Genomic DNA, 144,179 nt, shown 5'->3' with positions numbered 1-144,179 from the left:
GCGAGGGGGAAAGGCGCTGCGCGGGTGCGGCGCAGCGCACGGGGTGCGGAAGGCCCTTTTCCGCCCCGGCGGGCGCCTGAGGGGGAAAGGCGGCGCGGTGACGGGCCTTATACCCCGACGCTTCCCGGCACCTCCGGGCGTTGCGCTGGGTGGCAAAGTCCAACTGCGTGGAAACAACGTGGGAAACTTACAAGGAGGAGTGAAAAGGGAAGAAAAAAAAAAACCCAAACCTCCCTCCGGATCGTGCGCTTCGCTTGGGGCGTCGCGAAGCCAGCCGCTGCCCTGCCGTCCCCGGGTGCCACGTTCCCCGTGCCCCGCGGTGCCGGGGGCCGCCCCCGAGCCGGGGCAGCGCTGGGCCGGCGGCGCGGAGCGGTGAGAGGGAAGGCGCGCCTTTGGCCTGTTACCTCGGGAGGGGAAATAACCCGAGCTCAGGCAGGTCGCCGGCAGGGTGTCGAGCCGTCGTTTTTTATTCGCAGCTTTATGCTCAGAGAGAGGAAGGAGGCTTACCCTGTCTTTCAGAAAGCAGGTGGAGAAGTTTCATGTTGGGCAAATTCTTGGAAGCCAAAGCTGCTAGCTTGGTGAGAACTGCTGGGAAGCAAGTTGATCTCTTTGCTAAATAGTTGCACCTCACATATTTTTATATTCTTTGACAGTAACAGGCTCGGGTTTTAAGCTAAAGATGTCAGGTAGAATTTCATGGCCAGAGTGCTGAACTGGAGTAATCGAGCACCAGTATTAATAAATTGCTGTGAAGAGGGGTATGGTGAGACAGTGTCCGGCATTTTCCTTGGGAAATTTTAAAAAGTGGCTTTCTTCTTCAGAATAAGGGTTGTGCGGGAAAAAGTGAAAAAAGAATGAGGAAAGGGATGATCTGAGAAAAGACAGAGAACATGTTACAAGAAATTGGAGAGAAGAAGAAAGTCTGGAGGGGAGAATAAAAACCAAAAAGCAGATATAGTGCTGAAAAAGCACGGGGTAAAAAGATGCCACAAAAGCAGAATTGGTTGTTAAAATTTCTTGTTTAGTTAATAGGATGAAAGAGATGATTGGTTGAAATGTGCTATTTAGAGAAAGTCACTTCAGTATGTGGCTGACTTAGAGATTCTTCTTCATAGTTTGACCAGCTCAGTACTATTTAGATACTACTTGGCACTTACACAGTGGAAAATTCACGAGTATACTGGGAAGTAGTGGTAAAATTCACTGCATAATATCACTGAATATTTTCCTTGCTGTTCAGCCAAACCTATTATTAAGTCACATTAAAAAAACGCAGTAGGAATGTGATTGACAGTGCATTGCTATTAAATACAATACACTACTCAGCAGATTCCTCATTTAAACAGCAGAGTAATAGCCTTGTAGGTCTGAGACAGCCAAGGTCCGTTTCAGCCTGGTTAGTGAAAGTTTTATACTGTGGGGCCATCTTTATTGTGGCGTAGAAATAGTTTTAGGGCCTTTTTTTCTTGGTTATCTTAAACCTACTGCTACTTGTCATAGAGATGTTCTTGTACTGTCAGAGGTGTCAGCTTTTATCAGCAGGGTGATCCATGTGTTTTTAAAATTGTATACTATGCTTTGTCAACTTTTTTTTTCTTTTTAATGACAAGCTACGTCACAGCTGAAAATGAAACTCAGGTTCCTGTATCATTTTGAAAATGATACTCGTAATCTTTGGTGGGGTATTCATTCTAAAACTCTTCCCCAAAAGCAGGGCATGGTATTTTAGTAATACTGCAGTTGCATCCACAAACTGGCTCGCGTATGAGCCTGTCGTGCTGTACATAATGTATAATACACAGGGTTTTTTTTAAGAAAAAAGCTTACTAAGTTAATATTATTCTTAATTATATTTTATGGTATGTACTGTGTGTTACTGCATTTGCAGATAGACGTGAAGATGAGATTCTTTACTGAGTACGCTTGCAAATTAATCAGGGGTTGATCCAATCAGTATGTGTTAAAGGAAGAATTGTTATTGATAGAATTGGACTTAGAAAACAGCCTTATTTTATCTCCCCTCATTTTATAACAACTTTGAAAGAGATTTTTTTTTTCCCCAGAAGTAAAGAATACTGACTAAAGAGCAGGCAAATGTACTTAATGTGGGTTATACGAAAGAGATAGTGTACTGTACAAACAGCAGTTGCTGTACTTTTCTGGTAGCACATCTGAGAATGTGATTATACTTTTTAAAATGAACTTCCTGTGGAAATGATACTGTATCATACCCACATGTGGATATTTGTTTGTTGTTATACAGGCAATGATGCTTTTACCATTCGCCATGACACACTAAACAAGTGCATACAAGTGAAAAACTCATTGATAGTGATAGATGACTGCAAGGACACAAGTGAAGCTTTATGGAAATGGGTATCCCAGAATCGCCTCTTTCATTTGGGGTCCAAGCAGTGCCTGGGACTTGATATATTCACCAAATCACTGTCTCGCCTGAAAATGGTTGATTGTAACTCAGAACTAATGCTGTGGTGGCGATGTGCTGATGCTTCCATCCTTGGTGCATCTCAGTACAAATTGACTATCAAGGCTACCTATGTAACTGCAAGCATAAATGCAACAGACCGGTGGAGAAGGAACAGTTCCTCTGATGATATATGTCACTATCCTTACCATGGTAAGTTTGCACAAGGGTTTGGAGGAGGATTTTTTTTTTTTGTTAAGGGCTTTTTGCTGTATGTCTATGCCAATAAATTCTTAGAATTAATCATATAAAAAGGCTGATCAGTAAAGCAATAGAAAGTTTTGCCGTAGGGAGATACTGATATTCAACTATGAAACTTTAACCCTTTTTAATAAAAAATAAATATGCACAACTGCAGAAGTTGTGTTATTGAGTGGCTTGCTTAGCATGCTTAAATCCTTCCCCCCATATATTAACGAGAGCCTATTTAATTATGAAATATCAACTACCTTCTATCAGAACTGACACTGCCCTCTTCACAGTGATGGGAATTTTGCTGTTAGCAGAGTTTGAGAATATTTTCTTTGCCGGTAGGCTGTACAATCAAATTCAGTGCATGCTGCTAGCTCGCAGCCTGTTGGACTGTCAGGAACCATCCGTTTGCTTTGGTCTGGTAGTTTGTCCACTTATCATGGAAGCAAGTCTCATCTGCAATCTCAGGCTTGCTGAAATAAGTGGTGAAAACTTGCTTTACCATATTTAAGAGCAGAATTTTCTTTGTATTTGAATGGTTCAAAGTGGCCAATCTGAAGAGCGCATTTTGAAATGTTTTCCCTCTCCTGTATGTGTTGATTCCTAGACCCTTGTACTCTATGCACACCACCAGGATTTCAACAGGACAATGTATTTTATGCCTAACTTTCCAGGAAGGGGGAAACAAGTTTCTGCTGTGTTATGCCCCACTCAGAAGAAAAAGTGCAGAAAAACACTTTCCTCTCATTTCTTTCAGTTGTGGCATTGCTGTATGTTTTCTGTAACAACAAGATACGGTGTTTTAAGACCACAAGTGTGATTTCCATGCTTTTAAGTTAACTATGTCTGTACAAGCAGTAGCATTGATTTGCTGTCCTTTCCTCCCCTAGACAACTTGTATCTACTTTTTTTTTTTTTTTCTTGCAGAGGTTTATACCAAAGATGGGAACTCCTATGGAAAACCATGTGAGTTTCCCTTTCTGTATAATAAGACATGGCATCACGACTGCATTCAGGATGGAACGCATACGGGTGGGAAATGGTGTGCCACATCTGAAGATTATACACATGATGGAAAATGGGGAATCTGCTTACAACCAGGCACGTTGGGTTTCTAAATAGATATCCTAAAAGTATTCTGTCACTTCACGTATGTACACTGTAGTGTTGCACATTGCGGTTAAGCTGGGTAAAAGCAGGTCCCTTTTTTTATTGCAGTGTTGACAGGATGATCAGCGCACGCTTACTCTGCAGTATATGTAATCACCAGTATAAAAATCAATAGACCTTCAGTATTCTAATTTTTCTTTTGAAATGTTCATGATGTTTCAGTATAGTTGTAGTTACAAGTACCTTCTGCTTCCTTTAAACAGAGGATGGTTGTCATGATATCTGGGAACATGATCCGGGATCTGAAAGTTGCTACCAGTTTAATACACAGTCTGCTCTTCCTTGGAAGGAAGCTTATATTTCATGTCAGAGGCAGGGGGGAGATTTACTTAGCATCCAGGATGCATCGGAATTAATCTACATACAAGGTAGGTGTAACTGTTCACATACAAATATCAGGAAATCTTCACAAATTAACATAAAGTGAAGACAGCATTTTAGTTTCTTTCTTAAAATTCTGGGTTAAAACTTGATTGTACTTAAAATGCATTGGTACTTTCATTTGTGTAGCAAAAATAAGCTGCTAATCTTAATTTAGAGTTTTTGATTTGTCTGTGTGATTTCATTGTAGTGGCTACCTGTTGTTTATATTTATAATGAGGAATGCCCCCAAAATCTCAAATATGCGCCAGAGTGGCAGATGGTGTTTTAGCAGCTTGTTACCCACTCATTGTCATGAAATCATCCTCACTGCTGTTCAGGCTTGGCCTGGAGGAATTATCAGTGTCCCTTTGGGAATATAAAACCAAAGAACAAACATCTGAAGGCATTGGGAGGGAAGACTTGTGCGGGTGAATTCCTTCTCAGTTCAAGAAATGTTGCATGTCATTATAGCAGCAATCTTGCTTTCCTCAAATGCATGCCCTTTCAGATCACAGTTTTAATTTAAAGGAGACCGATAAAGGATGAGAATTTTATACTAATTGTTTTCTTAAAAAAACCCCAACAAAACCCTAAATTTATCTCCAGGTAAGGATGACATCGCTGAGATCTTTTGGATTGGCTTAAATCAACTGGATGTTTCTGGAGGTTGGCAGTGGTCAGATCACAAACCTTTGAATTTTCTCAATTGGCATCCAGGTAATGATGTTTCTGGTGGTATTAAAAATATTGAAAACACAAACTAGTGTTTTGCTTTGCCTTTTTTCCCTTTTATTTTTTTAATGTGGTTTTTTTGTTTGTTTGTTTGTTTTTTTAACCCTTCTCCAAGCTGGAGAGGCATGGAGTGATAGGGCAAGGGGTAATGGCTTTAAACTGAAGGAGGGTAGATTTAGATTAGATGTTAGGAAGAAATTCTTAACTGGGAGGGTGGTGAGGCACAGGAACAGGTTGCCCAGAGCAGTTGTGGATGCCCCATCCCTGGAAGTGTTCAAGACCAGGTTGGATGGGGCTTTGGGCAACCTGGTGTAGTGGAGGGTGTCCCTGCCCATGGCAGGGGGGTTGGAACTAAGGTCCCTTCACACCCAAACCATTCTATGATCAGACTTCATCAAAACAATCATTGTTGTTCCATTTCTGTTAAAAGTTTGGAAGCATCTTGTCCTCCTAGCCAGTGAATCTTTCTGCACTCATTCTGTATTTATGGATGATTAGGTAAAACTTAAATAGTATATTTGAGGTCCATTTTACTAAAGAAGCTACAGCTTCCCTAGCTGCTAAATTTCTCCTCCCACTGACAGGATGGCATTGACTTCCCTCAGATATTACAATTATTGATGTATGTGCAAGAACTGACACTACTTAGAAGCCTGACTTGTGTTTTTAAACTTCAAGATTGCTAAAATTTGTTTTGAGGTGAAGATGGAAGAAGTATAAAACCTTTGAAAAACCTTTTTTAATTACTCACATGTTCCTGGTAGAATTGGTGAGAGTCTTGTTTGTTTGTAATTTTCAGCATGTATTTGTAATATTCTCACAAATATGCCATGGATATGTATATATGAGAATCCTGGAGGAATAACAATCAGAAATACTGAAGCTAACATTGTTCTGTCATTCAAGCTGAATTTGACCTTTTAAAAGTGGAATTTTCTCTTTCCCTCAGTTTCTAGAATAGTGCTGCAACATGCATTCTGTGAAAAGATAAGAAGTGGTTTCTCTTACTTCTCTGAAAGCTTTACTAAGAAATTTCTGTGAGATTTTCTAAATGTGATCTTTCTTTTGGAAAGGTTAAGGACTTTTCTGATGCTTGTAATAGTAGCTGCACCTTCTTCTGGAACTGTGATGTCACTGTAGGACTGTAATGCAGAGCTAGAGACTAGACTACCCCAAGTTACAGTGGCATACCTTAGTCTGCAGTCATGGCAGACTTACTAATGTCTACCCTTCTTGTGAAAAATAGTGGTATCTAACAGGAATTTTGCTAGCTGCAAGTTGTGCCCTTTACTTCTTGTCCTTTCACTGTACACCTCTGAAAAGAGCCTGGCCTTGTCTCCATGATGCTTTTCTATAAAGAACTAAGATCTCCAAGGGAAGCTTGGGACAGCAAAAAAGAGTTGTCTTCTGTGATATTTTTAATCTGGGGCCTCGTCTCAGGTTTCTGTTAAGGTAAAGGTTATGGTTAGTGTTGAGAGAAAGAGTGCAGAGCTGTGTTTCGAGTAGGGCTGGAAAGGGGCTGCCAAAGGCAACTGAGGGCTGCAAAAAGGGCTCTCCCCTGAGATATTTGTAGTCTGGGAAAGTGTTCAGCCAAGGGTTTGTTGTATTGTAAATAGAACATTCCTCCTGGTTCTATGATTAAACATTGGAAAAGAAGTCCAGATTCCTTGATTCTGAAACTTTCTCTCTTAGAAAAAACTTTCTGTGGGACCTATGGTAGGACAGGTGCCTTCATTCAAAGCAGTTACGTTCTTCAAATACAGGGTGCTGTACTATGCAAAGTATATTATTGTATTGAAAAGCAATAGAGAAAAGAAGCAATCGCCACCTTACTGTTTCATAACTTGTGCTCTTCTATTTAATTTTTTTTTTTGTTCCTGTCTATAGATATGCAGAGTTTGTCCCCGTTGGATGGGACTAGCTGCGTGGTGATGAATGCTGCCTCGGGTCAGTGGCAGAGTTACCATTGTGGAACTCCACTTCCATATATTTGCAAGAAGTCACTCAATAATGTTTCACACCTTCCAGGTAGGACAACTTGCATTTTTGTTTCTGTATGTTAATATGAGTGTGATGTTCACTTGTGGAGTCTTTTTTCCCTCCCCAAGCCTTCTTAGGCATCTCTGCCAAAGCACTTCCACAACAGCTTTGGGTTTTTTAGGATTGCAGAAGCAAACTCTGTATCTTCAGTGTCAAGATGATGCATCACAAACAATTTCATTTTTTGCAGCTTTCTCATTCACATGTAAAGCATTTCCCAGCACAGTCCTGTCCTTTTCATCACATTTTCCTCCATGGCTTGTGCCTTCTTTCATGTGCTACTGAAAGTCTGGAACTGACAGTTGCACCTCAAACCTTTCCATCTCTGCTTTCAGCCCATTTCTCTCACTCTTGATGTGTATTGACATAAAATGGGATCTACCTGATGCTTGGATCAAACTCTGTCGAATTCAAATAGAAGTAGTTAAATGACCCTACTATCCTTTGAAACCAGGCCCAGCACTAGAAATCAGAGTGCAAGAGTTGGTAGCTTGTCCAGGGTATAATCTTCACTGGATCCACAGCAGCTCTTACAAGACAAAAGTAAATAATACAGTAGGAAAATCAGAACAGTTTAAAGCTTTATTCTCTCCTCCCTACACATGCAGACCTTCAGTTTTTACAGTGCCAACCCGTGACGTATAACTGCTTCCATGTTTTTGGCCATTTACCTACACCGGGGTGTCCAACCCTTTCCATATCTGTGGCCTGTTCTTCCATGTGTGCTTTGGCCTTACCCGGTTTCCATGGCTCATGCTTGTGGAGCTCTCATGGGAAAACTTTCACAGGGAGATGATTGTCCTTGGATAAGGGGGAGGACTAGGGGATAAGAGGGATGAAGCAGTGTCCCGAAGGTGGAAAGCGTCATGGAGTGTTACTGGCTAAGCATGTTCTCTCTGACTCCCGTGGGGGAGATGTGTGCCTTTGAGGAAAAAGATTAGTAAGCAGTTTAAATGTAACCAAAATGCTTCAATCCCTATAATGCTGCTCAGTCAAGTCTATTTGCTTGACTAAATTGTGACCGTTTTTTAAAAATGAGAGACATGAACACATTCTGATTGCTGCTTTCTGGCTGTTTTCAAGGTACTGCTGTATTTAAAACACGAAGAAAATGCCAACCCATTGCACTAGCCAATGTAAAACAAAAGCCTCTTAATTCCATTTCTCTTCACTATTAGAGTTTTGGAGACACTTGGATACTCGCTGTGATTTGGGCTGGCTTCCCCACAATGGTTTTTGCTACATGCTGGTAAACAACCAGGCACCTTGGAGCACGGCAGATGAGTTGTGCAGAGCGAATAAGAGTAACCTCATCAGCATACACTCATTAGCAGATGTTGAACTGGTTGTTACAAAGCTTCACAATGGTGAGTTGGGATATTTGTAAAGGTCAAGTGCCAAGTGCTGCATGCCATAAATTACAAAACGCTTTCCATGTTCTAGAATATGATTATCATAACCTCTGGCTTTTAAATGATGATGCTAATGCTGAGCTTGTACCCAGGCTAGTGCTGAGTGTTGCTGTTCAGGTCCACTCTGTCTGTATTAGCTCTTGTTTTGATTTTATTTTATTTATTTAGTGGGCTAACCTACTTCTAGTTGCCTAATACCTTGTGTTTAATTTTCTCATTCAAAGAGAAATTGTAGATAGTTGGGTCAATATTTGACTACTAAACTAATAAATAGTATCTGTACTCTGTGATCTTATATTTTTTTGGTATGCAGTTTAAAAATTAAGTTTGGTTGAACTTTTTTTACTCAAGTGTCCATTATTTCTGGGGATTTTTTCTCTTTGTTACCTTCTCTGTGAAACTTGTTCACATTCATGAGTATGTTAAGAAACACTGTACTTGTCTCAAATCCCCTTTCTTACTGTAAGAAAAAAAATTGTGGCATTTATGCTGTTCAGTATAAAAATCTAATTTTGCTGTTTTCACATTCCTTTCCAATTAGCTTGAATATTATTTTGAAACTACGGTGTTATGCTAATTTTAAATTGCAGATGCCAAAGAAGAAATGTGGATGGGTCTCAGGAATGAAGATGTACCAACCTTGTTCAAATGGTCAGATCGCTCAGCTGTGGATTTTACATATTGGGATCAGAATGAACCAAAAGTTCCTTTTAACAGCACTCCTAACTGTGTGTCATATGCAGGCAAGGTAGGGATGCAGTGTTGGGGTTTTTGGGTTTATTTTCCATCATAACAGAGGCAGCACTGGTATGTGTGAAAGTCAAGGGGAGGATAAAGCAGTTAACTGATTTTATTTCTGGAATAATCTTTAAAATACAGATAATCATTTTTCTACAAGCAAATTTCTTAAAATTATTTAGCTGACACTTGGTAGCTGTGTACTGCAAAGAATGGAAGAAATTGCTCACAGCTCTGAGACTGCCTCTGCTGTTGGCCAGGCAGTTGTCCTTGTCACTCTGTATTTTGGGTTACTGTATTCTTGCATGTCTGTGGTAGAGAGCTAGGAAGGAGGTGGGCTGAACTATTGGAAAGGAAAAGCTGGGTTCAGTCATCTCCAGGACCAGTTTGGGGGACGGGTAGTGAGATAACTCAGTAAGAGAAGAGGAGAGGACAAACACTGGGAGGATACAGTACAGAAGCAGCAAGGAGTGGGTGGGGGAAGGAGGTCACAAAGATGAGTGGAGAGGGAAGCAGGCTGTGTCCCATCTCCCACATTCAGTAGGAAACTGGGGCAGGTGTCTGCCTCCTGTGCTGTCAGGCTGGCAGTGGAGCTCGTGTGCCCAGCCCAGAGAGAGTTTGCACCACCCTGGCCTTTTCTTTCCTTTTTGGATGTGATCCAGAATCCTCCTGTCTCCACATTTGTCAGCTTTCTCTATCCCTTCCAAACATGCACCTATGCATGTAATCCAGGGCATCCCACCCCTGATATTTTTTCCTAGAGGCATTTTGGCTTTCCCTCTTATGAAAACTCAGCTCCTGTGCTATGGAAATGGAAATATTTTAAAATTTTAAATACTTTTTTTTTTCTCCTTTCTTTCTCACAGTTGGGACAGTGGAGAGTCAAGTCCTGTGAAGAACAATTGAAATATGTGTGTAAGAAAAAAGGAGAGATTTTGAATGAAACAAAATCAGATAAAAGTTGTTCATTGAAGGAGGTAATAGGGAGTCTTTATTTCTTTTATTTTCACTTGGTTCAGAAACCTGCATAAAATTGCTTATTTCCTCCACTTCCCATTTCCTTCTTGCCCATACAATAAAGTCTATGGAACATTTTAGCTGAAAAAGAACACTTACGTAGCATGAGCCAAATTTCAGATTCTCCTAAGCTCTGGATGTATTACCACTCTATTGTTGGAAGCATTATGAGCTTGGACCCAGGAGATGTCGTGTCTTATTTATTTGTTTGAAGAAAAAAAAAAATTGCTTTTACTAGATATGTTACTGCTAATGCCATTTGTTCTGTAGTTTTTGCTTTAAATATGTTTTAAAAATTATGATAAGCACTTTGCAACATAAAGATATGCAGAGGTTGATAAATGAGATCAGGTTTCTGTTATGCTTCACTTGACTCATTTTTGTTCTTTGACTTGAATAAAGGTGGGATGTGTTTAGTTGGTTTTTTGTTCTGGTTTTGGTTTTTTTTCAGTATGACATGTTACTGCATAAATAAGGGTTGAAAATAAGTCTTTTCTGTTTTGAACAATCTTGGGATGGTATTACTTGCTACTTCACAGGTCTTTGGTTCAGTTTTGTGTGGCATATTGCCTGCAACAGGAAACATGTTTACACGTTATCTTTCTTTCTGCACAACCTTGGGGTATTTTTACCTTTCTGTGCTGTTCAGACACCAGTTGCATTGGTAGGCTAGCAAAGTGGTAACACGTTAACGTTCCTTGAAATTTCAGTGTAAATATAGGGGAAAAGATTTGAATAATCGAGAAATTTTGTACATTCACAAATTTTCAGCATAAAATATTTTTTTCAGAAGTAAAGAAAGACTAGTAATGCACTCTTATTATTCTTCTGTTTGAATCCTGGTGTTGGTGGAACAGCATGAAAACGCCTATTGTTTTGAATAGGGCTAGGCTGTCACCCTTGTGTTTCTCTCTCTAAATGCACATAGTAGTCAGAAGACTGCACAGTTGAGCTAAAACAGTGGTGTATTTTATTCCCGTGGTTGCATTATTTCTTAGAACTGTGAATCGGAGAGTTGATAATACTGGACCTTGTATGCGATGCACTGCATTTCTTTCTTTTATATGCTGTGCCAGCTTGTGGGCACCAACCAATGTTAGCAATGATTTATTTTCTCCTGTAGGTAATGCCTAAATTAGGCTGTTATGTATAAACGTGTTTTTCATTGTCTAACCAGGGATGGGAGAGACATGGAAACTACTGTTACAAGATTTATAAAACGGAAGTTTCATTTGGAGCACAGTGCAATCTTACAGTAATGAACAGGTAAAGCACATCTCTATAATTTACGGGCATGTGTTACAGTATAATCCTGGAGATATAGTCAGAGATTAAAACCTATGTATGCTAAGTAGTGTTTTATGAATTAAAAATAGAGATAAAATTGCTTTTGCAGAGACCTAGCAAACCATGTTTTTCATGGTATGACAATGGTAAGCCTACAGTGTAGAACCTTCTTGGAAGTATGTGAATTCCCAGCCTGCTGACCCCATGTTGAATACAGGACTGCCTGGACAACTGCTTGAACTAACTCATGTAATAATATGCCTGGTTTTCAGATTGACTCAATAGTTTCAGATATCTTCCAAATATTGACTCAAATTAATATGTGAATTTTCAGATTTGAGCAAGAATTTATAAACAGTCTAATTCAAAAAAACACCAAAGTTGAAGAAAAATACTTCTGGACCGGTTTGCAGGATATTAGTCAATCGGGAATATATTCCTGGGGTACAGTGGATGGGGAAAAAACTGAAGCTGTGACATACACTAACTGGAATTCCTTGCAACCAGGTAAATTTAACAATTTAGAAAATATGTAAAAATACTATCATTTTACATTGAGCGAGCATTGGAGTACCGTGTTATAGAACTCCAAGGATGAAATAAAATAGTCATTCAGAAATCTATGGATTTTTTTTTTAAAAACAAGACAATAGTGTTAAATATCTCTTTGGTGGCTTAAATCTTAGCATTTTCAGGAGGATGTGTGGCCATGCCCAGTGGAAAATCTCTTGGAAAGTGGGAAACTAAAGACTGTAAAACCACTAAAGCATTTTCTGTCTGCAAAAAATATATTGGGCTGCCCAAGGAGCCAGAAGTGCTCCCAAAGCCAACTGATCCCTGTCCCCCTGGGTGGCACAATGGATCCGGCCTTGCCTGCTACAAGGTAAAGTGTTATTCCTATTAGATGTTAATTGTTTGTTACTGTCTTGCAGCAAGTGCGTGATTAGCCCTTTTGTGGCTTATAGCTGCTGTGAAGGGTTTTTCAAAGATGTTTTACGCTGGGAGGAGAAGGAATTCACGTTGATTCAGGTTGACTGCCTCCAGATGTTCTCATGCATCATCCTCTGCCAATTCCCGACAGATGCAGCGTGCCTTTCCTTGCCCTTTCTGTGACCAGCTCTGCACATTGGAGCTGAGTGGGGCGGCAGCATTCGCCCCATGCTGCCGTCTCAGGAGCCTGGTGGTGATGGAGGGTGCTGTGTCTGTATCCTAGCCTGCCTGACATCTGGCATGCAGAGACACCTGAATAGAGAAGGAGAGCGCTTTGCATCACCTTCCCTTGTCCTTTTCCTTTCTATACTCAGAGTGTAGATAGGAGAGGTGGGATTTTCTCTAGTTTGAATATGGATATCAAAAAAGTGCAGTCTCAATCGTATTTTACTGGTTTTGAAGTAAATACTGGAAGTAAGCAGCCATGCTGTTAGCTGGAAGGGCTTAAACAAGTTTGTATTGAGAAATGCAGGTTTTTCTCTTCCTGTTAACAGTCAAATCAAGTTAAAACTGAGGCTGTTTAATGGATTATTTATTCATTATTTCTGGACTCTGTGTCTGCAATGAACTGTGTCTTGTAAACAGCTCATGTGGCAAAGTGGGGAAACCCAGCCTGAATAACAAGGCTGTGGGCAAGGATCCCGAAGGGATGGGTGTAGCTGATGTGCAGCATAGATGTCCCATAGCTGATGGGATGTGACAACTGGCCCTGGCAGTTTCTCCAAAACTCTTGTTGACCAAGTGTAGCATGCCTGTGCAGAGAGATCCAGATGGCGGGAATTGGCTTGGACTGAAGTCAAGGAGATCAAGTGGACGTGTTAGCTGAGGTGTATGAGTCAGGAATGCAGCTCTTGATACATGCAGGTAGCAAAGGGTCTGCCAAAGAGCTTTCTTCACCTGCAGCACCCAAACGGGCCTGATTTCAGTGAAAACTGGGCTTTGCAGTTCACCATAAACTTGAAAGAACAACATCGCTTACAACCCAAAATTTGGCTTGCGGTTTTGGAGTGAGTTGGGTGTTGTTTTGTAAAATCTTTCTGGTAAAGAAAAACAGAGAAAGCCTGCCATATGGAATACAAAACAAATTTTGTCAGCTAAACTTCAGAGTCTGGCTGCTGTCACACAAACTGAAAAAGAAAAAATTGTTAAGAAGTCAAACTCTCTCCCTATGGAAATACTAATTATTTTTTCTTACCTAGGGTGGTCACATTTGAGTAGTACAGGAGTGTTTTAAAAATGCTGTCACTTGTGTTACTTTCTACTCTGATGTTTGGCTGTTGTGAAGCTCTTCCACAGTGAAAGAGTGCTGCGAACCAGGACCTGGGAAGAGGCAGAAAGGTTCTGTGAAGCGCTCGGAGGCCATCTGCCTAGTTTTAGTCACTCGGAAGAAATCAAGGCGCTTCATTCTATCCTGAGAAAAATAATCAGGTAACAAACTAGCCATGGGATAAAATTTTGATTTCAGTCACATTCTGCAGTAGATAGCAAATGCTGCTGCTGACCCCAAATGGCAAGTATGAGATAGTGAATGGTGACTGTGTTTCCCACAGTAAAAACGGCTGGATGTGGCATTTGAACTGCTGGTCATGTCACTGCCTTCCTGGAAAATGTCAAGGGAGTACAGCTTGGGCAAATGTTTCACATTGCTAGAGGGAGCGCAGGAAAAAGGGAGTTTTGCTTTGAGCATCTTCCATTACATGAATTTAAGTCTGTGGTGTTATAATAAGTGTTTCCTTCTTTACGTTGAATTTTGGCACAACTGGGTGATAGTTGTTCCTATTCTTTACTGATACATTTTTTTTTTTAGAGATAAGTTATTATTTCAGTTTTTCAGATAGGTCTCATCTGTATTCATGAAATGCTTCCTGACTAAACTGGGTGCTATTTTTTGAAAATGTGAATAATGTAGTGTCCAGCAATCTGGTTGGCACGGATCCTATTTGGCATAACTGCAATAACACTATATGAGCATTAGATGGGTGTGTTGAGTTTTCTGGTATCAACAAATTAAATGCTACATAATTTATGAGTCTAAGGTTCTATTTTTAATCAAAGGAACTGTCACTGCAAAGCTTTATTAGGCATTGGTGTGATGTCAGATCCTTGTGTAATATTTTGTTTTTGATTGGCAGCTTGGTTTTTCAGAACTTTTGCCAGCTTAAACTCAAATGCTGCCAGTTATATGATCTAAATTTTGTCATCAAAAAGCTAAATTGGGATTATTTCAGAAGCTGCCAATGTACAACACTGTGATTAAATCTTAAAAGTTGATGACTGAAGAGATGCCTTCTTGAAAACCCAGTGAACTTTTTTTAGAAGTGCACAAATCATGAAAATTACTCAATGTTTATGTTAATAAGAGACAAAAACAAACTTGTATGCTCTATATATAGATGGTTTAGCTTGTATAAAAGCCACTTGTGACTCCTTCGCTGAAGTGACTGTAGTCCCTGAAATAAAAATTAGTGCACAAGTTATTTTTAGCTATAGATCTTATGATAATTTTTTGCAATTACAAATTTTGTTTTAGCGTACCTAATTTGCTATGAAACATGAATAGAGAAGTAACTTATTTTATTTTCGTACAAGTACTTGGAACTACTTTTCAGCCTGCAGACTATCTGAGGTGTTAATTATAGCTAATAGCCATTTTTTGTTAGGAGTTTAAAGGTGGAGACTTTTCCTGTCTTTCCAGAAAGTCAGCCGACACACAATACCGCTGCAGTTCCAATATTTAAGAAAGCTCGAACTTAGCCTGGAAGAAGGAAAGTCCCAGTACTTCAGTATTATCTACCAGAACTTAAGTAAGGGGCAATATATTGAGCCCAGTATAAACTGACTTTACAGTCAGTGTTGCAGTAATTGCATGTGTCAAATATAATGCAAACCACAGTATTTGCATCTGGGTTAACCCCTTTTCAAGCACTGCAGAACTCCCTGAACAGAAATACTACATATTTGATGTTGCCTGAAGTCTTTTAAATAATGTTTGTTTGTTTAGATGATGTAATTAGTGTTTAAGTTATGCTTTTAAATTACTCAGAGGTGGTGATTATATAAAGTGTTTTGGAGATCAAGAGTGAAGGGTGGCTTGTCTGAAAATAAACTCATGTGAGAAAGGAGAGAAGAAACCAAGTGAATTATTTCACCAAGAACAAATAATTGAGGTAACTGGGAGAAATCATCCTAAGATACTATTAGATGTGATTAGCTGCTGGAGTGCACTGGCATGCAGCTTGTCCGTGTTCTCTGCATTTACTCAGTGCAAACTCTGACCTAAACATTCATTCAGTGCACTCATTTCAGCTTGGGGAAGAGCCACACCTTGGCTTTTTTGGTTTCAGGTTTTTTTTTTTTCCCCTTGCACAGTTCTCCGGTGACTCATTGAGAACTGTTTGTTTTCAAATGTTAGCAAAAGTCAGTTTGGTTCACCGGGAAAAGGGCAGCTTGCCTAGTCCATTCTGTTCTTTTCTCGGGTTCCACCTTAGAGGCAAATATGAGCTAGAATTGCTCCAGCCAAGTCGGGCGATTGCCATTGGAAAGGAAAATAAAATTTGCCTGCCAACCTTCCCCTGTCTGAGAGAAATAGGAGATAACCTCTTTTCCTTTGAGGGACATGATACAGGCAGAACAGATCTGGTTCAGTTACTTCCATTCATTTGGGATTGTTTTTGTGAGCATTCTGCAGCTTATAGCTGGCAGCAGCACTGGATGCAAGGAGAGTAACAGCTTGGATTGGTTAGAAATAACATTTCAGTGAGGACACCTTACTGGAAAGAAATTGGCTACCTTTCATATGCACAGCTCTGCTGTTGTAATTGTTCTGAATCTAGAAAGCCTCACTAACACTTGAGTTTGCAAGAAAAAGCTGATCTTATTCTCAACACATTGGCCAAAACAGCAATAGAACGGCAATAAAGCTGAGTTGTGAGTTGTGGTAATTGCATTAATGCAGTTTCTCTTTTATTCCACTAAAGAGTAAGTGATTAGCATGATGGGAATTCAGCTAGTGGCAGCAGCCTGTTACAGAGGGAAGAGCATGGCCAGCACTGCCTAAAATTAAATGGTGCCTTAAATTGCACCATTAGGGAGCTGGCCTAGATGTCCACATGTTACCTCTTGTCGAGAACTAGGCTGAACTACAAGCCACAGTAACTTCACTTAGGCTCTTAATCTTGTGTCAGAGCTGACATAAGGGACAGAAAAAACTCCTTTTTCTACTACAGCAGCTAGAATATGACAGTAGAAAAATTACTGGTGTGTATTCCCTTCACATTGATTTAAACTGTATTTATCCACTCCTGCACAACGATGAATTTTATGAAGTTTTAGTTCTGTGTGAGTGAAAAGCCATTGGTGTTCTGCAGGAATTGCTGGAGATTTAGGGTCTATCATTGTTGATCAGTGTGGAGTCCATTGTAAAGCACAAATTGCACATGCTTTTAGGTTAAAAACCAGGATGATCTAGGTTTTGGAGGCGATTCTAGGAATGTAGCTCTAAGAATACTCTGGCACTGATAAATCCGTTTTGATACCAGTCCATAGGATGAATTTTAAATGCTTTGCAATGAGGAGACAGATACCTAAAGTACAAGCAAATTCCTTGTTGCAAGCTTAGTTGCAGTAGAGGGTCTTAATTCGTATTTGTCTTAAATAGTTGGTGCAATTCTTTTCTGTGATGAGGTGATAGTGTAATTTCAGAGGGTTATCAGAAAGCTTTACTTAAGCTTAAAAGTGCTATCAAGGGTAGTGTAGCAGTTGCAGAATTACTCATGGTCATGTCCGAACAGTTCCAAAAGAAGAAGAAAAACGTACATTAATGTGTTAAGTGCCTAATCAGCTGGAAAACATTGTTATGTTTGCAGGCCAGTAATTGTGATTTGGCAGATAAGCAGGAGAAATTCTTGACCTGACACACTTTTTTTTTTTTTTTTTTTTTTTAATTACATAAAAGCCAAATACAAGTTGAAAGGCTTTGAAAAATTACTCTAGTTCCTCAGGTAATAACTGCAGATCCTTTGAAAATGAGTGTCTCAAATTTTCTTTTTAGTAGATATTCCTCTGTGATGATCAATTGCTTAAACCGCACTAAGCCTGTGGGTGGTGATTAGGAGAGGAGGGTTAGGCAATGTCTGATTCATAATTGGAAAGAACAATCACAGAAAAATAAAATCCTGAATGCAAATTGCCAAAAGCCACTTAGCTGCTTGACAGCTGTGAATGTTTGGCTCACAGTTTTCCCTCTGGAGTGATATAGGGCATTTAGGCTCTTTAAAGGCTCCTTAGTGATATCATTAAAACACTAAAGACTATTCTCTATGATAAGATTGCACTAGTGTGATCACACTATCACACCAATGTCAGAAAATTAATACTGGAGTTGAGAAAAAAATAAAAATGAGACTTATTGGTGGCCGATGCTTTTTTTTCTAACGGGAACTCTACCGAATAAAATGTTGCCCTTCTTGGATTTCATGGACTTAGCCCACGTACTCTGGGCTAAGCTGCTGTTTGTTGATCTTGCACTGTCAGTCATTTCAGGCTCAATTTACCATCTTTATGGTGATATGTGTGGAAAGGTAGTGGTACAGTCTCACCAAAGAATTTCTTAACGTTGCCCCATGATTTCATAACATTGCTTATGCAGGTAATCCTGGGTCTGAGTCCATCCCTCCATGTAATAAAGTTATTTTCATAAACTTTCCAAGTTCTGTCTTAAAATCACTTTGTTAGCACTACTTTTTTGGGAGCCTTTTCCAAACTCTGACCTCTGCTGGTCAGACATCTCTTTCCGATTTTGAGCCTAAATTTATTTCTGAGTTGTGGTTCCTTCAGCCTCAATGTTCTTTTTTCTCAAATAGCTCCTCTTCTTGGGGCTTTAGTCTCCTAATATATTGTAAAGAATAATTTTCCTGTCTGTCAAGGCTAGACAAGAAAATCCTTAATTCTTGTTAGTAACCTAAACTCTCATTTCCTCAAATATCCTGTATTCCTTTTCTGTATTTGGTACAACACAAATTTATGGAATAGTACTCCTGATGCAGTTTTACAAGAGCTCTGTGCTGCGGCGTGGATACTTTACTATTGCTGTCAGACCACCTTGATGAGAGTGCCTTTTCCACAGCTCTGTTGTAGTAGGGTTTCACGTAGCCTGTGACTTCATTGAAAACTCATGGTCTTTCTCCCCTCTGCAGCTTCCAGCCGATACCATCATTCAGAAAAGTTTCTGTTGCCTTTCTTGGGCAGGGTAGTGGATTGGAGTGAATTATCATAAACTTCAGTACCTAGCACAAAACCGATACCTTGAGAAATAAAGGTTGCAGTGCAAAACTAACCTTCCGGTTTCACTAGCGCATATTTCATTTTGCCATCACGTAATGGTTTGAGTGTGAAGGGACCTTAAAGCTCATCTAGTTCCAACCCCCCTGCCATGGGCAGGGACACCCTCCACTAGACCAGGTTGCCCAAAGCCCCATCCAACCTGGCTTTGAACACTTCCAGGGAGGGGAAATCCACAGCTTCTCTAGGCAACCTATTCCAGTGCCTCACCACCCTCATAGTGAAGAATTTCTTCTTAATATCTAATCTAAATCTTCCCTCCGTAAGTTTAAAGCCATTATCCCTTGTCCTATCACTCCATGCTGTTCGGGTACTGGAAGGCTGCTCTAAGGTCTTCCCCAAGCCTTCTCTTCTCTGGGCTGAACAACCCCAACTCTCTCAGCCTGTCCTCATAGGAGAGGTGCTCCAGCCCTCTGGTTATCTTCGTGGCCTCATCTGGACTAGCTTCAACAGGTCCATGTCCTTCTTAGGTTGGGGGTCCCAGAGCTGGATGCAGTACTCCAGGTGGGATCTCAGGAGAGTGGAGTAGATGGGCAGAATCCCCTCCCTCGACCCGCTTGTCATGGTTCTTTGGATGCAACCCAGGATACGGTTGGCTTTCTGGGCTGCGGGCGCGTATTGCCAGGTCATGTCAAGCTTCTTATCCACCAACAACCCCCAAGTCCTTCTCCTCAGGGCTGCTCTCAATCCATTCTCTGTCCAGCCTTTAAATAAATGTGCTTGGGATTGCCCCGAACAATGTGCAGGACCTTCCACTTGCCCTTGTTGAACTTCAAATTGTAGTATCTTTACTTCATTGTGGTATCTTTAGATCCATAAGCAATATTGAAGAGTATGGTAAAAGCTGTTACTGCAGATTTAAGTATTTACATTGTAAACCTGGGGTTTTGGGGCAACTTTGTATCTTGGAGCATAGCTGAAATTTTGAATTTAAGCATCCCCTGCTTATGAAAAAGAAAAATCTAGGAAGGAAAAAAAAGAAGTTCTGACTGTAATCCTGTAAAACAGAGTAAAATTTTTATTGCCATTCTTTTAGGCAAGCATTGGAGCCAGTGGCGTGATGTGCTCATTTATGTCTGTGCCTCTCTTATGAAGGTGCATAATTGAAATATGTTCCCATGCTTGGTTTGTTTATAACCCTGACAAACTTAAGGGAAGTATGAAGCCAGTTATTCTATATGAGTAGAAGTTTTTGTGTGGTTTGAGGAAGAGTATATTTGAGCTGATGGTGTAGAGAGAGGTGATCTGAGATGGACAAGAGAAAGAGAAGCAAGCCAAATAAACACTGTGTGTTTGATCTTGGAAGAAAAGTGTAGAAAAGATATCTTTATATCAAGCGACAACTGTTGAAGCGGTGATGCAGTGAACAAAGGAATTACCTGATTTAGTTAGTTTTCTCTGTGATCAGGGAAAGACAACCTACAGATCATCTTAAAGAAAAGTGCAGAAGAGATCCTAGTCCTTACGTCTGTTTTCTCTTTGAACTGCTACAACTTGCAGTAGTAAAGCTTTAGTTTTGCTGCTTGATCCTAGGTTATGCCATGACATAGGTCAGTCTTGCTATTAAATGAGCTGAACCGTATACTTGGCTCAAGATTTTATCTTGTTTATTTACAGCAATGACAGATGGGTATGGATTGGAATGAATAAGAGGAGTCCAGATTCTTTGGGAACCTGGCAATGGAGCGATGATAAACCCGTAAGTTAACTTTTAACGAGGAAATGTCATGTCCTGATTTGTTTTAGCTTGGACTGGATTGAAAGTAAATTGATAAATATTTTAATTAAAATATGGCAGATCCTTCAACATATGAATAATTCAGAACAAGATTGTGCATTTAAGAGCTGCCATCCAGGCAGATTTCCAATAAAAAACATAACTTTAATAAGGGTAACCTGATTTCTGTCTCTATTACATTACAATATTTTAACAGAAATATAGTACTGAACATCTAAGAACTGGTGGAGAGAAAAAGATGTCTTCATGCCACTACAGAGGGGAGGGTTTATGAATTTAATCTCCTTCATATGTCAGACTTCTCAAAAAATATCTTCCTCACTGTAATTGATTTATTTGCCTGAAATTGTGAATTCTTTCCCTCTCCGTGCCCCTCCATAACAACAGGTATGCAGACTCAAAACTGATCCAGTAACTGCCCTTTAACACATATTTTAAGTGATAAACATAATGGGATCACAGGTTTAAATGGTTATCTCTGAGGATTACCATGGCAAAAATATTGTAAAGTAATGATTCTTTCATCCTCTCCATCCTGTAGGTAACTAGTGTTGTTATGCCACTCGATTATCTGGAAGATGAATATGATACAAGAGACTGTGCTGCATTAAAGGTTAGTTTCAACGTTTTTAATAACAGCATGCATATTTTTACATGGAACTACTTAGAAAAAATACTTTTGTCGGCCATATATTGAATTTAGGTTGACTGCGGAAATGTTTACTTTGCATAGTGAAAAAGTTGCTTGTGTTCCCCTTATCAGTCTGCACCTATTAGAAATTTTCCCTTATTCAAGCAGTTTTTTATGAACAAAGTGCTGTGCTAATGATAACCTTTCATAAGACTTCTTTTGAACTACAAAATATTTTAATAATGATGTTATTCTCTATTGCATAATGCCATACTATGTATCTCTTCTATATTATGCATAACACTTAAGGAAGTAATGTGGAGTCTAAAACAAAAAAGAAAATAGAGCCCTACCAGTAACTTTTAAAATCTAGATTAGTTTTTCTGAACTGCAGATTAAGAAAACGTTTGAAACCTAAAGTAAGGGAATGCTGTAGCCAGCATAGAGCGTGTGTTTGTGTTTATTGTGTGTATTTCCTTGTTTACTTGTGAAATAGACTGTAAGTGCTCTGTCAATTTCTGATTCAAAATGCCAGGCCTCTACTTAATTGCTAATTATGTTCTTCATTGCTTAATTTAGTCTTGATGGCATGAGTTTTAAAATGGCCTTTAACTTTCCTGAAGCATCACCTGACTTGTAAGATCATTCCAATACCATCCCTTATTTTAACCTTATTAAACCACCTCTGCTTTTAGGATTTAGTGAAGGAAAGGATAGTTGTATCCCTTTGCTTCTGTTCACAGCCATTTCCCCTCATTCTCTTCCGTGTTCATGGCCGCAGGCCAAGAAGCTGTCACCATTAAGCTGCTAAAAATTTCAGACAAGAGGAGAGCAGTTTGAAGGGGACACTGTGAATATAGTAACCTCCCTTCCCTACCTGCTAGGTATAGATGTTTTCTTTCACTAAATGATAAAAAAATTCTCATTATTGGAGAGATCAGCAAGAGTGAAATCAGATTTTAAGCTTGATTGTAAGAAATAATCTTAAATAAGAAAGGTTATTTCTGTGCCAGTTCAGATAGTTGCTTCTTTTGAGCAGAAATGAGAATCATTCCAGGGCAGCAAGTCACAACAGATAATTCAATAATAAGCATGGATGAGATCCTGTGCACTACAAGAAAGCAAAGGAGCAGTATTACATGAAGAGACTTTTGTATGTAGACTGATGTTAAGTCTTTTACCTAATTGCTTCACAGACTTGGCTAGCATGGAGAATTATTGTTGAAGAGTTAATAGTTGTATATCTGCTCATTTTTTGCAAACTAAGCTGTGGGACTAAACCCACAGTGAAATATACTGACTTTGCCAAAGTACCTTTTTAATACAGTTTCATCTCACATTTCAGAGGCCTGTGCCATACTAACTCAATTCTCTGTTTCTACTTTTATACAGACCTCTCAGTTTTCACGGAGATCGTTTTGGAGATTTTATTTCCATGAAGGCAGGGACCTGGAATTTTACTTCAAGCCTTTTGATTGTGAAGCTAAGCTGGAATGGGTCTGCCAGATAACAAAAGGTAAACTGCAGTTACATCCATTTATTCCTATAAAAGAGTTTATTACCACTGTCATTATTGCCCAATAACAGAAACTTTGCGAACAGCATTTTTCTGAACTAAGAGGTCAGTACGTGCAATGTCTCACCTATGTTACATTCAAACAGACATGCACTTTAGAATATTCAAAGATATTCAAAGATTCAAGATATATGAGAAAGTGGCCATGAGGAGGATACAGTAGCACTGCTCCCACATTCTTTCTTGTCCCGTGAAGTGAGAAGTGGCTTCTTATTGGGTGAGGTAATATAAGCCACCAAGTTGCAGTATTTGTGGAATTTACTTAATCCTTCTTAGTGATGTTTGTAACTAAATGACCACAGACATCTTGGGTGTACAGTTTGCTTCAGCCTTAGGTGAATTAGCCTTCTTCTCATAAAACTTGTGTACTAGCTCCTCGCAGTAGTGAGAGGAGTGGGAATACAAAAGAATGGCATAGCATATCTGCACAGATCCAGATTTTTCCATGCAGTATGAAAAGTGCTGTAATCCAGTAGGCTTTTACATTTTGGTTGTTCATTAAAAGGCATTTCAGGGGAGGAAACTTTGTTGTTGTGGGGAAATACAGGTAGATATACTACTTTGATGCTTGCGTTGTGTTTGGGAGAAAAAAAGCCACAGTTGTTTAAGACTCAGGTATGCAAAACTGCCATTAATTTTATGTCAGCTTATTTTAAACTATTAAACCTGTGTATGATTTCTTTCTGCTTTTATTTTTTCCATCGTGCATACTGAGAAGCATGAGTATAATACATCACTTGCATTATTGGTGACCACAGTCTTGTTAGAAGGTGAACTTGAAGTGACTATTCTTTTTTTTTCTTCTGGACAGGTAGCACTCCAAAGACACCTGAGTGGTACATACCAGGTAAATGGACTTCTTGCATATTCTTGCATATAGTTGTTAATACTCTATATCTTTTACTACTTTTGTTTTATTACTCCTGAAATACCTGTTTTATATCAGCAAAGGTCATGACCAACAGAATTTGATTCTGAGAGAGCTCAGAATGCAAGATGGCATGTTGGCTCTTCCCAGTGTCAAACTGAAATTTCTTACTCCATTCAGAAGAAGAAAGGATGAGTTTTTCAGAATTTATTTCTTACGCGTGTGATATTTCTTCTGCATAGATGAAATTGGAATTCATGGAGCCCCACTTGTTGTTGATGGAGCAGAGCTGTGGTTTGTACCAGATAAAAACCTGAGCTTCCAGGAAGCCCTTTTCTACTGTCAAAAAAATGATAGTGATTTAGCCTCTGTGGAGTCTTACCCAAAACTCAGGACAATACTATCTCAAATAGAAAAGGTAAGGAGACATAATCTGTCTAACAGATTCTTTCCACTATAGGGAATTTTTCTTTCCAGTTTTTTCAATATAAGAAAATGTTAATCCTTAATTTCTTTATTTTTCCTGTTGGCCTTAAGCGTTTTCAATTGTACTTTGTGGTGGGTTGAGCCTGGCTGGGGGCCAGGTACCCACCAGAGCCGCTCTCTCACTCCCCTCATTCAATAAACAGGGGAGAAAAGGCATAACGAAATGCTTGTAGGTCGAGATAAGAACAGGGAGAGATCACTCACTAATTATCGTCACGAGCAAAACAGACCAAACTTAGAGAGGGAATTCATCTAATTTATTACTAGGCAAAACAGAGTAGAGGAATGAGAAAATAAAGTCAACTCTTAAAACACTTCCCCCCACCCCTCCCATCTTCCCGGGCTCAACTTCACTCCCGGCTTCAACCTTCCCCCCCTCAGCGGCACAGGGGGACGGGGAGTGGGGGTTACGGTCAGTTCATCTCACGGTGTTTCTGCCGCTTCTTCATCCTCAGGGGGAGGACTCCTCTCATCGTTCCCCTGCTCCAGCATGAAGTCCCTCTCACGGGGTGCAGACCTTCAGGAGCAAACTGCTCCAGCGTGGGGTCCCCCACGGGGTCACAAGTCCTGCCAGCAAACCTGCCCTGGCGTGGGCTCCCCTCTTCACGGGTCCACCGGTCCGGCCAGGAACTTGCTCCAGCGTGGGCTTCCCACGGGCCACAGCCTCCTTCAGGTGCCTCCACCTGCTCTAGTGTGGGGTCCTCCACGGGCTGCAGGTGGAATCTCTACACCCCCTCATCCTTCCTCCATGGGCTGCAGGGGGACAGCCTGCTTCACCATGGTCTTCACCACGGGCTGCAGGGGGATCTCTGCTCCGGCGCCTGGAGCTCCTCCTCCCCCTCCATCTGCACTGACCTGGGTGTCTGCAGAGTTTCTTACATCTTCTCACTCTCTCCGGCTGCAAAAGCTCTCTCTCTAAGTGTTTTTCTTCTTAAATATGTTATCACAGAGGCGCTGATTGGCTTGGCCTTGGCCAGCGGCGGGCCCGTCTTAGAGCCGGCTGGCATTGGCTCTATCAGACACAGGGGAAGCTTCTAGCAGCTTCTCACAGAAGCCACCCCTGTAGCCCCCCCGCTACCAAAACCTTGCCACGCAAACCCAACACAACTTAAAAGGAAAAGATGAGTTGTAAGAGAATTATTTTAATGTCAGTCTTGTAAATTTTTTTTTTTTATTTTAAAAGTAGTCTTAACAACATGGGGCAAAACCCCACCTCCAAATGGAGAGAAAGTGTCCTAACAGGATCAGTGTGTAAACATCCCATTGTCTGCAAATACTTCACTAACAGTTGTGCTGGTTCTTAATTTTGTGCACAGGACGGTACATCATTTTTCGCCTGATGAGAGAATTTAATTAGAAATGCATGATGGTCTGATAGCCTTTACTGAAAGGGATTTGTGGTGTTCGTAGCATGAAAGTACATTCTTTTAAGAAATCTTAGCACAACATTTCAAGTTTCCGCACCTCTGTTACTACCTTTCTTCAGTGCTACTGCTTGTGAGACAACAATGCTTTCTGAAATTGCAAGCTCTCATGAAATTTCTCCTGACAAGAAGGTACCTGGAAGGAGAAATTACAAGGCAGGAGAAATTGAGGATGTGACTTGCTAACTCTCTAGCCTTTTCATGAAGTATTTGTTGTTAGGCCTATCTGCTGGAAGACCAGGATTATTCTGAGGAAGGGAGGAAGGTCCTGTGGAACCACATTGGCTTTAGGCAGCTTGCAGCTATGCCCTAGTTGTCCAGTAGACTTCCTGCTATGAATTTTGTGGGAATGATGTATCTAGCACACACTTAAGACAATGCTGCAAGATTTCCTGTAGCTTTATCTGGCACAGTGGAAAATGTGGGCTTTTTTTTCTGATAGGTGCAGGCATCCGTCTATTTGGCATATCAGTCTCAAACTGTATCCTTTCCTCTTGCTGAAGAACAGTAATTCCTGCACATTTTAGAAACATTTAAAATAAAAATTAATTTTGTCATTGATTTATCCTTGGTAGAGTCTGGAGCTCTTTCTCTATGGGTTGTAAAATACAAGTTTTTTTGTTATTTATTTCCACAGTTATCAAACAGCGAACAGAAGTGGTGGCTGAAGTTTATTGATTATGGCTACAGCTATCACTCACCGTATGTAGAATAATTATGGAATGCTTTATTATAAGCTTTTTTTGATGTGCTGCTTAGGAATATAGTTAACTAGAATAGTTTCCAAAGGAAAATATTTTATCTCCAAATTTGTAAAAAGTTACTTCTTCTGTATCATCCCAAAGAAGTAAGGTAAATAATTTGAACTAAGCTAGAAAATTTCAAAACATTGTTGAAGTATTTTAATTAGCAGCCAAATTCTGAGCTCTATTCCCAATACAAGCATTATCGACATCAAAAATTTCATTCATAATAACTTAATAATAACTGAATTCATAATCCATTTCTTGTGTGTCTGTCGGACCCTCTAGATTGCAGGTTGTTGGGCTTTGACATCTTAGGTTTGTCATGTGAATCCTTGAAATCTGTGGTCCTAATAGCTAATGTATTCCATTGATCTTTAAGATGCTTTATGGGATTTTTAAGCCTGTTTCTATGTTCTGTCAATAATTGGGGAACTGGAAAAAAAAAATTGTGAAAAAAACCTGTCTCTGAGGGTATCTGAGAAATACTTGAGAACAGGGAATGTGAAATTGGTTTAAGACATCACTCTTCCAGTTAGGTAACACCAAAGTCTTGGAGGGTTTATAGTATAGCCCTGTAGAGCTGAGATGACTCATAGCAAGCCTTGCATTGTGCTGTTCACGGCTGCAGCGAAGGATCATGGGCTTCTTACAAGGAAAATTCTTCACTTGCAAAATACTATAGCAATATACTACTTAGAAAATAAAACAGGGACTATTGTGCATTCTCCTCACTTGTCCTGATGATGTGCTGGTGATTGCAGCATGGTGATAAATAAGTTCCTACCCTTGTTCTGCATGTATCCTCAACAGTTAATTTGGGCAAGGTACATAACTGCTGAACCTACATATATTTGTTCCTAGTCTAGTTTTTCCCCCTCTGTCCTTTCCAGTGGTATAGGGCATCTCCTAGAAACAGTTACCAGTCCAAATTTTTGTTTGCATTGGCTCTGTTGCTATCAGAGTTTCCACTTGAAGATCACATTGGATTGGAGATTGACTCTGAAATGTTTGTATCCAGTTTACAGTTATTTTCACGCTTCCATGATCGATTCCTGAGGGATTGCTGGTATGTTTCTAGAAAGAACTGGTATAGAGGTAAGGTTGGTTTTGGTTTTTTTTTTTCACCCCTCTCTGTCATAATTATATTTAAAAAAAAAAAGGTAATTACTGTTCTGCCCAAATTCTTACATTGAATGCAAATTGATATTGAATTAGGAGTGTATGGCTTCTTGATGATAATCTGACTGAAGTTCAAATCATTTATTTCATCTTTATGGTAGAAGCCATGATAATATTTCTTGATGACCAGAGGCATACCTGAATTCAGATGACAATTTTTTATGTTTGATTGTCACTTTTTCTGCAACATAAACTGATTAGGTGAAATCTGGTTTTGGTGGTTACCTTTTTGTGTTTATACTACATACTCTGAGCTCTGGAAAGTAAGTCTTAGAGTTGTGTTAGAGCAGTTTGACTGAATACTTGCAACTGCATATGCATCTGGAGATGCAAATTTCATTAAGTAGTGGAGTCATGCTGGAAGAGGCACACAAAGTAATGGAAATACCACCCAATGGTACTTGAAGCTTATTTCCTTTTTCAAACATTGTTTTCTATTGAGGAAAATGTATAACCCCTGGAGAACAAATAGTTCCTCCTGTCTACTACTATTTCCACTTGAAAGCACATTATTCTGTTTTATGCTGCTGACCCGTTTTCATCCCTCTTGGCCAAAAATTGCTCTTGACTAGGAAGCCAGTCCAGGTACTGTAGGAGTTATGTAAAGCAGTACAGGCCAGATGCTCTCCATATGGATGTTAAAGGATTCCTTCTGGTTTTAATGACCGTTAGGTCACACACCCTCTATGCCAGAATATGAGATTAGTCCTCATATTAAAAATCTTATTATTTCATGATTTTTCTGTTTTAAGTTATCTCTGCCTATATGAAGTGTTAGTACTGGAACTAAGGGATCAGACTCTGGATCTTTAGGAACATTATTTTGCTGTCTGATATAAATCATTTACGTTTGTCTTTTGCTCTGCTGTTACTTTTAATGCTTTAGATTGCATAGTACTTCATTGTGGGTGCACTGAAATGGACTTTACTTCAGATTGGTCTTTATCATTTTATAAAGTGTGGATGGCAATTGGAGCGTGATAGGCATTACCATAACTGGTTTTTAAACCTTATATTTCTGCAGACTACCCAGTTAACTGTAATGTGAAACTGCCCTTCATCTGTGAAAAAAACAATGCCTCCTTACTAGAGAAACACGATCCCAGTTACCACCCAGTCAGAGGAGGTTGCCCTAAAGGTTGGCATCAGTTCCGGAATAAGGTACAGACTTAATACAGATCAATCATCCTTACCTATTTTTTGTAGTCTTGTAAGCTGGAGTGCCCTGCTGAAAGAGGTGAGGAAGTAGCCTCTGTGTTCAGGAGTGAACTGGGAGGTGGCTTTTGAAAATTATATACAGCGATGAAAATCATCTCCCCCAGTTCTCTGTCCCTTACTCAGGATTGATGGTTTCTTAATTTCAAAGCAGTAATTTTCAGGTTTTTTGCTTTCCTATCGCCACCCATTTAGGTCCAAGAATGTTGGTTGTATTGTCTAATCTTGGGCTCTGCTTTGAAGGAAGAGAAGGGTTAGAAAGGGAGAGGATGAGGTTTCTGTGGCAGAAGTGTCTTGATTCTTGACTAATCGTAGGCTGGCAGCAAGCTGGCAGATACTGTTGTTTCCTAAGTTGCCTTAAGGACTTAACTCACTTAAGAATTAGAAGCAGCTTTTAAGAAGAACCAACAGAGGTCAGAAGCCATACCATAGTATATTTCAGTGCTATGTTTTAAGGCAGTCTCCTAAAGTCTTGGCGAGACTGTTTCCTGTTATTTGGCCTTCCGTTACTCTGTAGAATCCTAAGAAGGAGCGTTCATCAAATCTGCACGTAACATTGTGCCACCATTTGCAAATTTACTTCAAGTCATTGCAGAATATAGCTTTTGAGTTCCCATGTAGTTTCTCCCAAAAGGTAATGTGTTACAATACAGGTTCCTGGCCCAACCCTGTCTGACTCTAGAGTTCGTGTATGAATTCTCATTCTTAAAACAGTACATGATCCTGATGTAGCCAATTAAAAATTACTGAATTCTAATGTTCAGTGAATGAGGGGTTATTCAGTGGGATTATTCATCAGTTATATTTAGCTGTGTTCTGTTGAATGTAATAAGAAATGCATGCAGCTAGTATCAATTCCCTTGCTTTCTGAGAAAAATAATTGTATTTTATTGCAGGAAACGAGAAGTGAGTTTTTAGGGCTGCTTTAAGAACCTTTTCTTATGAGTTATTTCTTAGGAAGCAATGGTTTGATGAAAATCAGTTTCATTATGTTTATTTTGCAGTGTTTTCTAAAGATGAAACCCGAAAATTTAACATTTAATGCAGCTAATGAAAAGTGTGTAACTTTTGGAGGCTCTCTTCCATCTATCTCAAATCAAGCTGAGCAAGGTACGACGGTGAACTGGGGGCACACAGCATGTAGCTTCTCTTCCAAATTCGGTATAGTGCTGCTTAAGAACTTGAGCATAAAATTACTTAGTTATCCACAGGCATACTGGGAGCATTCTAAAAATCCAAGACCAGTTAAAAATGTGTTGTCTATTGTTGTTTGCATCACTGGAAACATAAAATGGAAATGCAGTCAGCAAACATTTGAGCCAGTTCGAAGAGCAGCTTCTCTGTGTGATCTTAACCTGTTATAAAAAGAAAAAATTGTAAAACCTTGCATTAAGGGTTGAGGATAGAAGGGTCACCACTGAATAAAGAATTCCTGTGTTTTGCTTTGCAAGTTAAAACATAAGCGAGACTGTAGACTTTGCACTGTGAAAACCACCTTAGGAGCTCCTTCCAAGCCAAGCTCTGCTGTCTGTGTGCGGACGAAATGGCAAACACAATGCCTGCTGGAGCACATAGGATTCTGTGTCTAAGCGTGCTGAGCAGCTTAACGTGGCAGTGTGTCTAAACCCACCACCTGCAAGCTCTCCAGGACACTGATGGGAGGGTGGAAGGCAAGGGGACTGCAAAACACAGAGTTGTTCCACCTTTAGGACCTGCCTCTCAGATGTCACATAAACTAGAATCATTGAGGTAAATGCAGTGAGGAAGAAATGCGTTCACATTGGCTGCAGGTAATGTTCAGTGATAAACAGCTGAATGAGACAGCTGTATTTGCATCTGTATTCTTGTGGATAACTAACAGTTCTCTGTAGGTATATCTGAAGTAGCTCATTTGAATTCTGCAATGTGCATAGTACATAGTTTCTTTATGAGCAAATACCTCTTGCCAAATGGAATATGGAAAGTGGACTAGGGAGGCTACTAGCGTACCTGCAGGCAGCAGCTGAATGGTCATTTTTTTTACTGCTGTTACTGGGGAGGAATAGAGTTGTAACCATACAGGACTATACATGTCTGAGACCTGCTTGGTTTTGGATGCTTTTAACATTGCAAAAGCATAGCCATTCTGAAACATTACATAGCAGGATCTTTTGTCTGATTTGGTGCATATGGAAATGTTTGTTATTGTTTCTTGTTTGTTTTTCTTTCCCCCCTTGTAATGGAGGTCACCTATATGGAAAGAAGGCACAGTCCTTTTAAAGAAGCGTGCCTCTTTGTGTAGGCTGCTTTTACTCAGTGGCATTAGGCGGCTGGCTAGCTCCGACATGTAAATCTTCAATGGCTCTGTGTAGCTCAGAAAATAGGCTGCGGCTAGTCTGGCACGTGGCTGATAGTTAAGACATGTCAGCAGTAGCTGATTAGGTAGCTTCAATTTGTCTTCCTAATCTAGACAAGCTCAGTGAATGCCTTTGGTGCCTGGCGGGTTACTGAAGCCCATTGTTTCAAGCCATAATGCTCACTAAGAGGGTCCTGATTTAAGATTTTCTTGGCTGATTTTTTTTCCAACTAAACCTGACTTCCTTTGTCCTGTCCTCCTTTCTCTGATGGTGGGGTGGGCAAACTCTGCCAGAATCGAAGAAACAGTTCTGATTTATGGTATACATCAGTGGGAGAGGAAGATGGGAAATAAGACTTCCTCCACCAATTCAGAGAGGGAGCTCCTCTATTATCTCTGAAGGGAGACAATGGAAGATCCTGCAGACCTGTGGAAAAGCAGCTTCTGAAATTTGGACATAAGTGCAAGAATACAAAGTAGTGGGCAGAGAAACAGGTTAAATCCACTATCTGCTCCTGAGAGGAGAATTTGGAGGACAAATACCAATAATCTACTCCTTTCAGATAAAATCAACATGAAAGGTGTTATCTTATGAAAGGAAGGGGTGATGAGCATTTGGAAGTCATAAAGAGCTGGGAAAATGAAGTTTGTACGAACAGGAGTTGCATTATCTATGTGGAGTGTTTTTTCAGATGTTGACTTTTGTTGTCTGAACCACAATGTGTACATTTACTGTTCTGCCCAACAGATTATATAACATCTTTGCTTCCTGGTATGCCGAAAGATATTTGGATTGGTTTGCAGTTTCTGTTCAGCACAAGGGAAAACAAATGGATAGATGAGAGTAGACTGTTGTATAGTAACTTTCACCCACTCCTGACAGGAAGATTAAGGAAAATTCCATTGGATGTAAGTTCTGACTTTAGACTTCTCTTGACTATTGAGTACTGAAAATTGGAATATTGATTGTATGAGGAAACAAAAAAAAGACAAAAAAATATGTAACAGAGTCCATCCCCCAGTTAGTGGTTTTAATTGGCAAGCAAGGTGACTGACAGTAGTGGACTTCTGTTTACCTTTATTTGGAGGACAACTTCTGAACTGAGATATGAAACACTGAAGGGTGAAGGAAAAAAGCTGAAACAACTGTTTAATGATTCTTGCGGAACTTCTATTTGCAATTTAAAGACTACATGAAAACAGTCAAAGATGTCATCAATAATTCTTGGCTCAGTTACACTTAGAATTCATCTGTAAACCATTATACATTGTACCCAGGGTGGAGCATAATAAATGTAATTGAATCACACGTACAAACAAGATTTATTTTAAGCATTAAATAATTTCATTAAATATTCTCCCCTGTATTTAATTACAATTTCTTTTTGAGTACAGGCACCTGGTAGTGTTTGTAAAATAGGTAAGCTGTATTGCATCACTCCTTTGAAACTTTTTGAACAAGTTCAGACAGCTCAGGTTCTCCTAGCCTCATGTTACTTCACCTTCTCTACACAAGTATGTTTATGCCTTATTTGAGTCTGATAAGCATATGTCTGGTTTTCAGTTTTTTGATGAAGAATTTAACAATCAGTGTGGTGTAATCCTCAATGATCCCAAATCACAGTATGTTGGAACATGGAATTTCACTGCTTGTGCTGACAGGCACTTCTTGGGTATATGCCAGCGGCCTATAGGTAAGTCTGAAGAGTCAAAATAAATTACAGCCAGAGTTTGCAGTTAAGATGTGTGTGCCAGGACACCTTTTAATGCATGTAAATTTTTGCACTTGAAGAGCAAGATTCTTATGGAGACTGAGCAGGTAAATTTTGGAAAAGTGGAATGCAGGGGATGATCTGGGGCTTATTTTATCAGCCATTCAGAATTTTTCCTTTCATTTTTCATAGCCCAGTTCAGAGGGAGTCTCTTTTCCTGAGAGACTCTGTGCGGTTTCAATGGAACCATACTTCTGCAGACTGGGTTTTAATGTTCTGTGGGTATAGAGGTCATGTACATCAAGGGCTGGAAAAAGTGACGACTTCCTCTTCAGAACCGTGGAAGTGAGAAGCCCTGGGAAGGAATCTCACAATATTTCCATCCTCCTTAAACATATCCTGTGGTTTTTAGCACTATCAGAATGTGAGGTATTATACACTCTTAACGTTGAAATAGGTCTCCCCAGAGCAAACCTTGAGGACGTACATGGAGAATGATAATTTGGAGTGATGCAGCTTTCCCTAGCTTCGTACAGATCTGTTGGTGTGAGTGTTCTTAATCTGAACTAAAAATAATACTCTCATGTAGCCATGTGGGTTGGTTGACACCAATTAATGGAATCAGATCAAACACATACAGCTATTACAGCTATTACGCGCATTTAATTACTGCTATGGGCTAATGTGTTCAGCATGCCTACTTCTGAGTATGTTCCTCTATGTAAATAATCCTTTTAAATAACTAACATGCTATCGTCTAAAAGAAAAAGCAGGTGTGCAAAACACCCAAGAATATGCCTACCTTCTTCATTCTCAAAGAGACAAAGAAACCGCCCCCCCATTTAACGCAAAAAAACTTCTTTATTTCAGTGCCAAATACTTCAGAAGTTCCAAGTGTCCAGATTAGAAATCTGAATGGAAGAGATGTAGTCACAAAAATTCAAAAAGGGGATTTTTATTAATAGGAGGTCAACAATATATCTGTATAGATCAGTATATTAGTAGTCTGGACTGACTAAAATACTAAGCACTTTTTCCTAGCCATAGCTGTAGAAGGTGTAATGAGAAGGGAGTTTGGACTTCCAGAGAATGTGTCCTGGTACGGTCTGGTCTTATGTTCATCATTGTATTAGGCATCTAAGGATAATTCAAGTTGGAAGGGACTTCATCAGGGTGCAGGGACAGCTAGAGTCCAGGTTGCCTAAGGCTTTATCCTAGGGAAAAAGGCGATTTGGCTTCCTTGGAAATCTTGACATGATTGTGATTTGCAGAACTTCTTCAGATGTTAATCGTCAGCAATTACTTCTTTCAGAAATGGACACTTTCCTTACTACCTTGTTTCCAGTTTGGTACCCCTTGATGTGTGATGGCACCCTTGGTTGCATGGTTCTCTTTTGTAGCTGTTTACTAAGTGAAAGCATTTGGCAGCAGACACAAACCACTTCAAACAATCTGTTTCAGCCTTGTCACTTTTCTGATCTATTGAAAGCTGTAAATTGCATATAAATATCAAATTAATGTTATGTTTCTGTCATCTTGTGTTTTGGAAAATGGCCCTGTCAGCCTTCAATCAGCCATTTATATCCTGTTATTTATAGAGTGATGATTTTTTTCTTTCCCCTTCACTCATTGAGCCTTTTTCTGCTTGAGATATTTTAAATGCCAGGGTTTTATTCCCTTTTAGAAAGCAGATTTATTTTTGGTTGTGTATAAAATTTTGGGGGTTACCAGGTTCGCATGCTTTAATTTACCACCCCTGGGAATGTTTGCATCTTTTATTAACGGCAGTTGCTATGCATCGCTGAGCTGCATGCCTTCAGTGTGATGCTGATAACTGTGATAATGCTCAGTGCTTAGAGCACAGATACTGAATTATACCCTTCCCTATGCAAGGTGGATTTTCTGCAATTAGTTAAGCACATGTGGAGGCAAAATCAATCCCCACTATACCCATGGATGGCAGTAAGGAATTTTGGGACTGTGCTGTACACTGTAAGGTCTGCATAGAAAAGTTTTGTGGCCTGTTAGATTCGCATAAGCATAAATCCACAGGCTCCACAGAGATAAATGAGTCAAGTTTAGCTGTTGCTACCTTGCAGCAGAGAGCAGTTGCTTTTTCCCATTCTTGTATTTAATTAAAGTTCTAGAATATGTTTGTAATTCAATAAATAGAATTCTTAACATTATTTAGCAATTAGTTAAAAATAGCAAATATAAAAAGATGGTGAACCTAAGTTGAGAGAGAGATATAAAAATGGATTGGCTGAAAAGAATCCCTCTTTTTTTTTTCTTTTATATATTTTCTATCTAAAGTGTCAAAGAAAGATATTTACTTCTAACAATAATCATTAGCATAATCATCTAAGATTTTTTAATTTTTTTTTTTCCAAGGGGGAACTAAAACAATTTTTCTGTTTGTTACAGAGCAATTGGGAGTTTAAAATGTATTCCAGTGTTTAACCACCTAGTAACTGGATTTCTTTCTTAGGTATAGGAACTGCTGATAACCAGACAGAGCAAGTCCTTAATGAAACATTGAGCTATCAAAACGTTCGATACATGGTCATTCTGAAGAATTTGTCCTGGAATGATGCAGTGGCTGCATGCATAAATAACAAAATGCAGCTGGTTAGCATCACAGATCAGTTCCAGCAAGCTTTTCTCGCTGTTCAGGCTGCCCTTCGTAATTACCCGCTGTGGATTGGACTCTTCAGCAGAGATGTAAGTTCTGGTTTCCCCTCAGACAGTGGCTTAAGGTAATTTTTAGAGTTGTGTGAAACAGAAACTGGGATAAAGAAATGCAAATGGGCAACGTGGTCTAGTGGAGGGTGTCCCTGCCTGCAGCAGGGGGGTTGGAACTAGATGATCTTTGAGGTCCCTTCCAACCCAAACCATTCTATGATTCTATGAATGCAATGTAAAATTAATTTCTGGGGTAACTGTTTTTATTTAGGGGGTAACCATCTGGAAGATCTCAAGATTAATGTTCTAAATCTTAAGTTCTCCGAGTTACATAGGTGTTGAACTCCACTGGATGGTTTGATGATCAGGAGACGATTCTTTTAAAAGATTATAGGATGAAGGGATATATTGTAGGGTAGCAGCAGCATAGATCGCTGAATCATCTTTGTCTCTTTTGTTAATGAGTGAGTCATTAGTGTTGCCATTTAATATCATTGCCACTGTTTACAGTACCACTCTAGAAAGACAACCCAAAATCTGTTTTAAAACGGAGAAACTAGAAGTGGCAAATAAAATCCAAAGTGAATCATTGAGCAGTTCTGGAGATACATTTTTAAAGCTTAACTGAGACTGTTGTTAATTCATGTTTTAAGTTAGAGGGAGAAATGCCTGAGACAGGTTAGTGAGTTTTTCTTCTGCTTGTTTTGTCTTTGGAAAAGTCACTGCAGCAGGTACTGCATGTCTTTACTAGCCAGAGGACCTCTTGAAGATCTTCACTGTGCATTGAGAGGTTTCTCAGCTGTTAATGAAATGGCTTGGGCATGCTTGTAGGGTTTATTTCTTCTGTCAAGCAATGAGTCTTGAGATAATTGCAAGAAAAAAGTTAAAATTTATTTGAGAAGTGCCTGACCTACAAAGGCTGATAGGGCTCACTCAGCATCTGTGGTGTTATGCTCTTCCTATGTCAGTAGTATTCTAGGCAAAGTAGGGGGGAAAATAGAAATTTGAGTATATACTTTATGGAGAACATATTTGAAAGGAAACAGGCATTTAATCTTAGTGAAGGTGGGGAAACCAGAACAACCTATTTTCCCTCCTCTTTTGAATCTTTATCTGAAAGTGAAGATCAAATGATTCATTTTGCTGCATACAACTCAGGCATGCACTAGCTTTTCACTATTGCAACACTTTGTTATTTGGGCACAATTAAAAAGTCACATGAAAGGAAATTATAATGATACTGGTCAACAGAACTTGTTACTCTAGTGCTGGAATCATAGACGCAAAAGAAAGATACAAGATAAATTACAAAGCAGCAGGGGGATTTCCTGAAGAAAACTTTACATGTAAGATTCTTAAAGGATGGCGTGCTTGTTGTATGTGGGTTTTTCTTACTCCTCCCGCATCCTCCAGGGCAGGAACACATCTGATTTATTAAATCAGTTAAGTATTTCATAGATTACTTTCAACTCAGTGTGGAGTAACTGAGACTGGGCCTTATTTTCAGATATTATCAGTTTTCCAAGACCAGATAATTATATCCACCATTGATTTGCAGGTGCAAATGATGTACTTTGGACATCTCATTGCCAGGCCTTCCTCCATAAGCATAGTAGTTAAACATCAGCATTTGATAATTTGCCATCCACTTCAGCTAATTCATATTTTTGCAACTGCAAAACTTAAAATAACAAAGGTTGTTATATTGTGAGCAGCAGATCAAGTTGCGAGGGCAGTGGAAGACATGTCTCTCACCAGAGACACCTTAAATATCTAGCCAATGTAAATATATTATCATGTCATTTTCTTTACCTAATATTTTTTACTATGTAAGCTCATCCCTTTTACTTATACAATGCTAGGGTGGAAAACATTATGGCTGGCTGGATGGGAAACATGTTAGTTTTAGTCGCTGGTCTGAAGATGATGAAGAAACAAGTGAAGAATGTGTGGTTTTGGATACTGATGGCTTCTGGAAAACTTCTGACTGTTCCTCTGAAAATCAAGGTGCCATTTGCTATGCATCAGAAAGTACGTATCCTAGCATAATACTTACAAGAGGCTGAATTTTGTTTTATTATGAAGCATAGTTGGTAATTGCAGATTATAAGTTCAAAATTACAACTTTTTTTAACTTACATTTCCTCAGACAGGTTGATTTGCATGCCAGGAAAAAAAGAAACAAACCTCAGATAGCGGGGCATGCACCTATTGGTCTAAATCCACATGTTCCTTACAAATGAATTTGTCATGGGTGCTTTGGGCCAGACTGTACCCTTCATATTGTCAACTGATTCTACATTTGCACTGATTATACCTTTGCACTGTTTCTGTAAGATTGTTGCATGCTAATCTCTCCCACTTGCATGTGGAAGAAAATTCAGCCACCTCTGTACTATTAATATCTTAATATTGGGACCTCCTGAAATCCCTTCAGACATGGAAGTCTATACAGGGAGGACATACATGACTACATGGAGAAGAAAGAGAACAGGTAGATGCTGAATTGAAAGGTGTAAATTAAAGTCACCTGCAGTTCACAAAACCCTTTTAAATATATACCAATTATAGTAAGACAGGTAGGGATATAGCAGGACATCTTCTGGGGAGGGGATACATAAGTAGCACAGCCCTTTTCTGAAAAATAAAAGAGATCTTTCAGAGAGATCATCACAGATTTCTTCCCTATGAGACCATTATAATTTGTTTGGGTTTGGGTTTGTTTTTTTCCTTGAGAGTACACTCTTAAGCCGTGTTGTACATACTGAGTCACAGTAAAGTGTATACTTGGCATTATGGCATCCTTACCTATTCTGTGCTTGCAGTCTGAGCAACTGCAGGAGGAGTATTTCTCACTTCTGAGGTATTAGATAAAGCCACAGAACTGAGATATGTTGCCAGCTGTGATATGGTTTATTTGTTTTGGTGATCTGCCTTCATACAAGAGTCAATAAGAGCTTTCAGTTATGGGTCCACACTTAGCACTTTTATGTAGGGATTTTATTCTTAAACCTATAGAATATAACAATTATGAAAAGTTGTAAGCATCTGTATTCTTCAGTAATGCTTACTGCTGGTTTTGTTACTTTAAAATTCAGCATTGTGAGGAAACTGAAAGCAACAATGTATTACACACTTAGAGGATGGCACTTAAATTTGTCCTGCATGTTTTTAAATGGTACCTGAAAGTGGTTTGTGGTGTGTAAGGTTAAGTGTTGCTATTAATAAGTCATGTCCTGAATGTCTTCTTTCCCTTCCTTAGAGAAGATTGAAAAAGAAGAAGTTACACAAGTTAAGTGCCCACATAAGATTAAAAATACACCCTGGATATCATTTAAAAACAATTGTTACACTTTTATGATAACAAAAAATAGATGGAGAGAACTGAAGCCTCAAGAAGCTCATCATTTGTGCAAGAAAATGAGTAAGTACTTTGTCATATTGCAGGTATTTATGGACTTATATCAGCTTGAGGAAGATGAGTTTTAGATCTGAGTCACTGTCTTACAATGACAGCAAAGTGAGCATTGAGAAAGTTTGTAGCATTTGGAAACGTGCATTAATGTTGCACTGCCTAATGCTGTTTGCCCTTGCACTACTCTGATAAAAAATGCCAGCACATGGGTAGGAGATTTTGAGAGAGATGGCTAGGAACTGTTGAATTCTGAGATCTCTGAAAAATCAGAAGGTTGTGGTGGGGTTTTTCCTCTTTATAATATGCAAATTTTAATTAGGTTGGGTAATTGTTATCCCCTTGGTAACATTTTGGCTTTACAGTCACATTTACTTCATGGTTTGCTTTTTTTCTTCCCCTTTTGCTGTGTGGAACACTTAGGTGAACAAAATAAACAGACTGAGAATAGTCAGAATTCAGAAAAGCATGTGGGCTTTTCCTGTCCATCCTGAGCACTGTGTAAGTTTAGGAACAGCTTCCCTCTTATATAAAACCATTGCTCATGGTACTTCAGACATACATCTTTCCAGAAACTGTTTTTATTTATTTTTCATGAATTTATTTCAGTTGAGTCTTTTTCTTAATACTGTTTCTCTACTAGGCAGTTCAAGAAAATCAGGGAAGATTGCTGATAGGTTTATGTTCTATGCAGAGAACTTTTACTACATAGAACTTGAAGTGACAGAGAACCCACAACTATCTCTGGAGCTGATGCCTTTCGTTTATCCACAAAACCAGGCAAAGCACTGTTGAAAATAACTTTGAAAATTGTTTTCGCACTGTTCGTTTAGTCATTATGTTATAAAGGTCTAGCCTTTAGACATTCTTGACCTATCTGTAATAATTATTAACAATAATAGCAAAAAATCGTTTAATTTATTTTGTAACTGAAAGGTGAATTTGTAAGAAAGTAATTTAAGAAAATTTTCAACAGACCCAGAAGCATATGTTCTGAGCGTTCGAGATGAAGAAGAGAATAACTTTGTTACTGAGCAGCTTCATTCATTCAGCGGTCTGGCTATGTGGGTCTGGCTGGGAGTGATTTATGATGACAGTGGTAAGATTTAAGGGGTTTTTTCGTAATAACTGGTTTAGAGACAAACTTTGCAGCATTTTAAGTGCATGTTTCTTGCATGTTTCAGTGTACAATTAAACCTAAACTGAATGCAAACCTATAATAATGCTTTACATTTGTATTTATCTTCTAGAAGAAAATAACCGGACATGCTTTCTGTTTGAGTAATAATTAGATCCAATATGTCCTGTTTAGTCTAGATTTGATTTCCCTGGAAAGCAGGACTTAAAAGGGTCTGGATGAGTAATGCTAACATATTTAGTGTTGTATATGAAACCAATTTACAGTAACTTAGAGTATCACTGCATTTTTTCCAAAGTGAATATCTGTTAATGTCCTTGAATATATTCAAAGTTAAATGGTATTTCTACATATAATGCCAATGTTTTAATAAATATGCAATGTTTTCCACAGATAAAGTTCTCAAGTGGTATGATGAAACTCATCTGACCTACAATAACTGGAGGCTGGGAAGACCTAACATAAAGAAGAACAGTTTTTTTGCTGGTGTAAACCTTGATGGGTTTTGGGATATTTATAGTTATTCTCAAAGTTGGCATGCTCATCACTATAATGTGTACAGTATTCTTGCCTGTAAAATCGAAAGGGGTAAGTAGCAGAGAAGATTTATATGTAGTACTGAAGTGTTGGATGAGAGTCATAATTTAAGTGCTGGTTCTGCAGTACCTTGCTACATAAGGCTTTGGGTTTGCTCCCAGTGAAATGCAGCCGTGGCACATGCTGTCCTGAGCTTCTGGGTTATGTGGTCAGTCTGTGCATCACTGCTGTAATACTCTGATCAGGAGGAATGTGTTTGCTGTACTCCTCCATCAACTGCTCACAGTGTTCAAAGTAGCAAAAGATAACTTACTTGATATAAGCGGCTTGTACTGAACGCTTTAATGCTTGAATTACACTGATATAGACAGATTTTATTGCTTTCTGTATGTTCCTTGTAACATGAATGAAGTGCATGGAACTTGTTGTCCTACTCTTTGAAATAGGACCCCAAGAGCGCAAGCCTCCATTGCCTGAGTCTATTCCGCATGGAAACAGAACGTACAGGATCCTTCAGAAAAAGTTAACATGGTATGAGGCACTGAGAGAATGCAAACAAAATAGGAGTGATTTAGCAAGTGTACACAGTGAATCACAACAGTTATTTCTAGAAGATATTGTCAAGCAGGACGGCTATCCTCTGTGGCTTGGGTTGTCAGTTCATGATGTAAGTATATACTGTTGGTAACCTCAGAAACAGAGCTTGTAAATAATTTTCTGCACAGGATATTAAATATTTTCTGATGCCTTTTCCCAGTTTCTTGGAATTTCTGTTCCACGTAGTAAATTACCTAGTTTTTCAACCCCACATAAGTTAAAGTATATTAAATTTTAGCGTGTGTAGCCACACTGAGATATTTTTCCAAATCCTTGAAATTTTAAAATAATATAAAGGTCCCATATCATGCCCCATGGTACCTTTAGAGGCTCCAGATTTATGGCCCTCTGTGAGATCAGATTCCATCAGCAAATACAATCAGACAAGGCTGTATGGAGCCTGTTCAGTCCAGGTCAGGACCAGCTGTCTAGGAAGTTAAGTGTCTCTTCTCCCAGGAGGCATAGCAAGAGGCAGCTGCAGATCTTCCTCCTACTCTGTCAGCTTAATCTTGGAGCCAAAAGCCTGTGGCCCCGACCTTGCTCCCCACACTGCTCCCCAGATGTGGCCATGGCAGTTAATTGGCAACACCACCCCTCTGCAGAGAGGTGTGTGATTTCTATGCATGCCTTTGCTACCTCTGCCTCTCTCGGTCTGAATGGCTCCCTCCACTTCTCACAACTTGACCTTTCATTCTCATGGGCTTCCAGCAGTGTATCTGAAGTAGGAGCTAGTACAGTGAACCATTCCTGAGCTGGCCAGCTCTACTCAGTGAGGCCATCTCGACAGTTTAGCAGTTTGTGACATATCTAACAATGTTCGTAGCAAGTAAGACAGACTGCTTAAATGAAACAGCAGGATGAAATTAAGTAAAACGTTCCTCATAGAATAAAGCAAGGCACATTGCAGGTTTAAACTTAAAAACATGCCACTCTTTCTCAGTTCCCACAAATAAGCAAATAAGATTTCTATGTTAGGAATTGATTGGAAAATGCGAACTATGTTGTATGTTTATTTAGTATGGATTTATAGAATGAGGCCACCTGCATTTTAATTTATCACTATACAAGGGATAAATATTGCTACATGACTTACTAATGACCGACAAGATTTAAACCACAACCATATACTGTGGTTTAAAAGTTGTGGGTTTTTTCTTTAATTAGGGCAGTAAAGCTAATTTTGAATGGTCAGATGGAAGCAACTTTGACTACTATCCTTGGGAATTAGAAAACTCAAATACTACTGAGAACTGTATTCTGTTGGATACTAAAGGATCTTGGAACCGTACAAAGTGTACAAATGTTGCTGAAGGTGCCATTTGCTATAGCCCTCCAAACAGTAAGTGTTATTTTTAATATTTTGTGTAGTCGTCATATATTATATCTTTACATGTTGTATTTAGAACTAGAAATGAAGGCTCAAGTACTACATGTGATTCCCTCTTTAAGAAGGGTTGTCTATCAGGAACAATAAAACACTTTTAATACTTAAGGGAGATTAATTTTCTCCATTCCAGTGGTGAAAAATCTAAAACAATCCTGGTCAAAATGAATATCAAACTGTATGTATCTTTTCTGAATTGAAAGCTGTATCAAACACATACACCAAACTTTAAAACCCCCTAAAAGGCAATTAAAAATGGTTCCCAGTCCTTTGGGACTTGTCTTATACTCATTTTCAAATAAATTCACCTATGACACATGAAGAAGGAAAGTAAACTTATTGTTGGTAGGGGAAGTAGTCCTTGTTAATATTTACTGTCCTGTTACTACAAAGAGACTATGCACAAACTTCTGCAGCAAAAATGTCATCAATTTTTTTTGTCTTTGCAGAGAGACAACTGGAGCCAAAGCAAGTGAGCAGAGCCTCAGGATGCCCACAAATTGGTGGTACCCTACAGTGGATACAGTATAAGGATCACTGTTATGCATTTGACATGGCATTCTACAATTTTTCAGTATATAATGTGGAAGATGCTAAGAAAGTCTGCCAGAAACTGAGTATGTTTAGTCTCTTTATCACATTACAACTTCTAACTAGTCCATTATTTGAAAAGAAAAAAAGCAAACCACCACCCAAAAAACCTACCTTGGCTATATTTCAGCTTTTATACTGCTTTAGTTTAGGAAAAGTAATAGCAAGCTTTATCTCTGAGCATCTGATTAAGGTTCTTGATAAAACTCTGCAGTGTGCTGACTGTTTGGCACATGGATATCTGCAAGTAAAATGCAGATAGCCATCGATAGAGGATTCAGAAATGTAAGGCTTACAGTTGGGAGGAAACCGTTTCATTTGCATACAGTTAACTTTATTATAAATAAAATCTGTGCTATTAGCAGTGTTTTCTTACTATATCCCTGCATTAGCTGCTTGTTAATAGGGAGCTGGCTAATCTATCAAATGGTTCAAAGCATGTACTTCACTTTATAGATATTATTAAGGCACTTAATATCACTAAAAAACCTAATTTTATGTCAAATTGAAGGATTTTCTGTCTTCTTTGATAAGCTATGTGGGGAACTGTATTGTGGAAGATGATGTTAAGCAGTCTTGTGTACAGAATTTTTAATTGCCTTCTTATCTTAGAATCTAGTGACTGTCATAACTTTGAACTCACTATGTAAGATGAAAAAGAAAAGGTGCAAGTCCTAGATGCAGTTTTCTATTGAGTCCTACCTGGCCTGGTAGTTGAAAGAGAAAGCGATCTTTCTCTAAATTCAGCTTCTGGCTTATATTTGCATATACCTGTAAAGAATGGGTATATTCTGAGCCTGTCTCCAGTGTACTCTTTCCTGCCTCTTATTCCTTAATTGCTATAATACTGTAGATAAAAACCTGAGGAAACAAGGGATTGATTAAGTAGTTCACTTGCCTCAACAAAATGCTGAGCTTTTGTTCAGTTATAGTTTTGAAAAGGGCTTATTACTTGGACAACACTAGTAATTCTGAATGTGGCGTGTCTTTTGCTATCTTCCGTGTATGTAGTCCACAGCTGCAGTAACTTTACTCCCGTTCTATTTTGTATGATCTGCTTGAATAACCTGTCACCTGAAGCCATCTTGTATAACATGCTGTGTTTGAGGAAATGGGGGATTTGTGTCTTCATTCTGCAGGTTACTTCAAGCTAGTATCACAAGCCCAGATCAGCAAATCTTTTCCCATAGTAATTGTTTGCACAGAAAACTCAGTGTACAAGCATAATGAAAAATCTCTGATTTGCAATTCTGACCAGTTTTCTCTTCCCTTTAGATCCTTCAGCAACCCTTCTGACTATAGTGGATGCTGAAGAAAATGCATTTGTGAGCACACACATAAAGGAAAATGATCTCATCACCAAGAACGTGTGGCTTGGCCTAGCTCAGAGTTCTAAGGGTAAGAAGTAGCAACTGTGTCTGAGCATGAGTGTTTCATGTGGTAAATACAAATGCATAAATTCTCACATAAGAATACAGTTTTGCAGTGTTGATAGTGAACAGTAACTCCTGCCTGAGGTTGGAATCCCTCATTTAGCATTATAAAGCCCTTTGGACTTCATTGTAGCTTAAGTCTCTTCCTGTTGCCCACTAGAGATAATCAGGAGGCGCTGAAATTCCGTTTCCCCAACACCGTCATTGGTGCCTAATGGTTAAGCTACAAATGCATCAGTTGCTAAAATCAGGAGAAGAAGTGTGGCTAAAAGTGATGTGTTTATATTTATTGCTTTTAATACATGGGATAGTCAGCCCTGTTTCTTTTAGCAATGTAAAGAAATCAGTAGATTGTGAATGACATTGTGTAGCATCACAGCATGTTTTGGTCATCTAAACTAAGCAATTTTTTTTTCCCCCAACAGATCAGTCCCTGAACTGGCTTGATGGCTCATCAGTTAATTACGCCAACTGGGAAAATAAAACTGCAGAAGTCAATGAAAAATGCAGTGTTATCCTGTCCACAACTGGCACCTGGTCCAAAGTTGACTGCAGTCGTAGTCAAAGCAGAGTGGTTTGTAAAGCTCCTTTAGGTACGGAAGCATTGATGTTAGCAGAGACTTAATTCTGTAGTGACTATATTCAGGATTTTGGGATTTTGGTAGGGAAAGTCTGTGTTGAAATAATGAAAGTGCAGTTCACAAAAGAACCTGTCAAGTACTTCTGCCTAATCAAGAGCTTTCTGTTGCTGTTTTGTCATAAAATTGCATTCAGGATCAAATTCTTCAGGAACTAACTTCTGGCTTTCAGTATCCACTTAAAGGGTATAAGGGAGACAACTGAAATTTCCACTTAAAAGAGAGCATGGAGTAGTTGCTGTTGCTTCTTACCACAGGGTCTCTCTCATGGGTGAGTCCGTGTAGGTGGGAACAGAAAGACTTCTGCTTGCAAGAGATGCCAAGTAAGCGGGTACTGCAGATTGTGGTTCAGTCTTGAGGAGGCTTCTGAAAAAGACGTCCTGCAGTCTCAAAAGACTCGGGCCTCACATTGCTTCCTCATGCTCTGCTGTGTCCAGGAAAGAGAGCAGTTACCTGAGCATTAAGCAAGCAAGTTCCTGAGAAGCAGTGGAATCTTTCTGATTTTATGTACATCTTCACTGAAGTGGAAGTACAGGAGTAGATTTAACTTCATGCTGCTAAGGAAGACCTCAGCAAGGTCTTCTCAGTCCAAGGCAAGCAATTCCCTTCTGCTCCAAGAGAGTCATTAGATTTCTGAAGTATACAAACCTCGAAATGAGGGCAGCATTTACTAGTAGGGTTTTTGACCTCCAGAGGTCCCTTCCAACCTAAATATGATTGGGAAATTAACAACAGATGATCAAAATAAGCTAGTAGATGCTGACTGATATGGGAACCTAACTTCCCGCTGAAGTGAAGACTATTAATATGATGAAGCAGTTTGCCTTAACTTCAACTAAATGCGTGCAATATTAGTGTATTGCACTACCTAAGTATCAAACCCATGGCAAAATATTCTTACCAAAACTCTTGAAGAATAACTATTTGTGTTTTGTTCTGTTACAGGTTCTAATCATACTGGGGTGGCTGTAGCATTTGCCCTGTTAATTCTCTTAATCTTCATTGCCGGATTAGTGTGGTATCTCTATAAAAAGAAGCGTCTTTACTGGCCTGCCTTCTCTTCAGTACGCTATCAAAGAGGAATGAATGATGATGAAACTGATGATGTGTTCACAAAATAAGTATTGAGAAACTGTTCCTTCTGGGCAATTTAGCGTGAACTTCACTGTGTGAAGCCATAAGGAATGAACTACTTGATGTTTTATTACTTCTTTTTGGAAAAGTAATAAGAAGGTTATTAATGGGGGCTAAATTTTGGGTTTTTATACAAGTGCAATTTTTATTCAAGTCCGTGGTAATTATTTACATCTGGCCCCAGCCATTTAAGGTGCAAGGTTTCTAGAGTTCTGTGATATTTTTTAATTTACAGTATTTTCTCTCTTTACTGGAAAGAGTTTTTGATGGAATAATTAATGCCAACGGTACTTCCTGCAACATCACCTTAATGCACTTAAAATTGCCACATGAATTCTATAACTTTGAACAGTTATCCACCAGTAACTTCATGCCAAATGACATACCATTTTGATATGCTATAAGGGTTTTGCTGCTAGGATTGGGTTACCCCATAGAAGCTAACACAAAGACAATAAATAGGAGACAAACTGGTTTTGTGTAGCAGCTTCTGTAATAAGCAGTTATAAATTTGTTTAGCTGGGGAGTTACCAGACAGCTAAGTATTCATTCCCACCCAACTAGAATTCAAGTTTTCTTGTTGCAGTGCAAGAAGATCATATTTTGATTGTTTTTTTCCCCCCAAAGATACACACACACAAAAAATCACGCTATAGTGGTGAGAGAAGAATCTTCCTTAGAATGTAGAATGTACACTTTGAATAGAGATTATGGGGAATACCCTGCACTAAAACCATGCCATCTAGGAGTAAATTAAATAAACATAGAATAGTTGAAGCCTGAGGCTGTGATGAGCTGGCAGATCACTGTTCTTATCCCCTGAAGGTGGTAGTGGGGCTAACAAAAATACCCATTAAGGGCTAACTGCAAACACAAGCAGAACTCAAGATAGAATAAAAGCCTTGTCCCTATAAAAGCAAAGTCATGAGTGTTAAGTTTTATCTTGTGACATAACTGTTCAAGTAAATGGTTCAGTTCTGAAAGCACAAATAGCAGGAATGTTTACAGTGAAAATTGGTATCTGGACCTAAACCTTAATTAAGATTAAAACCCCTGCACTTAGAGTAGTATTTAGAGAAAGACGTACCACATTCTGCCTTATGTCTGCAAACTACTTTGAAATTAGACCCGAGCAATTTTCTTGTAGCTGAAAACACAGAAAAGACGTGCTCCGTTGTCTGTGTGATCTGTCACACGGAGTGTCACAGTGACAGTGTTCCTCGTTCTCTAACGAGGTCCTCCTCACATTTACTTCCCCTAATAGTCTTATTTATACTAGGGTTAAATGCCTAACTCAAAGGTGAAATGTGTCCTCTGTCCAAGAAACAAGATAAAGGTATATCTGAGGAAAGAGTAAGAAAGAATGTATGGTAAATAAACTTCTGTACATAAATGCTAAAAATACTTGAGTATTTGACATAAAACTTAAACTTGATTTTTGTATGTGATGTGTCACTGTGGCCTTTTCTATGCACTCCACAGAAAGCTATAAAGGGAAAAAGGGAAGACAGAATTGTATCTATTAATTACTCTAATCATTTGATCAGTTAATGTTTTGAAAAGGTCTTGAGACTCTTTTTGATGCACAGCACCAAGAGCAGGCACATTTACTTTTATGAAGGAGGCTATGTACGAGACCAAATCCATTCCCCGTGCATGGTGATGTGACATGATAAATAGGAACACACTTGGTCTGACATGCTGAGAAAAGTACTACTGATTTCTCTGAAGCAATGGTTGTGAGGTCATGATGTTCAACTGCCTTTTTTCCCCTGCAGTTTACTTACGTTGACAGCACTTTTCTTTCTTCCTGTTTGCACTATTCTGATAAGCAAGTGTTTATCATTTGTATTGAGAAGTAGAGAACTTGGTTTAGGTACCTCGTCAGAGCCTGTTAAAACAGCAGCCTGCAGGGGCACAGTAAAGGAACCACTGTGTTAGCTTGCTGATCAAGGAAGTAAGCACTTTTGTTGTTTGTTTGGTACTTTGGGCACAATTGTAAGCGTTTTCTTTCTTCTTTCTTGAGGTAACTTGTAGAAAAATTAGTTACAATGCTAGTAACTATGTAATGAAAATGACCCTCACCTGCCTCTTAAACTTACGCTGGTATGAGAAGTGTTTGAAACGTGACAGAGCCCTGGTTCCTGGGTTCCTGCCAGCTTCTGGTTTAGCTTATTTGCCAAAGCGCTTTCCAAATGACTTAATGGACTAAAAAGGGTGTTGGTTGTTGTCCTTTTCTAGCAACAGTAATAAGTGGGGAAAACTATTTACAAATTCTCATCTTTTGAGACTTAACTAGTTTTATAGATGTTTCTACTTCGAGCATTTTTAGGTGTGAATCTGGAATTGAAAATGGAAATTAGTAGTAAAATCCTGATTCTCCACACATGAATAAATACTTTTATAAAAAATGTATATTTTATTCTTATGAATGATGTAAATAATTTTGTAAGGCCCCATTTCTCATGTTTGTTTCATCATACCCAGGTTGTCTAATCACTGGTAATTCCTATTTGAGTAAGCACCACTGCCTGAGTGCAGGTGAATAACCCACTTTATTTGAAATACACAGAAAGATTATTTAGCAGTATTGTTATTGAAAGAATAAAGTTAAATAAAACACAAAACTGCTTACACTGGTTTTATTTCAGTGGAAGCAGTTATCATGGTTGAGGTGCAGCTCATTAATCACTGGGTGGAAGGCCGGTAGCACAGGGACTGTGATCACACTTAGGTCAGATTAGTGCATGCTACCATGATAAGAAAACTTTAGAGGTAATCAAAATCTCTGATGTATTTAAAAAGAATGCCAATAACTTTCTTTTTGCAGTTGAAAACATACTTTATCATGGAACATGGTTATACCGAGCTTTTATCACGCTGCTCCTGGGTTTGCACAGAAAGGGAACCTTATTCTGTGCCTTTTATTTTAATGAAGGTGTAGCTCGTTAGCACCTCACAGCCCAGCTTAGCTCCAAAGCAGTTTAGAAGGGCTCCCAACACAACTCCTAAAATACAGGCAAAGTTAAATTACTGCCAGCCATATAACATTTGCAATTAAAGCATGGGATGTATTCACTTAATTATCATATGAACTCTGAATTCCAGACCTCCACAATCTGCAACTGCTGGTCAAGGGCAGTGTTATTTTTAGCTACAGCAACAGCTTGCTCTGCTTGCTGGGAGAAACATCCTTGTGTGCAAGACGATGAGCAAGGTCATCTGCTTCAAAAACATGAATCTAAAAAAACTGAAGATGAAGAGCAGGGAAATAGAAGCACAGAAGGGAGTGCTTTTCCCAGGGCACAGAGCGATTGAGTCAGGAAGACATCCTGAAACTCTGGCATCTCAGAGCACAGACCGACTGCTGGACAAAACTGCCCAACTGCAGGTAAACAAATGCACAAAGGTTTTTGCACACTTAAAACTTGATGCGTGAGACAGCTCTGTCTCGTTGGGCTCCTTCTTGCTAGGGCAGAGCTCACTCCTGTGGGAACAGTTCGTCCCAGGGTCAGAGTGCAGCACGGCCTTTGGGTCCTTTGCCTGAATTTGGCACAGACTCTGAGGTCTCTGTCATGGAAAGGTGAATCTGCATCCACCACTGGACCAGCTAGCATTTTTGTTTTAACTCTGTTTCTGCATCAATAGCTTAACTGACACAGAAATCAACCACAAGTGCTTGTGCACGAGCACTATTTGGGCCTGATGTGTTGTATTCCTTCTCATTTTCTCCTTTTTCTTTAAGCCAAATACACCATCTGCTCATTGCTCTGGTCATACGTTACACAGCTAAATGTTTCTGAAAGGAGGAAGTAAACTGCAGGGCCTGTCAGTGATATTTTTGTTTACTTGCAACCACACCAAAAAGACCAAATGTTAGAATTTTTGTTGCTAAATGTCAGAATTACAATTTGTACCCTTTATGCATCTGCTGTTGCTGCGTGGAGCACAGCAGGATGCATAACACCCAGGTTCATAAAAGTTAGTGGAATTCATTCTGTTGTCAAGAAGCACGTAAAGTTCTTATTGACCAAATTAAACAGACTGCACAGTTTTAAAGCGAGAACTATGAGCAATATAAAGATCTAAGCTTAGGAAAAACAGGAGATTAGCTACTGGAGAGAAAAAAATGCAATTGTCACTCTGATGGACCTTTCCCATTTAGTTCTGAAGAGGTTTAAGATGCGAGTTGACAAAGCACTAGAGAAGGTAATTTTCTGTTGATAGCAAATGAACTTGCAAATGGTGCATAGCATAAGTGCCAGTATAAAATGCTGTTATCTCGGGTTTATTCCTTTATGGTATTTTCACAGTGAAAATCCTGTGTGCTCTATCATAATACCTGCCAGTAGTAACTAAGATTTTTAACAGATTTGAGGGAGTAGGAAAGGATGCCAGATGAGGTTTTTATTGTGATTACACAGTAATGCAACACAGACTGTAGGTCCTTCTGGATTTCTATTTGCCAATGCAGAAGGGACTATAGTTATAAACAGAACAACAGTTGTTTGTTAGTCTTGCTCCTTTTCAGCATAGAGTAATTTACTCCAAGGTGGTTTTTAAGAAAGTGAAATTTCAGCGATACAAAGTAATTATTGCAAAATGTGCTTCCTTCATGATGCCGGCCCCTTATGTGCACATTTTTTGTTAGAACAAATGAGAACAAAGATCTTTTTCTGCTCACTGAATCTCAGGACACTCATATGAATAGTAAACCTTCTACTCCTGCTTACTGTTAAGCCTCTCTTTTCAAATGTCATATGTCACAGTTCCCCTTTTAACAGATGATACAGAGCAGATAATTTACAAAAATGTAGTGCTTATACTCTGTAAAAACTAGCAAGCCTTATATGCGTATTCAAATTAGACTTACAAAGCAGTTGGTTGAGATCATTTCACAAACATGCATGACAATGTCATCCCCATTAGCAACCGAACTGTTTCATTGAAATCTCTTTATTTTCATAAATATGATCTGGGTATTTAAAGAGCATCTTGTATCAAGTGAGAGTATGAATTATATATGTACGTGGATAATAGGAGGGTGCATTTACCCAGGGCTCGGATTGTGTGCTACCTGGAGGAAAAGGGCTGGGTTCCTGAAATTTCCATCTTGTATTGTCTCCTGCGGCCGCTGTTCTGCCTTGTACCTGTTCTGCCTCACACCACCTTTGCAGCACTGACTGATAAGCCACCAGAAAACTTCAGATTCATCATTTCACCAAATGATGAAGACGCCACCACCGACACGGGAGCCAACCGGGCAGCCTCACGCCCGCACAGGCTGCTGGAAAGAAGACTGGAAAGCACCACTTCCCAAAGAGCAGCACCCCCAGCCTGAAAGGCATGGATGAGCCCTGCCAGCAGCCCCACTGCACCAGCACAGGGTGCTGGGAAAGGGCTGGAACAGCCAGTGTGGACAGTCAGAACATCCCATAACACCACGGCCCCACAGGGGTGGGTCTGCTCCCCTCCTCTGTGAGCAATAAACCTCCAGCAGCCAGGGAGGGAGCAGCTCTCTTGACCCTGGCCCAAGCACTCAGAATGCAACAAGAACCAATTGGCTGTGGGTAACAGCCAGTGCTCCCATCTTCCAGCCCTGCAGGACTCCCTCCCTCCATCCCTCCCTTCCTTCCTTCTGCAACCAGGGCTTCTCCCACCACACGTACTCAGCACCTTTACACCCTGCACCAGCCTCACCTTGCAGGACCAGCTCTGCTGCTGGGTGTTTAAGCACAGTCCTCCTCTGCGCTGCTTTGCTCAGAGAGCGTGACCAGCTGTCCTAGGGGAGCTGGGAGGGGAAGGCTCCCAGTTTAAATACTGCTGTGCCCCTGGGCACACCCTGACAAGGCACAACCAGGGACAGCTGAGGTGCTGCTCACTCAACTTGGAGCTGCAGCAGGGGAAAGAAGCAAGACAGGTAAGCTGCTCTGTTACTGGCCTGGCAAAAACTGTGCCCAATGCCTAACCTGGTACAGAACCTGTTACAGAAACACTTGATGCTGCCAGGCTGTCACTTTTTGATTAAGCATTGCATAGGGTTTACTGGTGCTTGCTTTTACAGGCAGGACACACGTTTTGGTCAGTAATCCTGAGTTGTCACGGCATTGCAGGGAAGGCCTGAGGCACCGCCGTGCTGAGGAGGTGGTGCCTGGGGGCTGCAGGCAGCCACAGAGGTGTCCCTGGGTGCAGGGTAAGGAGGAGCTGGGGCCGGGCTCCCTTCAGCCAGCTGGGCTCTGCCAGAATCGCCGAACATCACACGTTGGCTCTTGGTTGTGCCAGGGTTTAAGTCTGGCGCAGAATCCAGGTGTGCTCTGAGATGGCGTCCTCCCCGCTGAGGTGCGAGGGGCTGCCCAGCGTGCGGCCCCGCTCGATGAGCAGCACATCACGGGCGGGCAGAGACGTGACTTGCACTTGCGAGTTCTCAGTAGTCAACCTCTGTGACTGTGAAGTGTAGCGTTAGGAATCTCTGGTATAAAATGTGGAGAAGAACTTAGCAAATTTGCAATCCACAGATTTAGGAGCTTATTTATTTATTTTACAATTTACAGTGGGGGCTGGAATTCATGTGTGAGAGATTTGCTTAGATTTGTGTACTGTGTAGGTGCTGATTATAAATTGTACCCTGCGCCAAAGCCTAATGCTAACACCCATTGGCGTGGAACCGTTCCATATAAAAGAAATGTTAGAACATGCAAACTTGAATTAACTATTAGAGAAATACTGGGGCGGAGGCCAGAAGGGCCTGCACGTCACACTGACAGGGTGATAAAAACGGGCGTGGGAGAATGCCGTTAGTCAGCCATCGCCGTGGGTGGTGATTCACTGCAACCAGCGTCATAAATGAATTTGTGCATGTTGTCATATTTGTGCTGGAACTGCAGCAGTGCACGTTTGTTGTCGTGACGGTGATACAGTACCTGAAGCAAGTGGAGTTTGAAATTCAACAGCTGCAAACAAGGGAGACAGACTGGCTGGCCACCTCCCGCTTTCACCCCGGCCATTGGGGCTGGCCTCTGTGTTTGCCACCAAGACAAAATGCAGCTTCAGCTGGTCGCAGCTGGCAGGCAGCGAGCAGGGAGATGTGCCATGCCAGACCCTGCTGTGGCGGGGAGGGTTTCTCACAAGAGGCTGTTCAGGAAATGTGTCAGCCAAGCAGCCTGTCTTTGGTTTTGACATGTGTCTCCACCCAAACGTGTCACCCCTGTGTGTGACTTCAGGCTTCCTAAGCAGAAAGGGGACAGAGATGACGTGGTTGTAGAAGTGCACAAAAGCAACGTGATGGCTGAGGAAAGAAAAGCAATTGCTGAAGTAAGCGGAGGCAGTTTCAGCCTCAACTAAAGACCTGGAACAACTATGGAAGATGATAAGGATGAGGAAGATCTGAGAACAGTTGGAGATGAAATTGCGTAGACGTATCTCCAGGGTCCCAATGTGCGCAGAGGATCTGACCAAGGGATATATGAGAGCACGTTAGTGGGGATTATGCATCATTGCTTGGTTTCCGTACCTGTGTATGTATTGCGGGAACTTTTTTGTCTGCTAGAGGAGCGCCTTTGTTGCTGACAGCTCAGCTGCCCCCAGTCCAGCTTCACCACTTTGGTGACACATGCTGTCAGGTGAACGCCATGCCTGCATCATGCTACTGTAGGAGAAGTGCAGCTGGCAGCTCATTTGAGCTGGAAGCGAGTTTCTGTTATTAGTGACTTTGGTGGTGCCGAAGAGCAGGGACAGAGCCGAGCCAGCAGGCTGGGCCTGTGGAGATGTGTCATTCCCTGCTCTGCTTTCACCACAGCAACCATCTCGGAACCGGTCCCTTCAAATTGCATGGGATAAAGGTGCGACCCGGCCCCGGACTGAGCGGCAGAAGTTGGAAACAAACCTTCCCCATTGTAGTGGCAAACTGTTTTCTGTAGTTTACCACAAATGCAAAATTTGCTTTTGAGAGGAAGGGCTGTGTCTCCTCATGCCATTGATGCCTATTTTTCACTTACAAATTCCCAGTGTTAGATCGCCGAGTAAACATCTTAACATGAACACACAATGTCTGAGCGAATACAGCCTGTGCAATCCAATAATTTATTAAACTTTCATCTTGTAAAGCCAGTTACAAATTAAAAAAGACAGCAGAAGGAATTCTGTAATAGAAATGAGCAAAATTACAACAAATAATAACGGGAGTTACATTCCCAAGTGGGTTCAAGCTGCCTGCAGCAACCCAAGAGCCAGAACGCAGAGCTAGTGCAGAGTTAGGACAGGGCTATCAAGGCTGTTCTGATACGTAAGGAGATCTAGTCAGTGTACGGACCGATACAGAGTGTTGCTTCTCAGGTTGCCTCTGCATTCCTGTTCTCCCTCACTCGTGACAAAAGGGGTGCTTGTAGGATCCTTCGGTAAAGCTATTTAAGGCAAAACTCCAGTTGAACGCATGACACACAGTAGTGGCCGTCCTCTTAGGCTGGTTGTGTGGCAAGTGGACAGTGTTTGCACTGCGGCAGTGCGGTGGAAATGAGAGACAAGCACAGATTATGTACAGTGTTTTTTCTTGTACTGTCAACCTCAAAACTACAGTGTTCTGTGACGCAGCATCAGTGACGTGGCACAATCTGATGATGAATTAGAACGGAACCTGTTGCATATTGACTCCTAGTTTTCTTTTCCATGAAATATCTATTTCATAGCTCAAAGGCCTTAGCTGCTGCTGCTGCTTCAGAAATGGAGACATCCGACTTTAAACGAACATGCAACGAGGCCCACGTTACATGCAGCTCTTCAGTTTCATTAAGAAACTGAATGGGCCTTTGCATTCTGGGTTCCCAAGGCTGGACAAGGGCCATAGAAAATGGCTAGCCACCAGGTTTCTTGATTGCTAATGCAACCCATTTATGATGTGAGTGATACTGAATATTGTTTTAAATAATGAAATCAAGTTTCTGAAGTCAAGAGACTGAAGATGACTGTCATCTTTCACTGAGAATAAAATAAAATTTGCGTCTTCAAATTGCAAGTAGCTATAAAAACCTCCCATAAGCAGTTGTTTTGGCAAAACAGCATTGTTTTCAAGTTTTGCTGATGACTAGGGACCTGGAGGAGACTGGAAGGGGATTTGGGGATGGGAGCAGTTCCAATTAGAATTTGGAGGAGGATGAAGGGTTTGGCATCTGCTTACAGTAGTACAGAGGAAGTGAAATTCTTGCCTATAACCATTTATCTAGGCACCTATTCACTCAGTAGGAAACAGTTCACTTAAAACTATAAGTTCAGGGATCCCAGTCATCCTAAAATCCCACGCAGAGAAAGAAGGAACTTAACGCAGGCAGGCTGCTCACCATAACCCCCCTGACCTCCATCTAAAAGCTGGAGTTTGTGAAGAAAAGCTCTTCTGGAAATGCAACTAAATCAGTCTCATCTCTGGGGCTGTACAGGGGAAAGGCAGTCATTACTTTTTAGGCAACAGGTGCTGTTTGGAATGTACCCGGAATGGCACCTGATGATCTATTTCAGTGGTGCTAGTCCCAGAGACTTTTTCCTATCTTGGAGTATTTAGAATTTTAACTTAAAGTGCTGCTTTTTATAGTCGTGTACCTGTGAACTTCTATTGGAAGGTGAAGAATCACCTTGGGTGTTTTTATTTCTTTGCTTAATGCTCTCGCATGTAGGGTTTGACCTCTTAGTTGGACCACTTGGCTTCAATTATACAAAGGCATTTTCTTTTAAAACCGGATCAGATCATTAGTAGATCTTTCCTGAAGAAAAACCCACAATGACTTATATTTTAGAATGGCTTGCAAAATGAATAAAAAAACAAATACTCTTTTAGCAGACCATGCTGTGATCCCATGATCCCAGATGTTTGCATGTTGGAAATTCATAAGGAAGCTTAAGTCTGCCTCCTCTAGTGCAGAAATTATTCCTGTGAATTTTTCTGCCAGCATGACAGGTAATGGTGAAAGCAGCAAAGACAGGCAGGAGGAGGAGGAGGATGCTTCTGACTTTGCTTCTTTAAGGTACGCTGTTCATCAAACAAGCAAGGGGGAAGCAAGTTTTGGGTCATTAGTATTAAACATCAGTTGTTGCTGTTTAATGTCTTTGGGCAGAGGTGCAAATCCTATGGTACTGTAGATGTCACTTCAGTTTTTAAATACAGTAGTCAGTCAAGTGGAGTTCTTAAAAAAACATCTTTGCTACACTTGTGCTGGCAAGTTGCAAACACCAATCGTTAAACAACTGCCCCGTCTCATGGCAGTTCAGTCGTATCACCTAGTCCAGATGCTAGCATGACTGTCCACACTGGTGGCTGATTTGACGCTGCAGCGTTTCTTCACAATCATGTTGATGTATGCTTTCATGATCTTTATTATCTCGCCCACCTAGAGAGAGAACACAGTAACAGAGGATAAGCACGTTAAAAACCTATTTCCATTGAAGCAGACCAGACATTTTGCAGAAAAAGATCCCCCTTATCCAAAGTCATGGCACTACAAATTTTGCATGGGATACTAAAAGTGAACATGACAGTAGGGAAAGAAATGCTTGACAAGTCTGTGCTCTGTGATAGTGACACTTAAAAGGCTTGTAGCTCAAAGAAAAGCAACTTTAATGCTACTAAACTTTTTTTTCCCCAGTTTGTGAACTCCCCATTTGTATACTGGAAGGGAATGAAAAAAACCAAGAACACTCATGAGCACCCAAAATTTGAAATTCCCAGTGCATTAGAAGACCATTCAACCTCCTTCACTTTCTAACCTGCATAATTTTTTTTGTGTTTGTCCCTGTATTCGTGGCACTTTAGGTGTAAGCTCCCTTGATTTTTTCCCTTGACTGTCCAGTTCATTCAGCAAGACTTCTTGCATATAAATTTGTCTTGTCCATGGAAATTAGAGCTTTACTGAAGCGCTAGTTAAACTGCACATACAAGAAGTCTTGTGCTTTCACGTACCTGGGTTGTTTCAAAGAACATTTCTCTCTCATCCACTGTAATTTTGAAGGTGTTAGGCTGTGGTGCTCCGAAGAAAACAATGTGCTCATACTGGAAAGTTTCTAGTGGCTTAGGATCCCCTCGTTTGTAGACAGACACATTCTCTGTGCTGACTCCAAGCCAAAGATCATTTGGAAATCCACCCTCCTTGCACTGCAGAAAGAGAAACATGAAATTTTTGCATAAATGCAGTGGAGGATCAAATCCTCTATGATTCAAGGAAAAGCCCTCCATTTCTGGCTCCTGTAAGATATTTCAGCTCTTAACCCCAATAGAAAAAAACCTGATGTCTGCAGAAGGAATCTTGTAGGCGCTCCTGTTGCAAAGATTTAGAAGTAACATGGCTGAGTCAAATACTAGTTGAGTAATAAATAACTGTAATACCTAATGATTCTCATCGGATTTGTAAGTGCTTGAGGAAGTCAATATTCCGCTCATTATTTTACGGATAATATAGTGAGGGCAAGCAACTTCCCATGGTAATACACCTAGGCAGCAACAAAACTGGAACTCTGGATTCCTACTGTCTTAGCACAGCGGTCTCACTGACCCAGTCTGAGCGGATTTTGTTGTACTGCTGCAGAACTGCATTGCACTTTTTGCCAGTAAGTACAACAGAGCTTCATTTTACTTCTGCTTTCAGTAGCCATCACCTCCTTAAGCTCAGAAAAGTTTCCCAAATTCTATTGTTCTTCTAATGAAGTGGGAATTCATTGTCTCCCTTTATTTGGGGTGGTGAAACACTGGAACAGGTTGCGCAGAGAGGTGGTGGATGCCCCATCCCTGGAAACAGCAACCTGATCTAGCTGAAGATGTCCCTGATCATTGCAGGAGGGTTGGATTAGATGACCTTACTAAGGCAAAATCCAGGCAGTTCCCGAAGTTTCCTTCTGCTGCTGAGTAATGTAATACACACAGCTGTATGATGCCCCTCCTTGGCAGTAGTTACATGAGTTTATACATTGCTTACCTCAACATCAAAGAGGGTTGACCCATAACCCGGCCACTCCTTTACAATGGACATGTATTTCACCATGGCCTGATGCTGAGAGAGTCCCTGCAGCTTGGTCCATTTCTGCGCTATGCTTGCCCGAGCAGCTGAAAGCTCTTCCTTTACCCACATCTCCATCATCTGCTCCTCTTCAACCTTCTGCTTCTTTACAGAGCCTGTCTTGAAGCTACGTTTCAACGTCCCTTCAAGGAAGCTGGTCCGTCTCCTCTCCAGAGTATGACTGGTAGTGCCACTGCTCTTTGTTGAGTGCAGTATTTTGGATTTTAGTCTGTTAACTGGGTAGATTCCATCAAGGGTCCAACTTATTTTAGAATAATCTCCATGAAGGTACTGCAGCCGTAGAGCTGCTAGGCGCTGCAGAGTGTCCTCTGGTGCAGGAAAATGACCATCTATGAGGCTTTCATGAGCCTACAAAGAAACAAAAAGTCCCCCAAACTCATTAGAAAGCAGAAGCACACTTTATCTGCAGCTGGGTCCGTGTACAGATTCCTATGGCATCTGCCCATTCCAGCAGGAAAGACATAATTCAGGAGGTCAGAGCAGACATTATAATAAAGAAGTCAAAGTCTGCCACTGGTTGACACGGGGGGAAGACCTCTTTCTGTAAGCCTGGACAGGAGAGAGATCTCTGAGAGCCCCTATCCTGTACTCAAAGTCTTACAATGAGGGTTTTTTAGGTCTGGAACGGATGGGAGCGACCAGAATTGAGGCAATTTGTTTTGTGCTGTGCCAACTACAGCCCCTGTGTGGAGATTATATTCAACACCAGAGAGTTAGATGTAATAAACTCAAGACTCTCAATCTCCATCTCATTGCAGACCAGCACCTCCCATCTCCTCCTCCTCCTCCACTTGATGCTTCCCCCAATCTTCTTGCTTCCCTTTGCCTGCTTTTCTGTGAAATCTATTTATGAGTTTTTTTGCTACATCCATCTAATGTCTGGATAACATCTACTCTCCTACTGTTACTTCTCTTCCACCACTCTCTGCTAGCGAAAGCTGTGTAGACTGACAGCCTTATCAACGGGAGTTTGGAACAATTGAGTTTCCACAGAATACTGTAATGTCTTGTTCCTGACCGCTTCCTAGACATACTTAATCTTCATTTCAAGAAAGCCCTCTTAGGGAGTCACTGTCTGAGTGATGTACATGCCATCCATCTGACTGTCAGTGACTTTCAGTCTTCGTGACACTGACCCCCTTTAACACATATTAATTAATTTTCAACAGCTATAATTTTCTGAGGCAAGATCAAAGTGTTCATTAGAAGTAAGAAAGATGAGATGAATCACACAGCTGACTCCAGTCAGTTTAGTTTTGCACCCCTAATTGCAAAGTTATTTCATACCATTGTGATCTCTGGCCTAACCAGCATCATCATGCTATGGAGTATAGTGACTTAAAATAGATTACTCAGCAGATAAATATTGTCAACTACATTCTCTTTTCCTTCTTCTGTAGTACTCTTCTAGTATCTCTCTGTTAATCAAAAGAAATTGCCCAAAAGATAGGGCTTTTTAGCCAATTCCTGTAACGCTCCAAGGATGTGCTGTTCTTGTAAGCCTATGTGCAGATAGCTAGATTTTCCAGTTTTCTTTATGCCTATGTTCTGCAAGCAGCTACTTTTAATGATTCTTCTTGAGTCATTCTCCAAATCTCTGTATCTTTTCAATTTAAAGATAAATTTTAAAAGTATTTTATCATCATTGGTCTTCCAGTTTTTTGAAGCCCTTGTTCATTTTTCTTGCTTTTGTTCTAGTATTCGTTCCTAATCCCTAGAGAACGTTGCAGTATAGCTGCTTAGTAGCTTCCAGGCAAAAATCCAACACACTAAATTCTTCTGTTCCAACCAGCATTCCCACTTCTAATGCAAAGGTAAGCCAGTTTTCTGTATACTCTTGTGTGCTTCCGCCACCTTGGAAACCATTCTCCCAGAGCGAGCTTACCTGCTCAAACATGAAGGCAAACTCCACCCCATCTTTGGGAACATTCTCAATATCCAAGAAGCAATAAAGCTTAAAATACAGCTGCCACTGTCCTTCCTCCTCTTCTTCTTCGGAGCCAGCAAGTCTGTAAGATAGGAAAGAGAATGAGAGGGGAAAAAAACCCAACAAACCAGTAAGCAGAAGCACCATGGTACTGGGATGTCCACAGTGCAACTCACAATATGAAGGTACCCCTGGATTTCTGAAACAGCGAGCATACAGAGCTACCTAATTGACCAAGACAATCTCAGTGCAGCAGATTTTCTGGCAACTTCCATTTTTCCCTCTGAGTCATATGAAATTTTGGTTCAGAAGGACACAAAGTTCTCATCAGATATACTTGATAAAAGAATTAGATCAATGGTTCTAGGTAAGTCCAAGAGTTGGGGTGGGACACAAAGTATTTCTCATTTTCAAGATACTGTTTCCATGTAATCTTGTGACTCAGAAAAGCATCAGCCTTGCCACCATTTGGAACAATTTTATTTTTGTCTTTAGAACTGATATAAAATAGACAATGGCATTGTTAGCTTCTTTCACAATTTCTTGCTTTCTTTGTATGTCTGGCCACAAAATCACAGTCCACAGTAAGAAATTAGAACTGCATTTCTATGCCCGAATCTGCTCTCTCTTCTGATACAGCTGTTACGATGTAAACTGACAAGACCATTATCAGACCTAAGCAAACCTTCCCTGAGTTCTGCTAGTAAACCATTACTCTTTGATAAAGGCACTACTAATTTTGTCCTGATGAGCCTGATAAGGAGTGCTTCTTTGTCACCAAAATAGATGTGAACACGGTTTTCTACACAGTGAGAAAGAGCACTTGAACCTTACCAAAGGGAAGTTCCAACCAGAGCGAATGGTTGAATCACTGTGGCTGCTCTGGATAAAACTACCTGACTGTATTATCACTTAATCCAGTGTTACATCCAGCTAGGAGTTAAAGATTTTACGAAACATTCTTCTACCTCTCAAACTTGGCCAAGATATCAGCCACAATCACCCGACTCTCAACGGCACGGTCCACCTGCTGATTATGTTCAAAGAGCGCAAACATGTTACGGCTGTCCTCCATTGCTAAACCTCGGATCAGCTTTTCAACCACCTGTGAAATCAGAGAGAGACAGATCACAGAGTAGGTATTACATACACCTTCACAACGAAGAATCGGTTCCTCTTCAGGACTCTTATCATTTCGTACACCTCTATCACATTTCTCCCTTGTTCATCTCATTTTCAGGTTAAAGAATTCTAACCCTAAAAGATCATTCCCTGCAAGGAAGTCATTACTTATATTTGATCATCCTCGCTGTTCTTCTCTGAACCTTTTCAATCTCCACTATCCTTCTGGAGATGGGGGAATTAGAACTCTGGACAAGATAGAGGCACAGAATGGATTTAGATGTCATGATGATATTCTTGGTTCCTCTAGTAACAATACCACTCTACTACTATTTTCACCTCTGTTTAGCACCAATGTTTTCACAGACGTGCCTATTATAAGCTGGAATCTTGCTTCTGACATGCTAACGATTATGTTACTGGTAGAATATCTCTTCCAGAAGGATTACATTATGAACTGGAATTTCAACTTGTCCAGAAAACTGTGTTTAGCAAGTCTTCAGAATTATTACCTTTCCAACGGGCAGAACACCAAATGTGTTTAGATTTTGCAAGACAATTGTTAAGTGATATTCTACATCCCGGACATAGGCCTTGCATAATTCTGAACCTGCAGAATAAGCTGAGCTTTCCCTACAGACTTTGTGGATACAGGGGGGAAAAAAAAAAAAGTAATTAAACAAAAAAAAAAGAGAAATTGGAGATGAACAGGAAAAAGGAGTCCCTTCAAGAGACCCAGTTTCCAGACACAGAGGTGTGCATACATCTGGTTAATGCTACTAATGCATTACCTCCCCAGCGCTTGTGTGGGAATTAATGGTTATTTTACAGGAGCCACCGCCATGGCAGTACACTGTTGTGGTCATTTCTTCACGGGTGAGAAGAGCCTGTATTTCCTCCTGGGAGGGCACAAACTCCCTTGTCTTTGTTCTCTTCAGGGAATCACTTATGAATTGCGCATACCTGTCTATTTCTGAGCCTGGAAAGAGGTCTTTTACCCTAATTGTAAAGAGAAGCAAAAAAACCCCATTACACAGTGAACCAGAAAACACGCACATTACCATATAACTTGGACTAGCGTACGTAAAGAGTACAGTAGAGATAGTGATGTCAAGTGCAACCACAGGAAGAATGACCCTGCTTATTTCCTAAACCATACAACCTGCTTTTACTAGTCATTCCAAAGTCTCTTCAGTAGCATTTCTCAGCAACATATGAAATAAGCAGCTCAGACTTTCAGGAGTGTAGCACCAGCTGAAGAGAGCAAGATTAACTATCTCGATTAACAACAACAAGATCAAATGTAAAGGTTTTTTTTCTTTTATTTTTTTTTAATGTGCTGGCTGTGCTTGAGCCACTTCTCCAGTATTTTTGAGAATCAAGAAGGTAGAAAGTAGATGCTTGTACACGCTTCTCTTCCCTCCAAGGCCAGCAGTTCTAAGTGTAACATCATCTGCAACTCCAGTGATAAAAACATGAAATGGCAACATGGAGTATTCCTCAGCATCTCTTAGAACCAGGCCCTGGATATAGCTACTTGGTGTATTGGCACAAATTTCACCTCACTCTTTCCTAGCTTGGAAGGAATCAAATAGATTTTATCGATCTTTCTCATCATTAATGAATGGAGTGAGGCTTCACGCCCGCAGCTCAGCCCCAATGCAGACTGCTTTAGAAAGTGCATTAGATGCTGAACATGAATTGGGAAGAAAAGTAAATGATTTAATTCATGAAAATTGGAGGTTAAAGCAGATTAGAAACACAAATAGTAAGCATTACGTGCTTAGTTAAGCAAACAAATATTCAAAAATCATAAATTGGATTTACAGTATATCTACTACTCCGCAGCACACATTTTCCTTCTGGCAGTTGCAAGGTAGTACATATTTCAATGTATATGAAAGTATGGTCCTCACCTTTCCTGCAGGTTGAGAATGTTTATACGGACATTAGCAAGCAGTAGGTAATCAGCTGTAAATCCACTTTTAACACAGTCTCATGGCAGTCTGTTTGGGTAGCCCTGCTTTCCACATCCTTTTGACACAACAGATGGGTGGGCACGGGGGGATTTTGAATACAACATAACAACTGGTAGCAAGAATTGTGCACAAAGCTAGGAGGTTGCAACACCACAGGAAGATGTTTGCACAGGAGGAGGGCAAGACAGCTAAGTACACCAGGCAGTGGAAGATAAGCAGAGAGGAAGGAAACAGGCAGCAAATGAAAAGGACGTGTACCTTCTGAGGTGGAACTTGAGGTAGCGCAGGATCCCTCTACTGGGCAGGAAAGTGCAGCTCATGCATGACATCAGCTGCCAGTGGTGCAGGTTCCCGGTACTGTTGGGATGCGGCATGTGATTAGTTTGCTTGATGAGCTGACAGTACACTTCATCACGAAGGGGCTTTAAATCATGGCAGGTCTGCAGAATGCCTTGGATAATGGGTATGGGGTCAGACACTGTCTCGATTTCTTGAAGGGAGTTAAAGATCTTCACTGCTTCATCCTGTAAGCTGCTGTAACCCTTCTCCTGTTGCACTGGGGAATGATCACAAAGGTGTCAGGAGGTGAGCATCTCCTTCATTTTCTACTGGCCCAGCAACACTACTAGTAACTGTACTAGTCTGTCATGGAAGAACAGCAATCTGAGCATTAGCTCATCTCCTGAACTTAAATTTATGCTCGAAATTCACAAATGCTTCCCCTTTAAATGTGAAAATGGAGTTTTACATAGTATTTGCCAACATCTAATTTGTCACTGCTGTGAATCCATTTTTGGATATGCTATGCAGAAAAGCAGAGTAATGTTTTTAAGGGAAACTAGCATAGAAATCTAGTTCAGGCTTCAGTGTCTGCAGATGAGATACCAAGAGACAGCTTTTGGCACCTCATCTGCACACAGAGGTGAAGGGGTGGCAGAAAGTGATCTCTGTATAAACTGTCTCCTCACCTGAGAGCACCTATAACGCAGAGGGTCACTAATGCAGTTAAGGCTTTAGGTGCCTGAATGCAGACACCAAAGCCTGGCTCACGTACTTCCAAAATTCTGCGTTGTGTATTAGCTTTGATCCCTGAGCCAACACAGGATTTTGGCAGCTTGCTGCACCACAGATGCAGCTTTTACCTATTGCTTAGATTTCAAATGCCTACACCAACACTGGTAATGTCTTTTAATCACCTAAATGCCTCCTTTGAATTGCTCAGAAGGATGTGACATTACCATACTGCTGCAGGCTTGCAGTCTCCTTTGCGCGTCTCTGGGGCTGTAGGTCCTTCTGAATCTCCTATACAGCCATTGCTTCCCCAGTGGCCACGTGTTAATCGTACAATACAAATACACAGCCCTGTGGCAATAAGTTCCATGGTGTAAGTACTTGCTCTGTAATTTTTCTGTATTTCAGAATTTGTTTTTTCTGTGCTTTTACTCTTACACTTAATTTAATCCTTGTATCATGAGAGACAGTGAGCAGTTACTCCTCTTTCACTTTCTCCATGACAGTCCTCTAGCCTTAAAAACTTATTTTCAAAGCTGAAGAGTCCTGCTTTATTTAGTCTCTTAATTGTAGGCAAGGCTTTCTACGCCTTTGATCATCTTTGGGTAGGTTTTTATTTCTCCCGTATCTTTGTTAAGATGCGGAAGGCCAAGCTGCATCTCATATTCAAGATGCAGGTGCATGATACGTTAATACAGCCACACAAAGACTTTCTTTTTCCTTTTCTAAGCTTTCAAAACCTTGCATTAGCTGTTTTGTTTCTGTGCTCAGCAGAAGAGTTGACATTTTCATAAAGCTATGTAAATTTGTGTTCACTTTCCTAAGCAGAACTGGATCACTCAGACCCACTGCTGCCTATGTGGCAGACTCTTTTTCCCATATACATTGCATATCCAGATTGAAATTCATTTCTGAAAAGATTTTGTGGCCCAGTCACTCCACATTAGAGATTCTTCTAAAGGAATTCAGCAGAAGTTTTGTTTTCGTACGCCAGTCTGGAATCATCAGCAAATCACTTTGATTTTCTGGTGGCCCATCAAACAGTCTAGCTCTCTTTCGTGTTCCTGAGGCATTTGAAGAAAGGATTCCTTTAATCTGGTTTTACAGCAGCTTTTGTATGAATACTATCCCACTGCCAGTTGCATGATGTAATCCTGTTGCAGGATTCCCACTGGAGCCATTCGCAACCCAGTTGCAGCTCAAGGATGACAGGCTGCACATCCCCCAGATGGATGATAAACTGTCTGCCCCCACTTACGTTAAGATTCAGTGTTCCTAAGATATGAAGCAGTGGACACAGAATACATTATGGGTAGAGAAATGGACTGCTCCCTCTCTCTGAACCCTTTGGGCTTCACTGCCCCAGATGGACTTCACCTGCACAGAGAGAGCTTCCAGACCACTTTTGTGCTGCTCAGGCTCCACACTGATCCTCAAAATGTGAGCGGATTCTGTCACTTGGGTAAAATACTTACAGTTGACACTAACATCTCCATACGGTAGTGGGAGCAATGGGGAATGCAAAGGGTGCTGGGTATATCGCAAGATTGGGTTCCTCCTATATGTCTGTTCCACAACTTCAAAGTTCGTGCTGTTTTCCTGAAAAAAAAAAAAAAAGAAAAGAAAAGAAAAGAATTATCCTCAAGTAAGGACAGTCTTTCACAGGAGGTCCTTACACATTTAGGTTCAAGCTCAACCACCACCTTTATCTATGTTTCTGGAGGTCCATAGAGGGACTAGGTGACCAAAGCATAATTCACATATAAAAATCACTCTGTACATTATTTCTGAAAATTATACATAAGAATAGCTATGCTGGGTCATACCAAAGGTCACGAAGCACAGGATCTTGACTTCAAATGTGGCTTGCGGCCGATACCTAATGCATTTAAGTAGCATGTATGGCATGATTCCTCCCTGGTATATCCTTCAAACTTTCAACAGTAAATGGCTAATGGACTTTCTGACCACAGATCCACTATGTTTATTAAATAATGAGCCTGTCCTCCCTGAATTTGTCTGGTTGTACTACATGTGTTTACAGAATGGGCAACCAAAATGCACATGGTGTTCAAAATCTGAGCCTGTCACTATCACACACACTGGCATCACATTCTTCCACATTTTGTCCTATATTCCTTCCTTAACAATACTTAACGTTCCATTTGTCCTTGAACCCTGACCTGAAGTTTTCCAAGATTCTCTACAATCACTCCTAGCTCTTTCTTCCTGAATAGTTACTGTCTAATTGCATCTGCTTTAGAGTTCATCACAATATATATGTTTTACACATACATTTCTTCTGAAATATGCTTTGGTGTGTCTTTAATATGGTTTAATTTGCCACAGTTTCTGGAAAGATGCTTTTTCAAAAATTACTCCTGCTACAGTGGCAAAATTTCTGCTATTTTGAAGGACATTTTCTTTCCCTACTTTACTCTGCTATTTAACCACACAAGCCTAAGGTACAAAGAGGAATTCAGAGTACAGCAGAGGCACATGGCTGGTAGGAATGGCAGTTTCTGTATTTGTGTCTGGAGGATGCTTAGGAGAGGAAAGGATGAAGCAGGGACTTGCAAATGCTTGATGGTGTCATCTGCATGCAATTTGTAATTGCACATAGTTGTAGCCTAGACCTATGCAGATCAGTTAACATGCTAATTCAAAAGAAAATTCACATAAGATTTGATTATTTAGTTGCACAGTCATTTAGGTTTCTTTTCTTTTTTTTTCCTCTCCCCCCCCCCCCCCAAGACAGTAACGCCATTTCTTGCCACATTCTCAGCAATGACTGGGTAAGGCCAGTGGTGATCTGGCTGCTCCCAGCTCCCTTGGGAATTAGCATGATGGCACCTACCCTGATGTCACGAATTAGTTGCTGTGTAGGTGTTTCTATGGGAACTTTGCTGTCAATGACACCTTGAATGGCAGAGGCCCAGCGCATAGCTTCATTCAACAGCTTCGTGTACAGTCTGTAGGAGTGCTTCCGCCCATGGACAATTATGTTCCAATAGCCTGTGGAGACACAAAGAAGCTTGAAGGTGAAACTTGCTTCCATGTTACTTCTCTTTTTGTCTGTAGCATGTGGCTGAGGAAAACCCTTGCTGCTTTGATAGCAGCATATGGTGTGTCTGCTTAAAAGTGACGAGGTAGACAGTAATGTCCCCCATTCCCAAAACATACTTATCAGCAGGAAGGTCCCAATTCAGGTTTTGGTACAAAGACACCTTTCCAAGATACAAGTATCTTGCAGTGTAACATGAATACTTCCCTACCAACCAGGCTGCTCACTTTCAGAGACAGGGTTTGGGCTACACTGTCCTATTAATCACTCAGAAAATGACCACTCTAAACACAGCACCCGATTAGATTGCCAAATCAATTCTCGTAACTTTTAAAAATAATGTGTTTGACATAAACTGAGAGAACAGGTCAGGGTGATGACAATTCACTCTGCTAAAGGCAAGAGTATCTCTGTCAAGAGTGAGGGACTTACTGTCCCTTGCACACTACTCTCTGGCCCTTTGCAAGTCTCTTACAGTTTCTGTGGGGAAAGATGTTTGCAGCCAGGCACAGCCTCAGATAACATCAGGACTACCTTCTCAACGTGCCACACCATTACATTCCTGCACTGTCCCCTCTTCAGGCAACTCCACACGTGGGAAGACTGCTCATTAGTGCTTTCTTCCCCTTCTTACCTGTGTCTTTGAAGACCCTCTCGTCAGGCTGCACTACGGAGCAGAGACTATTGAGCACAAGTGTGCCAAGCTTGGCAGCTGTGCGCTCAGATGACTTGTAATAATCGAGGGCAGTGTTTGTCAGAACAAACCAGCGTTTCTTCATCTTCAGAGAGGACATCTTGTTGCTGCTCTGAACCTCTTTATGAAGCCAGCCTAACACAGGAACACAAACATGTCAATGGTTGTCTTTCACCACCACAGCAATCCTGTCTCTTGCCTTGTGGCTCTCTAAATCTGGGACCAGAACTCCACTTCTCTGCAAAAGGCTCATGCTGGGACCTACCAACTCTGCTTTACTGGCCATAGTAGTATCCTGCACAGTCACTGTAAGAAATTAGCCCAAAATTTTCCACAGAGCTGTTCTATCCTTCAGCTTTATGTATTTTTTATCAATGATCTGCGGTTTGCTATAACCATGAGGGCATCTTCTATTCAGGATGCTTCCCTCACGAGTCACAAACATCTGAATAAATAATTTACAATTCATTCTTCCAAAGAGATGCCAAATACCTATCCAAACCTAGGTGGAAGAGGTTTGGTGATACATGTCTTCTAGTAGAAAGATCTGTAAGCATTACATGCATCTCTTCCTCCCACGGTCAGGAAAAATAATTTCTTTCTCATTTTAGATTCCTCACAGAAGAACAAAAAAAGAAAAAGAAAAGAAAAAATACTATAAAAGAAAAAATGACAGTCTGTGTTGCTAAAGCTGTCAGAAGGACAATTTTCTATTCGGAGCTGTAAAAAGCAATGTCCACCCACAAGGCAAAAACTTCAAAGAATGTGGGACTGAGCCCAGAGGTTCCATATAAAGAAAAGATAAAGAAACAGACCTTCCTGAATACATGCCTTTGTGGCTCCCCTACTGTCACACAGATGTCTTACTGTGAAGTGCAGAGCATATATTGACTTCGCAAAGAAGCATTCCTTTTTTTAACTCATGAACAATATGAGATAAAAGAAACTGTTGCCTTGCAATTAAATATTTTGAATTTAAGGTACTCAAACTGTTGTCTGATAATCTGCTTTATATCATTCAATCTCCTGGAAATGTTTAAGACCAGGATGGAAGGCTTATACCACTTTTTAGTGACCCTTTTCTTCCTGTCCTCCTGCCCTACCGTGACCACTCTCAGACCTTTATTCCCTCACAGATGCTTTCTAGAAGATGTGAGGCAATTTGCTCACCCATGTGCTCAGCCTCAGAGAATTATTCTCACCTCACTATGTCTACTAGAATCAGGTTAGTTTGTTTAGCTGAGGACAGCAGCAATCCCACAGAGATCTCTCTCCCTCCCTCTCTACATGACAGGTGTCAGAAGAACAGAGCTTTCTGAAAACAAAAGCTGCAGTGTCATGTTATAATGAGTCTAAACCAGCTGCTCCTACACAGCAGCCATGCTTCCTCCTATTCCCTGACAGCATTTGCTGGACATGCTGAAGTAGGCTATGGAACTAACATCAGAAAACTAAATGTGTAAAGAAGTACTTATTTTTTTCCAGCTTTAGCTTTCTGAATCCACTTGCCAGGGAATTAGGTAAGAGCCAGTGCCAGCACAACACAGGACGTGGCAAGCAGCAGGCAGGAACGTGGAAAGGGGCAGAGAACGATTGTTTTGAGAGAGCAGCTACAATCAAACCTCCCCCTCAGATTATAAATGGAAGATAAGTTTCACATGCTGTAACTGCATGCATTTCCTTTTACCTCTCACAAGGAATTCCTGGCCATCAACCTTAGATTCGCCTTTTGGTTTCTGCAGCAGGGAGATCCAGTGATGCATCTCTTCAGGGGTGTCACTGTTGCAGTGAATCACTCGATTTGCTGTGATGATCACAAAAGAATTTGGTCTGCCAGAAAATAAAAGCATTAAAATTGGTCGTAACCATACAAATAACTCGCAGCACACCCAGAGCCATGTCATCTCCCTTCCCATAAATAAGGCAGAAAGATTCTCTGAATACAAACTACAGAGAAGTGTAGAAACACTTAAGAGCATCTTCAGTGCACCTGGTCTGCAAACTGGTGAATGCAGAGACCAGATAAATGGAATTAAACATATTTCAAAAGCTATTTCCAAGACTAGAAAACACTAATTAGCTAATGACCAGCTGTAAAATGTCCTGAGTTCATGAGCAAAGGACTTTGCTCTACCCTCTGATTGGGCTGAGCTAGTACAGCCATTCTCGTACTTATTAAAACTAGTGATGCGGTAGCAAACGTAGGTCCCAGCAGGGTCAGCTAAAATGGGTTTGAGATTGGTTTTAAAAAGAATGAGCTGGTCCTGATAAAACAGAGGAAAAACTATTACGTTGCTCCTAGATGAATTTGCCCTTCTCTTGCAACAGACAAATGTGTCCTACCAAAAGAAAAGTCACAATTCTGCACAGAATTGATGCTTTACAGGAAAATAGAAAAATAAAAGTATGACCAGTTCCAAGAGGTCAGAAAGCTTTGCAAGTAATCATGGATTTCTGTGAGAAAACAAGAGAAGATGAAAAGTGGAATGCAAATGTGAAGCAAAAGGGTACAAATCAAGCCACTGCATAAACCTATGGAATATAAAAATAGACTGCATAAAAACCTTGGCTGAAAAATAAGCATTTTCCTCAGAATTTGTTTAACATTGATTCAAACATTGATACTCCAGAACAGTGTATCTCAGCAGATGCATGGATAAATTTTGTCTGTTCAGCTTACTACTTGTGCCTAGCTTTTTACTGGGACACAGATTAACTATAAGGAGTCCAGGCTGAGAACTGGTTAAAACATTTTGATGAACGAAATCTTAGTTTGCTACCAAGATATGCATTTTCTAAACTAGTAATCCCAAAGTCTCGGCAACCTGTGTGAGAAAACACCAGACCACAGAGTAAATAACTTAATAGCTAACATTTTACTTCAGCACTGTAGTGAGAAGCTGTGCCCTGGCTGAACCTGTTAACACTGTAGGAAATAATTACATGTTAACGTAAAGTGATATGAAATGTCCCATAATCTCTTCTCTGAAACTAACCAATCTGTGAACTAAAGGTCTGTGCTCTGTTGCATTGCAAAGATTTCAAGAAGAGTACAGATTTTTTTAAATTCATCCATTATTCTTCCACAATGTTGTTGTTGTTTTCCCTAAATTTACAAGATTGAGTTGAAATTACACCACTGAAAAACTGGAAGTACTGCTTTTGCTGGACATTTTTGCTCAGTGTTAATAATAGGTTAGACTATAACTTCTTGACATTGAGATTATGCTGTTCCCACTTTTAAGATGGAAAGGAGTATCTAAACTTTCACTGAAGAAAATATACTTGTGCACTTCATGCTGTGAAGTGCATAGCTTGAAACAACCTGAAGACTTCAGTTGAGTTTATTTGGTTGGAGATAAATTCTTATGAGTGTAAACAAATGCAAACCCCAATCAAAACCTGGAGCTACCCACAAAAATATGTCAGAGAGTTTCTAATCTAAGAGGTGGTGAGATTGCTGTACCTACCTATCAGGATTGTCTGAGGCACAGACAGAGTCAATAAGCCCAACATCCAGGGTTCCCTGTACAGTGAGAGAGACATAGATAACAGGAATTGCTTGCATCTGAAATTACAGACATTCTCCTTCATGAATAGGACCGGAACTGAAAACATTCTTCTGAATTCTAATAGCTTCAGTAGAAATGAACATATGAGAAAGGCATGAGTGAGTCATCTTTGCTCCCTAAACAGCATGAGAAGATGTGCAAGGGCTCCACAGGACTGGAGAAAAAAAGAGCTACAAATTTCCAGAGATCATTATGAAGGTCTAAAACAACCTCTGCCTCCACATCTCAGTACTAGCAAACCACACAAATACCCTGTTCTTCCCAACTGCGTGTCTTCTGTCCGGAATAACTGTGATCCTGGCTAGTCCCATAATCCCATCCAAAGACATTTTATCTGCATGAGGCAGCGCCCCCTCCCCTCCAAACCAAAGAGGAGAGCCATTGGTGATCAAACTGACCCACCCACTGCAACCACTATGTTCCCCACTGCTTACCCTCTTTTCTGTCAGCTTTGCTGTTTCTTTATAATAATCACCCAATTTTCTTACACTGCTCATGAACTACAGCACTGCAAGTGCTGGAAAAACATGCACAAAATAGTTAAACACAGAGGGCTCTAAATATGCCCACAGACTGGTTGCACAGTAACTTACCACAGCATTCTTTGGATTGGCCTGTTCATCTTGCATTTCCCTCAGCTGCTGCGCTGTAGCGCTGTGTACTCGGCTCAGGACATTAAACCAACCGCTGGCAATCAAAACAAGACTCTAAGTTAAGATTTGAGTCGGGAAGCTAGCTCTAGAATATGATCAAGGAACCTGGAAAGCTGCCTGTGGAAAAATTTCTTCATTCACTATTTCCTGAAGACTATGCTACAAAATATCTCTTGGGCTGATCATACCAGCCTCTAATGTCTTCCTTCCTCCTTATTTATCCATGAAAATTCTGTGCACGTTCTCCAACCCACTGACAGCTGCTCCTGCAAAATCCAGTTTTCTACTTGCTATTCAAGGAACTGTAAGCAGGCAGTGGCCTTACCAGGGAGCACACGTCAGCAGACTGAGAAGAGCATTCTGCAGTTGTAAAGACAGGGTCAGTTGGGAATCTTCCTGGACTAGAGTCCTAGAGACGTCTGGGAGCCTTCTTAACTAGTGTGTCTCTGAGCTGCTCATAAACTTGAAAGTCATATGGCTGTCAATTAATCATGGGGTTTTTTTATAAGTTAATTTGGAGTTATTTGCCTGTGAAAGGACTTCTCGTTACAGACATATCTGGAGGCTAATTTCTGCTGCAGAACAAGCAGATTCTTATCTGCAGCTTCCAGTGAGATCAACAAACATCTAGACTTCATGAAGGATTCTCAAACTGGATACTCTATGACATCTGCTGATGTGCCCTTTGCTAGTGCAAGTGTTGGTGCTTTCTTCTCCCTGAGAACAGACACTGATATGGCATTGACAGAGGCCACATTTAGTTTACGCTTGCCCTAGCAATTCTGCAATGTTATCTTAGGACATGCCTACTCCAGTTGTGGAAGTTCTGAGTTAAGAATTTACTCAGCTACTGCCCCTTGAATTTGCCTGTTCCTTGTTCATGTGGCTATTCTTTAGTCTATTTCTGTTAATTTATTTGCATCCAAACACTTTCCCCTTTCCTCTCCCTTCACCCAAATGAAACAACAACAGTCCCTAAATAACTTCACAGAATCAGATTAAAGTAGATCAGAGAAACAGTTACACTGGCTGGGCTGAGAGAGCAGAAGCCTCGGTAAGAGTGGGAAAAGTAGGAAGACATTGAGCATGCTTTGCATAGCCAGAACAGGTTGTCCAACCTGCCCTTAAACGACTGATTCCCACTGCCTGGCCAGGACGCCAAGAAGGAAGGACATGAGTCATTTGTTTGCTTTGCACTGGGAAGATTTTATCAGATGACACTACAGACTCTGATAAGCTGCAGCCTTTTCTCTGTCTCCTGGATAAAACCCAGCTGCTCTTGCAATCATTTACAGACAACATGAATAGACTTTTTGTTTGATTCAAGATTCCATTTAATAAATAAATCAGCTATTAGATGTTCCAGTTTATATTAAGGTTTTGTGTGTCTCCTGAAATAACCCTCAAATTCAGCATGCTCACAGCCACATAAGAAGGTGACAGTCCCGTGACTGACTGATAGGCTAAACCTCCATCTCAGTAGCTGCAACAAAGAGTCCCCAAAGTAGGTGTGGTACCTCCCAGTAAGCACAAAATGACACTCTGGAACAAATCCCCTCTTTTCTCCAGCAAAATGGAAGTGATTATGTTTCCCAGGCTCTCCCACGAGTAGTTGGGTCAGACCTGCACTGAATGAAGAAACCTAACAAAATTCCCTCTTATACCTGGCATCCTCTGGTGACTCCGCGACAATGTGATACACTCTGTCTTCTGTCACAATGTCCAAGGCATTCTCCTTTTCATGAATGTCCACAATCTCCCTGGAACACAGCAAATCACAAGAGCCAAAACTGAAAACCTTTCACAGGCATAAATTCCATCTGGCCGTTTTTTTCACATCATACCATTCCCCACTCAGAAGGGAAATCACTGGTGCAGATGGCTTGTAACTCTGACAGAAATACAAAATTCCTCTAATGCACATTAAGACTTTTAGGGTCCCCTTAAAAAGATCTGTACGTTTAATCTATTACAAAAGCAGAGCTTAAGGCGTTAAACGGATTTTCTTCAAGACACCAGCAGACTAGATGGAAGAAGAGATAACGGGGTTGATAAAGAAGGCTGTTTACAAAGCGGGGTGTGCCACTCTTTTGGGCTCTTTACAGGCCCACATAATGCTAATAAGGCAACTCTTCTCATTTCTTGCAGCAGCAGGAGCTGAGGAATTGGCTGTGGCAGCAGAAAGAGCATTGAGGACTCAGGAAAAGGCATAGTACGCGCTGCCAGATTCAGATCCCACTGTGAGCTTCATACCACCTCTGTGAAATGCCTGGAGAAGCCAGGAAACAGATGGAGTCAGGGTAGGGGAGAATGCATGGGGTATGTACTTAATTAGCCCCTCTTGGTCTGGCTCCATCTATGGCTTGGAAAGAGCTTCTGCAGATTATGAAATGCAAGACTGGAAAAAGAACTACCAAGTAATTCCAGACTCCCTCCAGAGTAAAACTAGCTCTAATTGTCTTTTCCTTCCCTTGTGTTTCTGATTCTCTTAGCCCTATGGGGGATACATAGGCCAATGAACTGGCAGCACTGGACACGTCATTATTGATTTCGAGAGTGAATATTAGGGATCAGAAGGATTTATTTCATCACTCACTTTGCCCTTCTGATATCAATTGTCCCCTTCAGCTTTTCCTCGCTATCATTCTCAAAGTACATCAGCTTGGATTCTCGAAGCACAAACCAACGGCGTTTCCAGTTACGGCGTGAAAGTGTTGACATGCCTCCACCTTTTTTATAGAGCCAGCCTGACTTCAGTGCCTCTTGCTTGGTGCGGAACCACATGAAGGCCTCGTTCTTCAGAACACACCAGCGCCGCCTCCATGGGTTCATGAGACCTCCTGCAAAGCGAGGGAGCAAGATTTCATCAGACATGCAACAAGAGCCATGTTTCAATTCTGATCCTGTTTCATGGGCACTTAAGTTGCCACTTCAGTTCCTACATGAAACAAAGAAGCTGAGGGAGAGAAACGAGGTTATGATTAAGTTTGGACAGAGGAAAAACAGAACAAACTACTGAAACAAACAGAAAATACAGAAATATATGCATTACTCAAATATTTTTGTATTGTCTTCAGTTTTGTAGCTCAGAATGAGTCATTTAAGCCCATATCAAGTGGGCACAATTAGGTTTCAGTGGCGAAGATATCCAGTCTAATTCCCTGACACCCACCTCCTAGCTCTTTGGTTTAGTTGCTTGTTTTAAATAAAAGAAGAAAAAAAAAAGAGAGAGTTAACAGAGAACTAAGAGCAGATGAAGATGATGATTCTGGAGAAACAGAAGAGGAAAGTGGGTTTCCTGGATTCCATCCTTCCATGGTTTTGGCTAAAGCTGCTTACCCTTCATGTAGAGATAGCTGTGAAAATAGGGTGGTCCTGAGCCATTGAAGATAGTGACCCGTCCATTACAAAACTCTTCATCTGTATCAATGTAAACATCCACTTCTTCTTCACTGTCCAGAAACTAAAAGGAAAAGAAGAAATACAGGCTACTTGGGTTCTCCTAGTCGCAGGAGGATCGGAGCAAAGTAACACGGCTAGAGAAGTCACATGATCAGAAGGTGCAAAACTATGTATACTCCCTTTATTAAAAAAACCCAATGCAGTAAAACTAGAGGCAGCTTACCCATTAATGCCTAAAGCAAGTCTCCAGAGCATGGAATTTTCATACCAGAAAGGAGAGTGACATTCAGCAGTGGACATGGCTAGAAACTCCACTTACCTGCAGTAACAAACCTTCCTGTTTCAAGGCAGAGCCCGCAGTCCAAAATCTAATTTAATGGGATTAAGAGAGAATTTTTCATTTTGCAGGATTTTTCTGGCAGACAGGTCAGGATGCTGGACAAGATGGAGTACTAATCTAACCCCAACAAGGAAATGTCTTGCTTTGGGTTGATTAGGAAAAAAAAAAAGCACATTCCAGGATGTGGAATGAACCCTAAAAAGAAAGATCTAGACTACTGAACTAATAGTACTGTATTTACTCATCCCTGTTCTCAAACTAGATAATGGCCCTCAGCCACAAGAAAGTACTTCACACACGAAATCCCAAATTACCCTATAATTTCCTTTACCTTAAATACAACTTCCTTTGATCAGCTTTATTAATTTAATACTAATGAAGGCATCTCCTTAGACCACTTCCTTCCTCAAATGCATGTTGCTTCTTTTCACTTCTCCTTTCTGTCCTCAATCTGTGACCCCTTTGTGCTCCAGTTTTGTCTCATTCCTGTTCCTCATTCATTCTCCCTCTCTTGCCATTAAGTTTCAAAACATGGGTACTCTTGGATCAGCAGCTACTGATGGGATCTTGACCCAGCTGCTGTTATCTCTTCCTGTGGCTCATGTCATGACATAGTATGAACCGGATTTTTCATGAGTCTTACTCACTGAGTAGCCCAATAACCCTCCACTTCTGTTTACATTTTAAGAATTGTAGAAACTCACCTAGGCTATGACAGAATGATGCATGACTTGAAGATTACCTGACAGTGATCCGTGAGTACCTGCCCACAGAGAAGGTACCTTTACTCAAGCAGATGACATCATAAAAAATTCTGATGGCTGGCAGCTGACATTAGGGAAATGCAAACAGGAAAAATCATGCAACCTTTTAAGAAGGATCACAATCTGCCATTGGAAAAGAATAGCAAAGGAAGTAAACTGAATTCCTTAAAAGAGAAAAAGAAATTGTTTTCTAAACGATATTTTGTAGTTCAGGTCTCTATTCTCAGGGCCATCTTTTATCTGAAGTATTTTTATAGCTGTCATTGGCTTCACACCTGAACTCACAATCTTACGTGGGCTCATCTGACATCCTGTTCTGTAAGGGGATTTATGGTTGCATTATTAAGCAGCTAGCCTGAGGGCACTCAGGAAGCCCAGAGCCTAGTGTGGGATCTAGGCTGAGATGCTTCAAGTGCAAGGCAAATAGCTCAGCTTTACTTTACTACCCTGTCACTCTGCCTGCGGTAGGAATGAAAAGGTTCGGTGGTCTTGGTTGTGTGTACCGGGGCCCAGCCTGGATCAGCATAGTAATTTCTTCTAGCCTTAGAACAATTTAACTTGTACACGGTGGCTGAAAATAAACCCTTGACTCTGAACTGTAACAGGACTAAAACAAGAGAACTTTTAGTGATGGAAACAAATCAAACCCCAGCCTTTCAGATTTCCTCTTGTGATTGTCCACCGGAAGCTCAGGCTACTTCTGTGAAACCTCTCTAAGGCAGAACATAGACCTACAAGATACTAGTTGCCCGCTTTCAGTTTTCCTAAAGGGTGTTACACTGATAGATGGTGATGGAAACAATCTAAAATAGCCTACGTACATATGTGCTAGCTTGTGTACCAGTAACACTGGACAGTCACAAGCCCTCTGGCCTTCAGCCCGTCTATGACTCTTCCCTTTTTTTCAAGCTGATTCTTGATGTAAGAGAGAGTTATATAGTAGTGGCAATACCCAGAGCAAGCAGGCATACAGTAAGAAGGCAAGGATGTTATAAAAATCAACAAAGTCACACTGATGTCCGTGAAAGGTGAAGGGAGGGATTCTTACCGAGTCCAGGCTGCCACGGTTGGAGTCCAGGCTGGTACCGTGGGAGTCTCTCAGACCTTCCTCACCGTTCAGAGGCTCAGCTGAGGCGCTACCTGCATCTCCACAGCCATCAAACTCCTCATGGTCGTAGTCAGATTCCACATCGGGGGGGGGAGTGTAAATCGGCTCTCCCACCTCTCCACTGTTACTCCTCTGCATATCTGAGACAGCGCTGTAAACGCTTTCTGCTGGGTCAGATAGAGCTCTCTGCTCCTTGCGGCCAGTGGTTCTTTCTGCAGGTTGTCCTTGAGCAGGGACAACCTCTCCCAGTTCCCTTTGGAGAAGTGAAAGGCTTGTGTCCACACTTTCCTCTGTGTAGTTATCGCTGTTTCTTGTGCCATGCTGATTCAAGACCACCAAATTGGAAGTTGGCCGTCCTTCATCATCAGCATGAAAACCCTCGTCCACTTCTTCTTCAGCCAGTGGTGCCACCAGGCTGCAGTCCATGTTGAGTGTCCCCTCACTAGAAAGTGAGCGCTCCAAGTTCTGCACACTTTCATCCAGATTGCCAAAATCCAGCAGGTCCAAGAACTCCTGGGCAACCCTAGATGCCTCCTTTTCCAGCCTCTGGATCTCTTCTTCTCGCTGCCGATTGATTTCATTCCTGGTGTTTTCACAGATGATAGACATGTGATCCTCTTTCTGCTGCTGCAACTTCTCAATCTCCTTCTCCAGTCTTAAGATCTCCTCCATCTGACGTCTCTCTTCTTCTTGCAGGGGAATATCTACCTCCTCAGTGTTTACTGCTTCCACCTTAAAGAATTTAAAACAGTGTTCAAGCAGTTCCTTCAACCTGTATGTGTTCCTTGCCCAGACCTTTCATTCTTCCTATCTCCTGTGCTTGCCCTGTAATTCCCATCTGCAAAAAGATGACTCTAAGCATCCTCTCCTTTTCTGATTTGCATCTGCAATCATCCATGGTGTAAAAGCTAAAGGTATAACTACTGGATCTTCAGGTGCCTCCTTTTTTCCAGCGGCCTGCCTCCTTTCTGAATTGTACAAAGTAGGTCACTGGGATCAGTGAATTTTTAGAAGAGCCTCTCTGCTGCTCATGTTACTGCCCTTTGTACACTACAATTTGGATAAAAGCATTCTGAAAGTCTGTCCTCCCTTTTTGAACTATCTCACACACATACACACATATAGCAGAAAGCAACTATATATGACTACATACATGCATAGCCTGCTTAAGAGCTGAAGATTTCCCATAAATTCATTAAAAAATTTGGGGATTTCATTGTTTCCCAAGTTGGGGAGTCTGACCATCAGAACCTAGGTCTGGAAGGGATATTTGCACTGAAGCAGGACTCCAGCCCCATGCCACCAAAACTCCACCCAGAATTTCTTGGCATTCTTTAGCATCACTGGATGGATGATGGCTGGCTGGCTGCTGAAGACTCTGTCTTCCTGTATTCTCCACATTAAAGTAACAGGAAATGTCTAGCAAGTACACAATAATTAGAAGACGGAAGATACTGGTAACTTTCACTGATGTTTAGCTGTAAGATAAAGTCACTTTCCCCTCCACAGAGGACATTGAAAACATACACACGCAAGAAAAATCAAAAATAAATTCTACAAGGATTTAATGTGCTTCCTGATAGAAATATGACAATATAGCCAATGAATTGGCTCATTTAAGCCACATTTCTTGTTTTATTTACAGTTACCCTGTTGCTTGTTCTCTACTTGACTCTCACATGTGGACAAATGCATTTTTATACTCTAATCTCTCATCTCTCCTGAACAGAGCTGGCCTGAAACTGGGGAACAAGTGGTTTGGGAAAAGAAATAAGACACACAGCTGTTTTCACACACCTCAGGGTAGGTGGTCTGCTCTCTGATATATCAAGTACCAACAAACAATTAGATCAGTTACAAGGGGTTTATTTTAGCCATGGTAGCAGCCATCTGCACTCTTATTTTGGCTGTTACAGGCAACAATCCAGCAAAACAGACTGTGTCACAGTGTAGCACATCACAAGGTCATGTAATAAGCTCAAGCACTAGAGATAAAAAAGGATGCTGCATGTTCAATACAGAAATTTTCAAATAGGAACTATGCAAGCTGGTACATGAGCCTTGAAAAAACACCTTGTTAACTCTACGCACCTCTGCCAAAGCCAAACACCTGCAGGTTTTGAGTGAACAAAGCCCATTTTTTAAATACTGTTGCCACAATAACAATACTAGCTCTAGGCGAAGAGTAGGCAATGAAGGACCCTTCACAGATATTTGGAGAGAATGTATGAAAAGAGTAACTGTTAAACTTACTTGAGCCACCTGGAGTAGCACATTCAGTTGCTCCTTTTCTCTGTTAAAAAACAAGACATGATAGTCAGAGATAGACCCGCTTCTCTTACATGAGGCTTTTAGAATTACATGGACACATCATCCCTCCATGGATAAGGTTAAAATAAAGTACCTGTTGTAAGACTGATTTAAAAAGCTTTGGCAATTTATTAAAAATCCAATTTTTTGTGGTTGGCATGACCTTTGAAGATACAACAGATTTCCCCCACGCACTTAACTTTCAGATCAGTCAGGAAATTGGATTAGTTGGAACACACTAGGAAGGACATTGGAAACAGCGGCAGAAAGACAGATCTGTTAGACTCATGATAAACGTAAGCAGAATCTTCTGAAGTACTATACATCCATGGATATTAAATGAGGTCGTACATGCATAACTGACAGGTATCAGGAAACTGTCTTTGCTTCTTTTTAAAATAGAACAGAATTATTGCAATACCAGCATTGAATTTATGTTTTGTTTTGCTTTTACTATATTAAAGCCCCCCCAAAATTATCAAATTTTCGTACTTTGTTAAATGACAAAGCTGAGGACTTTCTATTCTGAAGCCCTGGGTGCTCCAGCTTGCATAACTTCTCAGTGGCATGCAAAACCTAGTTTACTAGTAAAGGCTGTAGGAGTCAAACTTTATTAGTAAACACAAGTAGAGGAAAAAAACTATCCCACGGTGCTGCATCTCCGCTCAGATCAAAGAGGTCGTACTCCAAGGGAAAGCTGTCACTATGGCCAATTTCTCCATAGTGAGCACGCTACAAGCAACTGAACTAGTAGACAGACAAATGTCAGGGTCATGCATAGGGAGCAAGGATAGCATGTGGCTGGACAGAAGAGTCTGCCTGTAGCAACCACTGTGCAGCTAAATTCAGACTGGCAGTGGTAACTTTCAAATCTATAATTCAACCTCAAGCAGAACAAGAGGGCAACAATATTTATTTCCCAGGCCCTGCAGCTTTCCCAGCCAAATTCTAAATTGCAGCTGCAAGTCACAAAATCCTTAAAGTTCTCACTCTTACACACTCTCTCTCTCTCAAAAAAAAAAAAAAAAAAAAAACCTCCAGGAAATGCTTATAAATGAAAGCTGACATAAGTGAGATCCAGATGATTCCAACTCTACTGAAAGATCTCTAACAGTAGTTATGAGTTAAACTGCCTTAAATGACCTGAGGGTCCAAGAAGCAGAGCCATTTTAAAACAGATCAGGAATACCACCTACAATCTACACACTGCAACTATTCCTCACATTTTTTAGACCTGCGATACTTCTTGCTGCTTTCCATCCATCTCCAACTAATCCACACTCTTCCTGAAATGTGATACCCCAAACTAGGGACAGTACTCCAACTGAAGCCTTACCAGTGCCAAGCAGAACAGAAGAATCGTCCCACATCTTACAGAAAGAATCCTGTTTATGGATAGCATTTGCTTTCTCCTCTCACACAGCATGACACTGGTGACTAATGCTCAGCTTTGCCTCCAGACCTTCTTCCTGCTGTTGAAGTAGGCATTCCTCCTTTTCTCTCTATGCATTTGATTATTCCTAACTGCAGATCTGCATATGTCTGTAGTGCACGTTATCCTACATTTTCCAGACCATTTCTTTAAATTGCCAAAATTATTTGAATTGTAATCCTGTCTAGCTATACACTTACAGCCCCTCACCAGATGGTTTTATCTGCAAATTTAATAAGGATACTCTTATTTTCTCAGCCAACTTAGTATGAAAATGTTGCACTAGTACCATATCCAGCACAGACCATAGAAGAATCCCATTAAAGAGTTCTCTCCTATTTAACAAAAAACTACTAGTGTTTACTAATTAAAGTACAATAATACAATGCAGTAAAAACACAAATCCTAGTCTTGTTTCATCTGCTTTTTTCCAAACCACATTCCTTACAGTGTCTTAAAGTATTGTCATAATATGTCAAAGTCCTTACCTACCCTCTAGCTACCCAAAGTCAAGTTACCCACCATCTATGGCTTTTCCCTATCCACAAGGCATGCCATAAGCTATCACAGAAGGAAACAGATAACTTTAATGCTGTTTGTTCTTCAAAAATCCACGTTGGCTCTTAGCTCCTTTATCAAGCATTTACAACTGTTTATTTGTTTCAATATCTTCCTGAAATTGAGATTAGGCTGACTGGTCCACAATTCCCTTGTTCTTCCTTCTCCCATTTTAAAAGGGGGTCATAGTATTTGGAATTTTCCAGTTTTATGGAAACTCCATTGCTATCCACAAAGGAGGAGAAAGAGAATAGCTACTGATTCAAACTGCTTCAGCTGGTTCTCTAAGTAACCAAACATTAATTTCACCAAGTCCGGATGACTTCTTTGTAATCTGATTTATCTAAGCATTCTCTAACCTCTTCTTTCCCTGCCAGGTTCTGAATTCTTGCACATCTGTGCTAATTGTATTTAGTGTCCAACAGCTAAGCATTCTGGCAAAGACAAATAAAAATAGCATAAAACATCTCAGCTTTCTCAACATTATGATTTTTTCTTCCTGTTGAACAGTAGACTAAATTGCTCCATGTCTCCCTTTTACTAACAGTGTATGCACAATAACTGCGTGCCAACTTTTAGTTAGTTATAGCTCAGTTTGCATCTTGGTCCTTCTCATTTTATATCTGCATGTGTGTTGGTTTTTTCTGCTTGTTCTTAGATTAGCTGATTTGCAATTTCTGTGGACTTCCACCTCATTTTTGAGGTCAAATGGAAGTTCAAGTTGGTGTGCTAGTACCTTTTTGGCTACTCACTCAAAGACATTTGACATCAAGTAGAAAATGAAAGCAAAATGAGCAGTTCATCTCATTCCTAGAAACACTGACACTTCTTTATAGTGATGCTGGGTTCAACACAGCTTCCATGGGCTAGGAACTAGAGGGCAGGGGCAGAAACACACCAGAACGAATAAGCTAAATAGGTCTTTTTATCTAAAACTATGTAGGGACAAGCTCTACCTAGTACAATGAGGACTTCAGACCTGAGAGCATCTGTGGCATTTGATACCTGCCAGCTGGTTATTGACATTCTGAACTTGTACAGCTTCATGTTGCTGCTGAGGCTGTTGTTGAAAATTGACCCATTGATAAAATGGAGCCTTCAGTGTTTTCAACGAATTCCTTGACCAAACTGTTCATCATTGGTGTCACTGACTCCATGTCTTGTCCCAGCAGATACATGACTCTACTGTCTCCAGTGAAGCTGCAGGTAATCTCTTTTCCTTGTGACCTGCTTCTAACCTTAGAATTTTCTGATGTTTGTCACACATCTTAGTCTGCCAAGATCCAACTTCAGGACAAGTACGTAACAAAAGCCTATAAGAAGCGTAACCAGCTATTTATGAAAAACTTAAAATGTCCCTGGATTATTTGTTCAAATTTACATAATAATCTCGTAGTTGAAGTTTTATGCTTTTTAAAACAAAAGATTATCAAGAGAGACACCCAGACTGGATAAGATGTAGGTAACCATGGACTGAACAGTAAATGAGGCATGATGTGCAGGATTCTCAATAGGCGTACTGTCACTGCTCACAGATTGCCTCTTTTGGTCACATCAGCTTTTCCTTTTCCCTCTTGGTCTCTTGACACATCCATATCCCTGATGAGAAATACACAGCAGTAGGAACAGGGAGAGCACGCGTATTCTTATATTGTGGAACCGAACAATAATGAGGATGATGGTTCATCTACTTTGGATGTGTCGCCGAGGTTAAGATGCCCTACGTGTCAAAACTGCTTCCATAAAGAAAAAAAGACAGGTCATTGTCATAGGAGACTCCCTTCTGAAGGGAACAGAAGGCCCAATAAGCAGACCAGTCCCACTTCTTAGGGGGAAGTCTGCTGCCTCCCTGCGGCCTGGGTTAAAGATGTGAAGAGAAAACTTCCTACCCTGGTACCGCCCTTCAGATTATTATCCATTATTGATTTTTCAGGTAGGCAGCGACGAAGTTGCAACAAGAAGTCTGAGGGCAATCAAGGGCCTTGGGATGACTGGTTAAGGGATCAGGAGCACAAGTAGTGTGCTCCTCTATTCCTCCAGTTGCAGGGAATGATGAGGGGAGAAACAGGATGACCCAGCAGATCAATACCTGGCTCAGAGCCAGGTGTCACAGGCAAAATTTTGTCAGTCTACACAATACCAGGCCTGCTGGCAACAGACAGGGTACATCTGTCTCAAACAGGGAGAAGGATCTTTGCACAGGAGTTAGCAGGGCTCACCGAAAGAGCTTTAAACTAGATTTGAAGGAGGAAAGAGATAAAACCAGGCTTGCTAGACGTAAGCCTGGGGGCAGCACACCAATGTTTGAGGGACAGTGTTCTAGCAAGGTCCTTCAGTCTGCCATCTTAGTGGAGGTAGGGGATGGAGATCCATGCAGCAGCAAAGACGCAAGGGTTATTGATGTGTTAGAAACCATGGAAGCACCTGAGAATGGTCACGTAGGAATTAGGTCTTCCCTACAAAAAAGGTGGCGGGATCAATAGCCCAACTGAAGTGCATCTACACCAGTGCACGCAGCATGGGCAACAAACAGGAGGAGCTGGAAGCCATTGTGCAGGGGGAAAACTATGATAATAGTTGCCATCATGGAAACATGGTGGGATGACTCGCACAACTGGAGTGCTGCAAACTCTGGATGGCTATAAACTCTTCAGAAGAGATATGCAAGGAAGGAGAGGCAGTGGGGTGGCCCTGTATGTTAGGGAGTGTTTTGATTGTCTAGAGCTTGACGATGGTGACAATAGGGCTGAGTGTTTATGAGTAAGAATCAGGAGGAAGGCTAACAAGGCAGATATCATGGTGGGATGCTGTTACAGACCACCCAACCAGGATGATGAGGCAGATGAAATATTCTATAAGCAGCTGCGAGAAGTCTCACAATCGCTAGCCCTTGTTCTCATGGGGGACTTCAACTTACCAGATGCCTGCTGGAAACACAATACAGCAGAGAGGAAACAGTCCAGGAGGTTCCTGGAGTGGGTGGAAGATAACTTCCTGGCACAGCGGGTGAGTGAGACTAGGGAAGGCACCCCGCTAGACCTGTTGTTTGCAAACAGAGAAGGACTTGTGGGTGATGTGACGGTTAGAGGCCATCTTGGGCATAGCAATCATGAAATGATACAGCTTTGGATTCTCGGAGAAGTAAGGAGGGGGTTCAGCAGAACTGCTCCCTTGGACTTCTGGAGGGCAGACTTTGGCCTGTTTAGGAGACTGGCTGACAGAGTTCCTTGGGAGGCAGTGCTGAAGGGCAAAGGAGTCCAGGAAGGCTGGACATTCTTCAAGAAGGAAATCTTAAAGGCGCAGGAGCAGGCCAGCCCCATGTGCCGACAGACGAGCTGGCGGGAAGGAAGACTGGCCTGGCTGAACACAGAGCTTTGGCTAGAACTTAGGAAAAAAAGGAAAGTTTATGACCTTTGGAAGAAGGAGCAGACAACTCAGGAGGACTATAAGGATGTCATGAGGTTATGCAGGGAGAAAATTAGAAGGGCCAAAGCCCAACTAGAACTTAATCTGGCTGCTATCATAAAAGACAATAAAATATGTTTCTATAAATACATTAGCAACAGAAGGAGAGCTAAGGAGAATCTCCATCATTTATTGGCTGAGGGGGGAAACATAGTGACTGAGGAAAAGGCTGAGGTACTTAATGCTGCTTTTGCCTCAGTCTTTAATAGTAAGACCAGTTGTTCTCCAGGTACCCAGCCCCTGAGCTGGAAGACAGAGAAGGGGAGCAGAATGAAGCCCCCATAATCCAAGGGGACATGGACACACACAAGTCTATGGGGCCAGATGGGATCCACCCAAGGGTACCGAGGGAGCTGGTGGAAGTGCTCACCAAGCCACTTTCCATCATTTATCAGCAGTCCTGGCTAACCAGGGAAGTCCCAGTTGACTGGAAGTTAGCAAATATGACGCCTATCTACAAGAAGGGATGGAAGGAGGATCCAAGGAACTATAGGGCTGTCAGTCTGACCTCGGTGCTGAGGAACATTATGGAGCAGATCATCTTGAGTGCTATCACGCAGCACGTACAGGACAACCAGGTGATCAGGCCCAATCAGCATGGGTTTATAAAAGGCAGGTCCTGCTTGACTAACCTGATCTCCTTCTTTAACAACGTGACCCACTTAGTGGATAAGGAAAAGGCTGTGGATGTTGGACTTTAGTGAAGCCTTTGGCATCATTTCCCACAGCATTCTCCGGAAGAAACTGGCTGCTCATGGCTTGGTTAGGTGTACTCCTCGCTGGGTAAAAAACTGGCTGGATGGCTGGGCCCAAAGAGTTGTAGTGAATGGAGTTACGTCCAGTTGACAGCCGGTCACGAGTAGTGTTCCCCAGGGCTCAGTATTGGGGCCAGTTCTCTTTAATATCTTTATCGATGATCTGGATGGGGGGATTGAGTGCAGCCTCAGTCAGTCTGCAGACAACACCCAGTTGGGTGGGAGTGTTGATCTGCTTGAGGGTAGGAAGGCTCTACAGAGGGATCTGGACAGGCTGGGTCAACGGGCAGAGGCCAATTGTATGAGGTTTAATAAGGCTCGGTGCTGGTCCTGCACTTGGGTCACAACAACCCCATGCTACAGGCTTGGGGAAGAGTGGCTGGAAAGCTGCCCAGTGGAAAAGGACTTGGGAGTGCTGGTCAACAGCCAGCTGAATACGAGCCAGCAGTGTGCCCAGGTGGCCAAGAAGGCCAACAGCATCCTGGCTTGTATCAGAAATAGTGTGGCCAGCAGGACTAGGGAAATGATTCGGCACTGGTGAGGCTGCACCTTGAGTACTGTGTTCAGTTTTGGGCCCCTCACTACAAGGAAGTCACTGAGGTGCTGGAGCATGTCCAAATAAGGACAATGAAGTTGGTGAAGTGTCTAGAGAACAAGTCTGATGAGGAGCGACTGAGGGAACTGGGGCTGTTTAGCTTGGAGAAAAGGGAGCTGAGGGGAGACATTATCACTCTCTACAGCTACCTGAAAGGAGGTTGTAGTGAGGTAGGGGTTGGTCTCTTCTCCCAAGTAACAAGCGATAGGATGAGAGGAAACAGCCTCAAGTTGTGCCAGAGGAGGTTTAGATTGGATATTAGGAAAAATTTCTTCACTGAAAGGGTTGTCAATCATTGGAACAGGCTGCCCAGGGAAGCGGTTGAGTCACCATCCCTGGATGTATTTAAAAGACGTGTAGATGTGGTGCTTAGGTAATGGTGTAGTGGTGGACTTGGCAGTGCTAGGTTAATGGTTGGACTTGATGATCTTAAAGATCTTTTCCAACCTGAGCGATTCTATGGTTTTATGATTCTCATGAGCGTAAGAACTGCAGTAGCAGCACGAGTGTGCTGCCCGTCTTGCTCTCTGACCCAGCTAACTGGACACAACAAGGTCCAGGAACTCTGGTATCTTCTCACACTGCTAATCCCTCCAGATTTTGGAAGACTGCAGAAAACTTCCTTTACCCCTGCAAAGGCAGCGCAAAAATTATACATCTCTGCCCAATCAGTGAAACTGCCTCCTTTCATGTACATTCCAAAGCAGAGAAACACTAAGCAGAGGTAGAAATACACCAGAATTAGCTTTCCTAAAGGAAGAAGGACACTCCTTTTTCACTCTGCTTTTCTATTCTGAGCTGCCCACAGCCCACACCACTCTGCCCTCGGCACTGGGACACTGACTCATGCAATTGCTGTTCCATCATGCCAATGTCCCAGACCCGCTTTTACACCTCAGCAGCTTTAGTACTAGGGAACTATGAGTGCAAGATACCATCTTGTACCTTTCCTTCACCTCTTCCTCTTCCTGTTTCCTCCTACGCTCCTCCTCTTCTTGCCATTGTCTTTCCTCTTCCTCTCTTCTGATCTGTTCTTCCTCTTCTTGCCTCCTTCTCTCCTCCGCTTCCTGCTTCCGCCTGAGTTCCTGCTGCAGCAGGTGCTGGTAGAGGCTGCGAGCCAGGCGGCCACGCCAGTGCTTCTGCAGGGTGACTGCAGAGGCCTTCAGTCGCAGCAGGCTCTTCTTCCAGAAATATGCTCGGTAGTTCTTTTGGATTATAACAACACTGGCTAGCACCTTTTGATACTTCTTCCTAAAAACAGAACCAGAGAGTTAATGCGCCATGAAGTAATACATGCTTTGCATTTCTCACGCCCTGCTATATTGACCAATCTTACCACATCCACAGAAAAATGAATTTGGAAAAATTACTGTGCAGAAATGACACAATTTCTGTTCCTTCACTGCCACTACCCATAAATCATATTCTCCTCACTGTTTTCACTCCTCTACCACTGGTTTGTTTCCGTGGGCACCTACTTTTGTGAAGACGCTCAGAGGATGAATGACAGATATGTGGCACATGGAAAGAGAAGGTCCGCTGGCCCAAAGTCTCCTTGCACTGCACGTAGACACATTCGCTGTGCAATTAGCATAATCCCTCAGTGTGGATTTATTATGATGAAAACACACAAATAGCCTTACTATGAGAGAATAAAGTCCCATATTGCCCCATCTTTTAAGTGGCCAAAAGCAAATTACTCCAGGAAAAGCAAAAACAGGGCAAAAATAAATCTGGTCACATTCATCTCCTGTTGTTTGGGGGAAAACACAGTGATACTACAATATTGATAGCTGAAAGTAACATTGTAATAGGCTGCCATAAACATATACTTACATTGTACAACATTTTGCTTAAACAATGATGATATCAAAATAAACTTTGCAGCACATTAAAACCAAAAGACATGGTAGGGCCCCAAAAGAAAAGAATCATCATTCAGTATTTCTGTCGTCTAGTGAAGTTATAGAAAAGTCAGTTCTTGCCTCTGCATTACAGGCTATTTTTATCAAGGACCTGAAAAAAAGTCACTGGTAGGAGTTTGTACATGATGAACAAACAGGGCAAATAACAAAAGAGCTACTATTACACAGTAATCTGGATCCATTTGTAAGATAGATTCAAGCAAACATTTAACAGTCCAAAAGAGCCAAGGTCTTGTATTGAAGAATCAAAGGCCAAACACACCTGATGTGGGACTATATTAGGAAGCAGCAAGTCAAAAAAGGATTTTGGGGCCACAGGGATCATCAAGTGAAGGCAAACTCCCATCACAATGCTATGAAAAATACTGTTGGGATTCCTATACTTGCAAGCAGAAATACTGCATAGAAAGGGACTGCACTGCTAATCCTGTGTTCAGTGTTAGCACCTCCATTTCAAGAATAATGTTAGATCCTCAAGTGATTTCTGAGGAAACAGGATTGGAAACAAAAATTCTGGCTTATAGAAAGAGAGCACTTGCTCTGTGACCTTAAGAAAGAGAAGGCTAAGGAAAGCCTTGGTCCCAGTCGAAGTACCCAGATTTTTGGGTGGCATTTCTATTTATCAAACAGGGGACATAACGAGATGTAATTGACTTGAAGCTGAAGTCTATTCAGGATGGAAATAAGCAGACATTTTTTAAAGTAATTGAATATATTTAGACACCTTAATATCTTGTGGTAGGGAAATGATCACTGGGACTATTCAAATCAAAACATTCTTTACTCCAAGCCAGAATTTGCAGAAGGAAATTCTATGGGGCTGTTACACAGGATCTTGGGCCAGCAGGCTACAGTAATCCTGTGAGGTCTTACAGTCCTAGAAAGCATGCTGGAAATAGCACAGTATTCTCACATATCCTTCCCACAGATCTTCTGCAACCCCCCAAGGAAAAGGCACACCTCAAAATCCCCTTCCTGGCAATCAAACCCCCTTCAAATGGCAACAGGACCCATGCTGACAGCTTGCCATCTCCCTGCACATCAGGTACGTCAGCCTAGTCAAGAAAATCAGGAGAGGGATGCTAATAGCAGTACTGTGCAGAGGTCACGTTCTTTTCCATAAGTATTAAATCAAAGGGAGGAAGCACAGAGAAAAGAAGAGGAAAGGGAAGAGGTGATAAGAACTGGGAGGTTTTAGATTAATTACTCCTGGGCTGCAGTCCCCTCACCCCTGCTCCCTCTGTCCTCCCTGTGCCCTGCACACAGGGTGTGAACAGCTGCACACGCACCCTCTGCCAAGGCAGACAGAAGTGCATCAAAAAGGGCACTCTGACTTTTACAAAATGCATCTGCCAGAAACTCTCGAGTGCAACATGTGCCAAGCCCTGCCCAGCTACAGGCCGGCTCTGCATGCTAATCTGCCAGGCTGAAGTGCCCCCTCATTCCTCATGACCGCAGCCAAGCTTGCAGACGCCCTTCAGCTGGAATTGCTGCACGCAGGCCATGAATTTCATTCCCCTTGTTCAGCCTTCCACTCACCCTCTTGCACTGGCCAAAGAAATTCAACCTGCAGACCATGCCAAGGAGTTGGGAAACATCCTGACCATATATCACAAGAGAAGGTGGGGTGGCTGCAAGGCTCCAATGCTGCATTTGGAATTAAGTTAATTATTCTGTTGATGAGTTGTAGTTAGCATTTATGCCTCCAAGGACTAGAGAACACAGGGCTATGGAATAATTTCTTACTGTCTTTTCCCCTGAGCAATAGGGTCTTGCAGAATCCAGGGACGCAGCCAAATTTGTACATGGATCCTGCAAGCTTGGGAACAGTTAATGTATATTTTAGCTGGTGAAGCTGTTACCTGCAGCTCAGAGTTACACAGATTACCTATGAAAAATGGGGTCATTTGACTGGGCTCAATTTTCTTGTCTTTCTTACACTTTAGTGATCAGTCAGAGATACTAGGCTGCAGGGATTGAGAGCAAAGAAAACATTCTCACCCTTAGGACTGGTTCTCCAGGCTCACAGAACAAGTTCAGAAAGGGGAAATAATCAGTAAAATCCTTCCTATGGCATATGTACCCTTCTTCGCCAACATACTTTGCATGAGACCAAATTAAATATACCTGACATTGCAAAACTAAGAGAAATGGTATTAAGCTTAAGGCAGCGCACACTGGTACTCCTGACCCCTACCCAACTCTGCACAGACCATTCACCACTTGCCCAGATGAACTCCCTCTTGCTGGACCTTCTCCAATACAGGTGCAATGCAACTGGAAACTCTCCACAGAAAAATTTTCCAGTCTCCCTCCCTAGCTCTTTCCTCACTCCCTGCTCTCCTCCCCTGCAAAGTCCAGTTACCTCCAGCTGCTTGTGAGGATTTCTACTCTGGCTTGTTCTTAAAGATGAGACTCGAAAGAGAAACACGTGGGATGAGGAATTCAGATCTGTGGAGACTGGAGGACCACAGGTTTCTAGCCAAGAGGCACACTACTGCAACACTGTCTCCATCACAGCCCTGCAGGGCAGCAGCTACCTTCCCAGGAACTCAGAAAAGCAGTAATCTAGTTTGCCTGTAGTGATGTTTCCCAGAAAAATCAATTTTCCTGTGCTAATCCCTACCCCTCTTCTCCAAATGCTCGACACAAAGTAAAATAGACCAGAGGCCCTGACACAAAGAACTTGCAATCTCATGCACAAACAATAGAGCTAGCTCATTTGTCTTCCTAGAGGGAAATAAATAAATGAATAAAAGCCCCTGAGACCAAATGTGTATTTTGCTGATATTCCACATTGGCAAGGTAGGGTACGAGCCTTGCACACATTTCCCAGTCCAAAACGAGCTACCTGGTGTAACTGGAGCTCTAAGAAGAGTGCCTGCTGGAACAGCTCCGCTGGCCAGGGATTTCACCTCCTCACAGCCCTGACTGACAGGTGTCTGGAGCAGAGACCAGCCAGGAAAGAGCATCTTACTGGGATTAAGTGTGCATGCCACAGCCATTAAGGAGTCAGCTGTTACACTGACTGCGAGGGGCAGCGGAGGGGCGGTTTGTCTGCAGTTGGTTCTCCCAACCCTCCTCTGGTCAGGTGCAAAAGGGAGCGGCAAGAGGAGATTACTGGTGCAAAGCTGGCCAAAAACCAATTCTTACGAGTTAATTAAAAGGAGAGGGAGATCACGAGGCAAACAGGCAGGGTGAGGAAAGAGGGTGAGCAAAGGCAGAGCTGCAAGTGATGAAGAAGCGATTTGCAGGGGGAGCAGAAAACAGAGTTGACAGGCATAAGGAAAAGGAGGGGACCCAAAGCGTAGGTGCGGCCCAGCCAGGAGAGCCCTGAAGGCAAGGAAAAGGTGTCATCAGAGGCAAGCAATGGGTACAGAGGTCCCTGCAGAAGCCTGCTGAGCAGCGTTGAGGGAGGGTGCAAGCGTGCACAGAATTCAAGAAGTGGTGGCAAAGAAGCAGAAAGCTTTCAGCAGAACTGATGCCGGCAGGGAGGGCAGATACTGCAGCTCGCCCTCAGAATACAGGAGGGGAAGAACGGAGGGATGCGAGGGGACTACAGAGCAAAGCAGGGGGTCGGGACAACCCAGGCACGCAAGCACAGGGATGGTGGGGCAGCCCCCAGCACTGACCTTGCCATGTAGCCCAAGACGTGGGCCCGGATGACTATAGCTGCTTTCCTCAACTCCTCTTCCCGATCCTTCTCCAGCTTCTGCTCAAGAGCTTCCTTCAGGAAAACCTGACGCCACGGGGAGGAGTTTCAATAAACACAAAGAGAGGAAAGAAGTCAGTCCCCGGGAGAGCCGGGGGATTTCATCCCCGGGTGACCAGCGCAGAGCCCGCTCTGCCTCCGGGCGCCCGTTGCTGCCGGCGCTCCTGCGCCAGCCTCGCCGCCTCGCCCCGCGCTGCCCGTACTCACAGCACCAGGAAAAAGTTTTGCAGCGACACGAGCCAAACTCTGTGCCCAACCCCCGCCTCCCTCACTCTGTGGTCAAGACTTAAAAGAGAGAGAGAGGGAGGGAGCAGAGGAAGGAGGGAAAGAGGAGGGAGGAGGAGGAGAGCCTGGGCTTGCGCCTGTGTTTAACTCTTTCCCAGCTAACAGCTTTCCCTGCACAATCCAGTACCTCCCCGCAGCAGGCACTGATGCCTACTTGGGTGATTAAATATTTTGCAAAGAAACTCCCCCGCATTTCAATAAAAGGGAGGAACATTTAGGCTTCTAGACTCCAGAAAGCAATCTTAACAGCAATCCTAATAATGGAAGACAGTTGAAAGCTAAAAGCCCTGTCGAGGTGCAAAGCTGAGCATCCACCGGCTCTGGGTGGAAGCTGAAGCCCTCCACCAACCTCCAGAAACTCTGAGGTGGAGCTGCTTCCTTGCTGAAAAGGTTCAGCGGTGCAGCATGCATTAGGGGGAACTGAGCCCCAATGGGAGACGTCTCCAGATATTACTGATTGCACTTCAGTGGCCAGTATTTTAATTCTCAAACATCTTCCATCACCTGTATTTCAAACCTCTGCTCAGTGCTAAATGCTTGCGTGAGGGATGACAGTGCTATCTTAGAGACAAAAGGACTGAGATACAAGCAAGATAAAGGCATGTTTACAGGAATTGCGATGACATATCTGAGCTACTTTAAATTAGCTGGCTTGCATTATGTTAGCACAGAGTTCAGAACAAATTGCTGAAATAAATGCTTTGCTTTTTGAGATGGACTGCAGCCTGCATGGAGCTCCACAGCGCTGTGGGTACACTGCTAGCAGTACCCGACCTAGATTAAAGTTGGCTAAGGTACGTCCATACAGGCTGCAGGCACAGCAGCAACTGCCATATGGCCATGCTCGTGTGACCTGCTGCCTGACATTGGCTAAATCACTGCCAGGGCCGGCAGCAGAACGGACTACACCAGGAAAGCACTGCCATGAACACAGGCTGTGAGCTGACACATCAATCTGCAGAACTACATTAATCAGTAAAAACTCCTTACAGATTGATTGGATCCATGTGACTGTGCTGAGAGGCCAGAGGGACATTCAGAGATTTGACCAGTCACTTAGTCCAGTGTTCTGCATAAACTCTCCTTCTCCCCACTCACCTCCCCTATGTCTCTGTATACCTTCCTTTCCATCACTGCTTTTGGCCGCATCACTTATTTAGGCTCTTTTTTTCCCTCTGCAATAACCACCATGTACTGAAACCTCTCCCTGAGTTAGCACCCATTGCCAGTGGCTTCCCTGGACTCAAATTTCTCCTGGAGAGCCATTTCCATTAAGATGGCCTTAAGAAATGAGCTGGTTTGTAATGACTAAGTAACCATGGGTAGCCTTAAAAGAAGGTTCATTATCAAGGTACTGCCAACCATGAAGCTGGCATCCTTCCCTGCAAGTTGTACATCCACTCCCTCTGTCAACTAACAATATTTTAAAGACTTCTTTGAGGCAGGGATTGCTCTTTTCATTACATTCCAGAACCAAGCAGCAGTCACCCATTTCAAGAATGTAACCAGCATAACAGTCTCAGTCCATTATCTTCATCAAATTGCAAAAATATTCAGCCCATCAGTATTTTTCTAGCAAACATAGACTTAGCTGTGCCAGTAAGGAGAGGAAAAAACCTAACTTTGAGGCATGCAGAGGTCAACAAGACCCAGCCCTAATCCTTTAGGGTCTTCTATTTATGCTTGAGAGTGAACTGTTAATCTCAAATAACATAACACTATCTAGTTATGAGCTATTGGCATTTTGAGGGTTTTTTTGCACTCCAGTAGATGACAAGGAAGACTAAAATGTATTCAAATCCAGAAATACATTGATGCCTTGTGGAAATAACTTAGAAAGTGGCCGTTTCTTTGTCATAATTCATAGTCACTTTCTGAAAACATGAGATCATCACTTTCATCTGAGGAAGGAATGATTAAACAAAACATACAAGGTTACTTCTATCGTATCGGCTCCTGTTAGACACTGGCCAGGTTTTAAACCACAGCGCAGCACCACAGCCCTCCTCACACAACCTCAATGCCGGCATGCACCGTCAGTGCGATAGTGAATATGTTAAGGTTAGGTGTAGATCAGCAGACACAAATGTAACTGCATGTGCACCCATGTGTACATAAGTGGGATCATATGATTCTTGGGGACAACACCAGGAAAGCAGGAAGCGGGTCACTGTGACCTGGATGCCAAATAGTCTACAGAAATCTCCTCCTTCAAAAAGGCCCTGCAAAACAGCAGATTGAAATGTGGAAGCGAATACTTTCAAACAGCAAGGATTACTGTGTTCAACAACCTTAGGAAATCTGCATTGTGGGTATGGGCAAGTATGGGAGAAAGTCCAGGTGCACTGAGGAAGGGGGCACAGAAGCTGCTGCTCCATCCCAGCACTTCCCCAGTGCAGACAAGGGCACCTTAGCACGAGCTCTTCCATCATCACACTGCTTGCTTGCATCCAAGCCCTCATCTCTGCCATGCCACCGGATAAAACCTGTCTTATATACATTAATACCTCTTATAAACATTAATTTGACAATTGCCAGCACAGCAGCTGCTCTATTCTTAATGAAAAACACAAAGATCATCCTGCCCTTCCTCCTCCATTTCCTTTCCCAAGCTTCACAATCCCCTGCACTAATTCACAGAGTCCTTTCCTTCCTCCTCCAAACAATTGCTAGGGATATAATTATCCTTCCATTCATTTTGCAGGAAGTATTCCCCCTTCTATAAGCCTTGCTCTTCACCCACCCCTTATACTTCTTCCTAGGTTACATCCCCATTGGCCTGTCACACCTTTTTCAGTAGCTACTCCTGACTCCATAAGCCAAGGTTAGTTCTGGGAATCGCTGAGTACCCAGGGCTCCACCTGTAGCAGCAAAAGTGGCAGCAAGGGCACACAGGGGACTTCCTCTCCAGGACAATGACCAACGCTCTGTGCCCCTTAGCTGGTAGCTTCACTTCACCCTTACCTGAAAGCCTCTGGAAAAATCAGGTCTCTTTTCTTCATCAACCCCAGTATTCCAGGCCTGTGTTACCTAGCACCAGCTAAAACATGAACGCAGACAAAGCACTTTGTAATCCTAGGACAAGACGCGACAGCTGGGGCAGCAGGGAAGGAACTACTGGGAAGCTCCGCTGCTCTGCACAACCTCATCTTGGCACCTGCTTTCCTAGGGGCAGGCTTTCTGGAGGCACTGTCACAAAGCAGACTTGCAAGAGGGGTCTCCGAGGGAGCAATCAAATGGCTTTGCCACCATATGAGCGTGGGAGAGAATGTCAAGCAACTCATCTGAAGAATGAAATGGCAGGGCAATGGTGACAGCACGTTGGAGCAACCAGGGGCTGGCCAGCCATTCGGCATGGCAGCAAGGGTGGAACAGGCCAGGACAGCCTTGGAGTGATACATTCTTTGGAATAAATAGAACTGCTCCCCTCTACCAGGACACACTAATCCAAACCATGCTGAATATAAAATAACTTCTACAACCAAACAAGGTGGCTCAGCTGCTTCCCAACCTCTTTCAATTTTCCTTCTCAGTCACAAAGAAGTAAAGAGATACAAAGACTGCCATTCTTACTCATTTCTTTCTTCCCACAATATTCAGACCCAACAGCAACCAGTGCCCTAGCAGAGAGACTGCTGTTTACCAGCATGCCATATACAGCTCTCCAGCCAAGTTTTAGTTTATAGGACAGAATTGTTCAAAAAATTTACATTAGACTAAATCCAATGCTTTGGTAAAATACAAACAAATTTTGTTTGCCACAATTTACCACCTATATTGTTTTTCCAAAATAATTTGTTTGTGCAGATCAAGGAGTGAGCGAACACTGACAGCTGGACTAAGTCCTTCAGGATGTCCAACAGGGACTGAAGAGAAAAGGGATCCTATTGCTGCCAGGGGCTGAAAGCAGCCTGGATTCCTGCTTGTCATCAGTCTGTTGTAGTCCCTGGATTATATAGCTATGTAACTTATAACCTTTTATACTCTAAAAGGTGAGTATGGGCATCTGAGTTTGGTCCTCATGTGCATTTCCCTGCTGCCTTTCCTGTAGCCCAGCAATCTTCCATCTCTTGTCATGCTAGAAAGAAAGTTCAAACCAATGTTTACCGGCTCTAACCACCCTTTTCTAAAGCTTTGCAGGCACAAGTAGCTCTGCAAGACACACGCACTCCTTACACGCTTTAACACTAAAATGCTGTGAGACTGGCAGCCACCCAAGCAGTGTGGGTTATCCAGGGACAAGAATGACTGAAATGGTTCCTGGTTTGCAGGGATCAGTGAGGAGACACCAGATTCCCAAACCAAAGATGGGGAACACTTTAATAATAGAGCAGAAATACAGCTAAGTGATAAAACCTTCTTTCTTGAACATCAGCAGAGGCATGTGAAGGAAGGCCTTAGAAACTTCAGGTTAACACATCTCCTTCCCACAGCAATTGCCGGTTTCCTTGGTTGTCACACAGAGTTCATAGTCCAGGCTACCACCACTCCTCTAAGAAGAGGGGAGAGAGATCTCGATCTCTAAGAAACATTATAGTCTATCCACTCATTAAGAAATAATTGCTCAAAGCAACAAATATCATTATCTGATCTCCTGGACAAATGAAATGCGATTCACTAGAATCACTTCCCAGTTCCGTTGTGACCCTGGAAATACTCTGAACTACTTTTTTTAAGGCTTAAGGGCAAAAAATGGAAGAAAAGTTGCTTTGATGGATCACCATCTGCTTTGGATATGGACTGCATACCCACTACTTAGAAATGCTGTCTGTACTGGCCACCATCCGTCTTGGAATAGCGAAGAATTTACTGGAGTATGTGGAAAGTTGTGATAGAGACAGTTTCCCACTCCCAGATTTCTATAGCAATATACCTCACAACACTCACATCTATTTCTGTGTGAAGTTGTCTCAAAGCTTGAAAAAATTCAGACTGAAACACCCAGCTCCCTCCCCATTAAATGAAAGACAATGGTACATTTTCAGCTGGATGTCTGGAGAAAAAAACAACCACCACCATCACCCCCCAAAAAAAATCCAGACTATACCAGGCAAGAAAGAAGTGTTAAACATTCACCAAAACAGAAGCAAAATCTGAATTATGCAAGTGGGGAGAAGCATTTGGATGCCTTTTCTTAGAAAATATATGCTAGCATCTGGGCTAACTGCACAAACCATCAGCTGAGCTTCCACAGCAGAAGGCTGTCACACATCTGGTGATCTAACTACCAATCCCCAGTTTCGATATATACCAAGCAGCAGCTCACTGCCTCCTGCAAGAATTTCAGTTAGTCAAGCAGAGCAAAATACTTGGCATAAGAAGCAAGAGTTAATGGCACACATCGTGATTGCATACAATGACACCCATGCTTGTTCTCCCTGGATCAGACACAACAAAATCGGTCTGGCTTGGTCAATGAGAAGGAGTTAAGACAAAATCAAAAAGCCTTCTACATCTCTGGGTACATAATATGGGAAATATTTCAGATGCTACAGGTCAGTGGCATAGTCCAATGTATTTAAAGGCCCATCATTACTTTGCCTTTTCTACTGGCCTGAATCTCAGCAGACGCAATCGCGTCCCCTTGCAGCTGGAACAAAGCCATACCCTGCCCCACACTGCTCAAGTACCTTGGTTTTACCCAACTGCCATTCTTTCTTGCTGCTGTCATAGGTCTGAAGAAAGCCTGCACATACAGCTTTGCTGTTGTCTGAGAAACCTGGCCCCTTCACAAGCATCTTGTACCTAAGAACCAAACAAAACCTCATGAGATTATGTATGACAGTAACCTGCCCCCCCCCCCCCCGCCCCAATCTTTTAACTCTAATTATCCTCCTCCCATTAGTCCTTCTTCCTCTGGGACCTCCCTCCTTCACGTTTGCCTTCCAATTTGGAAATTTCCACCCCCAAACCTTTATCTGTTCCTACCACACTGGCAATTATTGTTGCAATCCCAGTAATAAAATACAAACTCAACAGCATTTTTCAGTAAAGAACAACTGTCTTTCTGAAACACGTGCTTTCATTGGACACAAGTTACTTTGTTCAGTATAGGGGTGGCATTTAGTGCTCCAAGAGACAAAGGAAGCAATGTTCAATGGTCCTTTCTAGCCTTAAACTTCAAGAAATCCTTTTGATGTAGCAAATTAAAAGAAATAATCACTCTTTCCAATATTAATCATCAACTATACTGTCCATTAAAATTTGCTTCAGCCTGCCAGATTAAAGGTTTTAAGTATGATATTTTCTTTTTGCATATTATGACCAGCTGAGTTTCACAGCATCACACAAGCAAATCTGTGGCAAAGCCAGAAAAAAAAAAATTAAAAATGGACTTTCTGGCTACTTTTTCCATCCTGACTTTTACTCTAAAGGCAAGTCTCCAAAAGGATTCTCAAATCAGACTATGATATGGGCAATAAGGCCATGGTTAGAAAAACATCTCACAAATGAATCACATCAGTAACAGCAGTTATAGAGGGAACAGACATATAGGATCGTATACCTTGGGACAGTTACAGCATGTGGTACAATCACAGCAATTACCTGCTGAGAAAGTCTTGGAAAAGGCGGCGTATAGGGAAACCTGCTCTCCGAACTTTCACTGTCTCCAGCATCCCTGAGTACCGGAGCTGATTTAGCACCACATCTGGATTGAAGAGGTTCGGCGCCTACGTGATGATCCCAGATTCAAAAACAAAGAGAGACAGAGTAAGTGTTGATCTTGGTATTACATCTTTGCTGACTTGAACAGGGACTGTATCTCTGAGCACAAAGGGTCATGGGCTGTATAGCCGTTTCTCTGTAGAAAGTCAGCCCCACATATTTGGGCATGCCAGGTGAAAATGGGGAAGTTTGGGTCAAGGGGAAAGCAACCTCAGAACACTGCATGGTGCAGAAGAAGGAATGAAAGGGAATTGGGCAGATCCTGGAAAAAACCAGTCTGCAGACTGCCGTCATAATCAGATCATGGCAATAAAGCAATGATATAATGCACTAACACATACAAAATGCAGAACTCTGACTCAGTTCTCTTTGCAGTCTCTCTCCAGTCAAACTGGAGCCAAACTGCAGAATTCTTTTCTGGCGTAAAACCCCCAACAGGCTTTCCTCTGCCATATCATACGCAGCTTCCAAACACACAAAGAAAACGATGGGTTCAGAGCTCCCCACCCAATCTAGTTAGCAGCATATTCTCCTGTCACAGTTCACAATACAAGCGAGAGCCAGCCTGTCTCTAAACACTGTGACTTGCTCATGAGGCATCCACCTCCTCTGCCTCAGAGCCAGGGATCTGCGGGAGACACTTCCTACTGCACAACCCTGCATTCCAGAACAAATTGTCTACAGGCACCAGGAACAGGAGCGATTGCTGCTTCTACCACAGCTCTGGGCTCTGCACAAGCCTGATTCATCTTCCAGGCTTCATAAGCACAGAAAGAGATGGGAATGGCTATATCATATCATACTTAGCATGCAATCTTTTCATCTGATTACCAGGAGGAGGGTGTATTTTTCCTCAACTATAAAACAACTAGAAGGAAAACGGGAAGGTGTGGGGCAACCGCTCTTATCCTCAGTCTGGACCCTGACAGAGGCACCCTGTCAGGTGTTTGTGCAAGTGAGTGCTCATGGAGGCCTGTGTCGCATGCAGACATTTTGCTGAAAGACAGACTTGCCTTTTCTGTATTTGGTTTGATGCAGCGGATGAAGAATGGGTTGGAAGTACTAAGCGTGGCCATCAGGGAATGGAGAGAATCCTAAAAAGCAGCAAGACAAAATCCAAAGGATCAGTCACTACAGGAGGGAAAGGGGCTACGTTTGATGCAATAGGGTCTTCATGCAGCCCTCCCATTCCTAATGTCCTACTCTGCCTACCAAAACCCAATAACTCAGGAGATTCCTTCCTGTCCAGAACATACCCACATAGTTAGTTTACTCTAACGCTGCTTACGTGGCCATATACAGAGCTGTATAGCCAATGTGAGTTATTTTTACAAGTCTCTCAAATTTTAAATACAGGAAACAAACTGTGAAACTAACAGAAGGTTTGCAGACAATCTAGGGGGCCCAGATTCACACTTGCAAGTTCCCCCAATAAGGTTTTATTGGAATTGCCACTATACCTGTAAAAGATGTGGCCTAAAAGGACACATACACATAGCTGAAACACCAAACCAACACAAAAGATCAAAGAACAAGAACTTCATACACTTAGCAAAGTATTCTTTTCCTCTGCCACCCTGCTCAGTCTTAACATCTCGTATTTTACACCAGACAGAAATCCTTAGGGCAGTGGCACTGTCTTTTTTTAGTGCTATAACATTCCTGCACATTTTCAATGCTGGACACAAAACACATGACTCCTCTTGGCTGCAGGCCTTGCTTTACCCATCTGCTCCTCCCCAGAAGCCTGCTGCTCTCTTGGAAAACATCCTACCCTGAACTGGGAACTGACAGTCGGTCTGCGCCTCTGGGTGCCCATCTTCAGCGTCTCTTCATTGCAACGACTGCAGACTCTTTCAAAAAGGTCATAGATGAAGTCCAGCCTAAGGGAGAATTAAAAAGAATTAAAAGAAGATGCAAGACACCCACCACCTGTGAGAAGATGGCTCTCATTCTCAGCTACTCCCCTGTCCCAGTGTGAAACGCCTCATTTTTATTCCTGCTGTGCCACAGAGTGGCTGCAGGAGGCAGTTCAGCTGGGCACTTCAGGGAGGAAATTAATACTTTCCACGTGTCTGTCCAGACCCCACGGGCTGCCCTGTACACCACACTCGGCTGCAAAGCCAGAAACCCCATCCCACACTGTCAAGCAGGATATTACACAAAGGAAGATCTCCATTCTGCACTGGCTAGGACACCTCCCTCGAGCTACATGCCCTCAGGCAAAACTACCTTGAAGGTATTCCAGCTAGACTGTGTGCTGTCCCACCACTCGTGACCTAGCTCTCCTGGCTAGCACCCATGACATGCTCACACAATTGCAACCACAGCCCTTCTGTGGCCAGAAGACTTCTAGAGCTACCCTCAGTGTAGGTCAGCTCTGGGGAATCTTCCACTGTTTTGCCGCTCCTTAGATAGCGGTGCTGGTTCTTACGAAATGGCACAAAGTTCTCCAGCACTTCTTGTGCCAGTTCATTGTTATGACTGCTTCTAGCAGAACTTCCCTTTCTGGATTGTTGAAAAAAACTGAGTTCTTCTATTATGCTGGACAATGATGACCAAGATTCTGGCTTCAAGCCCTGTGTAAAATGTTCCCCAGATGCCACTGCCCCAGTAAGGCAGCTACAAGCAGCTCAGACTCTCAGCTCCCTCAGGTTGTTTCAAGGCTGCTCACAATGCAAACTCTGCAACAGGCTTCAGAGAAGATGCAATTCTGAAACAGTCTCATCGGGCTGGAGCCCAAAGGCAATACATGGACTGTGGTAAGAGGCATGTGGTAGAATTGCTACTCAAAAACTTCTATGGCCGCCATGCTATTAAATGCCTCTCTCCTCCTACTAGGACCTACCTCTGTCTTCCAGGCCTTGCTCAAGGTCAAAGTCAGATTATTTCTCTAGGGTCATGTTGCAGCACTACAATATAATATTAGGGGCCATGCCTGGTTCCACAGCGACAGCTCGGTCTGGCTCGGGATAGGGACAGAAGCTCTCCACTAACAAGCAGGCTGGGAAACAAGCAGCCTCTGTACAAAGGCTGGCATTTGACAGCGTGGCAAAGAGCCTTGACTCATTTGGGGCAAATTTACCATTGTTGGGACAGGGAGGTAAGAGGAAGAAGAGGGAAGGGAGAAGGGAGGAGGGAGAAAACCAGCATTGCCTTGGAGACATTTCTGTTATGCTTTTATAGCTCTTTTCAAAACTGGGACAACAAGAATACTGATTAAATCTCTGCCTCATCTGACTTCTCCAGCTCTCCTTTCTTTTGCCAGGGCACTTAAGCACAAAGAATGATGAAGAATGATGCCTGATGCTCAGACAAAAGCAACTGCTTTCCTTGGCCTGGTTATTACATGAATATATATATTTCCTTGGTTTGGTTATTACATGGCTTACTTCAATAGATGTGGCCTCCTCACAAGCGTAAGGGGGACATACCTGCTGTCTTTCAGCATGTTTAAAATGTCATCTCGAAAGGTGTCTCTGTTCTTCTCCAGAAAGCCTCTCACATCGTAGAGCACCTGCAACACCGACAGACCCACTAGAACAGTGCAGTACAAATCAATAAGCACTTCTACATTAACATGCCAATGTACAAGACCTCCAGCAGAGCTACACAGTAACTCTGCAGGCATGTGCCAAGATCCAAACTTTTAGGGTCAAAGAGCTCCAGTGCTCTGCAGTTACTGGCACAAAAGTGGCTTTTAGCCATCAATTAAAAAAAAAAAAAAAAAAAAAACCTAAAAAAACCCCAACACACCCCACCCCCAAAGAAACAAAACAATTGGCTCAAAAACAGGAGCCAAGTGAAACAGCTGCAGAGATTTTCCTGGGGTGGGGGGTGTGTGTGGAAATCCTCTGCAAGGCGTGAGGTACGCCATTCGCTTCAGGAAATGCTAACTATGCCACCCAGTGCCCTGGCCTCCCAGCCACTAGTGCTCAGCAGATACGATTCTAGGAGGAGGTTAGCCCTGCTTTAGTGTGCAGGTGCTCTGCTTTGACGCACCTCCATCTGCTCCATGTTTCTCCCCAACAAAGAGCAGCATTTAGTCTTGAAGGCTTGGAGACCTTTTCCTTTTTACAATAGGTATTTAGCTATTTCTCCTTCTCACCAAAAGGCAAATTTTCCTTTGGGTTTTGTCTGTTCATGAATGTCCAGGAAAGAACAACATGAATAACAAAATTAAGGAGAAGTTTATCCACTAAACCAAAAGTTACCTGAGAAACTCAAACATCCAAGCTGGAGAATATAGTACTGGAGAATGGCATGCTATTATAAGCCCATCACATGCCCTCCACTCTGGTATGGGGCACTAACTGTGCAGAAACACACAGCTGTGAGAGATATTCTTGATTTTTGGAATCTAAAATCCAGGACCTCAAGCCAAAGTGTAAGCATGTCATGGATACACCATGAACACCTACCTCCCCGGCATAATGTCTTATGCCAAACTGATGGTCTGTTACCCGAGGCTTCACATAGTAGTGGTTGCTCTGAAATGAAAGTAAAAAAAAGTCTTCCTATAATGCCAATGTAAGAATAAAGCAGCTCAGTCAGGAACTCTGCCATGACTATGACAATGCTTGGATGGGCAAGGACCTCAGCTGTTGCAGAGCCTGACCACATCTGCTCCAGTTACCTACAGCTACAAATACATTACTACAATAAGATGGAAAAGTCCAGCCCTTCAAGGCATTCCTTATGTGAGCAAGGGCTTGCAGAATCAAGGTTGGGCAGGCATGCCATGGATGAAATGTTAATTCTTGCGTGTCTGACACCTGAGGAGGCTGGGCTCCACACAAACCGTGTGGTGCAGGACACAGGATCAGGATGCAGGGCAAATGGCAGCTTTGCAGAACACCTACACTTCTTTTCTTTGTCAAAGGAAAAATATCATTCTCCTACCTTCTATATTTCACCTTTCTTTGCACCTCTCTTCCCCTTTTTCAATATTCATTTTTCCTTTCTCTTACTAGCTGTTCTATTCTCTCATTTTTTCCCTCCTTTCTTTGTTCTATGAAAACCGTTAGCTATGTAAGAACAGCCCATGCTGCTTGAGACCAATGGTCCATCCAGCTGAGTATTCTGCCTCCAGCAGTGGCTATGTATGGTAGAGTAAGAACAAGGCAAGTAAATGACACTTTCATGCTATTACTCTCTCAAACTCCAATTATTTTCATGAGTTCTGCCTAACTAGTAACCACAAGTGGATTTCTCTTTAAAATACTTGCCCATTCCACACCTGAACTCCTGCAGGCTTCCTGCATCCAGAGCGTCCTTTCCCAGGGAGCCGCACAGGGAACTACAGCTGCTTGGTTTTAAGCCTGGCTCCCATTAGTGCCATTTGTCATCTTTGGGCCTTGTGTGACTTTTAAACCCATCACATCTCCTCTAACTCATCTTTTCTCCACACTGCAGGGTGCCTTCAACACAGTTTTCCATAACACTGAAGCTGTCCCAGACCTATTGTTTACCAGATCTAACAACTCCTTCCTGAGTGGAAGGGCCCAGTGCTGTAGACTCTTCAAAGTGCAGGTGATGCTTGCATTATACAGTGCCATAACAACGTTTTCTGATTTTATTCTGTTTATTTCCTAGGAATTTCTAATACTTGATCTGGCTTTTTTACTACTACTGAGCACTGTGCTGATGCCTCCATGGAACTATCCATCACAGCCTCGAGTCTTGCTCCTGAGGAGCAGCAATCAGCTCAGGGCCCATCATTTCAAATGTGAAACTGGGACTGTTTTCCTTCAGGCACACCATTTTACATTTATCTGCACTGCTTTTTATCGTCATTTTACAACCCAATCAGTCTCATAAGGCCCTTCAAAGTCCAGCCTTGCCCTGTGAACCATCAAAAAACTGCCACCTCAGTGCTCGTATGAGACGGAATCTTACTGGCCTCCCTCCATTGAGGTAACTGACCATTTACATTCCGTGAATTTGCCCAATAGTGTGAAATAAGGATTACAGGCCTACGATTTCCTAGAATACTTTCTAAAAATTAAAATAATTTCCCACCTTCTCAGATACAAGCACTAAGAAAATTTTAAATAAGATGTTGCACAATACTGTCAGTAATTCAGCTCTTTCATCTTCAAGTTCTCTTAGCACTATTGGGAGGATGGCTTCTGACCCTGATAAGTTGTTAGTGCTATTGAAAACTTTTTCATTGCCTTTTTTCCTTTTCATACTGACCCCATTTCTTTGCTCTTCCCTTTCCCTAATCAAGTCATCTTTTTCCAGCCAGAAACTTCCCTTTCTTCCACTCCAAACCTGACTGCTACTGACTCTCTCTTGTGGATTGGCACCCTCCTCTTCTCTCCCTCTCTACCAAGCCCTTGTATTTCATGCATGCCTACATCACTTCTGGTTCCTTCTCCCATCTCCCCTGTTGCTCCTCTTCCCAGCTGTATCAGAGGTCATATTCTCTTAAATCTCAGCTCTGTTTTTCCTCCTTAAGCCTATTGCAATCCACAGAAAACACAGAGAAGAGGGCTAGTTCTCTTATAAGGTCCTTGAGGCTTTCCAGTAACACTGCCTGGATGCCTTCCAGTGCTCTTCCAGCCAGCACTAGAGACTTTAACTGGTACAAAAAACACTTTCACCTTCAAAAAAATGCTAACCCTAGAGCACTATCTACTTCATCATTCCTCCCTGTACTCCAACTCCTCAGCCTCTTCCATCTCTCGTAAGCTCCCTAGGGTTCCACATTAACTGCTATCCTCTCAGAGCAGACAGAGGTGACACTATGAACAGCTTAATGAAAAGGCTACTCAATGCACAGAAATCACCAAAAATAGCAACCAAAATGTTGTGGGGCATAAAGGGATGCAAAATAATACTGACAGTCTCATGCTGCTGTACAATAAACCATAGGTACCTTCTTACCAAGGGAACTGCATTCTGGTCTGATTATTTATCTCAGAAAAGAATAGAGAAAAGATGTAGAGGAATTCAGAAACAGCAGAAAGAAAGAGGAGCTTTGAAATTTCTCCATTTGGAGACAAACCGGAGAGGCTGGGACAGTTCATTAAAAATATTCATAAGTTCTATATTAAAAGTTAACAAAATACCAACAACAATAAAAAAGGTAAATCAGGCATTCTCATATACCTTGACCTCTAATACAAGGGAAAGCCACAGCAGACTAGATTGAAGGCATCAGTTTAAGCCTAAAGAAAGAAAATATTTCCACAAAACTATGCGTAAGCAGCCAACTAGAAGTCATTGCTATTGTATCCAATTTGTAGTCATGAGTATTACTAGCAGAGTTAGATGCAAATATGAAAAATGAGAATATCTGTATCTATGCCAATTTAAAAAAAAAAGTCGGATAAAGGATACAAATTTGTATGTTTTCAGGTTTGGACAAAGCCTGAATTAGAGGATTAGGAAACATATTAGCTGACAATATTCTTGCTAAAGTAGTAAATTATTCCATAAGTCCATGCTACAGGGTTTAATTTGCTTTGTTTTCAGTCTATTTGCTATTAAGAAGAACACAGCGTTGGCTGTACCAGAGACAGGGTAAGATATTGCTACAGTGATCTCATTGTGGGTTCTGTGTCCCCAGGATAACTTTCTGACCTGCATGAAAAAGCCCTTCTACTCCTGTGTCCAGAATACAAGAGGAGGAAAGAATTCAATTAATTAGGAACAATAAGAGAGCTTTCATTAAAAGTCATGAGGCAAAAGCTGTCCCCAGCCCCAGGAGACAGAGATTTGACGTGCTCTGGAGCAGACTCCTATGAGTCAGCTGGCAGGAGAAACCCATGCACACTGTGCAGCCGTATCCTGTGCCTGGGGTGCTGTCTCGTGTCCTGTTGCAGACCAGCAGAACCTGACCTCCATCCCATGCTACAAGTTCATATCTCCTCTACCCACAGCCTGTGGAAGGCACAGTCCCCCTCTCTATGTGCACAAGAGACCATTTGCAGGTTTCTTCACATATTACTTTTGTTCAGTGCAGCCTTATTAAACACTTGCAGGTTCGGGCCTAAGGCATTTTAAATTTCCTGCACAAAGCACGTATTTTACATCAACAAAACCTTCACTTTCAGTTTTGAAATGCTGATGGGGCTAACATACTGATCATTTGCCTGCCGGGTTATTTTCTTACTTACCATATGCTGGCTGTGAAGTTTTTCCAGAAGGGTGTTGTCTGTGCCTTTGGGGAATCGACTCTCTTCATTTACCAAAGCCAGGAGACCCAGTTTCTACAGCCAAACAAGAAACGGGCTTTTACAATCAGCAAAAGCTCTAACTACACAGCACCAAGCCAAGAACTGGAGATCTGGACAACACATTGAGCAATAACCCCTGAGTTATACCCAGCAAAGCTCGAGCTGAAAGCAGAATTCTGGCCAGTCAATGGATTCAGCAAGCAGAACGTAAGTGGAGATTATTTATAAAAAATTCACATTAAGGTTTTACTTAAACACTGCTCCCTGACTAAAACTATGACACCCTCCCTAAGCTTGCTCTCAACAATGAACAGAGATCTGCTTTCTTGAGCCAGGACTATAGCTAGAAACAGCTCATACTTTTGCCAGGTCACGATGGGAAGAGGATCTAAGCAACTACCTGTTTTTAAAACCAGGAAACCCCGGGGAAGGTCTCAAGACAATCAGCCGTCCCCATTGTCATCCCTGGAGAGTGTCACAGGTAACTGCTCACCTTCTCGATGAGGTCCAGGCATTCTGCATTATCCATCCAGTCAATGGCTTCCCAGTTTATCCCTTCCCTGACAGTCAAGAACAAACAGAACAAAGATGTGAAATGCAAGATCCAATGCCCTGAGGTGCAGGAGAACAGAAGTAGCTGAGCATGGCAGCTGTCCCAGGACTCAAAACGATTTGCAGGAATTAGGCTTTGCCATGGCTGAGAAAAAAGAATAGGGGACACAATGCACTGCTAACACAAGGAGATGGAAGTAGGAGACAGCCTTTCTTATCCATCCCAGTGACTGAGACTGATGCTCGTGCTCATTGAACAAATTCCACACCAAGCACTAAGAAATCGTAGTTGCTCTCAGTTCCTCTTTCAGGAGTGATGAGCATCAGCCCAAGTGGTGGTGATGATGGACAGTTTGCTACAGCTTCAAAAGTCAATTACTGATCCACCAATGTGGAAAGCAGGCCTGAAGCGCAACTGACAGAAGACTGAACCACAGTTCATAGGTCTACCAGAAGAGACAGGAGCAACTTTTCAGAGAGAGTTTTGAAGAGGATGACACAGATAAGCTTTGGCCTGGCATGCAGGGGACCTACAGGGTGGCCCTGCACCTTTCAGAATGGGAGCTGATGTAGGTACAACAGTGCAACAAGCGTGCTTTGAAAATCATCCTTGAAATTCTGCAAATCTGTGCTGAATGTGGTCCCCTCTTACCACCTTCTTATACTCCCATAATACAGGCCGTTTCTGTTTTCAGAATTCAGAGAAGGCTGGGAATCACTCTTGCTCAGGAACCCAAGGAAGACTACAGGCAATGAGTGAAGCTACTTATTGACATTCTGATACAGACACCTTTCAGGTGAAGGCTAACATTTTGAAGATAGTGAAGTTGCTGTCTGCAAACCGTTCAGCGTAGGCTTCATACTTTCAAGTTCAAAGCATTCAGAAACCTGCGGGCAACAATTGGAAGCAAACAACTGGAATAATTTCTGAATCATAGAATCGTAGAATGGTTTGGGTTGGAAGGGACCTCAAAGATCATCTAGTTCCAACCCTCCTGCTGCAGGCAGGGACACCCTCCACTAGACCACATTGCCCAAAGCCTCATCCAACCTGGTCTTAAACACTTCCAGGGATGGGACATCCACAACCCCTTTGGGCAACCTGTTCCAGTGCCTCACCACTCTAACTGTAAAGAATTTATTTCTAATATCTAATCCAAATCGACCCTCCTTCAGCTTAAACCCATTACCCCTTGTCCTGTCACTACACTCCCTGATAAACAGTCCCTCACCAGCTTTCCTGTAGACCCCTTCAGGTACTGGTAAGCCGCAATTAGATCTCCCTGGAGCCGCCTTTTCTCCAGGCTGAACAATCCCAACTCTCTCAGCCTGTCCTCATAGGAGAGGTGCTCCATCCCTCCAGTCAGCTTTGTGGCCTCCTCTGGACTCTCTCCAACAGCTCAATGTCTCTCCTGTACTGGGGCCCCCAGAGCTGGACGCAGTACTCCAGGTGGGGTCTCACAAGAGTGGAGTAGAGGGGCAGAATCACCTCCCTCGACCTGCTGGTCACGCCTCTCTTGATGCAGCCCAGGACACGGTTGGCTTTCTGGGCTGCAAGCGCACACTGCCGGCTCATGTTGAGCTTCTCATCAATCAATACCCCCAAGTACTGAAGAATGTAAAGAACTATCTATCCCCCACAGGAAACAGAATACCTTATCCACTTAATGACAAAAAAATATCAGTTCACAGCATTTCAGATTTTTGCAACAATGGGTGAGAGAGAGGCCACACATGGTTACAAAAAGACCCCTTGGATTCTTTCTAAGAGCAAGAAGTCCTTCCAGAATTGAAGGGAGCAGAGTTTTCTGAAACAAATCAAATCATAAATGAATCAAGTTGTCTCTACTGCCACAGACTTCTTGTCTAATCAAATGATGAAATACACGGAGCTACTTACTAAACCTGAGGAAGCAGAGCTGATACTGTGAAAGATGAGCTTTCATCACATCACCCTAGAATAACTTGATGAGTAGTCAGTAATAAAATTTTCTTATTCTTTCCAAAGTTCAGCCACAGAACTTAAACTCCTATGTAATCATCCGGAAAAAAATCTTTTGTCACGCTGATACCATTCTTAACACAAGCTTCCTGCAATGGTGGAACTGGCCTGAGAAGTGAGTGCATAAATAGCCTTGCAGTTTTGCAATCTTTAGAATTTCATGAATTGCCTATTCAACTGTCTCCCTTTACAAGTCTGCTCTCAGTTGCCCCCACTGACCCTATTCAATTGCTTCATTCACAAACATAAAGGCTTCTGTTTCAGAGCAAGAACTGAAGTATTTGTCTAGCAGCCTTCTCTAGAAGCAGAAATACTCTAGAACATCCCAGGTACTTCACAAAATACAATCCAATATGAATCCTACAGAAGAGAAACAGCTGTGCAGAAGGTCCCATGCTCTTTAAGCTCAGGAAACTTCCTAATTTAAATCTCCTTGCTGAGGAAAAGAGCCCTTTTCACAGCATAGGAATCTCTAGGACAGAAAGAGCTGTCAGATATCTATCCATTTATGTTTAGGGACTTTTTGCACACCAAGATTCCACCTGCATAACACCACCACTACCTTAGGTAAATCATTACTCAAGTCAGTAATAAGGCCAGTGACCATGGGTTCTGATGGGTTAAAGCCCAAAATCTTCCCATTCAACTGAGAGACAGAAGGGAATCTGGACTTTCTAAATACTACAAGGGAGAAAGCTTTTGCTTGGAGACAAGCGACCTATGCTGCTGAAGCATGTGGACAGTGCTTACAGAGACACATCCACAGTCGGGGTTGCACTAAGGCCCAGCTGCCTCTCCGGCCTTAGCAGTAGGGACTGGACAGCACAGTGGAGGAAAGATGTCCTCCATTCTACCACCCATGAAAGTAACAGGGGGCCACGGCCTCCATTTGTCACCTGTTGTACTCCAGCTGCTCCAAGGAGAAGATGTGTTTGTTGAAATATTCCTGGAGTTTCTCATTTGCATAGTTAATGTTAAACTGCTCAAAACGATTCACCTGTAAGAAGAAACAAAGATTATAAAACTTAACATTCTTGTCTCTGGGCTCTAAAAGAATCTACAACAGTGATGAGGAAGGTGCCAGGCCTGGGATAAAGCCAGAGATCATAGAGGCAAGGGGTGTCACACGGACATGAGGAGGACAGTATGGGGAAGCCCACTAGGAGAACAGCTTTTGTAGCTCATGCAAGGTTAATTCAGTAGGCCTAAATGGTAGTAAACAATGCTAAAGACTATCACATTTCTCGTCCTCTTAGGAAGAAAGAAATATAATTCCCTAAGTGTTCGGTCACTGGGCTTTCTCTTCTGTGAAATATCTGAGCAGTCACTAATGGCTGCTCAACATACATCCCTCATCAGTTGCAGTCAGGACCATTACACACAGGATTCTCAACACAAGGCAAAACAGATGTAAACAAACAATGTGCATGCAGGAGTTGGACATTTAATTTGTATACAAGTCAAACATTCAGTATTACCTATCACAGCACATCTGCTTAGGGTCTGTGCCACAAACCAGACCTTGAACATCAATACAGGTGGCAGAAATGGGCAGCTAAATATACCTTGCTGCTCCCAGAGGGAAGTGGTAGTGGAGAAATCCCAGAATACCCTATGCTAACCTAAACAGGATAGAAACCTACCAAAATTCCTTCCTATGTGCACTGACATCTCCAAAACCAACCCACACTTCAAAAGACAAAATCCTGACCTGAAAGTTCTCGAAGCCAAAGATATCCAGGATGCCCACAGACTTAAAGTTTTCCTTGCCTTTGATCTTCGTATTAATCTTGCTAATGAGCCATGAAAAACACTGGGAATACAGTGCCATAGAGAGGGAGTCCCTGGAGTCAGCTGCCTATAAATGCAGAGAGGAAAAAATGAGTCACAGGAGAAGGAAAGGCATAAGGGGCACCACGAATCTCTATGGGATTTCAGGTTCCTCTGCTCCTCTTCAGATGTCTCAGCCTCTGTACTGGTTGTGCATGGTGCAGTATTTATATGTACAGGTCAACATCCAAGTTTGCAAATAGCCCAGCCACACACAGATGTACCATGTATCACCTTTGGGTAACTGAACTTGAGAGGCTGAAGGAAGTAGCAATATCACTGACATCTTTTGGAACAAGTGCTGGGGCACAAAAAGTGGCAAAATAACTCTTGACTAAGACCACAAGTGTCATTTGTATCACCTGAGCCAACATTTGCAGTGACAGGCAAGGTATCTCAGTTCAGTACTCCTAGTAGAGCTGTCAAATGGGTGTCCGCTCAGTTTTTCAAAAACTGGTAGGGCAGGATTTCATAGAGTATTCTGTCACCAAGTTAGCCTTAAAAATACCTTCTCCAAAACTTTCCCGCAAACAGCATTATCTTACTGGAAGCCAGGGTAGGCCGGCCAACAGCCAGGACACATGCCCCAGAAGACTATGGGTTGAGAGACCTTTCTGGAGCTGACCCAACATCCCATGCAGTTACATAACCAAGTGTCAGAGGTGGAAAAAACCCCCTTAAATTGTGATCAGTAGCAGGCAGTAGATGATTGGGTGTATGTAAGTGTGTGGATGAATGTCCGAAATTCAACTTCTGAAATCTCAAGCAAAAGCCTGCTACTTGATAGCTGTAACAGGAATCAGCTGGTTGTAAGTTTTGGTAACACTTGGGCTAAACAAAAGTGGCACACCCCAAATCCTCCAATGAATAGAGAGACATGAGACAGACGAGGCTGATCACATGTTGTCCTTCTGCACTATTTAGACTGGGAAACCAAGGCTTAGGGTTCGGGAAAGAAGAGGAGGCCAAAAATAAGTGTTCCCATACAGAAGACATGATCCCAGAGAGTAGAAAAAGGTGCCAGAAAAGAAGGCAGCAAAGCTCTTGACTGGAAGAAAGATACTGGAAGTGGGGAAAGATCCTGGAGATCAGAGACACGTGGAGACAAATGTCTGGGTATGCCCAAGGACTTTGGCTGGTAGTTCCTGAGACTGGTAACTGCAAGGAGCTATACAACATGAACCCACAAAACTTTCTGCCTGACCCTCCTGGACAAGCAGCAATCTCCCTACTGGGAAAAAAAGTTGACATCTAATGAACATAATGCTGAGGGGTGAGTGAGGAAGTATGTGAAATAATCAAGTAGGATAAAAGCTATAATCTTATCATTTCATAAATAAACCGCAGCATCTACATCAGTTACAGGTTGTTTAATCTGTCTCGCCTGTGACACCAGGGTAATTCCTTCAGTAGGCCTGACCAGCAATGACAGAGATCTTCTAAATGCACCCTCATCCTCTTCAGCTTTGCAAGCCTGAATAACGTGACCTTTCCTGTTCTGCTTTGCTACTGGCGCAGGCCAACTGCCACTGAATCCTCCCAGCCCCTCTCAGCAAGCTCTTGAGGCCCAGTCTGCAAGATCATCCTTTTTACCCAATGTCACTGGTTTTCTCTTCCTTTCTTTTCCTGGGTAGTATCTCCTCTCCAGCAGCCCAAAGCCTAGGACACACAGCAACCTCCCTTCTTCACAGACAACATTTCAGAGCATGGGCACACACTCCTCTTCTGGGTATTTCTTCTCTCCATCAGATGGTCTGTCTTATTAGTTGGGACTGAGAATGCCCTCAGGGCCATGCCTCTGTAGTGTCTGTGGCTACACAGTAAGTTGGACTCATTTTCCAGGAACAGGACCTCCCCATCCAGCTGTAAGCAAAGCTGCTCTCCCCACAGTATGGCTCAAATGAGAGGCTCAAAGGCTCCTTTCATCCTCCCAGCTTTGCCCGCCTTCAGGCCAGTTCATCCATTCAGTCCACTGAAATGTCAAAGCTCAGATGGGCAATGAGCTCGTTGCACAATGAGAAATCCCCGGCAGCTCTATCAATGCGTTCCCGCAACGACGAGTGGAAATAGGTGGGCACAGCGCATGAGGGCTCAGGCGGGAACAGTCTTTACAGGCGCAGTGTTCAGTGCAACAGGCTCACCTAGTGAAGGCAGCTCAGGAGCAGCATCCACTTGCCGTAACAATTTTTTTGCAGCCTTAGTACTTCACTGGGCTTCAAGCAGTAAGTGTGGGGTCCAACATGCGCCAATGTCAGGAATAGCTATACAGTCGGGGAAAGCTCTGTTCGGGGAGACTCTAGTCAATCATACAACTGTGCACCGTTGCTCTGGGCTGCATGGATTGTCTCTGGCATTATTTGTTATCCATTCTTGTGCACTCATATAGAAAGGTGTAGCTTGTTTAGGACAGACAGCTGACAAGAGGAATTGTGGTACTGGATACTGAGGATATCTACTACAGACTATAGGTTGAAAAATAATTGTCACACAATTTCATTGCAAAGAAAGGTCACAGACTATGAAAAAAGATACCATTTCTGAAAGGCAAAGCTTGGTTTGTGCTAAATCAGCAGGTGTATTAGCAGCAAGAAACGTCTACTCTGCTGAAATAAACACTGCTGAGACTTCAGCTTGAATAAGGTGTCCAGTTATAGGCACTCCACTTCTTGAAAGACGTGGGAAAACAGTGACAGAAGAAGAAGAGATTTAGAAAATTACTTACAAGGAAACTTTGAAGCAACTGGATTGTTTAGCTTAGAAAAGAGAACACCACATGAAAAACTTCACAGAAGTGGAAGCTTGTAAGGTGGACAGTTGGGATGTCAAAGGTAATCTAAATATGAGGAAAATCTTTTCAGCTCCAGACTCCACTGGAGCTAGAGCAGGATACTACTTAAAGAGGCTGTGAAATGGGAAATCTGAAGAAAAGTTAGACAGACATCCGTCAGAGAGAGCCTACTAATTCTGGTTTCTCTGCTAACGTAGGGGTTGGATTGATAACCCTCTGCACTCCGTGCCAGCACAAGATTTCCATTACAGATGTTCATTTTGCTATAACACAATGCTTATTCCATCCTAGTAATATTATTCCTTGTTTCCCAGTGTTTTGCATTTTCTTAATGACAGAAGATTTTCTACAGCGCATAGACCCAAAACACCAAGAGTGCCCTCAAGTGATCAGCAACACCACAAGTTAAAGTTAGTAGGCACAACGCTGTCACAAACCAGAGAAATGTAATAGATAAGCAGGACTGGCTCCAGCACACGGTACAGGTTCAGAACATGAGAACTACATATCAGTTTATTTGGTCCTCCTTTGCTGTTGTATGGATACACAAAGAAGCTGCTGTGGGGTAAAAACATACCATCTGTCGGATGTTTCGTGGTAACTGTGTGTAAGCTTTTATCTTCCAGTAAATGCAGCGTAACCTGGGAGTTCTGCAAGGTAAAAGCATGCACACATGCAATTACCACAAAGCATCTGATGTACCTTCTGCATGACACAAGCATGACCGATTCCTGGTGAGTGAAAGTGACTTAAAGCCCGTATTGTGCATTGCCATTTGATGAACTCCTCTGTAAAGCCTAAAAAGCAGAGGCAACACTGGGACCTGAACTACCAGTAAGGGCAAAATACTCGAGGACACAGCTGAGCACCTAGAGGGTGTAAGAGGAATCCCTAAACCTGAATGGATGATACAAGAGGGAGGCAGAGGGCCTGGAAATGCAGAAGTAGTAGACACTTGGACACTTACCTGCTCCACAGTGAGAGGGGAGCTGATCTCTTCCCCACGCAGAATCATGGACCTCTGCGTCAGTACTTCAGAAAGCTGGAAGGCGTCTAAGCCCAGGAGGTCACTGGCAATGTTCAGCACTAATAACAAAAGAGGACGCACTTTTTTCTCCTGCACGGATCCCCATCACTCATGAGGGATACGTATTCTGCAGCTCAGTGAGGAAATCCCAGGGATAAGGCAAGAGACTAAGCCCCAGCACAAAACGCACTCCCTTTACTTAATTCTCTTTGTATACCCAAAGCTGTAAGCTCACATATCCAGTCTGAGGCAGGGCCAGCACCCGTTACGGGCCACTCATACAAGCCAGCCTTCCTGCTGACAACAGGAAGAGCAAAGCACTGCGTAAAGCTCAGCACCAGCAAAATATTTATTGAATGAGAAGATGTGTTTTCCTAAAGGCACAATAGTGCACTCTGAGCATGGGATTGCTAAACTTGGATGTCAAGAAGACAGGCAATTAACTTAAGACTTGAAGCACTTGTGATATATATTTATTGCTTCTGTCTGTTTAGGGATTCGCTTTATCAGACCAGCTCAGATTGGAGCTCAGCTGTAACAGAGCACACACTAGCAGATGCTTCAAAGGAAGATGTGGGAAAGTCTGTAACAGGCTCCTTTTATCTCAAACTCCTCCCTGTTCCTATTTCTTCCTGCTCTTTCAACGCATATGAGAAACTGTGAGACTGGACTCAGTCTAAGAGTATCCAGGAGAACAAACGGATCACAGGGCCACAGCGCAACTAAATCATACTGGTACTCTGGAGCCACGCATCCCGTGGCAATGCTTTTGCAGGGTTAAACTGCAGGGAATCTGCTGGCAAAGGCACTGCAGACCAGCATAGCAGAGGGAGAAAGGACAACGGAATGAGCTTTGTTGGGGGCCTTGTGGGGCTTTGCGTGGTCTACCAAGTCGCTAGGGTCCCACTTACCGGCTTTCGTTGTAACCTGGGCCCCTCCAGCTGTCATGAATTCAACGTTTCCCAGATGAAGTGTGCCAGAAAGAAGTTTGAAGATGTCTCTGATTTCTTCAGTGCTGAAGTCCACCACCTTCATGGCAGTCTATGCAAAACCATACAGCTAATGTTGGCTGTACGTACAGCCACAGTACAATGCAACCACCACACCCATGTCCACAGAAGATGTAAAAGTCAGAATTATAGTCATCATGTGTGCATATAGTGCATGCAAGTGATGTAGGGTTCTTGGGCATAAATTGACTTTGAGAGGTAGGACCTAGTTTTCATGCATTCGCCCTGTCAGGGTTCTAGTTCCCTTCTTTCCTCCAGGCCTCTCCTCAGCTGAAGTATAAACGCTATGTCGCCACTGAAACCTCTGCTGTACAGGAGACATTTCTTTCCCTTAAATCACACCTAAACAGGAGCTATTTAAATCCTAAGCTGATCCCTCTCACCTTGCCTATCTGGTTTCACCTACATTATTAAAGCCCTCAGGCTGATAACCACTTGTCAAACAAAACATGAATTGCATATTCATCGTGCTAAACCCATAACCTCTGGTAAAGTTACAGATATCTATTGAAATCTGTGTGGTATTTCAGAGTATGCCATTTGCACAGGTGATACAACTTTGCCAGAACATTTCTGGAGAACACTACCTTCAGATGAAATTGTTCCCCTTCTAATGGTCAGTGTGAGGTTTCCTGCATCAGGCCATCTAGAGGGGCTCCCAGGAACCATTATGGGGTGGGAGGTGGGGTTCATGCTCCCCAAAGTCTCCATCATTCTAAATTATTATTCATCCTGGACTGTTTCCCAAAATCCCCCATTTCTGTACACTAAAAACACTCTTTGAGCCTTGTTTTTACCATAAGCAGGTAGAGTTGAGTTTCAGACTCTTTGAACACCAAATTTTGGCTTAGTGCAAATAAATTCTGCCTGTGAGATCTAGACCCTGCAGCACATTTAGCCCACAAGATTGTGCCTAGAAGTTCAGGAGAAGTTAGGGCAGGACTCACCATAACCTTACTGAACATCTCTACGTCATTCAAGTTCTCATCAGTCACACAACCAGACTGGTTCAAGTACCGGTAAGTCTCTGGCTCAGAGAGGGAAAGGCTCTCTGCAACAGATGAAAAAGAGGAGAAAGACAATAACGTATTTAGCAATCAGCCTTTTCATTCTATGATCTTGGTCCCCAAAACCAGTGTGTATGTTTACCATAGGGAGAGTTCACCTCAATAGATTCCATATCCCTCAAAAGCCACACCTAGACAGTGAACACACTGAGGAAGGGGAAGAGGAGGGTGTGCAGTAACAAAGCTTGTGGATGGTATGCAAAATGATTTAGAACAGTCAGATCCCAAACTGCAGAGTTGCAGAAGAATATTTCAATACTGAATTGACTCAGGGGAAAAAAACCCCAAATATAAGATGAAATTCAATCTCAAATTTTACAGAAAAATAGTCTTAACTATGCACATACATTAATGACTTCTAAATTAGGTATCACCACTTGAGCCAGAGTTCAGAGAGTCACAGTAAGATTTTTGAAGACATCATCTCAGTGCTGAGCAGCAGTCAAAAACTGAACTCAATTCGGTTCCTTCAGTTTTAGAAAGAACACAGAACTAAACATAAAACCAGAATTAGATCTCTGTACATATCTGTAGCACAACCACATCTTAAATACTATCTGCAGTTATGATTCCCCATTTTGAAAAGGATAGAGGAGAACGAAAAGATCTACAGAGAAAGGAGATAAGGATGCTCAAGAGACAGAAACACATTACGGATGGGGGAAGTGAAGCAGCCTGCTTGGAAAGGGAGATGGGGAAGAACAGCAGAGTTCTGCTGAAGAGAATAATCTGGTTTGTATGCTTTCCCCAAGTACTTGCTGATAACCATGGTCCCCACTGTTTCCCTTGGCTTCACATGGATCTCTGAATTGACCCACATGGTCATTCCTGCATGAACTCCTTAAAACTGAAGCCCTACTTCCTTCCAGTCTGTGTCAGGCCCAATTCTTCCATCTGATTATTCTAACACACACAGAACAAAGGCATAAAGAAATTTGCCAGTCTCTCAAAACTAAAGTGCAACTATAACATGTTCCTGCCCGCCTGTCTGACCTCTTCAGCAAGACCATCAGTGCTCAGCAGTGCCCAGGGCAAGTGCACACAAACATTGTTCAGGGGGTGCTGCGCTACAAAGAGGATTCTTCCACAGCCTGCAGCTTTCTTTGCATGCCCTCTTCCAGACGCACCTCTCCCCTTCCCCATGTACAGGGCTATAAACCCTTTGTTCAGATACCTGGCATGCTTTGACTCTAGTCCTGCCACTACATCACTGGTCTTTCTAATTCTTATCTCTCCTATTACCTGTACTGAAGGTTTGTTGTAGATGTCTGTCAGCCCAACCTTTGAACTCCTTGAACAGCTCCCATCAGCATCTGAATCAAGACTCTTTACCCTTCCTTTGCCTCTAGCCAGTTTCATTTTTTCCCTTCACTTTTCACAGACTTTTCCCTCCAGCTCAGAATGCCTGAAGCATCTTTTCTCATATAGCATTTCTGTCATCCTCAACCTCCTTCTCACAACTCCCCTTTCTGTTTCCCAAGAAATCACTATATGGCCTTCAAGAAAAAGTTATATATCAAGTACCTGAAATATCCATGCTCTAGTTGACTTACACCTGCTTCACATGCTGGACTGGAAAGAGGACAGAGCCATATCCCAGAAAATGAAATTACCTTTCTCCTCCCCGCTCACACCAGCTAGCAGAGCATAAAAGATGTGGTAATTCCTCTCTCCAGGGTTCTGGTGTACCACTCTGTTCTGAAACAAAGAATACAAAAGTAGCCAGTAGAAAGAGATCGCACTTGTGTTTGCAAAGGCAATGAAAGGACCAGGATACAGGTAAATCTCCAGGGCCAATGCACAAGAAGGACTTCTTCCAGTTTAGTGATGGTGTTATCTAAATAAGCTCTACATGAAGATCTTGTCATGTGTGGCTGTGCAACTAAGCATGTACAGACTTCTCTGAACTCAGAGACTGCACGCATGGACAAACCGAACCTTGTCAGTTCTGGCCCTGCTCCTCAGTGAGTTCCTGAGTTCACAGTAAAGTACATCAGAGCAGAGATATCTGCATTTGGAGTTAGTACCCCCATATTCCTCTCTATGGAACTGAGTCTCCAGGTACTTGTTCTCTCTCTCTTTCCCCTTGGTAAACACCTTTTTCTTGGAGTCTCTCTGTAATGCATAGTGGTTTATCAAAGACAGGAGAACAGGCTCTGATAAATACAGAACAAACATTGTTCCTCCACCATCCTCTTCCTCAGTTGGGACAGTTGCAGTAGTAACACCTAAAGAGTTAATAGCTATGTGCTGTGACAGAGGCAGCATCATCCAGGAGATCTGGCACTGCCCCAGCATAACATGAGGAGAGGGCTCACCCAGCAGAGACAATACCTACCTTTTCCAGTAAATCTGAACAGCATGTTAAGGAGAAAACATTCAAATGGCATATGCACAGATCTCCTGACAACTGGCAAAGAATCTTTTAGACACACTGGGATGAACCCTGTAACATGCAACAAATCATTAAATAACTGACACCTTGGAAACTGGAAAAGAGCAGTCTCAAACATCACCTTGGATCCTCCTCACTACTCCTCGTCCAAGGAGGTATTATGTGCCAAAGAGATATTTAAAAGGGCAGGGTCAGATAGAGCATAGGACTTTCACAATGGTGAGGTAACCTAACAAAGGATGAGCCACAATAGGGACACCTAGAAAGATTAGACAGGCCACTCTCATCTGAAAGTCTGTATTGCACACAGCAAGTCTTGCATCAGTTCTCATTGCTTCTGCAAGAGACCACTATCTTTAATCTACCAACAGCACAAAGAGCGGAGACTAAACAATCCAAGCCTGTTATTTACAACAGTAGTAAATTCATCTGGCTGCTACTCCAGTGGAAATTGGTGTGGTTTGCAGTCATCAGCAGCTCTGAACATCAAGAAATGTAGTCAGCGCAGCTGCCTCATGTAGACAAAAGATATGTCAAAGCCTTTGGGAGAGGGGTACATGGGTACACGGGGAAGGAAGTGGTCACGGCACAACATAATTCAACTATATCCAGTCATCCCTGTCCTTGTTGTCACTGGAACAGGCTCCCCAGGGAAGTGGTCAGACCACCAAGACTGTCAGAGTTCAAGGAGTATCTGGATGATGCTCTTAGTCATATGATTTAGTTTTAGGGAGTCCTGCGAGGAGCGGGGAGTTGGACTCGATGATCCTTATGTGTCCCTTCCAACTTGAGGTATTCTATGATTCTCTGATTAGGGTTCCAAGGTTCACTGGAATGGGCAGCCCAAAACAGGGAGTCATAATTGGTCCTCTGCATCCAAATGTTGTGCAGAATATATTGATTCTTAGCTTGGTGTCACTTTTCTAAATCATTAATTCATTGGCAGAGCTAACATAAGGGAACAATATTCTGGGAAAACCGGGATGCAATCAACATGAGGGATCTTCCCAGGCAGCAAATTCTAGAGATTTAAGTATCAAGTATTGTGACTGCCAAAGTGAAAAGTGAAACGATGTCCCTACCTAATGTAGTACTTAGACAGAAGGTTTCCAGAGTTAGGTGCTGCAGAGCTACAAATCAAACACTCTTCCCTCTTTAAGTTGCAAATTTGCCCACAGTTATAAACTGGCTTTGAGAAACTGTGATGAGGGATTTCCTGACCCACTCTGAGCTCCTCCTCATCTTTAGTCACTCCATCCATTTCTGGTCCACTGAAGAAAAGGATACAGTCAGTTACTCGTCCTCCCTGGATGTGTCCATGTTGAGAGAAGTGCAGCTGGATGAACTTGCCAAAGCGGCTGGAGTTGTTGTTATAAACTGTCTTGGCATTTCCAAAGGCCTCCAGAATGGGGCTGCGGAAAGAAGGCAATGAAGATATCACTGGTGATTTGATACCATTACAACAAAGCGTGTGCCCAGCCTTTTGCCATTTGCACAGCGTGCACTGCCACGTGAGATTAATTTGTTACAGCACCAGACTGGACAAGCAGGAAGAGCTCAAGGGCAAGGAAGGATGGCAAGAGCAATTTAACACACTGCTAGATAAATTTAAAACCTTTGGGATTGGAGTTAATTAAATCAGTCTCCAATCAGTATGGGCAGCTGGCGTTCACGCTGTCAAGGGCATTCCCCACCAACGTGGCTTCAGGAAATGAAAGGTGGAAAGACCCAGTCAGGCTGTGTGCTTAACACAGCAGCATCCCATGAAATGGGCTTGGTGGTTTTTTCCGGATTTTCAGAAGCATCAGACACATAGGGGAAACACTCTGTAGCTTTAAACCACATACTTCTTTGTTTCTGTTTGTACCTTTAAAAGAGAAGACACTATAAACCATCTCTTAAACTTACTGGTAAATATTTTCAAGCTAACAGACAAACGTAGTAGTAAACTGATTTGTTTGGTACTGAAATTTGGTACCAGAACACACAAACCCTTGTCGTTACTTAAATCTTGCTGAGGTTGATACAAGCCACACGTTTCCAAGCAGAGGGAATATCCACACATTATAGATTGGAAAATTTCATTCTGAGAGTGCCACATCATCCGCTTCAGGAAAAAAAATGTTGCAAAAAGCCCCTATCACCAAACTTCAGATGGGTGATGAACTGAAGAATTTTGTCTCCTGGTCACCTTCCTGTCTTCAAGAGGTTCATATAACATGGAAAATGGTGAGAGAAAATGCAGCTTGGTTCTTGCTCCACAGAACGGTACAAGGGAAAAGCCTAAACCATTCAAACTGACACACTGAATCCAGGATTAAAATATTCATTTTTGCAATTTAGCCAATTCTAAAATAATCTGAAGGCCTGAAAAGCAAGGAGTCACGGAGATGCTACAAGAACAGCCTCTATGTGGTCATATTTAATTTTAAAACTTACATAGTTTTTAACAAAAATTATTGCTGTTATTACCCTGAGAAATACTGACTTTTTGAACATCTCCATCAATCTACTGTGCAGAGATGGGCAGATACAGGATTATTCACAAGTTAATAATTATAACATGACAAATAATCACAACTACAGATATCACTGGAGTTTGCCAAAGGCTTCAGGCCTTGCAAGTGTTAGCTAAGTGAGAGCCGTGGTTGTGGGAAAGGCCCAGAAACCTTCAGGAAACTTCAGGCAGTGTTTTCCCAATTTTTCTCTTGAAAATATCACTTTAAAGCAACAAAAGCATAGAAATGAAATTGCTCTGTTATAACATGTTACAACCATAGAAACCCCAGTCATAGACGTCTTTGTGCACAGATCAGGAGGTAAATTCCTTGCCCTGGAGAATTTGAACTCCAAGACCTACGCCTCTGAAACAAGTATGTAAATAAGGACATTGCGCAGGAATATCCCAGTGAGCGCACCAACGCCATGAATCAACAAAAATTAATGGGGACAACCAGAAAAAGGGAGGACAGGCTTATGTTATATGACCACCACAGTTGCAGTGAGAGTGCAGTAACCAGCCACCCAATCTTTATGGCTCTAAATCATATCAAATTAGATAAGCAAAGCACAAGGAAGTATCTTTACAGTTTACTTCAGCAATGGGCTCGTGCACATGAGTGTGAAAGTCTCTCATGCATGGGGGAGGAAATAAGCACATGGGGGTTTGAGGCTGGCGGCAGCTGCAAGGCAGGAGGGTGGGTGAGCTGGCACAGCCAGGAATGAGGGCAGGTGCCTGGGCCAAGCAAACTGCCCGCGCCAGCAGGCACGTCACAACGTGGCATTTGATGCAGCAGTGAACTGCGCAAGGCGGAGCGGCGCATCAGGAAGGTGATGCGGGCTGTGGGCAGGGTGTGCTGCAGGACTCAGAATGATGGGAACCAGCTTCAGCAGAGCAGCAGAAAGCGAAACCTGGGTTTTAGAAATCACAGAATCATAGAATGATTTGGGTTGGAAGGGACCTCAAAGATCATCTAGTTCCAACCCCCCTGCCATGAGCAGGGACACCCTTCAACAGACCAGGTTGCCCAAAGCCTCATCCAACCTGGTCTTGAAATTAGAATCAAATATTGCAACATATGCAGCTCCAGGATTCAGATGCATAGCTGAAGATAAAAATGAAGATTCGAAGATTAGAAGGATGACTAAAAGGAGAGGTGGCTATGCTGTCAGCAGTGCCACCCAACATGGAGAAGGGAGATTCAGAGTCAAGCAAGCAAGAAAAAAAGCTAAGAGGAAAGTTAGCAGCATCTTTAATGGACTGATGGTATTTCCAGGGAAAACAGACCAAATCAGCAGTGCCAAGGGAGTTTTCAGAGCCTGATTTCTGAGAAACACACCAAGCGTGAATGATACAACACACCAGCAAATGATAGACAGCTGACATAACGCTTTGTTTGCAATACTGTCTGAAATGGAGAAAGAATCCAGCATTGTTCCTGGGTACGTGCTGGGGTACAAGGATGGAAATCTGCCGTAAGCTAACCCAAGGAGGGCCACTGGCAGAGCAAGTGAAGCTGAACTGCAAACGTGTGAGGTAGACTCGTTAGGAATGGCAGCAGCTTCTGGCTCTGGGCCAGGTCCTCAACTTCTCTTCTTCAGAGAAAAGGTGACAAATCAAATTCTCTTGCACTTGCATTGCAATAGCTCACGTAGCACTAGAGACGTACACAAAACGGGTCGCAAGCTCTTACTCCACCTCACAGCTGTGGGATCTTGCAGACTCAGGAATCACCTACCTACCATTGTAAGCTTTCTGGATCACAGTCAAGTTACCACTTAACCACTAAGCGGGCTTGAGCCTTCTAAGCTGCTTGCCTTAAAGCAGATTTTGCAGATCTTGAGTCGTGACTGTGTCGCGCTTAAGAGCTTTTTCCAATTTGCCAATGTCCCTGGTAAAATCTGCACCTGCAAAGGATAAAGCATCCAACAACGGTCTCTCGAGCACCAGGTCCAAAGACAGCAACTCTTCTGCTCAATGCTGCTCTGCTTATAAGGAGTGTAAAAACTGCAATGCTCTTGCAGCTGCCACATTAGATGCTGCATGTCTGCTTAGGCTATTTTCACCACAGTTGCTAGTAACTTTTTGAGTCACTGTCTTCTAGGAAACATTCCTTCTCTCTACTCTCTGGGCCCTCAAATATGCCACTTGCATGAGGGTCACTTTTACATAGATGGTTCCAAGGAGTCCACTTTATTACACAACTAGATCCTGTTGCAGACATCTGATTTGCTCCTCTGGAGGCTTCTGCAACTATCACAGGCTCTAACTGGGACCAAGCTGCAGCCTCGCCCTTGACAGTACCAAACTGCAAGACCCCAGCAAGGTCCTCCAGGCGCAGGCAAGATAGTCTTGTGTTAGGAAATGTTTAATTTATTAAATAGAATTCAGGTGTTAAGAAAAAGGAGAACATGAACAATAAAACAGATACTTAAGTAAACAGCTTTGCTCACTCTTCCCAAGGCTTACCTGAAAGTCAAACACTGATTGACCTCCTTTTCTCAGCCTCAGCTTCCATTTTTACCTCAGGTTACCACCAGTCCCTCGCAACTCCCCCCACAAGGCAGCGGGCAGCGCAGGAGGTCACACACCTAACAGTTTCTTTCTATCGCTCTTTGCCTCTTACTGGTTGTCCTCAGCTGCACTTTGCTTCTTCAGGTTTTCCTAACACTTTTTTCCTTGGTGTCCCTGTTCCAGCATGGGTCACCCATGGGCCATGGTCCCTGCCCTGGCATGGGTCATGGTCCCTCAGAGGTGGCAGGACCTCCTCTGGCATGAACAATCCCCCACAGAGCATGTTTCCATCCCCTCATGGCTGCCGGTTTCTTTCCCAAACGCGTTTGACCCGGGCACCATACGCTTCCTGGCCCGATGCCTGGCTATGTTTTGGTGGGTGCCAGCCCCAGCCGGGACCAGCTCTGACCAGCCCGGAGCCTCCTCCCACACAGAACCCACCGCAGCCCCCAGCAAACATCCTCGCTTGTGCCCCTCACAGCTCCCATGGACATTTCTCTGTGAAATTGCCTGCTTAGACAGCAAGCGAGCTGCAAGGTGACCCACAGGACCTCTGAGGGCAAGACATACTGGTGGCCTGAAACAAATGGAGGCCAAGGGAGAGCAGGGGCTAGAGGAGGAGACCAAGAGTCAGAGCGTGATGGAGACTCACTGCAAGCACAGCCACAACTGAGAGCTGTGGGAGACAGGGACGACCTCAGACAGCCAGGGAGGGACGTTACCCACATCCCCTCCAGCCAGTGCCATGAGAGACGTAGAGCTGGAAAGAGGGACAGCGCAGTGACGTGTGGGTGAGCTCAAGGGTCAGCCAGGTGGGCACGGGGGATGAGTTACTGAGGAAAGGAGAAATCCCAGCCTTGGCTAGAGCATTAATTCTCCAGCTGCCATGCACACCCCACACTGCTTTTGGAAAGAAGCCTAATTCATCCACAGGCAGCTGGGAAAGCAGCCAACATCAGGTGTCCCGGCAAGACTGCGACCTCCGCATTTCCCTGACGTGACATCATTCAGCTGCATGATCCTCACTGCCCAGGTTCGGCTCCATCCACGGCCCGGCTGGCCAGAAGGCAGTGTCCCCACCAAAGGCAGGCTGCCCCAGCACACCAGTGTCCATGGGGATGGGGCCCTGTGCACCCATGAGGGTGACCGTACCTGCTTTCCAGGATGGCTTCTTCCACATGGGTGGTCTTCTCAGATGCAGGGGCCCCAAGGGAGGTCTGGCTCATGGCTGACAGAAATTTCAGCAGCAACTTGGTGCTCTCAGTCTTTCCAGCTCCACTTTCTCCGCTGTTGAGAAAAACCATACATTTCATTCACAAATCCAGGACAAAAAGAGCTAACAATAATCCCACCCACGGCAGAGAAGTGATCTCCAGGAATAAACACATAGCATCTCCGCTCTGGCAAGCGGGAAGCAGGCAAAGGGTAGGGAGGATGGTGCGGATATTTAGGCAGATGTCATTGCAAACAAAGCAGCAGGAGCAAGGCATGTAATGCAGTCAGGGAGTAGCTGGTTCTCCCATTTCTAACCTTATCAGAACACACTGGCTGTCATGACGCTTCCACAAGCAGCAGTAGCACTCATTAGCGGTGGCGAAGATATGGGGAGGCAGCTCACCCAGGCGGTGCTGTCTGTACAGGTCTATGGCATCCACACTGTACAGACCAGGGATGGGTTTGTAGGGATTTACTGATGCCAAGATGGAACCAATGTTTGTCTAGGGGGAGAAAACAAAACACAGCAAGGAAATAAAGCTCCTGGAAAAATAAAAAAAATCACAACAAACCTGGACCCTGAAATCACTCATGGTTAAGGGACAAAGCCTGAATAAGGAAGTTGGGCTTCAGCAGAGAGCTCCCCAATTTGGCAAAGAATATCAAACGCCAGGGCAGGGGCTGCACAACTGGGTATGGATGGGACAGTGTGAATTTTGCTGCTTTACAATAAAATGTTCATAGTCTGTTGTCTTTGCTAAATTAAGCTGATGTAATTTAAAAACATACCCAGCTACCTTGCAGTGTGTTTGAAGCTGCAAAGCAGAGCCAGGACTGAAAGGAGAGTCAGGAGATACCTTCAATGTCCCTAGCCACAGTCTTAAACAGAGGGGGCTTGGCAGGGTTCAAACACCTCCTGAACAAAGAGGTGGGAGACAAACACACACACACACACGTGCAAAGAGTCACTAAAGCATATCATTTTTCTTCTGCTGAAAAAATGCTGTTTGGAGCAGCTTAAGTCATGTGGTAAGCCAAATCAAAATTGACAGCTGAAGATGAAGCTCAGGATTTCAAGTCAAAACATTTCTACATTTTATAAACATTTTATTTTTAAAATATTTATTTTGAAAATCTCACAGTTCAAGAGTTAGTAAGGTTTCAAATAAAATACCCAAAGCCTAATATTGAATTTCAAACATATTCTTTTGTAAAGTCAGAAGGAAATTAATTTTGGTTTTTGGGGCATGACTTTTTCGGTTCAGCCAACCAGCTCAAATCCAGTTATTCTCAGAGCTGCAGTTCAGAGCAATGGTGCCACCTCTCTCCTAACAATGGCTTTGTAATGTGGTCAACATCCAGCTTAAATCCTGCTGCTGGTACGGTGGCATCCTTCACAGGGACATCTTGGGCTGCTCTACTCCAGGAGTAGCCGTTCTCAGCAGGGTTGACAGAGGAAACACTAAGATTACTGCAGTAGGTGCCAAGCTTTGTGGCCAGGGACAACATCTAGTATTATTTCCAAACCACGAACTACGAGTCACCACACACACATACAAGGAATTGCATGCATCCATTGGAGAAGCTGTAAATGAAACACTTGGTGACAAGACAGACGCATGCTTTCTCCCTGCCAAATGAAATCTGGGGCCATACTGCAATGCCAAGCGCTGAAGCCAGACTGATAAGATGCTGTAGGCACAAAAATATTTAAGACCCATTTATTAAAGCAGCAGTCAGGGATCATCAGGGAAGAAAACCCATCACCTCAGCCTAATCGCATTATCGGTATGAACAGGCTAGCACGGAACAAGTCCTGAGGACCCTCTGACATGGACTTTTGTGGGCAGAAATATAATTCATTGGTGATGAAAGCAATAAGCAAGCAGATGATCTTCGGCAAGACAGGTGGGAGGAAATAGGAAAGCACTGAGAGAAAACACGGATCGGGAAAAAGCACTGTACAAGCAGCTGAGCAACAGACATCGTCCAGAGACTGCAAGACATATGTCCATCCTAACAGTTCTTCCAGACCTTCACAGCATTTTTTTTGTCTCAGATGTTTCATTCTGCATTTCCCACTCTAGTTTCAGCTCTCCCAAGGAACAGAGGCCTTTTCAGAACTTCTTCCACTATGGCCATTTCTTTCTAACATGTTTTTAGGAAGCTTTTCTGTCTTCCAGTTGCAGCCTCCCCATATCCTACAGTCCCTTTAGATAATTTCTATCCACAATTTGTAATAGCAGTAGCATTTGTGCAACCATGTACATACCAGCCACTCTATTAGCAAGGAACGATTGTCCCCAGAGAACTCTGTAGAGCAGGACAAGCTGCGCGTGACATGTCTACTTCTCAAGACAGTAGATCCTACTTGGGTGGTTAGGCATGGCAGAACTAGGGACAGCACAAAATGTGGCAGTACAGCCCCTGGCTCATTTATAGATAACTCGCATTATGTTGAGTCTACTTTTATTAAGGGATATAGGAAATGCAGGAATGAAGGTGGAAGATGCACTACTAAAAGCTGCAGGCTGCTGCTGTGCTCACATAATTTCCTTAAACAGTTTGGTAGAGCTTTGTTTTCCAAAGAAATACTATCAAAGGTACTGTTGAGATTGCCAGTATTCCTGTAGCAAATTAATTACGGGTACCACACCAGTCTAGATATACTGCTACCTACACTCCCTGACCAGAAAGGATCATAGAATACCAGATTGGAAGGGACCTCAAGGATCATCTGGTCCAACCTTTTGTGGCAAAAACTCTGTCTAGACAAGATGGCCCAGCACCCCATCCAGCTGAATCTTAAAAGTGTCCAATGTTGGGGAATCCACCACTTCCCAGGAGAGATTATTCGAATGGCTGTTCTCATTGTGAAAAATTGTGTCCAATCGGAATCTCCCCAGGAGTAACTTGTACCCATTAACCCTCATCTTTTCCATGTGACTCCTTGTAAAAAGGGAGACTCCACCTTTGTAGCCACACTTTAAGTACTGGAACATGGTGATGAGGTCTCCCCAAGCCTTTTTTTTCCCCCAAGGTTAAACAAACCCAATTGTCTCAGCCTTTCCTCATATGGCAGGCTTCCCAGTCCTTCGGTCATCTTCATGACCATTCTCTGGACCCTCTCCAGCCTGTGCACATCTCTTTTGTATAGTGGGGACCAAAACTGAAGACAGTATTCCAGGTGTGGCCGAACAAGTGCTGAGTAGAGTAGGATAATGACTTCTTTATCCCTGCTGGTGATGCCCTTGTTAATACAACCCAGCATCCTGTTGGCTTTGCCACAGCAGCACACTGTTCACTCACATTGAGCTTGTTGTCTACCAGGACTCCCAGGTCCCTTTCCACAGGGCTGCTCTCCAGCCAGGTGGATCCCAGTCTGTGCTGCACTCCCGAATTATGTTTTCCGAGGTGCAAGACCTTACAGTTGTCCTTGTTGAACTTCATAAGGTTCTTGTTAGCCCATTCTTCCAGCCTATCCAGGTCTTCCTGCAGGGTGGCTCTCCCAAAGTGTCCACTTCCCCTCTCAGTTTGGTATCATCTGCAAACTTCATCAGGGTGCACTTGATCCTATCATCCAGATCATTTATGAAGATGTTAAACAGAGTTGGGCTCAATATCAATCCCTGGGGGACCCCGCTTGTGACAGGTTGCCAGTTTGAAAAAGAGCTATTTGCCACCACCCTCTGGGTGCGCCTGTCAGCCAGTTCCCCACCCACCACATGGGCCACTTGAGTAGACCATAACACATCAAAAGGGTGTTCCTCTCTAGGAGCTCATGGTAGGGTGCCTCCAGGTATACAGCTCAGAACCACACTGCCCTTTTTCACAGCACTTGTCCACTTTGCATTCTCAGTTTTCCATCCTCTCATTAATTTATATTATTATTATTTTTAATACTGGTTTCCAGTATTCCAGGTTACCCATTCCTTAAGTGAATTTGTTTTCCAGAAAGTGATATTTGTCACATGTTTCTAATCTCTCTGATTTCCTTCCAAATATTTTTGACCCTGACTGATAGGCATAACTCCTCTCAGTATAGCTTCACCTGCAACCTCAGCCTACTATGTTCTATCTGTGGGCACCGTTGAGGATAATATTAAATGAACTCAAGCCCTGTAACATTCATTCACAGATCACTGCAGGTCATTAGGTGGCACTACAGCTGACACTCTCAATTTCTGCTTAACGGACAACTATACGCAGCTGGGCTGTGGCAAAACCTGATAGTTAGTGATAAGGTAAATGCAATATTAATGTCTGCACTGCAGTAATGCAAGATAGCACTTGTATGGTTTGGTGTCCTCTGGGTCAGGTATTGCGCAAAGGCATACGCAGACACACTCAAGGAGGGGCTTGCAATCCTTCACTGAAGGGTTCTTCCCAGGGCTGAGCATGTTACAGAAATCAGGCCCCTTCATAAATCTCAAAAAAATTCAGATTGGAGGTGCACAGCTGACACTTATGCGCTATGCACAGGCAAAAGATGACATCATATTTAAACTTTAACACTTTTACACATGGGTGGAGGCGGCACAGAACTGATGCTGAATAGGAGAAGGAATGACATCAGAGCTAGAGAAAAGGCTTAAGGAGATACAGCTGCTATGACACTGTCACAGTGCTGGCGTTGTGGCAGTTCTGGTGCAAGGCACAGACTGAGAAGGGAGAGAATCCTGCCTCACATTTTGAGGCGTGAGGAAGAGGAAACAGGAGGAATATACTCAAATGGGCAAATTGCTCTACGACCACACAGGACATGTCAAACAGAGGTCAGGAAGAGCAGCAAGGACAACAGCCATCAAAAGGGTGTGTGCGCATGGGTACTGCCACAAGGTCACAAGGCTGTGTTGTTAGACAACAGGCAAGGGGGTCTACAGCAACAAAAAAGAGAATTTGCAGTCTCCTCTGCATCCTGGTGCAGGAGATGGCTCAGAAACGGGGTCACTTTATTGATCATTTCCTGGAATACAGGTGCATATGGTTTGGTTGCCTTGGTAACAGTTGCTATGCAACAGATAGAGATTTACATTTTCCTGTCATAATCTGAAAAACCCTGTGTGCACATAGCATGGACAAGCAAGGTGAGAGTAAAGCAAGGTAAGGCAGTCTTTGTAATATATCCTCCTTGTCCTCTCCAAGTCTCAGCAGAGCATGCTGCCATCCCACCACTCCAGGGATGCCTCATCCCAGGTGTGCTTTCCCTCATGAGTCCCTTTCCTGATGCTTGCCTCCCTCCTGAGGGCCTGAGAGGGAAATCAGGAGGTGCTTTGAGTATTCATCTGTGCAAGGAGAGCAGAACAACTCAAAAAAATGCACAACTGCATGTAAAAGCAGAAGAATTAGGCAAGAGTTTTGCTTTCCTAGTTTTGCTGAGCAGTAGCTTCATCCGGATCAGGAGGGATACTCAACAACAACCTGTGTACACTGCACTTTCCAGTTTGCTTGGCCATATAAACCTCTGAACAGCAATAATGGGGAACCTGGGGAACGTGAATGCCAGCTTGTAAAACACAGATGGTCATGGAGGATACAGAGCTGCACAATTACCACAAAGTCTAGAGGTGAACATTCATGTTTTGGAAGACGTTCGTCTATAGATGCAAAGAGGCCCCTCTGGTAGGGGTAGGATCTCACAGGGCTAATGGAACTGGCATGGAAGAAAAAACCTCCATTTCTATCCACATGAAAATGCTCAAGAAACAATGCTAAAAATCAATATTTCACATGCAAAGTGGCAGCCCTGAAGCTAAACAAAAATCATTAGCCAGAAGGGATGTTGGCCAGCTTGAGCACTTACATAGATGTTACCCTGTTGATAGCGCTGGTGCAGGTTAAGCAGAATGGCAGCTTCATGCAGATCTCCCAGCATGGACATGTCTTCTACCCCATCAATGCTTGTCTGGTGCATCGGCAAGACCTTTTCCCTGGAAAGGGAGGCCTTGGGGTACTGGAATACCTGGAAGAATGGGGAGGAGGACAAATAAGCTCATGACACCTGGGCACATGGTCTGATTTCCTACCAGAAACATGCCCCTTTCCACAGCTTTATACTTCAGCACTGGAAAAGGAAATGAATGAGGCACAGATATGCTCCCTGGTTTTATAGTCATTTTCTTCTGTTCTTGTTCATACCTATTTGAGTTCTCTGGCCAGAAACCATACAGCACACTCCCTTCTTTTGCTACAGAGTCAGTCTCTCGCCTTCACTAGTGACACGGACAGATCAACGCAAGGTTACTTGATTTTTACCAAAGTCCTGTAAGCAGGAGCAGGGCACCAGCTTCCAGCTGCACTAGCTGGACAAGTATTACACACTCACTCATGACTGAATAATGATGGCAGCTGCTCCCAAGAGACCAGGAACAGTCTTTCACAAAAACACAGGTGGGGTCATGTCTGACTGTGGGGAAGCTGAGGAAAAGTTTATTCACCTTCCAGGTTTGGCCCTGCACTCTCTGTAGGAGCAGCCACAGAGTATCTGGGAAAGGTTGTCATGTCAAGAGCAAAGGAAAGCAAAGCAGATGAGAAGCCAAATATAGTAGTGACATCCTGTGTGCATGCTGGCATGTATGTATCTGATGCAGCTTTCAAAGTGTTTGTACAATGACAGCTATTAACTTTTATCACTGCCCTGGGAAGTGCCCTCTTCCCTCTCTATGTGGTTGCACTCTTTTGCTGCATCCTCAATTGCTGCATCCTTCTTCCTGCTAGAGCTTCCTCCTCCTCCTCAATAACCCACTCTTCAGGTCAACTTCTTCACCCCCTTTCAACATAGCTCAGATTACGTGACTGTTCGCCTTCACCATAGCCACATCCCAGCCCTCCTTTCCTCCTCCTCAAGCACGATGCTGGCATTTCACAAAAGTTATTTCAGTTGCTTCCCACTCTTGGATTCAACCATGTGCCATCTCCCATCCAGCATCCCAAGCTGCACTAGATGGTAAAAGCCACAATAGACAGATGGGAGACTTCATACAGGCAGCCCGGAGAAGCAAACTGGCCCACGGTAACCCTTCCAAAGAAACTTGGGGGTTTCCTTCCTTTCCAGGGCTCTAATCTCTACCTCATTTCCACCCCTGCTTGTCAGCCCTCCCAGGTGCCAGCAAGAAACTTGTGGACTCCATGATCTAAAACATTGATCTAACTGGTTTCTCCTGCCTGCTTTCTTGGAGTCCTTGGGCTGCCGTAACTGCTAGGGAGAGGCCAGCCATGCAGCTGCAGGCTGAAGACAGAATGAGGACACCCTGCCCCCTCCAGCGAGTCCCTTGCAGGGCACTCACTGCTGCAGCGCATTGCAGGTGCCCAGCGAGCACCCCTTTGCAGCTCAGGGCTGCACCCTTGCCAGCGCAGGGAAGGAATAACCTGGCACAGGATCCCTTTACAAGACCCCCATGATGCCTCCAAAAGCCTGCACAGTAAAACCAGCAGCTCTGTTCCTGGAGGGAGCTGGGGAGGAGAAGCAGGCTCATTTCCCAGATGTGTTCACCCCAGGTCTGCCCAGTCACACCTAATGAGACAAGGACTCGGTCTCTTCCACTGGGAGACTGCCCCACAGCCCAATTTTCTCATCAGCCAGGATGCTTTCAAAAAATATATAGTCCATGTTCATGAACAGCTTAGAACAAAGCCCACTCCAGCACACAGGCTCTCTCCAGGCCTCTCTGGTCTTTCTCACACCACTTCTGGACCTGGGTATCAGAGATGTATGACTCTGCCAGCAGCAGGACCCCCCACTCTGCAAGCATGGCCCAAGAAAACCACACACTTGGCTTTTTTCTTCAGAGTAGAGGGCTCAGGCACTTCCACAAGGGAACTGAGGGAGCAGGAAGGGAAAATAGGACAACTAAATTCAGGGGAGAATACAAGTTGCAGATGCACAACGTAAACCAGACTGTCAGGAACAAAACCACTACAGCACCTTCAACCATGAGCCAGCAAACCACCCTGGCTCTCCCTTCACTGCTGAGTTGGACAAATTTTGGAAGGGGACAAGTCCAAAATGGTATTACGTGATCTTTCCTTACATGTGTCTCGTACTTACTCATTTACCACTGCGTTGTCAGCATTCGTGGCTATTTGGGCCAGAACAGAAACATTAAGAAAACATCTAGGGAAAAAGCTGAGTGGACAAGTGTCCCAAAAGATACCAGGAGGTTGGCAGCACCTGTGCCAAGAGGCTGCTATGCATGAAAAATACTTATGTGATGGGTCAGAGCTTGTTTACTTGCTCTTATAGACAACACAGGAGAAAATGGGACCCTGAAGAGCAACAGTGATCCTAAATGTACAAGTAAATGATTAGTAGGGATTAGATCATCACCTGTTAAACTTGTGAGCCACCTGATTGGGTTTATTCAGTCTAACTACAAATAAGCCATCAAATACCACACAAGCATCTCAACACAAACAAAGGTTTCTACTTTCTCCCCAGTGCTAAAGTGATTTTGTCTCAGCTTGAGCCCACAGTCAGAACAAGATGACCAGGATTCTCTCCAAGGCCCTGCAATGGTCAGGAATAAAGCAAAACCTGGCCAGCAGACAAGCCAAGATGAAGATTGCCAACCCTGCTCACCAGGCTGAGCAAGGGAGAAATGTTTCCTTCTCAACCTCAAATCCATCCATTAGTGCAACCCTGAGCACATAAGCAAAGCTCCCACCTGGCATCTATGTTACATTTGTCCATAAAGCTTTTAGCTGGTCTGTCTGGACTGTGGTTTCTAATCTTGTGTTTCATAAGTGTCAGCTCCTCCTTTCCTCCCAGGAAGTCACACTTCTGATGGATTTGTTGCTGAGGTGTTTTTAAGGAAGTGGAAACAAATGGCAAAAGCTCTGAAGCATGACTGGACTTCTTACCTCGGAGCTGCAGGAATGCTGGGCCACAGCAAACATAAGGACACTAGATTTAGGGATCCTAAAATCAGAGGGATCAACTGGCCTATCCAGCCCAAAGTAAAGTGAAGATGTTTTCGTCTGAGTTTTCACGTGGGGTAGGACAGCCAGTCCCTCCTGCAGTTATGAATCAATGAAGCACATAGGACAGCTATTGCGGAAGGCACTAATAAAGAAAGCCTTTTAATGATCACCATGTGCTTTTTCCTGCATAAGGCATAAGGCACATGCTCCTTCAGCCTAGTGGTTTATTCTTTCATGGAGGTAAAAACCCAAATCCAGCTTTTTTTTTTTTTTTAAGACCTGTGACTTTAAGACCCAGCATTGACACAGGCTGGCAGTGGGTGCACCCACTCAGTTGGCTCTGTGGTGGGATTTCTGGTGTCCTTTCAGAGGTGCCAGGTGCATTTGGAGGGGTTTCCAAGGCCACAGCAGCATATCAGATGAGACAGGAGCAAGTCTGGGAGAGTTACAGAAGTACTCACCATTTGTTGACCCTCTGCAGGCTGCTGCATTACCTGCGATGAATGCCCCTGTGATCTCTTAAAATGAGTTAGTGACTATCCAGCACTCCCAAAACAAGGCAACTCTTCAAAGAAAGGATCTGAGAAACTAGAGTAACCAGATGGAAAACCTATGTGTCTGCTAGGTAAGTTTCTGTCGCTGAGAAACAAATCAGGCTCTTTAAAAAGGAATCATTTGAAATCTAGCCCTTTCAAAGCAAGACTAAAAATATGACAGTCCTACCACTGACTCTCCACAAGCTGCAGTCCTAAAGCCCCTTTCCCCCTGCGCCCTCCTTTGTTTGCCAGGTAAGAGGCTGAAAAAAAACATTCAATTTTCTGTAACAAAGAAGCTGCCTGCAGAGCACCCTTCACCAAAACAGCGGAGCAGATCTAATTGCTCACTGCTGGAAGGCACAGTCCTGCCCATCTCCCCATGCTCCTCACAGCCCAGGCATGAGTTTGACTCACCAAGAACATCAGTGAAGGCAGTGAATAGTTTTCCCAGGGTTAGGGAGCCGAGCTGACTCACTGAGGACTTGGATGATCCCCAGATGTCCCTTCCTACCACTATTACTCCATGAACACAGCAGCAGGCACGCCAGGGAACCACAAGGAACACAGGGCTGGAAATAAGTCAGGGAAAAGACCTGATCCCTATTGCTGGCAGCGAGCTTTGCTCTCAGAGGAGCTCAGCTGCCCTGTTGAACCGTCCTATGCGTAGCTGCTGCACTTAGACTGCCAACTGACACAGGGAGCTCACTTCCACATGCCCCTGACCCAAAGGACTGATGGCAAAAGCTACTGAAGCAGACGGTGGTGAGCACAACAGCCCTTACAGCAGCATGGCTTGCAAGAAGCACGTCCTAGCAGAAAGGGCTGCTGAGTTGGTAGAGCTGCCTCCTTCCTAGGTGCATTTGGCCAATATAATTGTTTTGCTGGGCCGTTAATGCAATTCCTTCAAAGATCACACAAGAAAAACCATGCAGAATGAGGTGGGCAGACAAATAACCAGAAAAAAAAAAAAGAGAACAATCTTCTCTTTTTAACCTTTGTTAGACCTTTTGCATGGTTTGTAAGAGAGCCAGGCCACTTTTCAGACAGAACTGCAGCATTTCAATTGATAAATTTCCTTTTAACATGAAGGTCATGCAAGACTAAGAAGTGCAACTTGGCACAGGCTACAGCTTCATGCAAACTTCACTTACCGTGCCATAATCTGAGGTGAAGAGCATGTTTCCATCGGCACATGAGCCAACAGTGCATGGCTGCAGCTGGTCCTGCTCCCGCAGCCATACCCTGGCACCCTGAAAGAAAAAAAAACAAAACCAAAAAACCCCAGAAGATCTTCTGTTAGAAAGAATTAGAGCCTGCAAGATCCACCCCAGGGGTGCAAACATCCAAGGAAAGCTGGGGGGAGCTGCAGTGTTCAGAGGCTACTTCCGAGCTACAGCTGCTTAAAAAATTTAAGCAAGTCCTTCTTACATTTTCAGGGAAACTGGTTTTGACTTTTTTAATGTAACACGAGAGGAAGAAAAAGCAGTTTTAATCAGCTTCATGTGGAAACCAATGTAAGGAAACATCCATTTTTTTATAGGAAGAGTCATGGAAAGATACAAACACGCAGAATAGTGGGTTCGATTGTCTAAGTATTTTCAAACTTAGAATAGCTGGTCATTAAAAGTCATGCTATAATAATAATATAAGAAGTAAAGCATGTTTACAGTTTCATACACCCACACATTATTGTAAGTCAAAATGCTTCCAGAAGTCATCAGCAACAGCTAAGTAGATTTCACAGAGCTTTGTTTTCCTCTCCTGCAAGAGTTTCCTTGGATAAATGACATGACTTGAGTGTTTCTGATGTATATATGATGGCCCTGATGTATATATAGTTTCAAACACACTACAACATCTTAAACTGCTCAGTGTCTCTCAAGACAACCCTGAACACGAAGGCAGACTTCTGGTAACACGTATGCAGGGATCTGCAGTGCGAGCAGACCTCATACCTCACCTACCAAAAAAGTGCTGGGGAAATCAGTTTGCTGGATTGGCCTTTTCTGCCCTGCCTGACGTTGGGACCTGGTACGCGGGAAAGAGCAGGAGCACAAAGGCAAATCAGGGAGAACGTGACCTGCAATTACGCAGAATTAGGCACGTCACACTGCATTTCAGTTATTGCAAACTAATCTGTTCCATATCTTCCCATAGAAATCACATAAACTCTGCTTACGTAAATATTGAGAAAAAGCCAAAGTGCTGAACTGTTGAGTAACATGAAGGCATCCTGCTTTTCATTGATTCATAGACCTACTTTCTTCCCCTAAGTTATTGATTATAGAAGCCCTTACTATCCTCTTAAACCCGTCAGCACCATTAGCTCTCTGCTTATAGGCTTATTATGTTTGAAGAGATACAATAGTATTTCTATATTACATTATACAGAATGTGGAACACTAATTCTATTTTTAATGATTTATTTTGGTTTAGGCAGGCTGTTTTTTTTTTAAACTACTTTAGTCACTTTAAACACTTTAGTACCCTGAATATTCCTTATTGTAGACAATAACTCCAATCTCCAGTCCTCCCAATAAAGGGACTGGTTTTAACAACATTAAAAAGGGCCTACATAACTCTACCTTTGCTGCTGTGTTCTGCTCTAGAGTTTTCACAGCAGGGAGATTAATTTCCCCTCACCGAGTAAATGAAAAGCACTAGTGCATCAGACCAGTACCTAAACCCAAGGATAGCGGGCGAAGATCGCCCTCATGGCCAGTGAGCAATTGAAAGAAATGTCTTCTTACGTTGCAGATTCAAGTTTCAAGATCCTAGAGAGCTGGTAAGCAATGCACTGAACAGAGATTTTGAGGAACTGTACAGAGGTCTTCATGACATCCTCTTACATTTTCTGAAACTCTTGATGCTTGAGACAAAGTGTTCTGAGGCGTCTGGGCAAGACGTTGCTGTTGAGAAATCATCCATTTCCCAAATCACATTCTGACTATTCTGCATAAACATATGCACGGCAACATGCGTTAGCAGAAGATCTTTATACTATTTTCACCAGAGGCTCCTACTACCATCACAGTATCAGGAGCAAAGAGTCAGAAAACAGCAAAGTTGTGCCTGGAGTTCCCAACAGTGGGAAACCTTTTCTAATACGCTTATCATAAACACTCGTTCCCAACAGTGCATTTCAATGCCTTCAGACACCAGTAACCCAAGAGCACATAGATGAGAGCCTGCAGGCAAGTCTGGCAAGTCCAGGCTGACCCAGACCCCTTTCCCAGCAGAAGCCCATGTGCAAAAGTAGTAACAAATACTCCCAAAAGGAGACCTGGTTCTTTTGTACAATATTGCACCATTTCCTACAAACTTATGGCAGATCCTTCTCGTGCTGCTAAGGAGTAGAAGGCAGCATGATGAAACACCCCGGCACTGTGGCACTTCAGCTGCCCAGAACTGCTTACTTCGGTTTACTTTGATGTTGTGGCTGTTTTTACAACAGCAATTGCCTCTGCCCAGTAGAATAACTGCACCCATTTATGTTGTTTCCAAAAGGAACATCATGCTGAGACAGCCAGAATAGGAACCACAGAGTAAATAATTATTGTAACTTCTGCCCAGCATAGCCCCCATTTCCTGAAAGGCCGAGTTTGCTTTAGTGCATCTCCTTCCATCAGCCCTTTTTTCTAAACATGAAATTCCCCAAGGAGCCTTGACTAAATACAGAAACAGATGGTGACACCAAAGAAACTGCCCTCACATCCCTCCCCTCACCCCAATACCACACATTTCATTGATCAGTTGAAAGGATTAAATTGAGCAGAAAGCTTCCAAGAATTGCCAGGCAGCAAGGCTGAACTTCCATGGGAGAAGCAAGGGCAGCAAAGCAGAGCACGGCAGAGCACTGACCCACCAGCTCTGGGGAGTCCCGGCTCCCACAGGCACCACAGATGATGGTAAAAGCCCTGCTCTCCAAGCACAAGAGTAACAACCCCTTGATTTTCTAACTGGGATACAGAAGTGCTCACCTGCATCCAGAGACAGAACAGTTTAACAAAATGACGCAAGAAGCAATCACTGATATGATAAAAGACAGCTAAGGAACAGCAGAGCTATGATTTTGTGTAACTGCTTTCCACCAAATAAAACTGGCTGAATATTGACGATACAGTTAACTCCATGTCCTTATATAATGAGAATAGCTCATCCCTTCCCAATTCTTCTTTTAATTAGGAGTTTATTAGGGGGGTTGTTGGAGTTTTAGGGGGTTTTGTTTGTTTAAGTGCAGCAACAACAGCAGCTACTGAAGGAAAGAATAAAGTAGTAATGAACCAGAGTTCCTGTATCAAGGGTAGGTCACTCAGATGTTAAAGGAACTCTCAGAAACCAGCATCCTCATTCCGATGGCCTCAGTGACAATCCATGAACTGGCCTTGCCACAAAGTGCATAGCAAAGCACAATCCTGAAAACTGATCCCATAACACGGGTTTATAATTTAAAAAATAAAGTTGCTTGCATACCAAGAGCACTGTTTCATCAGTACTGCCTCATTCTCACACCATGATGTCTTTCACTGTGGACAGTAAACTCTAAGATGTCATTTCTCTCCGTTTGCATAACACCTGGCATTTTGGGGTCCTATCCTTGGAAATAAATAACATTTCTTGGTATCCATGATAGCAAAAAAAAAATCAATTGAAGCCACAGATTTCTTTGGCCTTCTGTGCCTTTTTTAGGGTGACTGATACCAGGAGCTCTCTTGCATTCACACGCCTGTATCTGCATCTTGGCAGATGCAGTATGCCAGGTCAGCAGGGAAAGGATGAGGGAGATCTGGTACGCTGTACACCAGGGAAAGGGCGTAGAGGCAGATAAGCAGTGCACTGACTGCAAAGCAAAGCACCCATGTATCAAAATAGAGTGTGTAGCTACCAGCAGGTGTACCCTCCTCATCCAGCTAGTGAAGGCAAAGTATGGTCCAAAGGAGAGACGCAGAACTCTGTACCTGCAGGTGCCTTTGCCTCTCCACAACCTCCCAGCCCAGCAGGAGACACGTTCAGGGATTGACATGAGCAAGCCACTGCTCTGCAACTGTACCACACTTCAGAAACAAGTCGTCATACCCTCTCTCCTCTTATTTGCGTAGTCTAGACTACCCTTGAATCTTCACATCTCCTCAGGACCTTCTCTTTTATGGAAATGGCTTCTTCCCAGGTGCAAGCAAAATGAGCTGCCCCAGCTGTACAGGATTTGAGGAGACAGGCAGCAGTGCTGCCTCTCTCTGAGGGCACTCACATGCCCCATTCCTTCTTGTGCACAAACCTGCGCAACTCCCAGAAGTAACATGCTTGGCCAGGGCAACAGCCACAACGGGTGCATCGTTTTTCCAGGAGTTATTCAGAGAGCAAAAGTGCTTTTGTTTGGAAGACACCTTCCAGTGTGCAAAACATGCACACAACCGTCCACTCTGTTCCCATTATGGGAGGTTTTTGTGATGTTTTCTTTGTGAGGGAACACAGTTCTCAGGCTCCAGATCAACCTGCAAGCACAATACTACAAGAGGCTCTTGCAGTGCCTTGGTTTGGGTAACTATCCCCAATCACTGCTGCGGCCGTTCTGCAAGGGACAGGGATGTCTCAAAGATGGACCCAGCTCCACTGTAAGTCCAAGTCAAAATTCTCTATGGGTGCTGTAGGTTTTCCAGCTATAAGTACTGCATATATACATACCTTTGTCCTCCTGACACACGGAGTCTGTTCAATGGGTATTAGGCATCCAGACTTTGTGTTTTTCCTGGTGATGGATCCATATGCTCCTAGGCTTGGAAGCAGCATTGTGCTAAGCCAGCTCTCTTCCCAGCATCAATGGGCTTTGTGGTTGTAAGCCACACAGCAGAGATTGGGCTAGAAAGGCCCGTGCAATCCAGACAAAGCCAGGATCAGGTTTCAATAAATGCACTTTTCAACAGATTGATCTAGATGATCATGAATAAGTGATAGGACAGATATAAAGAGCCTTAGCTAATGGATACAAGATTGGTGGGGAGGGGGAGTCCCTGACACACTAGACCCATATGGGAAGGAATGCAACCTTGCTGTTTTTCTGATGTCAGGCTGAAATGAAGTTATACTACCAGTCCCTGGGTTATATCTGATCAGCAAACCCCAGACCAGCTGCTGGGAGGGAGGGGGCAGCCCAGGAGGCCACAGGTAAGGAGACAGACAGAAGCAAGAACAGCTGAGCTGGCAGGAGCCAGCACAGAGCAGCTGGGAAGAGGGACGATACCTGCAACAGCAGCAGGGATAACAGAAACAAAAGTCTATTGTAAGGCACAAGGATGACACACTGCAGAGCTAGAAGGGTCTGGATTGCACCCGGGAAGGTCCTGTGCTCCCCACACAGTAGCCCGCTGAGCCCAGGCAGGCTCTGCAAGCCCGCACAACTCAGAGCTGAGCACCAAGCAGCAGCCATGGGTCCTGCTGCTCCGGAGCTGCAGCCCAGGCTGAGCCCATGACTCAGACTAGTTCCGCCAATTAGCAGCCCCACTCCTTACTAATTAAGGAGCAAAGCCCTGTCTGCCAGCAGCTCTGCAGAAGAGCGGTATCAGGAAAAGGTTTGTGCATTTTAAATCATCTAATCTAAGAGCAGTTTGTCACTTCTGGTCACTGATGTATGTGCACTGCTTCCCACCCCTCTTTCGCCTCCCCCTCCCATCTGTTCTGTTCCTCTCTCCTCCCCCAGTTTGGCTGCTGCACAGCTTCTCTTCTCCCCGCTCTCCTGCGGATCTCCCAACTTCAGATACCCCCCAGAAAATGCCTGGTCCTCAAAGGTAATTCTCACTCCTCTCAAAGGAGCAACTACCCACTACAGCAACCACCCCAGCTCCTCACCATGGGAGCAGGGGGAGTGAACCCCCAACTGTTTCTATGTGCTTCAAGGCTGCCCTTTGCCAGAGCACAAGGTGCACAGAGAAGAGGAAGAGGAGGCAGGTGTGCATCCTTCCAGACTTCACTGCAAGCTCTCTCCAGGCCCAGTTTGAGATGAGCTGCCCCCTGCAATCCATTGTGGGTAGTGGGGTCACTGCCCTCCTCAGGTGAAGCAACAGTCCTACAGAGATTGCAACCACCATGGAACTTCTCCTCAACCTTGAAAACACATGCCAACATTCAGTCCACAAGAGCCAGTGGAGCTGCCCAGCACCACTTCCACACCTTCTCTACTTGCTCTTCCCTACCTAAAACTCAAATTAAAACAAGTCATTCCATAGGACACATTACTTAGAGAGCCTGGATACCTACAGATGTGTATTCCTTGTCTGAACATTCCCGACACACTTCAGCAACGTCAGCTTTCCCACATCATCTCTGTAGAAACCCTGAGAAGAAGGAGACAACATCGCAAATGCAAAATCCTAGCCTGGCCCCAGCAAAGCTTTCACCAACCAACTAGTTGCTGCAAACTGAGCAAGCAAAGAGCCATCCCTATCCTCCCCTCAACCTGGACATTGCTTTGGGCCTCCTTTCCCTCTTGCCACCAAATATATAGTGAGGCAGCTTCCTCGCAGCTCCCTCCCTCTCTCGAATTCAGCCAATGGCTTCAAGGCTGAAGCTGGGCTGATGGATGGCTGAGTGGCAATCAAGGTCCACAGAGGAGAGCTCAGGGCCTCAGGAAGCCACCAGGATACAGCAGCGTATCAAAGAGATGCCAGCCCCAGCGTCCTGCCTCCAAGCAGCCACTGTGCAATGCATTTTGTAAAAATCTCAGAGCCCTGAAACAGTATTTCTTCTGCAATGTTTAGTACGCATAATTTGGGATTATGTCGGATACCTTTCTGCATCTTGCCACGTCCTTGACTTCAGTAATTCCCTGCCATGTAGAGTTCTATCATCTACTCACACATTATATGGAAACGTACACTTTTTAATCAGTCTCATCTCTGTGAAGCAGAAAATCCCTTTTTCTCGCAGTCAGAGGTGGAGGAACAGAGGAATCCAATCCACCTTCTCTGTCTCATCCATTATTTTCTGCTCTTTTGCCATGTCTCACCCTATTTGTCATTTCACTAATAAAGTATT

General features: G+C 42.8%; 2 protein-coding genes across 2 annotated transcripts in view; one reads left to right on the top strand and one right to left on the bottom strand.

The window, feature by feature from the left end:
• LY75 (lymphocyte antigen 75) overlaps window positions 1–48,848 on the top strand; it is a 49,060-nt gene extending 212 nt beyond the window's left edge. The window contains exons 2-35 of the mRNA XM_054830523.1: window positions 2,264–2,638; window positions 3,605–3,778; window positions 4,051–4,215; window positions 4,817–4,927; window positions 6,830–6,970; window positions 8,161–8,349; window positions 8,985–9,142; window positions 9,999–10,109; window positions 11,327–11,415; window positions 11,771–11,943; window positions 12,123–12,319; window positions 13,712–13,854; window positions 20,383–20,464; window positions 21,045–21,116; window positions 22,527–22,650; window positions 23,522–23,557; window positions 23,821–23,996; window positions 26,126–26,190; window positions 27,253–27,329; window positions 28,438–28,574; window positions 29,633–29,738; window positions 31,712–31,872; window positions 32,528–32,657; window positions 35,164–35,396; window positions 37,220–37,388; window positions 38,620–38,781; window positions 39,746–39,868; window positions 40,301–40,495; window positions 40,891–41,111; window positions 42,206–42,380; window positions 42,875–43,042; window positions 44,292–44,414; window positions 44,875–45,042; window positions 46,033–48,848. Coding sequence (XP_054686498.1) covers window positions 2,264–2,638; window positions 3,605–3,778; window positions 4,051–4,215; window positions 4,817–4,927; window positions 6,830–6,970; window positions 8,161–8,349; window positions 8,985–9,142; window positions 9,999–10,109; window positions 11,327–11,415; window positions 11,771–11,943; window positions 12,123–12,319; window positions 13,712–13,854; window positions 20,383–20,464; window positions 21,045–21,116; window positions 22,527–22,650; window positions 23,522–23,557; window positions 23,821–23,996; window positions 26,126–26,190; window positions 27,253–27,329; window positions 28,438–28,574; window positions 29,633–29,738; window positions 31,712–31,872; window positions 32,528–32,657; window positions 35,164–35,396; window positions 37,220–37,388; window positions 38,620–38,781; window positions 39,746–39,868; window positions 40,301–40,495; window positions 40,891–41,111; window positions 42,206–42,380; window positions 42,875–43,042; window positions 44,292–44,414; window positions 44,875–45,042; window positions 46,033–46,208 — 5,105 coding nt within the window. The 3' untranslated portion in view covers window positions 46,209–48,848. The remainder of the gene's footprint in view (window positions 1–2,263; window positions 2,639–3,604; window positions 3,779–4,050; window positions 4,216–4,816; window positions 4,928–6,829; window positions 6,971–8,160; window positions 8,350–8,984; window positions 9,143–9,998; window positions 10,110–11,326; window positions 11,416–11,770; window positions 11,944–12,122; window positions 12,320–13,711; window positions 13,855–20,382; window positions 20,465–21,044; window positions 21,117–22,526; window positions 22,651–23,521; window positions 23,558–23,820; window positions 23,997–26,125; window positions 26,191–27,252; window positions 27,330–28,437; window positions 28,575–29,632; window positions 29,739–31,711; window positions 31,873–32,527; window positions 32,658–35,163; window positions 35,397–37,219; window positions 37,389–38,619; window positions 38,782–39,745; window positions 39,869–40,300; window positions 40,496–40,890; window positions 41,112–42,205; window positions 42,381–42,874; window positions 43,043–44,291; window positions 44,415–44,874; window positions 45,043–46,032) is intronic.
• Window positions 48,849–54,583: 5,735 nt separating this feature from the next.
• Window positions 54,584–141,938, bottom strand: LOC129208196 (unconventional myosin-X-like). Its single transcript, XM_054830529.1, has 41 exons — window positions 141,834–141,938; window positions 137,303–137,401; window positions 132,500–132,658; window positions 127,012–127,199; window positions 126,634–126,768; window positions 121,755–121,879; window positions 120,411–120,424; window positions 119,686–119,770; window positions 117,953–118,056; window positions 116,907–117,036; window positions 115,936–116,054; window positions 112,062–112,208; window positions 111,247–111,347; window positions 108,290–108,356; window positions 107,737–107,829; window positions 104,032–104,100; window positions 103,045–103,127; window positions 101,385–101,493; window positions 100,624–100,704; window positions 99,491–99,615; window positions 98,575–98,689; window positions 92,580–92,686; window positions 87,968–88,273; window positions 80,161–80,200; window positions 77,848–78,639; window positions 75,633–75,756; window positions 74,890–75,133; window positions 73,958–74,053; window positions 72,234–72,327; window positions 71,539–71,594; window positions 69,756–69,898; window positions 68,009–68,203; window positions 67,168–67,325; window positions 65,786–65,909; window positions 63,558–63,855; window positions 62,112–62,319; window positions 61,167–61,303; window positions 60,157–60,280; window positions 58,170–58,619; window positions 57,161–57,352; window positions 54,584–56,591 (listed from the first exon to the last, which is right to left on the bottom strand). Exons 1-41 carry the CDS (start codon window positions 141,936–141,938, stop codon window positions 56,478–56,480), a joined length of 6,255 nt encoding a protein of 2,084 aa, XP_054686504.1. The 3' UTR covers window positions 54,584–56,477.
• Between the last annotated feature and the right edge of the window lie 2,241 nt (window positions 141,939–144,179).

Source organism: Grus americana, chromosome 6 (assembly GCF_028858705.1).
Source record: "Grus americana isolate bGruAme1 chromosome 6, bGruAme1.mat, whole genome shotgun sequence".
NCBI classification, from domain to species: domain Eukaryota; kingdom Metazoa; phylum Chordata; class Aves; order Gruiformes; family Gruidae; genus Grus; species Grus americana.
The sequence above is the reverse complement of the archived record's forward strand: the minus strand, read 5'-3'. Positions and strand labels throughout refer to the sequence as shown.

What these genes read in the sequence shown, in the direction of transcription:
- LOC129208196 (XM_054830529.1), bottom strand. Translation starts at nt 141,938, where the DNA reads ATGCTGCTTCCAAGCCTAGGAGCATATGGATCCATCACCAGGAAAAAC. An exon ending in AGATGTTCAGTAAGGTTATG is followed by an intron (nt 117,037 to 117,952) that starts GTGAGTCCTGCC and finishes GGTTTTGCATAG; the next exon opens with ACTGCCATGAAGGTGGTGGA. An exon ending in AACATGCTGAAAGACAGCAG is followed by an intron (nt 101,494 to 103,044) that starts GTATGTCCCCCT and finishes ATTCTCCCTTAG; the next exon opens with GCTGGACTTCATCTATGACC.